Source organism: Amphiprion ocellaris, chromosome 9 (genome assembly GCF_022539595.1).
Source record: "Amphiprion ocellaris isolate individual 3 ecotype Okinawa chromosome 9, ASM2253959v1, whole genome shotgun sequence".
Classification (NCBI taxonomy): domain Eukaryota; kingdom Metazoa; phylum Chordata; class Actinopteri; family Pomacentridae; genus Amphiprion; species Amphiprion ocellaris.
Window position 1 is genome coordinate 3,120,225 of NC_072774.1, and position 119,584 is coordinate 3,239,808.

General features: G+C 40.1%; 4 protein-coding genes and 1 long non-coding RNA gene across 7 annotated transcripts; 2 read left to right on the forward strand and 3 right to left on the reverse strand.

Annotated features, from left to right (window-relative positions):
* Positions 1 to 7,323: 7,323 nt before the first annotated feature.
* Positions 7,324 to 48,092, reverse strand: tgfb2 (transforming growth factor, beta 2). Its single transcript, XM_023271112.3, has 7 exons — positions 46,796 to 48,092; positions 19,689 to 19,852; positions 16,003 to 16,135; positions 15,793 to 15,903; positions 14,077 to 14,251; positions 12,200 to 12,353; positions 7,324 to 10,719 (listed from the first exon to the last, which is right to left on the reverse strand). The coding sequence occupies exons 1-7, from the start codon at positions 47,139 to 47,141 to the stop codon at positions 10,561 to 10,563; spliced, it is 1,242 nt and encodes a 413-aa protein (XP_023126880.1). The 5' UTR covers positions 47,142 to 48,092; the 3' UTR covers positions 7,324 to 10,560.
* Positions 48,093 to 49,525: 1,433 nt separating this feature from the next.
* On the reverse strand, positions 49,526 to 55,911 carry rrp15 (ribosomal RNA processing 15 homolog). Of its 2 annotated transcripts, none has more exons than XM_023271110.3 (5): positions 55,756 to 55,911; positions 54,157 to 54,452; positions 52,023 to 52,120; positions 51,758 to 51,947; positions 49,526 to 50,328 (listed from the first exon to the last, which is right to left on the reverse strand). In XM_023271110.3, the coding sequence occupies exons 1-5, from the start codon at positions 55,787 to 55,789 to the stop codon at positions 50,182 to 50,184; spliced, it is 765 nt and encodes a 254-aa protein (XP_023126878.2). In that variant the 5' UTR covers positions 55,790 to 55,911; the 3' UTR covers positions 49,526 to 50,181. The 2 variants fall into 2 exon arrangements, with proteins under 2 accessions (XP_023126878.2, XP_023126879.2); XM_023271111.3 differs by having other exon boundaries at positions 54,157 to 54,449; positions 55,756 to 55,904.
* Positions 55,912 to 59,687: 3,776 nt separating this feature from the next.
* On the forward strand, positions 59,688 to 63,099 carry LOC129349589 (uncharacterized). The gene is made up of 2 exons (XM_055013336.1): positions 59,688 to 59,854; positions 60,891 to 63,099. Exon 2 carries the CDS (start codon positions 60,896 to 60,898, stop codon positions 62,384 to 62,386), a length of 1,491 nt encoding a protein of 496 aa, XP_054869311.1. The 5' UTR covers positions 59,688 to 59,854; positions 60,891 to 60,895; the 3' UTR covers positions 62,387 to 63,099.
* Positions 63,100 to 79,099: 16,000 nt separating this feature from the next.
* On the reverse strand, positions 79,100 to 95,611 carry LOC129349701 (uncharacterized). The gene is made up of 2 exons (XR_008602817.1): positions 95,349 to 95,611; positions 79,100 to 79,816 (listed from the first exon to the last, which is right to left on the reverse strand). It is a non-coding gene; the product is annotated as an uncharacterized LOC129349701 (long non-coding RNA).
* vegfaa (vascular endothelial growth factor Aa) lies at positions 80,467 to 99,940 on the forward strand. 2 transcript variants are annotated; one of them, XM_023291615.3, is made up of 7 exons: positions 80,467 to 80,983; positions 85,462 to 85,504; positions 87,717 to 87,913; positions 89,744 to 89,820; positions 89,908 to 89,940; positions 92,961 to 93,092; positions 95,642 to 99,940. In XM_023291615.3, the coding sequence occupies exons 1-7, from the start codon at positions 80,918 to 80,920 to the stop codon at positions 95,661 to 95,663; spliced, it is 570 nt and encodes a 189-aa protein (XP_023147383.1). In that variant the 5' UTR covers positions 80,467 to 80,917; the 3' UTR covers positions 95,664 to 99,940. The 2 variants fall into 2 exon arrangements, with proteins under 2 accessions (XP_023147383.1, XP_023147384.1); XM_023291616.3 differs by lacking the exon at positions 92,961 to 93,092 and having other exon boundaries at positions 80,471 to 80,983.
* The last annotated feature ends 19,644 nt before the right edge of the window (positions 99,941 to 119,584 follow it).

The window sequence follows — 119,584 nt, forward strand, 5'->3', positions numbered from 1 at the left end:
CGAAAAAAAAAATGCCATTTTTCAAACATGTTGTAAAAACGTGCCATATGATGAAATAATGTAAAGGAGGGCGTGGAAAACACTCCAGAAAGGTTTTCATTGAAAAAAATATCATCATGAATTTTGGCGCAAAAAAAACCGCCTTACTATACTATGTCGAAAAAAAATGGCATTTTTCAAACATGTTGTAAAAATGTGCCATATGATGAAATAATGTAAAGGAGGGCGTGGAAAACACTCCAGAAAGGTTTTCATTGAAAAAAATATCATCATGAATTTTGGCGCAAAAAAAAAAACGCCTTACTATACTATGTCGATAAAAAATGCCATTTTTCAAACATGTTGTAAAAATGTGCCATATGATGAAATAAGGTAAAAGAGGCCATGAAAAACACTATGGGAAGGTTTTCTTTGAAAAAAAATCATGAATTTTGGCGCAAAAGAAACGCCTTACTATACTATGTCGAAAACAAATGCGATTTTTCAAACATGTTGTAAAAACGTGCCATATGATGAAATAATGTAAAGGAGGCTGTGAAAAACACTCCAGAAAGGTTTTCTGTAAAAAAAAAAATCATCATGAATTTTGGCGCAAAAAAAAAACGCCTTACTATACTATGTCAAAAAAAATGCCATTTTTCAAACATGTTATAAAAACGTGCCATATGATGAAATAATTTAAAGGAGGGTGTGAAAAACACTCCAGAAAGGTTTTCTTTGAAAAAAAAATCATCATGAATTTTGGCGCAACAAAAAACGCCTTAGTATACTATGTCGAAAAAAAATGCCATTTTTCAAACATGTTGTAAAAACGTGCCATATGATGAAATAATGTAAAGGAGGTGGTGAAAAACACTCCAGAAAGGTTTTCTTTGAAAAAAATATCATCATGAATTTTGCCGCAAAAAAAACGCCTTGCTATACCATGTCGAAAAAAAATGGCATTTTTCAAACATGTTATAAAAACGTGCCATATGATGAAATAATTTAAAGGAGGGTGTGAAAAACACTCCAGAAAGGTTTTCTTTGAAAAAAAAAAATCATCATGAATTTTGGCGCAACAAAAAACGCCTTACTATACTATGTCGAAAAAAAATGCCATTTTTCAAACATGTTGTAAAAACGTGCCATATGATGAAATAATGTAAAGGAGGGCGTGAAAAACACTCCAGAAAGGTTTTCTTTGAAAAAAAATCATCATGAATTTTGGCGCAAAAAAAACGCCTTACTATACTATGTCGAAAAAAAATGCCATTTTTCAAACATGTTGTAAAAACGTGCCATATGATGAAATAATGTAAAGGAGGCGTGAAAAACACTCCAGAAAGGTTTTCTTTGAAAAAAAAATCATCATGAATTTTGGCGCAAAAAAAACGCCTTACTATACTATGTCGAAAAAAAATGCCATTTTTCAAACATGTTGTAAAAACGTGCCATATGATGAAATAATGTAAAGGAGGGCGTGAAAAACACTCCAGAAAGGTTTTCTTTGAAAAAAAATCATCATGAATTTTGGCGCAAAAAAAACGCCTTACTATACTATGTCGAAAAAAAATTCCATTTTTCAAACATGTTGTAAAAACGTGCCATATGATGAAATAATGTAAAGGAGGCCGTGAGTTAATGTCATTTAATTGTATTTAATGTTTAACTTCATTAAACCGACAAAATATTGAATGAGATAATTAAACACAATAAAAAACATGTATGAAATTAAACAAAATTTTAAAATACAATTATTACAAATTACAGAGAAAATATTTCAGATAATTAAACATTTTTAAAAAAACACTTTTTAAACAAGAATAATATTAAACACTTGAAAAAAATACTTTTTAAACAAGAATCGTATTAAACATTTGAAAACATACTTTTTAAATAAGATTAATACTATACATTAAAGAAATGTTTTAAACAAGAATAATATTAAACAATTAAATACTTTTAAACAAAAACATTGTTTTCTAAGTTTTATTCTATCAAATGCTTTTTTCCTTTGATTTAATTGCTTTTTGTTATGTAGTTTATTTCTTTCATCTTCTTTTTTGTCAAGATTTTAACCCCAACTTTAAACATAAAATAAACCCTTAAATCACAATGAAAATACTTCTGTTGTCACAATCATGAGTTAGTCAATTATTCAGTTTATCAATTCAACTTTATTTGTTTAGCACCTTTTACACAGATGACAAAACTAAACAAGCAAAGAGACAAAACTATGCTAAAATTAGGATTAAAACTCAAAAACCTTTAAAAAAAAAAAAAAAAAAAAAAGATTTAACACATAGTTTTCTACACTAAAGTCTGGTCTCCAGAACTTCCTAAAAACTCTCAAAGTCTCTTCTGCTGCAGGTTGCTTTGTAGAACTGTTCCAGAAAACCTCACTAAACCACATGGAGGGGCCTCAAGATAGTCGTCCAAATGAAACCATACAAAAACCAAACTAGCACAACCCAAACGCTAAAGTCTCCTGCAGCCTACCAGAGAACCTCTGAGAACAGAGAATCAGGACAGGAACTCTTACCTTCTGGACAACCAACGCTGGTTCTCAAACAAGAATACAGAATGTGTCTGACCAAAAACCTCTAAAGACTCACTACAGCCAAGATAAAGACACAACTCAGCTGTACCAAATCCACTAATCACTGCACACATTAGCACCATGTGCTAACTGTGGCTAAAGAACCACATTTACCAAGACAAATATCCAGTACAAAGTCCTAAAACACACCAAGAAACACGTTAAAGACGATTTTACTGCTGGAAGCTGCAAGCCAACGCCTAAAGAACAAAGTAAAGCAATGGAGCCAAACCCGGTTCACAAGTGAAGAGAAACAGAGGAAATGTTTGTCTGCAGCCACATAAAGCAGGAAGACACTGAGCTGCTCAGGTGTTCCTGATAACACCAAGCAGCCACCTGGACAGCCAATAGGAACACAGCTTCCTGGAAGTCCAGAGTCAGTCAGAACCCTGACAAATTTATTTTCATCAGTTTTTTTAGTGGAAGTCACAAATAAAGGAGCTCTTGGTTTTTCCCGGCGTTGCTGAGTCCAAAGCTGCTGTTTCAACACAGAACGTTCACATGCATCCATAAACCTCTCAGCACTCAAACACCCACAGACAGGAGGCCGGCTGGACCGAGGCTCGGTGGTGTCCTCAGACCCATGAGTCGGGGAGTCGCTGAACTTGTTGGTCCGGTTTGAAGGCCTCTGTGTGGTCCAGTAGAAGTCAAACACACAGGCATAGATTAGGACTCAAACTTCCTGGCTCATCGTGGACGAGGACGTGCATCATTGACAAGGATGCAGCAACTCAGTTTTATTGAGTTTCATTATTTTCATGAAAATTTACACTTTTACTGTTCCTTTATAGACGACCCACTGTGACCCAATGCACACTTATTATTCACCCTACTTGTGATTGTATCTAAATAAATAATACTTATCTGCTTGTGTCCCTGCTTTCATGCTATTAGCATTTATATGCTCATTATATGTCAATTGTGTATATGTCTAAGTATTTGAAATAATTTTTCTCCACAGTATTTTTATTTTGTTTTTCACAGCAATGGAAACATCTTTACATTGTATATAAAATAGAATACAAACTGTTTTGCTGCTTTTTAAAAAAATAACAACACAAAAAAACAACACAAAAACAAACAAACAAAAAAACTAACAGCAAACAAATAAACAAACAAACTGCTTCTCTCCTCTATAAACTTTAGTGCAAGTCCAGTTACAGTCTGTTATTTCAAAGATAACACAACAAAATCAGCACTTAAGTGCCCTTATTTTAGTACATAAGTGCTCATGCATTCCTATGAGAATATACACAGAAATAAAAATGCAGGTGCAGAAGCTGCATGGTCCATCAATCACTCATCAATCTGAAGGTCTGCTAAATCTTGATCTTTGACGTACTTCACAAAGGGTCCCCATATGTTTTCAAAGACCCGCTGCTTGTCTTTCAAAATGTAAGTTATTTTTTCTACAGGGAGATTTGACAGCATCTGTCTCAACCACTGGCTGATACTTGGTCTACTCATTGATTTCCAAAGTAACGCAATACACTTCTTAGCAGTAAGCAAGCTGAGGTCTATAAAAGCTCTTTCATGTTTTTTATATTTGGAATTTTTTGGATACAGTCCCAGGAGGAAAAATTTTGGATTTGTTGGAATTTGTTTTGAAATAATTTTTTCTGTTGTTTTCCTCACCTCCTCCCAAAATGGGCTTATTTTCCTACATTGCCAGATACAGTGAAAAAAAGTTCCCTTCGCATCTATGCATTTTGTGCAGATGTCTGGAATGTTTTTGTCATATTTATTTAATTCAACTGGAGTGATGTAAGTCCTCATTAACCATTTGTAATGAATTAACTTATAGCGTGTGTTTATAGATTTGGTGTGTGCTTCAGCACAGGCCAAACTCCAGTCTTCCTCTGAAATCTCCAATTGTAAGTTTTCTGACCAGGCCTTGCGTTTGTGATGCGAGTTTTCAGATGATGAAGATGTCAGTAGATTGTAAATTTCTGAGATGAGACCTTTTCTCTGGCTGTTTTTTAGCATCATTTTTTCTAATGAAGATTGTTTAGGTTTCTTATGTTCATTGTTTTGACTAGTTTTAATAAAGTTTCTAATCTGGAGGTATTTAAAAAAGTGATTTTTGCTAAGATTGTAGTTGGAGATAAGCTGCTCAAAGGTCATCAGAATATCTGAGTTCGGCAGGTAAAGATCTTCAATAGTTTTAAGTCCCTTAGAGCTCCATTGCTTAAATCCTGCGTCGGCTCTCCCAGGAGGAAAGCGCTGATTCCCCCAGATGGGACTAAACCGAGACAGCATTTGTGTTTCTTTTAAATTTTTTTAACATCATACCAGACCTTTATCATGTGTTTTAAAATGGGATTTTTGGTTTGTTTGCGTAATCTTTTTGCTGAATCTGAATGAAAATATAGGGGAAGAGGCAATTGCAGACCATAATTTTCCATTTCAATCCAATGAGGAGATGTGTTTGTGGAAAAATAAAACATGATAGACCTCAGCTGTGCAGCCCAGTAATATAACATCACGTTTGGACATTTCAAGCCCCCGCGGTCGTACGGCAGGTACAGTAAAGACAGTCGGGGTCTCGCCCTCCTGTTGTTCCATATAAATCTAATCCATAATTTCTTGATTTTTGAAAACAAGGCCTGAGGCGGCGGCAGAGGAATATTTTGAAATAAATACAGAAATTTCGGAAGTATGCTCATTTTTATTATATTTATTCTCCCAATCATAGATATTGGTAATGTCATCCACACTTCAAGCGATTCACTGGTTTCTGAGTTCATAATTGGCATCAACCACCTGATCTAAATTTGGCAAAATCTGTACTCCCAAATATTTAAATTTTTCCACTACATTAAACTGGAGAACCTCAGGGATTGGATTTGCTCTTTCATTCAAGTTTAAGAGCAGTATAGAGGATTTGGAGTTATTTACCTTGTACCCAGAGACATCACCAAATGTTTTAATTAATTTTAACAAAACTGGGATTGTTTTCTTTGAACTTGACATCATTAAAATTACATCATCTGCAAATAGACTTATTCTATGTTCTGTTGAACCGACCGTTAATTCACTGAATGTCTGGTGTGAGATTTGAAATAATTTTTGTCAGGCTTCATGATTCAGTTCAATGTACCTGTTTCTTGTAAACGGCAATAAACTCTATTCAGTTCTATTCTCCATGTATCTCATGTATATCACAGCCTATAGCTGTAGAGAGAGAGAGAGAGATAAATAAATATAAATTATTATTTGATTACCTTTACAATTAAATCTTTTGATCTAAAAACATATTTTCTATATATGTATATTTTTTATCTTTCTCGTTTTTGTTCATATAGCTTTATATCTAATTATTTACAATGTAAACCTTACATTTTTATATGTAATGACTGAATGTAGAAAGACTTTTTCCGTTTTTGTTCTGTATTAATAGCACGTTATGACATTGACAATAAAGTAAACCACATGAAAATCGGTTGAGAAATGAGCAAATTATGATTTATTTCCTAAGTACATCGACTGCTTTTAATGGGAACGTTGTCCCCTCCAAGATGGCCGCCACGTAGGCACGTAGCTTAGCCGGCTGCTACAGTGCACTAGCGTATCTAGTCTTCTATATATATCTATGTTTAGTTCCACACTTGCCGATGACCACTTCCGGTCTCGAATTCTCTTACTGAGAATTTCTGTCTCTTACTGATTTAATTTTTTTGTTATTCTAAATATAAAATGAAAATCAAAGCATTTTAAAACTTTGTATATCCCTTTTTGATCATGAATGGCATTTGCCTTGTATTTCAATTTAATTTTTTGTATTTTAAAACAAAAATCAAATAACAACTCATTTTTTGCTTTTCAATACCCGTTTCAGAATGGAAAATCCAATTGCCAAAATATACACTGACCTTCTGGGTCAGTTCTTCTTGGTCGGTTCTTCATAGTTGGTTCTTTTGGATCAGTTCTTCATGGTCGGTTCTTCTGGATCAGTTCTTCAGGGTCAGTTCTTCTGAGTTGGTTCTTCAGCATCAGTTCTTCAGGACCAGTCCTTCATGGTTGGTTCTTCTGGGTTGGTCCTTCAGGTCAGTTCTTCTGGGTCGGTTCTTCATAGTCGGTTCTTCTGGGTTAGTTTTTCAGGACTGGTTGTTGTGGGTCGGTTCTTCTGAGTTGGTCCTTCAGGTCTGTTCTTCATGGTTGGTTCTTCTGGGGCGGTTCTTCTGGGTCAGTTCTTCAGCATCAGTTCTTCAGGACCAGTCCTTCATGGTCAGTTCTTCTGGATCAGTTCTTCAGGGTCAGTTCTTCAGCATCAGTTCTTCAGGATCAGTCCTTCATGGTCGGTTCTTCTGGGTTGGTCCTTCAGGTCTGTTCTTTATGGTTGGTTCTTCTGGGGTAGTTCTTTTGGATCAGTTCTTCAGGGTCAGTTCTTCAGCATCAGTTCTTCAGGACCAGTCCTTCATGGTCGGTTCTTCTGGGTTGGTCCTTCAGGTCTGTTCTTTATGGTTGGTTCTTCTGGGGTGGTTCTTTTGGATCAGTTCTTCAGGGTCAGTTCTTCAGCATCAGTTCTTCAGGACCAGTCCTTCATGGTCGGTTCTTCTGGGTTGGTCCTTCAGGTCTGTTCTTTATGGTTGGTTCTTCTGGGTCAGTTCTTCAGGGTTGGTTCTTCAAAGCCAATTCTTCAGGGTCGGTTCTTCATGGTCGGTTCTTCATGGTCGGTTCTTCAGGTCACAGTGAGCAGCAGTTTGATGAAACATGACTCAGATTAAAACAGAACACTGAGGTCCATTAAAACTTCAATAATTTATTTGAGCAACAACAACAACACTGTGATACAAAACAGCATCGTGTGTCTCAATAATATCACCAACACAACAAATACACAAACTGTCGAGACAGTCGATGCACAGCGCTCCGTTTTCCCAGCGGCACCTGAAGGGGGCGGGGTCAGGTTTCTACATCTACACTCCTGACTGGATGGATAGAGGGGGGGACTAAAGATTGCAAATAATAAAATTACAACTGCATCAGTGCGATTTAGAAACTGATTCTAACGATTCTATAAAACGTCGAGGAGGAAACTGCTGCTTAGCTTACATCTGAAGGTTTAGACTTTCTGAGAACCTTCATCACCATCATCATCATCATCATCATCATTATCATCACAAAGAAACATGACTGAGTATTACTGAGTTTCACTGTTTGGACTCAGTAAATTGAATAACAAAAAGAAATGTAACGTAGTCTTTCAACACCATTAGCTAACACAATGTAGCATTAGAACACAGGAGTGATGGTTGCTGGAAATGTTCCTCTGTACCCCTATGGAGATATTCCATTAGAAATCAGCTACCAGCTACAATAGTCATTTAGCACATTAGCAATGTCTAGACTGGATTTAGCATTCATTAAATGTTATCTTCACTGAAAAAAATGTTTTTCTTTCAAAAATAAAAACATTTCTAAGTGACCCTAAACCTTAGAAACAGTAGTGTACGTAAAGATTTTGATACGGTCAATCATTCCATCCTCATCTCAAAGTTAAGATACAAACTGTCCATGAGTACCTTTAGCTGGCTAAAATCTCATCTCTCCGGTTGCTCCCAATGTGTGTGTTAATATTATTGTATCTCAAACAATGGTCTGCTCCACAGCAGTACCACAGGGTTCCATTCTGGGTCATCTGCTTTTTACTTTGTACATACACTACCGTTCAAAAGTTTGGGGTCATCCAGACAATTCCATGTTTTCCATGAAAAGTTAGTAAATGATGAAACCTTCCTGTAGCTTGTGTAGAATCTGACTCGTTATAAACCGTTTTTCTGATGAAGGTCAGGCACTGAAACATCCTAAATAAATCTATTTGTTTTCCAGTGAGACATTTCCAGGATTCTGTTTGAGAGAAACAAACAGAAAATCAGTTTACGTTCTGTAATTCTTCTGCCTTTAGTCTGCATTCTGGGATAAATGAGGCTCTGAAACTTGAATTCTAATTTCATTATTGGAAATGAAGCAATAATATGTCCAACAGAAGAATGTTTCCCTATTTCAGTCTGTTTTTTCTGTCCGTGATGAATCTGATGCTGAATGTGTTTCTGCTAAACATCAATAAATACATAAATAAGCTGCTAACAGCAGAACAGTTGTAGTTTTCTAAAATATTCCTCCCACTTTAGGTACACAGAGGAACTTTATGCAAATACCATTACAGTTTTTCTCACTTCTGCAATAAAAGAGAACAGAAATCCTGTTTTTTTCATATTAACAATAAAGACAGTAAACTAAAAACCATGAAACCGGTACAATAAACCACTTTTACAGACTTTTTCCCCTCGTATCAAGATGAATAATGTTCCATCGTGTGAAGTACAGAACAGAGCAGATAGTAAATATTAGCACTGCAGGCTGATGGATCAGAACCAGAACCAGAACCAGAACATGGTACAGAATGTGGAGAATTACAAACAGAGCACTGAGGATGTGGAAACTGTGGAGGAGTGACGGTGAATGTTTTAGATCTGGGATATTTTCACGACTTACTTCACATAAATAACGCTTCACTTTTACTTCCAGTGTTTGAATGAAGCCTGATTTATTCCTTCGTGATGAATCCGTGCTGTAGGTCCGAAGTCAGATAAATATAGAACCGTCATATCAGAGACACGCCTCACAGGCCAGCTGCTGATTGGACGACGGCAAACATGTGGCTCTATCCACATTCACAGATACATGAATGGAACTGAGACTGAACTTCAATCTGAGAAACAAATAAAATGTTGTGAGGAAACATTCTGGGGGATGAAAGAAAATCTAAACAGTTTAAAACGAAGTTCTTTTCTCAGTGACTTTAAATGTGTGGATTTTTTTATAGTTCCCGTAAAACCTTCATAAACCAGCTGCTGACAACTACGAGCATCACAGTGAAGATCAAAGGAGTTTAAATCCAGCTTTACTCTCGACTGCTTGGTGAAAACACACCTGTAGACCCACCTGTAGAGACACACCTCTAGAGACAGATATGTAGACACACCTCTAGAGACACACTTGTAGACACCTGTAAAGACACACCTTGAAAGACATGCCTGTAGACACACCTGTAGACAATCCTCTAGAGATACACCTGTAGAGACACACCTGTAGACACACCTGTACACACACCTGTAGAGACACACATCTAAAGACACACCTGTAGAGACACATGTCTAAAGACACATCTGTAGAGACACACCTGTAGAGACACACCTCTAAAGACACACCTGTGGAGACACACATGTAGAGAGACACCAGTAGGGACACACTTGTAGAGACACACCAACAGAGACACCTGTAGACACACCTGTAGAGACACCTATAGAGCCATATCTCTAGAGACACACCTGTCTCCTGTCTCTGTATCATGTCTGTGTCCTGTGACATGACTTCGCTGCTGAAAGTTATTTTATTCCCTGTCAGGTGCTCGACAGGTAAAACACCTGTTCAGGAAACTCATCTGTCAGTAAAGAACTGTGCGTTTCTGTGTCAATAAAATATAAACATAACGTCAGGACAGTTTCTACTTGAACTCCGGTCTCAACTTTCTCAATGTCAATATAAAATGGAAAAGTTCTGTTCTGTATATAAGCAACTGATGTCATCCTTTGATTCCACATGATGTTAGAATGGAATTTAAAACTTTTCATTTATTTTGTTCTTAATAAAAAACTGCTCATATGTTTTTGTAGCCTGAAGCTCCAGCTCAGGCTACAAAAAGCTCAGCACCGAGTCACTGCACTGGTTCTGATCCAGGATCTGAGGCTCTGATGTGAATAAAAAGCTGCATGTTGACGGATAAACAGCAGCTCTGATGCTTTAAGAGTCAAACACTGTAGAAGAAATGAGCTCAGAGTGAACACTGAAATACAACAGCGGTTCTGGAAGTAGAATATTAACTGGTGGTTCTGGTTCTGCAGCTCCTTGGACTGTGTGGAACCGCTGCAGTTTGAATGTGTTGATTAAAGGAGCGTTGGCGTCTGCTGAGGCTTCTAGCTGCACTTACAGGACTTGACCTTCATGTTGGACAGCTGCTCGATCTTGGGGGTCTTTCCGATGTAGTAGAGGATGGTGAGGGGCTCCAGGTCCTGGGAGACGCAGCAGGGAGACGCTGATGCTTCGGGGTTGATGGTGTTGTAGAGACCCAACACCTGCAACAGAACATTGAAACAATAAAACAGAATCTTGATAAAGGGGCGGTAGTCGTTGCAATATTTCTAGATTTACATAAAGCTTTTGATACAGTCAGTCACTCAATCCTCCTCTCAAAGTTAACAAGATACAAACTGTCCATGAGTACCTTTAGTTGGCTAAAATCTCATCTCTCTGGTCGCATTAATAATGCTGTATCTCAAACAAGGGTCTGCTCCATGGGAGTACCACAGGGTTCAATTTTGGGCCCTCTGCTTTATACTTTGTACATAAATGATCTCCCATCAGTGTGTGAAGACAGACAAGAACAAATGGACTGTCCTAACATAACGGTAAATGGAGAAGTCATAAATAATGTTACATATTATAACAAGAAAAGCACTCAGAGAGAGCAGTACTCCTCCAAGGCGATTCATTCCCCCATATCGCATTGCCAGAAATGCAGCATTTTTACTCCGCCAAGGAACGCGGCAGAGTTATGTGACAATCAGCACACGTTTGTCTGATAATTTGTTTACCTGTTTACAACATTACTCAAAAACAGATTTGGATGAAATTTTCAGGGAAGATCAGAAATGACACAAGGACCAAGTGATTAGATTTTGGCAGTGATGCAGCTTATAGTCTGGATCTACAGATTTGTTAAAGATTTCCTTATCATTGCCAGATAGCGGCACGGCGTCTCTGTAACCATGACAACACGTGAACACTACGTGAGCTGCCTGCTGACGATCACATGATTGTGATCCTACTACAAATCCACCGCTGAGGACTTATCAGGACTTATGCGTTGGAAATCATACAACAGCTGAGCAGCCTTGGTGGGGGACTGCTTTCTCTGAGTGCTTTTCTTGTTTATTAGTTATTGATGATCAGAAATCACGGCAACATAGAATGTGTCCATTTAATATAGATGTACCCACAAACAAAATGACCTTGTGCTGAGCACAGGTGTGTGTTATGCATGTGTACGTTATGTACGGATACTGAATCACGTGACCTAAATATGTAGCAGGTGACGGGAATTGATGGGACTCAGAAACACCCCCACAATTTAATCAGTTGTTCCTTGTATCATTTCTGACGGATAAGTCCTGATAAGTCCTCAGTGGTGGATTTGTAGTAGGATCACAATCATGTGATCATCAGCAGGCAGCTGATGTAGTGTTCACTTGTTGTCATGGTTACAGTGACGTCGTGCTGCTTTCTCACAATGATACAGAAATCTTTAACTAATCTGTGGATCCAGACTATAAGCTGCATCACTGCCAGAATCTAATCAGTTGGTCCTTGTGTCATTTCTGACCTTCCCTGAAAATTTCATCCAAATCCGTTAGTAGGTTTTTGAGTAATGTTGCTGACAGACAGACAGACAGACAAATGTATGCCAATCGTCACATAACTCCACCGCATTCCTTGTCGGAAAAATAAGTAAAACTCAGAATTTGGGCTCTGAATGGTGTCACCTGGTCCACTCACCTTGGAGTGCTGGGTGTCGGCGCTCCACAGGTAAGGACACGCCCCCGCACAGAAGTTGGCCTCGTAGCCTTTGGGCTCATGGATCCACCTCCAGCCAAGGTCCTTCTTAAAGTCAATGTAGAGGGAACGCAGGCAGCAGTTGTCCTGAACGTTTCTACAAAGACATGAAGGTGAGTCAAGGTTCTGACTGACACCGGAACAGGTGAAGAGTCTTAATGTCCGAATGTTACCTGACTGTTGAGTTTTATTTCTATAAATGCATATAATTTATAGTCATATCAACCCTTTGAACTCTGAACAGTTTCTGCATGTTTGTGGTTCATTTAATAATCTAAAGTCCTGCAGCTCTGTGGAACCAGAAGAGCATGAAGAAGAGAGAACTCAGATGTTTTCTGTCAGTTGGACTGATAGAATGATTGAAAATTAGATTTTTTACTTTAGAAAAATGTAAAAACCTGGAACCATCATGTCCAACATGTTTCCTCAGATGTTAAAACTCTAATTTTGTCTCCTCATCCTGTAGATGTTTTTCTCTCTCCAGACTTTTCCTCTCTACTCTGCTCATCATCAGTAGAAAGATGTTTCACCATGCTGAATGTATCTCCAACAACTTGCTCCTCTGTTCACTGTTTCTGAGCCATGCTGACTTTATTTTATTCATCCAGTAGCATTGATTTTCCTCAAGGTCATTTCTGGATACATGTTTGTGACTTTGAACAGGTTTTAAGTAATTTTCAATATTTTTTCAATAATTTTTGCTACAAGTTTCTGTCCTCTTTTGGCAAATAAGGTCATTTTTGGCACTTAAAAAAATCAACCAAGTTTGTGCTATTTTGGGCTACTTGTCGGTCATTTCTAACAGGAATATTTCCATTTTACAGCATTTACAAACTTTTCCTCTCTGCTCTGCTCATCACAGTCATTTTTGGATATCTTTATTTGATTTCTGAACACATTTTAGGTCGTTTGGGTAATTTTTCACTAACTTTTGGACATGTTTATGTCATTTTTGGAAATTAGGTATTTTGGACACTTTTTTCAATAATTTTAGACTAGTTTGTGTCATTTTGGGCAACGTGTCAGTCATTTTGAAAAGGAATATCTCAAGTTTTTGGTCATTTTTGATAAATTTTCAATACGTTTTGGGAAGTGTATGTCATTTTGCACAAATTGAGACATTCTGGATTAATTTTTAAGTTGGTTTGTCATTTTAGACAATATTTGAGTCATTCGATCATGGACATTTTCATGTTTCCAACCTCTCCAGACCTTTTCTCTCATCATCAGTAGAAAGATGTTTCTCCATGCTGAATGTATCTCCAACTACTTGCTCCTCTGTTCACTGTTTCTGAGCCATGCTGACTTTATTTTATTCATCCAGTAGCTTTGATTTTCCTCTCAGTCTCTCTGTGGAAACACTGCCTGCAGTTCAACCTGAAAACTCCCTGCATGTTCCCCTGTTGGTCACAGCTGAACCAGAACCAGGAGGAAGGTTCTGATTTTACAGAATCTGCTGCAAATGTTTTATTTCTTGGAGAATTTTTGAAAGAGACACTTTAATGAAATATCACAATTTTAAGCTTAAATTGGGACATTTTTCCAGATAGAACTGCACGTCACATGTTAGTTCAAGGAGTGTTGGAAAGCTGAAAACCTGATTTCTTTCTGTTTTTACAGTTTCCAGTTGATGAATAGTTTCATTCTGGTGATTTCTTTGGAGATAAAATTAGTTTTAAATCCACTGAACCTCTAAATTTGTCTAAAATATCATCACGTTTGGTCAGTTATCACTGAATAAACAGACTGCAGAAGAACTTTTCCATAATTCTGATGGACAGGGGAGGCATTCTGGAGAATCAGAGTGGATCTATTGGTACCTGGAGCAGTAGGCAGCATCCAGAGCTCTCTTGGACCGGTGGTTCTTGTGCTGCGACTGAGACTCGAGCCGATAGGAAGGCAGCAGCATCAGCAGCAGGTGTGGAGCCTGAGCGCTGTGGCGTCGCTTCTTAAACACCTTCAGGTCGCCGCCGTGGAGGAAGCTGTCATCAATACCTGATCACCAATCAACAGATCAGTAAGATCAATAAGCAGCAGCAGAAAAATGAACTGAGAGTAAACAGACTGAAGTCATGTTAACGTCCTGCAGGATGTTATGAAGTCAGTAGATCTGATCTTCTTTCATGCTTTGTTAAAATGGACTGATGTGGCCTTTAATCTGTCAGAGAAACTTCATGTTCTGATCTGGTGTGAAGCTTTGGTCTGAAGTTCAGCTAAACTCCAAGTACAAACCTGTGTGTTTAACCCTCCTGTTGTCCTCATTTACGGGCACCAAAAATATTGTTTCCTTGTCTGAAAAAAATCCAAAAATTCAGCAAAAAAATTCCCCAAATTTTTGAAAATTTGCAAAACCTTCAGGAAGAAAATTCCAATAATTCCTTAAAAGTTTTATTTAAAAAAAAAAAACAAAACAAAAACAAATTTGGAAAGAAAATTCTTGTAAATATTTTCAAAAAATTAGTAAACATCTTCCAAAAAAATTCCTAAAAATATCTAAAGTGATTCCATATATATATCAGTAAAACTTCAAATATTTTCTTTAAGAACATTCACAAAAGAATCAACATAAATCCAGCGAATTTTGCTGGATTTTGGTTGATTTTTATGTGAATGTTCTTGAAGAAACATTTTTAACATTTCTTTTTTTCCACCAAAAAATGTTCAAAGATTTCCCAAAAATGTTGAAAATGTGGACATCAGAAGTTTCACTGTGAAAATATATTTTTTTTACACATTTCAAACTTTAAAACGGGTCAATTTTGACCCGCAGGACGACATGAGGGTGAAAGTCATTACAGTATCTGGACGGTAAGGGTTAAATCCAGCTGCACGTACACTACTGTCCAAAAGTTTGGGCCAATTCCATGTTTTCCATGAAAACTCCCACTTTTATTCATGTGCTAACATAACTGCACAAGGGTTTTCTAATCATCAATGAGCCTTTCAACACCATTAGCTAACACAATGTAGCATTAGAACACAGGAGTGATGGTTGCTGGAAATGTTCCTCTGTACCTCTATGGAGATATTCCATTAAAAATCAGCTGTTTCCAGCTAGAATAGTCATTTACCACATTAACAATGTCTACACTGGATTTATCATTCATTTAATGTTATCTTCATTGAAAAAAAAGCTTTTCTTTCAAAAATAAGGACATTTCTAAGTGACCCTAAACTTTTGAATGGTAGTGTATTTTATCTGCTTCTTCAAAGAAAAGCAAACAGCTTTAAACTGCAGAACTTTTGTCTCCACCTTCTGGCAGTCTGAGTCATTACGTTGATGACATTTGCTGTCTTTCTTTCTCTAAAGGTTTTTTCTTCTAACATTTTAATTGTAATCTATTTGAACAGTTTGTTCTAATTTTTCAGATTTCCTGTTTATTTAAATTACAGATAATAAATACTGTACATGTTAACAGTGAGATAAAAACATATCAAGCAGCTTGAAACCAAGAAAGAAAAATAGAAACATCACACAGATGATTTAGCAACCATGAGTGAAAATAACGTGAAAAGTGATTGTTTGAATCAATCACCTGCAAATCGAGCCTCCAGCTCCTCGCTCTTGTTGGGAATAATGTAGTTATTTGACGGTACAAACGTGCAGCAGGGACAGTGGAGGCTGATCTTGAATCCACTGTTTCTGTCTGTGGAGAAACCAAAGTGGATCAGTCTGAAGATGCAAAAAAAAAAAATACAAACATGGTGAATAAATGGACTGAAAAGACGTGTGATCTAAAGCTCACCTCTGTGGTTCAACCATTCACTCACTGCTTCAGTCACATCGAAGGACAACCACTCTCCCTCCGTCTGGGTCCGAACCACCTTACTGTCGATATAGCGCTGAGTCGGAGACGACAAGTCTTTGTGTCCTAAAATCTGACAACAGAAACAACGTTTGACCAAATTACAAATTTTGACTCTACAGCGTCTACTGATGACTGTGAGGCATTTAGGGAACATCTGTAAATTGCAGCGTCTACTGGTGTCTATGAGGTGTTCATGGAACATTGGTAACTGCAGCGTCTACTGATGACTACGAGGCGTTTAGGGAATACTGGATAATGCACCATCTCCTGTGAGGTGTTTAAGGAACATCTGTAAACTGCACCATCTCCTGTGAGGTGTTTAGGGAACATCTGTACACTGCACCATCTACTGATGACTGTGAGGCATTTAGGGAACATCTGTAAATTGCAGCGTCTACTGGTGTCTATGAGGCGTTTAGGGAAAATTGGAAAATGCACCATCTACTGTGAGGTGTTTAGAGAACATCCGTAAACTGCACCATCTACCGTGAGGTGTTTAGGGAACATCGGTACACTGCACCATCTACTGATGACTGTGAGGTGTTTAGGGAACATCTGTACACTGCACCATCTACTGTGAGGTGTTTAGGGAACATCTGTAAACTGCACCATCTACTGTGAGGTGTTTAGGGAACATCTGTAAACTGCACCATCTACTGTGAGGTGTTTAGGGAATGTCTGTAAACTGCAGCATCTATTGATGACTGTGAGGCATTTAGGGAATATTGGAAACTGCACCATCTCCTATGAGGCGTTTAGGAAACATCTGTAAAGTGCACCATCTACTGATGACTGTGAGGTGTTTAGGGAACATCTGTAAACTGCAGCGTTTGTGGATCAGCAGATGAGTTTTGGTTTAGTTCTCTGAATGCAGCTGCAGATTCTTTTCAGTCTGATTTTGATGCAGATTTGAACGTCACCTTGAATTAAGCTGAACTCTGATAAAATGTCAAAGTGCAATAAAAACATGTTATGTCACATTACGCAGAAAAACTAAACATCAGTGTCAGTTTTTTCTCTTCTGATTCACCTGGACTCCAGTCTGGACCAGCTGATCTTCACAACCTGCAGTTTGTTGTCGTAAAGCCGAAGTTCAGGAGAATATAAAAGCTTTTTTGACTCTATAAAGGCAGCAGCAGGTACTGAAAACACCTGGCCAGGTGCTGAAACATCTGGACAGGTGTCTCTGGTCCATTAAAGACGCTCCCCTCTGACAAACCTACTGAATGAAGCAGGATCTGCTTTCAGGATCTTGTGTGATTTAGTAAAAGCTTCACGGCAGCACTAACATAGAAACTGAGACTGTCTGATGGATTGAGCAGGTTTGGGAGGAGCAGCGAGTGAAACCAGACTCTGGATAGACGTCTTTTATTCTGCTGTTCTTCAGAACCATGTGTTTACGTTGGCTCATCTGGGCCTAATGTGTAAAACACTGTTTGTGCTGCCGAGACTCTGAGGTTCAGAGAACCGGGAGTTTTTATGACGTGCTGCTTCGACAGACAACAAAAAGCTTCAAAGCTCTTTGATGATTCTCCTGTTTGACTCTTTAACAGCAGCTTCCAGAACCGAGATTAGCAGGAGGTCCGGAGAAGCGACACTTCAGTACCAAGTTGATACCGAAGCCTGTTTTATTTCCCACATTTACTCTGGTCCAGTTAGTACCCCGGGGTATTATCTGGGCTGTTTAATACCCCCAAGGCCTGACTGTAGCCTGACAGACGCCACATTTAGGGATGGAGTAAGAAGTTTTATTTCACACAAACTGATCCACTCACACACAGATTTAATCTTTAAGTTCAGAACCGACTATCTCTGTGAAACCAACAAAAAGAACACAAACATTTCAAAAAGATAATTATTCTGTTGTTTGTCAGGATTTGGACGTTTCTCTGACAGTCTCTGTGATGGAATCTTTGAAAAATTCAGAAATTTTTGTGAAGTCAAAAAGTGACCCTGGAACAAAATCTGCATTTTCTAACTGAAATTTACTTTTTCCTTTGTGGCTTAATAATTCTGTGAATCAGCAGCAGAGACTGTTTATGTTCCCTAAACATCTCACAGACATCAGTAGATGCTGCAGTTTACAGATGTCCCTAAACGCCTTACAGTCATCACTAAAAATGTAGTTCACAGATGTTCCCTAAATGCCTCACAGTCATCAGTAAAAATGTAGTTTACAGATGTTCCCTAAATGCCTCACAGTCATCAGTAAAATTGTAGTTTACAGATGTTCCCTAAATGCCTCGTAGTCATTAGTAGACGCTGCAGTTTCCAGACATTCCCTAAACACCTCACAGTCATGAATAGACACTGCAGTTTACAGATGTTCCCTGAACGCCTCACAGTCATCAGTAGATGCTGCAGTTTACAGACGTTCCCTGAACGCCTCACAGTCATCAGTAGATGCTGCAGTTTACAGACGTTGCCTGAACGCCTCACAGTCATCAGTAGATGCTACAGTTTACAGACGTTCCCTGAACGCCTCACAGTCATCAGTAGATGCTGCAGTTTACAGATGTTCCCTAAACGCCTCACAGTCATCAGTAGATGCTGCAGTTTACAGATGTTCCCTAAATGCCTCACAGTCATCAGTAAAATTGTAGTTTACAGATGTTCCCTAAATGCCTCGTAGTCATTAGTAGACGCTGCAGTTTCCAGACATTCCCTAAACACCTCACAGTCATGAATAGACACTGCAGTTTACAGACGTTCCCTGAACGCCTCACAGTCATCAGTAGATGCTGCAGTTTACAGACGTTCCCTGAACGCCTCACAGTCATCAGTAGATGCTGCAGTTTACAGACGTTCCCTGAACGCCTCACAGTCATCAGTAGATGCTGCAGTTTACAGATGTTCCCTAAACGCCTCACAGTCATCAGTAGATGCTGCAGTTTACAGATGTTCCCTAAACGCCTCACAGTCATCAGTGGACACCGTAGTTTACAGATGTTCCCTAAACGCCTCACAGTCATCAGTAGATGCTGCAGTTTACAGACATTGCCTGAACGCCTCACAGTCATCAGTAGATGCTACAGTTTACAGACGTTCCCTGAACGCCTCACAGTCATCAGTAGATGCTGCAGTTTACAGATGTTCCCTAAACGCCTCACAGTCATCAGTAGATGCTGCAGTTTACAGATGTTCCCTAAACGCCTCACAGTCATCAGTAGATGCTGCAGTTTACAGATGTTCCCTAAACGCCTCACAGTCATCAGTAGATGCTGCAGTTTACAGATGTTCCCTAAACGCCTCACAGTCATCAGTAGATGCTGCAGTTTACAGATGTTCCCTAAACGCCTCACAGTCATCAGTAGATGCTGCAGTTTACAGATGTTCCCTAAACGCCTCACAGTCATCAGCAGATGCTGCAGTTTACAGATGTTCCCTAAACACCTCACAGACATCAGCAGATGTTGCAGTTTACAGATGTTCCCTAAACGCCTCACAGTCATCAGTAGACAGCTCTGGCTCGGGGTTAATCTGGACTAGAATCACATAAGATTCTAGGATCATCAGAAAGTTGGAACTCCAGCCGTTCTTTCTGCTTTACAGTTGGTGGCAGGTAAATTGTCATTTTCATTCAGAAGAGGGTTGATGAAACCCAACATAGCTGGTAGAAGTACCTGATAGAGCTCGATGCGCTGCTCCGACACTCGGGCTCCGGGGTTCTGAAGACGGAAGATCCGGAGCTCAGCCTTCACCAGGTTGGAGGAGTTCTTCTCCATAGACGACACGTCGAAGGTCAGCCGCCTGAAGTACGGGTTGAAGTGTGTCGGAGAAATGACGTCTGCAAAAACCAAAGGACAGATTATCACTGTCAGAAATACACAAGAAGCAGATCAGATCACCTGAAGGAAAACAGAGATAAATTCATGGATTTAAACCCCAGAAGTAAAGACAGAAGTTCACAGCTGTGAAAGATCTTATTTCCTGACATCACACCTGCATCACTTTTGAGGCAAACAGAACTTCCTGCCTTTATTTTAATTCCATGGCAGTAAAAGGCTCATTTCAGAACTGGAGGACATTTGGGCTTCAAAATGTTTGAAAAATAAAGCTTCTCTTTTCCAGTTTTCTGCTCCACATTCATCAATAATAGGTATTGATTGGCTCAGCTTCCACATCAATGGTAGCATTTTTATTCCATGTTTTCTGTGTTGTTTGCTAACCCTACTCTAATCACAGTAACAGGGTTGCTAATCCATGCTAATGTGATCTTTTTCTCAGCAGTAGAAGCTAGATATTTAGCTGCTGTTACTGCTGACCAAGAGGACAAACTGACTGATGGAAAACAGTCCAAAGAATTAGTCTGATCCTGATAATATGAGGTAGAGGGAGACATTCAATCAAGACTGACGATGGGATGGAAATATGGAAAATAGAAGAGAGGACATAGCTTTGCTCTACACATTCTTTAGGAAAAATGTTTGATGATGGAAATGACAAAAATGAGAGACAAAACAACAAAAACGAGACAAAATAGAACCAAAACAAGACACAAAATGACAGAAACAAGACATGAAATGACAAAAATGTCATCAACAGGGTTGTTATGGGACATGTTCCATGTATAATAATAATTATTTAAAATATTATGTTGATTTTAAAAAAAAAATCCCACAATGACAAGAGACATCAATGAAAAAAATAATACCAATAAAAGGAGATTTAAATTTCATTTTAACTGTTTTATTAGAGATTCAGTTTGGTCATCAGGGGGTGGGACAAGAGAAAAATGTGATTTTAGGAGGAACTCCAGACTTATTTGGTATATAAATATTTTCAAACATTTTTGTCTCCGAGTTTTTTTTGATTTGGTCTCAGGACAAGAACATTTACACAACAACTGCATGTTTTAGTGTTTTGTACATGGATTATTTGAAGTTTGGCATGACCTAAAACTCATAAAGATATTACTACATATTTACAGTAAACAAAGCAATCATCCTGCAGACATGAACCCGCATGTGCACTGTGCTACACAGGAAGGCTGAAGAATTTGTCTATATTAGATCAAAATCACAATTTTAAACTATCAATGAGATATTGTCCTCAGATCTTAGTGCATAGTTACAGACTTTAGAGCACAGGAAAAACACAAAACCTGCAGCGGCACACAGAAGAAGCTTCAGGAAAAGTTCAAGACTTTTTCCGGAGTTGAACAGTTCCTCCTGAAGTCAACAAACGGATTCTCATGTGCAAACAAAGTGAACGGATCAGTTTCAAATATGAAATATTGTGTCTGGCATCAATCAAAGTCTCAGCACGTCTAATTACAGCCAGTCTGACAGCGGCCTGCACAGTAGCAGCAGCAGCACAAGTTCCACTTAGAACCATGTGTGGAACCGCTGGCGACATGTGCAGCGCTGACAGCCAGATGTGCTGCTGCGTCTGACAGATGTGAGATGGAGGAGACGAATCGGTCTGAAGCAACAAAACACCACAGTCTGTTTAGATACAACCACAACAAACACAGATCAATAACTGAACGTAATAATGTTTGTAAAGAGACAGAAAGATCTCCAGTTTATCACCAGAAATCCTGCAGTCAGACAGTTTAGATGAGGGCTGTCAGAATCATTCTAGTCCAGGTTCCACATTCAGTCCAGTTTGATCTCAAGTGACCAGTAAAATCACAGCATAATAACCTATAAATAACCACAACTCCACATTTTTCCTTTGTTTTAGTGCAAAAATGTTCACATTTAAGGAATTCTCTTTTTACAAAACATCATGAACAGCCTGAAATTTCTTAAGAAAAATGAATTTGATTTCAACAACATTCAGCCTCAGCTTATTATTTACACATTAAAACTTCCAGATCACAGAGTGTCGACAAACAAACACAACATTTAGTCACAGCTATCAGGAACTAAATGATATAGTATTTTACTTTATGATCACAACAACAAAACTCAGACAAAAGAAGACAAAAAACAACAAAAATAAGAAAAAATATTAGAAAAATGAGACAGAAAAAGACAAAAACTGAGACAAACTACAAGAAACAAAACAAGAGGTAAAAAATTAGACAAAAAAGTTCAGAAAAATGACAAAAATGAGATAAAAAATTACATAAATGACACAAACGAGACAAAAAAAATGACACGCGAGAAACAAAACGACAAAAAAATTGACAAATAAAACAAGTGAGACAAAAAGGAAACTCAAAATGACAAAAACATGAGACGACAAAAAAAGACAAAAAACAACAAAAACAAGACAAAATATTACAAAAATTAGACAAAAAAGTTACAAAAGGACAAAAAAACAGACAAACATCACAAGCGAGTCAAAAAAACCCACAAAACTATAAAGCAGAACACAAAATGACAAAAACACAACAAAAAACACAAGCGAGATGAATAGGAAACACTAAACGACAAAAACACAAGACAAACGACACGAAACAAAACAAAAAAAGACAAAAAATTCAACAAAAAAACTACAAAGCAACAAAAAAATGGACAGACGACAAAAACGAGACAAAAAATTACACAACTGACAGAAACGCAGAAAACCTTGTCTGGGTTCAGTCAAAGCAGAAAACAAAGAGGAACAGCAGCTTCAGATGTAAAAAAGTTCTCTGCTTTTCTGCTGCTGATTCATAAACCCGCCTGTCATGGGTCATTTTAGATCAAAATGTTTGCTATTTGGGACAAAAGCTAAATTCTAGAAAATACTGTGGCCTGAATATTTTAACAAACTTAGAAAAAAACACAGTTATTACAATAAAGCAAATCTGAAACATGATTCCTCAATTCTGGTCGATTTTCTGTCAGTTTGGGTTCAAGTAAAAAAACAGAATGACCAGATCATTTACAAAGAGTGTAATTGTTGATCAGCTGGTGATGTTTATGTTTTCTCTGTAACCATGAACTGATTCAGCAGAATGAAAACTGTGTTGATTAAGAGTTCTGTAAGTTCAGTTAACCCTCCTGTTGTCCTCATTTACAGGCACCAAAAAATATTGTTTCCTTGTCTAAAAAAAATCCAAAAGTTCAGCAAAAAAATTCCCAAAATTTCTGAAAATTTGTAAAATCTTCAGGAAGAAAATTCCAATAATTCCTTAAAAGTTTTTTTTTTAAATCCCCCAAATTTGGCAAGAAAATTCTTGTCAATATTTTCAATAATTTCAATTAGTAAAAATCTTCCCAAAAAAATCCTACAAATATCTAAAGTGATTCCATATATATCAGTAAAACTGCTAATATTTTCTTTAACCCTCGTGTCGTTCTGCAGGTCAAAATTAACCCGTTTAAAGTTTAAAAATGTGGAAAAAATATTTTCACAGTGAAACTTCTGATGTCCACATTTTCTACATTTTTCCGAAATCTTTGAAAATTTTTTGGGTGGAAAAACAGAAATGTTAAAAATGTTTTTTTTTTTTTGTTTTTTTTTTTTAAAAATTCACAAAAAAAATCAATCAAAATCCAGCGAAATCTGCTGGATTTTGGTTGATTTTTATGTGAATGTTCTTCAAGAAAATATTAGAAGTTTTACTGATATATATGGAATCACTTTAGATATTTTTAGGATTTTTTGGAAGATTTTTACTCATTTTTTGAAAATATTTACAAGAATTTTCTTGCCAAATTTGGGGGACTTTTAAAAAAAAAAATACAACTTTTAAGGGAAACTTTTAAGGAATTATTGGAATTTTCTTCCTGAAGGTTTTGTAAAATTTCAGAAATTTGGGGAATTTTTTTGCTGAATTTTTGGATTTTTTTCAGACAAGGAAACAGTATTTTTTGGTGCCTATAAATGAGGACAACAGGAGGATTAAGAAACATTTTAACATTTCTTTTTTCCACTAAAAAATGTTCAAAGATTTCCCAACAATGTTGAAAATGTGGACATCAGAAGTTTAACTGTGAAAATCAATTTTTTCCACATTTTCAAAATTTAAACGGGTCAGTTTTGACCCTCAGGATGACAAGAGGGTTAAAATAATTAGAATCAGAAACACTTCATTGATCCCTGAAGGAGGAAAAACAACACAGATAAAAACCAGCTGCTGCGGTGCTCAAGTCAAATGTGTTCAGACATGAAGAAGCTTCATCTTTTCTAGAGATTCGGAGCGGATCTGAAAGTGAAGCCACAGAAAGATTCGCTGTCAGCTCTCAGCATTCTAACAGACACTTGAGAAATATTTCTACGTTCACTTCTCCCATCTGTGCAGCAGGATTCCTTCACTTCCACAGAAAATCTGAACACTTCAGATCCAGTCTAGTTCAAATCAAATGAAGAGCAATGTTTGGTAAAATACAACTAGTCAGGGACAGAATTTCTTAGAGACTAAAAATACTTTATATTAAAGAACGTGGCGGAGTTCTGTGACGATCGACGTTGGTTTGTCCGTCCATCAGACTTACGGGCTGCTTACGGTTTTAATGGAACACAAATGTGTTCCTCCTCCTTTGAAAAGTTGCGGAAAATTACAGAAAAACTATCCCAAATGACTTACAGATCTTCCAAAATAGTGAAAAACTGTTGAAAATTATTCAAATATACCTAAAATTACACCAAAATTCCTCAAATTTGTCCAAAATGTTTTTGGCTTCAGACTGTGACACTTGAATGGATGTAAAACTGATCTGGTTTCAGTTTTTAACAGAACTCAAATGTGTTTTCCATTCATTAAAAATTAGTCAAATGACACGAAAGTTGTCGAAAAATAATTGGAAATTGCCCCATATTTCTCAAAAATTGTCAGTAGTGACAAAAACCCAGCAAATTACTCACAAATTGTGAAAAAATTTATGAAAATTGCCCAAAAAATACTTGAAAATTGTTGAAAATTACTCAAAAAGTACATGCACACAGTAAATACTGAATACTACAGTCTACAGTAGTACATACTGAATACTACGGTCTACAGTAGTACATACTGAATACTACAGTCTACAGTAGTACATACTGAATACTACGGTCCACTGTAGTACATACTGAATACTACAGTCTACAGTAGTACATACTGAATACTACGGTCCACAGTAGTACATACTGAATACTACAGTCTACAGTAGTACATACTGAATACTACGGTCCACAGTAGTACATACTGAATACTACAGTCTACAGCAGTACATACTGAATACTACAGTCTACAGTAGTACATACTGAATACTACGGTCTACAGTAGTACATACTGAATACTACAGTCTACAGCAGTACATACTGAATACTACAGTCTACAGTAGTACATACTGAATACTACGGTCCACAGTAGTACATACTGAATACTACAGTCTACAGTAGTACATACTGAATACTACGGTCCACAGTAGTACATACTGAATACTACAGTCTACAGTAGTACATACTGAATACTACGGTCCACTGTAGTACATACTGAATACTACGGTCTACAGTAGTACATACTGAATACTACGGTCTACAGTAGTACATACTGAATACTACGGTCTACAGTAGTACATACTGAATACTACGGTCTACAGTAGTACATACTGAATACTACGGTCTACAGTAGTACATACTGAATACTACAGTCTACAGTAGTACATACTGAATACTACGGTCTACAGTAGTACATACTGAATACTACGGTCCACAGTAGAACATACTGAATACTACGGTCCACAGTAGAACATACTGAATACTACGGTCTACAGTAGTACATACTGAATACTACGGTCTACAGTAGTACATACTGAATACTACGGTCTACAGTAGTACATACTGAATACTACGGTCTACAGTAGTACATACTGAATACTACAGTCTACAGTAGTACATACTGAATACTACGGTCTACAGTAGTACATACTGAATACTACAGTCTACAGTAGTACATACTGAATACTACGGTCCACTGTAGTACATACTGAATACTACGGTCTACAGTAGTACATACTGAATACTACGGTCTACAGTAGTACATACTGAATACTACGGTCTACAGTAGTACATACTGAATACTACGGTCTACAGTAGTACATACTGAATACTACAGTCTACAGTAGTACATACTGAATACTACGGTCTACAGTAGTACATACTGAATACTACGGTCCACTGTAGTACATACTGAATACTACGGTCTACAGTAGTACATACTGAATACTACGGTCTACAGTAGTACATACTGAATACTACGGTCTACAGTAGTACATACTGAATACTACGGTCTACAGTAGTACATACTGAATACTACGGTCTACAGTAGTACATACTGAATACTACAGTCTACAGTAGTACATACTGAATACTACGGTCCACAGTAGTACATACTGAATACTACGGTCCACAGTAGAACATACTGAATACTACGGTCCACAGTAGAACATACTGAATACTACGGTCCACAGTAGAACATACTGAATACTACGGTCCGCAGTAGTACATACTGAATACTACAGTCTACAGTAGTACATACTGAATACTACGGTCCACAGTAGTACATACTGAATACTACGGTCCACAGTAGTACATACTGAATACTACGGTCCACAGTAGTACTCAGCATGTACTGCATGTGTTGTCAGTAGTATTTGTGGTTTTGGTTGCAGCCCGACTGTATTTTTCTAACGTTGAAACACATGAAGGTTCTGAATAAACTCTACTTTAATAAGACGTCGTCGGTTGTTGGGTTCTCGGCAGAACAAAGTGTTCTCCTCATCGATCCTCCTGGATCCTCAGATGGTTGCTGGTTCTGCAGGAAACTGAGATCTGCAGGGAAATTCCAGGGCCGGTGGAGGGTGTGGGGCTTAAATCACTGCTGACGGCTGCAGCAGGATCAGCCGCTGCCACTGATTTATCCAAACTCGCCGTGAAAACGATCCACCACGACTGGCGCCACTGTGGTCTGTCTGAGTGTTCATCATTCCTTCACACTGAGGAGACAGCGGCGATGTTACATCAACATTCCGCTTCTTTCCAGCAGCTTCTCCCTCCAAGAGAAGAGCTGATGTCACACGAAGCCGACTCATGGCCTCCTGCAATCCGTCACTTCATCACTCAGCACCGGTCTGACCTGGAGGTTCCGTGGGACGTTCTTTAGGCAGAACAAACCTAGTCTGCAGCGATTCTGAAGCTCCGGCAGTTAATGAATGTTGCTTCTCTGCAGAGCTGACGTAAGTGTCGTTGTTCAACAAAGTCCATCCATGTAGAGCCTAAGTTCTATGATGGACTGTTCCCATGTAAGTGCACTGACTGAGCATGTGCAGAAGAACAAGCAGTGCTGAAAATGCTAGTTCTGAGGACAGACTTCAGTCATTCACACCTTTAAATTCATTACTGAAAGAGTTTTAATTAACCCTCGTGTCGTCCTGCGGGTCAAAATTGACCTGGTTTACAGTTTGAAAATGTGGAAAAAAATATATTTTCACAGTGAAACTTCTGATGTTCACATTTTCAACATTTTGGGGAAATCTTTGAACATTTTTTGGTGGAAAAAAAAGAAATGTTAAAAATGTTTCTTAAGAACATTCACATAAAAATCAACCAAAATCCAGCGAATTTCGCTGGATTTTGGTTGATTTTTATGTGAATGTTCTTAAAGAAAATTTTAGAAGTTTTACTGATATGGAATCACTTTAGATATTTTTAGGATTTTTTGGAAGATTTTTACTCATTTTTTGAAAATATTTACAAGAATTTTCTTGCCAAATTTGGGGGATTTTTAAAAAAAAAAAAACTTTTAAGGAATTATTGGAATTTTCTTCCTGAATGTTTTGCAAATTTTTCGAAATTTGGGGAATCTTTTGCTGAATTTTTGTGTTTTTTTCAGACAAGGAAACATAATTTTTTGGTGCCCATAAATGAGGACAACAGGAGGGTTGATTTAGATGCTGCTGAACTCTTTGATTGTTCATGTTTTCATCGACAGAGAAGTTTTAATTTCTCCACAAGTCCTGTGCTCTATTCACTGTAATAATAAATATATATAATAACAAAAAAGCACTCAGAGAGCGCAGTACTCCGCCAAGGCTGCTCAGTCGTTTTCATCGCTTGAGTAATATTGCTAACAGACAGACAGACGGACAAACGGATGCCGGTCGTCACATAACTCCACGATTCCTTGGCGGAGTAATAAAGCCTTAAAAGAAATGAAACATTTCATCACACCTTTTCTCAGTTCCCTAATTTGTGGCACACCGCTAATGGTGATGAACACTCCAGCCCAGTAGGTGGCGCTAATGAACCTAAAGTCTGTTTTCCAGCTGTGAAGAAGATCCACAGGACGCACTGAGTGACGTCAAGAAAGTCTGGTGAACAGGGAAGGAAGACGAGACGCACTGAGCTTGTTGGGCAGAAAGTTTTCTTTTAAAAATCTTCCTGATGGCAGCTTGGATAAAAGCCTGGTTGTAGCAAACGATGCGACAAAGAGTTTTCTGATCACCTCAATGCAAAACATGTTGCTGTGAGCGCACACACCAGTACCTGTCCACAGGGGGCGTTTTTTCTCGCATGGAAACGTGCCGCATGTCAATATCGCTGACGTTCACATTTCACTGCTGTTTGTTTAGTTTTAATCCTTTTCATATGACTTAAATACATTTCTTGCGTGGACTTCTTGTATGTCGCATTCTGTTTGGGACAGTAGTTGGAGATACATCCAGCATGGTGAAACACCTTTCTACAGCTGATGAGCAGACGAGAGAGGAAAACTCTGGAGATAGAAAAACATCTACAGGATGAGGAGACAACATTAGTTTAGAGTTTTACACGTGTGGAAACATGCTGGCCATGACGGTTCCAGGTTTTTACATTTTAGTAAATTAAATAATCAAAGGAAAGTTTATTTTTCTCTGGTTTCCATCGTTCTGAGTCCTACTGACAGATGAGATCTCTGAGTTCTCTCTCCTTCTTCATGATGTTCTGGTTCCACAGAGCTGCAGGACTTTAGATTGAAAAAGGAAGCACAACGAAGAAAGATGAAACACCCAGGAAGTGCTGGTACTTGATAGAGTTAACACACTGTAACTGTATTTGCTAGAAGCTACTGCTGTTAGAGAGCAGTTGGGAGTTAGCTGCTAATTGTGGGTTTCCCTCTCACCAGTATCATCTCCTCATGTGCAGTGTGGCCTAATTCTGCTTTCCCATTGCAGTCGGTGTGGAAAAATGTGAGATTAGCCAGAAAGCCAGCAGTCAGAGCTGAGCTGCAGGAGAAGGAGGCCGAGCAGCCAGAGGTTTCTGCTGACAAAGCCTCCAGTCAGAGTGCTGAGGCCAAACACAGCAGTCTGAGGCCTCTGCTCAGGAAGGAAGCTGCCTTTCATGGATTCTCACACAGGTTTACTGTGAACTCGGAGGATGTTCTGGCTTTTATTATTTCAAATAGATCGGTCAGTGACACGGGAGCCCTGCTCTGCTTCCTGCTCACTGTTTAAACTGCACTGAGGGGATTTCTGTTTATTATAGCACCGTGTCACCGTCCTGTGAAGGATCCTTAAATACACAATCCACAGTAGAGCTGGAACCCGACCACTCAGTCCAGCGTTCTGATGTCTCACACACACACACACACACACACACACACACACACACACACACACACACACACACACACACACACACACACACACACACACACACACACACACACACACACACACACACACACACACACACACACACACACACACACACACACACACATTAGAAGTTAGATACTGACACACAGCAGCTGATAACTACCATAGTGTTTAGACGGTCAAATTATGTTAAAAGTGATTGATGGTATGACTGGAAATGTTTTAATGGAGTGTTACGTTTTTATTTATGCGTTTTAATCCATAGGTAGATCTTTAGGGGAAAAAACTTGACTGAAATCAGAGTCTAAGCTGTTTCTTTTGTACTACAGAATATTTTCTTTCTATCTTGTGTCATGAACAGGGAGAAAGAGGAAAAAATGCACCTTTTGTCTGATTTTATGAAAAAAAAACAAGCAGTATTTGAATCTCTGTGCACTACTGTTCAAAAGTTTGGGGTCACTTAGAAATGTCCTTATTTTTGAAAGAAAAGCTTTTTTTTGGGAGATAACATTAAATGAATCATAAATCCAGCGTAGACATTGTTAATGTGGTAAATGACTGTTCTCAATACTTAGATTATTACTATTATTATTATTATTATTATTATTATTATTATTATTATTATTATATAGTTAATATAGTTATGATTACTCAGCCAAGGAATGCAGTGGAGTTATGTGACGATTGGCGTCCGTCTGTCTGTCTGTCTGTCTGTCTGTCTGTCTGTCTGTCTGTCTGTCTGTCTGTCTGTCTGTCTGTCTGTCTGTCTGTCTGTCTGTCTGTCTGTCTGTCTGTCTGTCTGTCTGTCTGTCTGTCTGTCTGTACATCTATATGAAATGTTGCCGTGATTTCTGTAAACGAATATTTTCAAGACTTCCGCCATCAGAAATGATACGACTGAGCAGCCTTGGCGGAGTACTGCGATCTCTGAGTGCTTTTCTTGTCTTTTCTGTAACTACTTAATCGAAATTAAGATCCCAGTCCTAACAAAAATAAATTAAACTATTATGGCACAAAGACTCACAGCATTCATCTCCTTATGCTCAACATTTCAGCTCTGGAAGCATATTTCTAGCAGCTTAGAGAATCTGAACAAAGAGAAAAGAGGAAACAACAGTAGATTACTTTCAGGTTTCAGCTGTTCAAACTCCGCTTCCACACAAGAAAGTCGACCCGCTGTCTGAGGATAATGATTCAGCTGCAGCCTCAGTTTTACGGGCTTCTTTACACACTGTCGGGGAGTTGGAGTTTTCAACATGAAAGGGTCATTATAGTGTTGGCTGGACACCTGCGGCGGGAAAACATCTGATCCTGAACACCGGAAGAAAGCGTTTGAGCTAAAACTGTTTGGTTTGGAGTCGGTTCACGAGACTCACTTCAGCTGCTTTCACTAATTCTAGGCCATGAAAGCATTTTTACAATTTACAGTTTTATTTTCCGAACCTGGGCTCTCCTTCGTGACCTCAACAGGTGGCAGCCACATTATTCAGCTTTTTTCAGTTATTCCGAGTCAAAGTGTGGGAATCTATAAATGAAAACATTTGCAGTGAAATAATTATGCTGTCATCCAAACTGTTCGGGATTCAGCTGTGACTGCTTCTGCAGATGTACTGGCATGAAGAAATCCATATGTGCCGTGTTTCCAGGATCCTGGCATCATCGTCGTCTTTTTAAACACTTCGGTTACCATGGAAACCCCCACTGCAACATGCAGGTTTAATAATACAACGCATTAAGATCAGTATACTTTAGAAGGAGATGTTGTGTTGGTTTATTGTGAACTGTGCTAATTCTGTTTGCAAATTCCCCCAAACTCAGATTTATTACCGGATGAAACTGTTTACTACCTCAGAAGCACTTTTACCATTTGAGAATGGAAATACGGACTAAATATTGGCGTCCGAGGATGCAGTGCTGGGACCGACTCGAGGGAAAACTATTTGACCTACTTTTGAGTATTTCTCACTTCTGTCTGACATGCTCAAGGGAAGAGAACGGCAGAAGAATGTGAATAAATTCACAGTAAAAATCACTTTCCGAATGAAACAGAGAGGAGAGTAGTAACGTAAATTAGATGTAATCTGAAGTACAGAACCACACGGTCGACAGGAAGATTGTGTTCTGAACCTGTCGACTGATCGCAGGAACACAACGAGACGTAAAAGCTGACAGACTGTTCAGGATGAAGAACTCAACAACAACACAAACACCAACAAGGACACACAACACCAGTGAAGCTCTCAGACCTACAAGCCACAGAGATAAAACTCTACAAACATCTGCAGAACTAGTTGTTGGAGGCCACAACATCTCAGATCATCCATCCACCTCCTGAAACAACAAACTGAAGACATCTTCAACAATTCACTCCATCAAGGAGCGTCATCGGTTCCTTTAGTTCCTTTCCTCAATTCCTTTAGTTCCTTTCCTCAGTTTTCGGCTTCTTTCCTCAGTTCCTTGGTTTCTTTCTTTGGTTCTTTTCCTCAGTTCCTTGGATCCTTTCTTTAGTTCCTTTCCTCAGTTCTTCAGCTTCTTTCCTCAGTTCCTTGGTTTCTTTCTTTGGTTCTTTTCTTCAGTTCCTTTCCTCAGTTCTTCGGTTCCTTTCCTCAGTTTCGCAGCTACATTCCTCAGTTCCTCGGTTTCTTTCTTCAGTTCCACGGTTCCTTCCCTTAGTTCCTTTAGTTCCTGTCCTCAGTTTCTCGGTTTCCATCCTCAGGTTCTCGGTTCTTTTTCTTAGTTCCTATAGTTCCTTTCCTCGGTTCCTTTGTTCTTTTTCTTAGTTCCTGTAGTTCCTTTTCTCAGTTCCTTGGTTCCTTTCCTCAGTCCACGGTTCTTTTCCTTAGTTCCTTTGCTCGTTTTCTCATCTCCAACATCAGTTCCTTGGTTCTTTTTCCACAGTTCCTTTAGTTCCTATCCTCAGTTTCTTGGTTCCTTTTCTCAGTTCCTATAGCTCCTTTCCTCAGTTCCACGGTTTCTTAGTTCCTTTCATTCCTTTCCTCAGTTTCTCGGTTCTTTTTCTTAAGTTCCTTTAGTTCCTTTCCTCAGTTTCTTGGTTTCTTTACTACGTTCCTTTCCTCAGTTCCTTTAGTTCCTTTCCTCATTTCCTTTAATTTCCTCACCAAGCATGTCTGCACGGTAGCAGAACTGCTCAGGAACACTTAGAGGAGCACGACCAAGAGCCAGAGACACCGACCAGACTTCCAAATGTCTCAGACTTTAATCTGCAGGATGCATCAGAACCACAACAAACACTGAGGTCCCTCACACAATCCAGAGAACCCAAAGAACCATCATCTAGGATAATATCACCCCATTAACTTTCAACATGTCTGTGTTTACATATGGCTGAGTGAAATGTCATTTATACACATACATGTGGTTTCTATATTCCATCTGTGTTGCCTTTTCTATACACCAGTATCCAGTGGACATGAGGAAAATGTCTCACAGTCGGACAATAAATGAAGAACATTAATAAATAAATAAATGTACTTCCTAGTTCTAGAATCAGATGAAGCTCATTTAGGTGACAAACGGAACAAACTGGGAGAAAGGTTGCGACAAAGCAGAGGAAAAGGACCGAAGATAAAGAGCGCAGAAGATCCAGCAGCCGAGAGGAAATGAAGAAAACAGCCAGAAGACTGGAGGAGAGTCGGCAGCGAAAGAGTGAAAGTCTGAGAATAAGATCCACGGAGGGAATGTGAGGTCCTGCTGTCTGCTTCAGACGCCTCCGCCTCGCCGCTCACCTGCCAATAGCAAATTGAAAACAACTCTGCACATAATCCCTGGAACTAAAAATACCCTGAAAGCCCATCCACCACTGCTGTCAGTGTGCAGGGCCCAGCAACAGATAAACACTCAGACACAACAGCACACATGTTCTTTATGTAGCTGCAGTTAAAATAGCCACAGAGCATGTAGAGTAATGCAGAGTCACGTCTACACGCCCAGCCTTTATTCTGTTTAATAAGATCCTTTAAACAAACCATAAATGTGACATAAATGTGAAAAAAAAATAGTAAAAATAGCTGAGATTTAACCTGAGCAACATTTCACAATTATTATTTCAAAATGGGACTAATAAGTACTTCATATAATAGTATTTCTTAACCCTCTGAACTCCAAGCAGAAGTTTCTGGGCATTTTTTGCTCCTGTCTTATTTTTCCTGTCATTAATTAACTCCTGGAGCTCTATGGAAACAGAACAACCACGAAGGAGAGAGAACTCAGTTAGAATGACACAAATCATCCATCCATCCATCATCTATACACCACTTAATCCTCATTAGGGTCTCTGGGGGGCTGGAGTCTATCCCAGCTGACTCACCTGGTCAGGTAACAGTCTATCACAGAGCTACATATAGAGACAAACAATCACATTCACATTCACAGCTATGGACAATTTGGAGCTACCAAATAATCTCAGCACGTTCTTGGACTGTAGGAGGAAGCTGGAGAACCCAGGGATGCACAGGGAGAACATGGAGACTCCATGCAGTAAGATCCCTGGAAGGCTGAGACGCAAATCGGGGATCTTCTAGCTGCAAGGCGATAGTACTAACCACCGAAGAACCCGAACGTCTGGAAGAGCTGATGTGAACTGAACCGAGTCTGACCAAAGACAGCAGCCCCAGTGTGCCTCCATAAAGTGCTGCACATGATCTTGAAGAATTTAAACCAGAAAAAACACCTGAAAAGGTAGATTTCTTACTGGAGAAGAACCTGTTCATGAAATCAGGAGAAAGTTTGGTCCTAAAGGTCTGACTTACTGCTTCTAAAATCTTCAACCACATTTCCTGTTGTCATTCTTTAAATCGCAATAAAATAATTTTTCACAGCATCAAACAACAGAAAACAATCCTCTCAAATCAAGAGATCAACTCAAGGTCCTGACTTACTGCATTTTCCAGAACTTTCAAAAATCTTTGATTATACACTAGTGTTCAAAAGTTTAGGGTCACTGATGAATGTCCTTATTTTGGAAAGAAAATCATTTTTTTTTCAGTGAAGATAACATTAAATGAATGATAAATCCAGTGTAGACATTGTTAATGTGGTAAATGACTATTGTAGCTGGAAACAGCTGATTTTTAATGGAATATCTCCATAGAGGTACAGAGGAACATTTCCAGCAACCATCACTCCTGTGTTCTAATGCTACATTGTGTTAGCTAATGGTGTTGAAAGGCTCATTGATGATTAGAAAACCCTTGTGCAGTTATGTTAGCACATGGAGAAAAGTGGGAGTTTTCATGGAGAATATGGAATTCTCTGGATGACCTCAAACTTTTGAACAGTAGTGTATATATCGAACTTGTCAAAAAATTGAATCATGTCCAACGTGTTCCCAAGTGTCCACAGGCATTACCAACAGTGGATGGTAACACCTGTGGAAATGTTTCTTTTATCAACAAAACGTATGTTAAAACCAGTATTTATCCCTTTCATCAGCCACAAATATTCAATGTTCTGTCTTTGTGCAGTTTCCTTTATATAAGAATAACCATAAATCAATGATAACGGTTAATCTCTACATAGGAGGCTTCAGTGGAACAAGCATTGATGCTTCAGGCTACAAGGAAAAGAGGTGAAGAAGAAAAAAATGACAAACTATCAAAATACCAAATGTACCTGATTTGGACAAAGAGTAGCTGCAGGAATAATAATAAGTTAAGAAACGCCTACAAATGAAATCTTGTCAGTGTCGTCCATGGATTAAAAACAATAATTCAATAACTGGTGAGACGTCTCAGAATCTTTCCTGAGTCGTTGTGGTGCCACAGTGAATCTCCACAAACACACATTATGTTACTGTCCCATGATGTTTGTGGAGTCTATTAGTCACACAGGGCTGAAAAACACCATTTCACCCAACAGAGCGTCCTGAAAACCCGGCACCAATAAGACCTGTGAGCACCGAGTCCCTCTGAAGCAGGAACAAGCTGCTGACACGCTTTAAGTGAGACTGATCAGAGAACGTCCTGCTGTCTCTAAAATACGTTCTGTTTGGGAAATCCTGCACTGAGACAGGCTCAGCAATCGCCTGCATCAATTCCAACAACCTCAGGTACATCAGTCACACCTGCAGTAATGACGTCTCAGTGAAGCATCAGGGCTTTATTTCCTCTGCATGAAAACATTTGTAGGCACAGTTGGAAGTGTCCTCACAGCTCCTCGTTCTTGGCAGCTTTAACCCTCCTGTTGTCCTCATTTACGGTCTGATGGATAAGTCTTGATAAGTCCTCAGTGGTGGATTTGTAGTAGAATCACAATCATGTGATCATCAGCAGGCAGCTGACAGTGTTCACTTGTTGTCATAGTTACAGTGACGCTGTGCCGCTATCTCACAATGATACAGAAATCCTTAACAAATCTGTGGATCCAGACTATAAGCTGCATCACTGCCAAAATGTAATCACTTGGTCCTTGTGTCATTTCTGACATTCCCTGAAAATTTCATCCAAATCTGTTTTTTGAGTAATGTTGCTGACAGACTGACAGACAGACAAACTAACGCCAATCGTCACATAACTCCGCCAAGGAACGTAAAACAAAAATTAACCAACCAAAACCAGACACAAAACAAGAAAAAAGAGACACAAAACAGCAACATGAAGAATAATGATGACAAAGACCAAACAAAACCTTCATGAAGAGACATGAAACCACACAAACAAGACACAAAATGACTGCAAAGACAAAATAAATTACACAAAAAATACCACAAGAAGGCACAAAATGGTCGCAAAATAACGTCAAATGACCACAAAGACACACAAACTGTCCACAAAGACACTCAAAGCTACCGCAAAACACGCTAAATGAAAGCAGAGACACAAAACAACCACAAAAAGAGACAAAAGTGTCCCAAACAAAAATAAAACAAACAAAACCAGACATTTTTTAGTAATGCTGCTAACAGACAGACAGACAGATGGACAAACGTAGGCAGATCTTCACATAACTTCGCCATTCCTTGGAGGAGTAACCAATCCAGAGCAGTCAGCTGGTGAAGATTATTTATTATTTCTATTTATCTGAGTGCAGTTTGTGATTCAGCAAAAATATGGTGATACTTAGTTAACATATGGAGCTAGAGAGCATGTGCTAGTTTTACTATCCTTCTCATTCCATATTTCCCCCTTTGTCCCTGTTCTGTGCATGAGTGTGAACGTGCATGAGTGTGAACGTGCATGAGTGTGAACGTGCGCAGGACACGTGTGTGTGTGTGTGTGTGAATCACTGTTCTACTGAAAGCACATCAGGAGATCCTGACTCTATAAAAAGTGCGTGGGATTATAATTTACTGACTCCACCTTTAGGAAAAGATAAGATTAATAATCCTTTAGAAGTCCTTTTTTCTTAAACTTCCCGTGCAGCAGAGGGTTTTGTAAACACAGCGTCTCTCTGACACTGTTCAGACTGTAACTGTGAGAGCCTGAGATGACGCTGGCCTTGGCCTCCTTCTGCTCAGTGACTGCTGGCTGACATGGCTCGGCTCCACTGTTGCTGTGCAGCAACAATGCGATCAGACACTGTGGTGTGTTCAGAGTGGCAGCAGACACACTCTGCCTCTTTACTAATGACACACACCATCCAGCAGCTCAGCTCCACCAGCCGGTTGCATAACCTGAGCCCACAAACGCCGTCCAAACTCCCATCCAGCATCAAACATCTCCTCCCCTTCCTGCGACTCCTGTGAACACTATCATCTTACAGCGCCGCTGCTGTAAACAATACGCTGCAGCAGAACGTGTTATTCTTTTAACTCTCTCGCTAGTTTCTCTCCTGCTGTTACGCAACGCTGGCCGAGCGGCTGAGCAGTTCAAATGGCAGCAGCGTCCAGGTCTTGCGTAAGTGAACAGAAAGCGGGTTCTCAACAACAACCCTGTGGTGAAGTCCGTCGCTCAGGCAAATATCCCAAAGTCTTAAAGTTTCAGCTGCCTGCTCGGTGTGATCAGTCTGTCCCAGAAAAGGATTCCAGCGGAAGGTGGAGGATTCACAATCAGAGACAAAAACAACAGCAGGCATCACAGTTGATCACTGCAGCGAGTTCACATCAGCCTGAAAAATGGCAGAATCATCAGAGTGAAACCTTACTGACACTGTTTGCTATGGAGATCCAGTCGGATTCCAGGTGGATCGTAGTACTTCGCCAAGGAACGTAGTGGAGTTATGTGATGATCACCGTTGGTTTGTCTGTCTGTCTGTTAACAACATTACTCAGAAACAGACTAACAGATTTGGATGAAATTTTCAGGGAAGGTCAGAAATGACTCAAGGACCAAGTGATTAGATTTTGGCAGTGATGCTGCTTAAAGTCTGGATCCATGGATTTGTTAAAGATTTCTTTGTCATTGCGAGATAGCGGCACAGCAGCACTGTTACTATGACAACACAAGTGAACGCTACGTCAACTGCCTGCTGGTGATCACATGATTGCGATCCTACTACAAATCCACCACTGCGGACTTATCGGGACTTAAAAGTACTCTGAAAGCGCAGTACTCCACCAAGGCTGCTCAGTCGTATCATTTCCAAGGAATGATACAATGATTGAGCAGCCTTGGCGGAGTACTGCTCTCTCTGAGTGCTTTTATTGTTTGGGATTTGATGCTTTTCTTTGATAGACAGAAACAGTAAATGATGGTAAAGCCAGTGGAGAAACGAATGAATGGTTCAGTCCAGGCGCTAAAATGACATTCACTCATAAATTCCACATTATAGTGTATGAGATAGGCGACAACACAACAGAATAAGGATAAAGAGGAGCAGCCGGTGGGAGAGCGAACACACTGCAGCAAATGAAGCTTCAGCAGGAGCTTTAACTCTGGAAGCGTTGAGGTTTAGCTTCCACTGGGATCATCACTCATGCTGGAAATAGTTTTCCTCACAGTGCTGAGATCAAACTGCAGATCTGTTCTCTGGCTACAGCTGCACATCACACCTCCACACACTGAGGCCAACTGCACTGCTGTCTTTTCTATCTGAGAGCTGACAAAACACATATTAAATCCTTTACATTCAAACTTTAATCATTCTATCAGACAATGAGACAAAACAGGACTCTTCAGCCAATAAATACGATCAAAGTTCAGCCCTTTCTGAAAGCAGATGCTCAGTTTTTCAAAGCAGTGACAGGATGCTCACTGCTAACTCTAAGTTTAATCTATTATTAATCTATTAATGAGTCAGACTAATCCTAAACTCAACCAGTGTTTGTCCTACAAACCAACAGCTGCAACACGACCAGTTGATTTAGAGAAATGCAGCCAGAAGATTTACTGGGATCAACTGATTCACGACCATGAATCACCATTTAAACACCATTAATCCGCATTAACCACAATTAATCACCATGAATCTGAACATGTAATGTAGTGCACACTGAACATGTGATGTAGTAGAGACTGAACATGTCATCTAGTACAGAAGGAACATATAACGCAGTGCAGACTGAACATGTAGTGCAGAGTGAACATGTAACATTGTAAAGACTGAACATATAACGTGCTACCCTGCAGCCATGTTCTGTTAATGGGCAGTAAAACTGAAAAAGTAAAGACACTTTATGATCCAAATCTGAGCGAAAGGGATGCAAACACCTCATGAAAAACTATGGGACTGTTCAGTGTTAGGACGGACTGGCATGTTAAAGATATGACTTCTTCACAGTAAATACAGTCCTGCAGTTTGCTACTGAAATACGTCTCCATCAACTTCTACACATTTCTGTTTTTCTGCTTTCTGATAAAGAACAGACTCTTTAGGTTGATCTGAAGTCTTTGCTGACACTTCCTCTGGAACTTCACTCGGTAATGACATTAGCAGCTGTTGTCAATCACAGCTGCTGTTTCTACACTCACATCTTAGTTGCTCTGCTCATTTCTGACATTTCAGCTTGTTTTGTAGATGAATATCACAGTAAGCATGGCAGCTGGTCCTGACTGCAGCTCACCTGGTTCCAGTACAGAAGGAAGTCGTCCACTACAGGCTGTTTCCTCATGCATCATGAAGCTTTTAAAGACTGAACTTGCAGTCCTATAGGCCAACCTTCCACTGGACCCACTGCAACTTCAGAAGTTTGGGGTCATCCAGATAATTCCATGTTTTCCATGAAAACTCACACTTTTATCCATGTGCTAACATAACTGCACAAGAGTTTTCTAATTATCAATTAGCCTTTCAACACCATTAGCTAACACAATGTAGCATTAGAACACAGGAGTGATGGTTGCTGGAAATGTTCCTCTGTACCCCTATGGAGATATTCCATTAAAAATCAGCTGTTTACAGCTAGAATAGTCATTTACCACATTAACAATGTCTACACTGGATTTATCATTCATTTAATGATAAATAAGGACATTTCTAAGTGTCCTCAAACTTTTGAACGGTAGTGTATATACAATATATCAGCTGACGATGCCATCATATAACCCCTCCACTGTGAATACATCCATCAGGGGGCGCTGTTACAGTCATCCATCCATCATCTATACACCACTTAATCCTCATTAAGGTCGTTGGGGGCTGGAGTCTATCCCAGCTGACTGAGGGTGAAGACAGGGGACACCTGGACAGGTAACAGTCTATCACAGGGCTACACATAGAGACAAACAATCACACCTACCGACAATTTAGAATCACCAATTAACCTCAGCATGTTGTTGGACTGTGGGAGGAAGCTGGAGAACCTGGAGAAAACCCACACATGCACAGGGAGAACATGGAAACTCCATGCAGAAAGATCCCAGGAAAGCCGGGATGCAAACAGGTGATTTTCCAGCTGCTAGGCGACAGTGCTAACCACCATTCTACTATGCTGTGCAGCCTGTCACAGTCTTGTTCTTTGATTTCTTTCAGTACTGGTAACACCATCCAGGTTGTTGAGGTAGAAGACAGTCCTGCAAAGTGAAGCTCCTCTGGATCATGGACCATCCAACCAGCTTTACTCAGTGGTGGACAGAACATCAGGTCTTTAACCTGGACTTCCTGCAGAAGTTCTCTGATGACTCTGCAGTGTTTAGAGCTCAGTATCAGCAGAACTAAATAACAGTGGTGGACAGGAGGTCCAGACTTCCTGCTGCTCCAATCCTCATCAGGGAGCTGGAGAGTGCCATGACCTGCACTCAGAAATATGAAGGTTCTAATTAAAACCAAAAATGGTTCTTTGCAGTGATGCATAAAATATCAGTTTCATTTTGAAACCAAGAGATTCTTTAAAAGGTCCCCAAAAACGCCTCAAAGAATCATCAAAAAATGGTTCCAATAGGCACCTGAAACAATACTTCAAAGAACAAAAATAGGTTCTTTAGGGAACCATATTCCAGATAGCTCTTTGTGGATGCACCTGGTTCTACTTTGATAACAATTTGACAATCGTTTCAGTTACTTTTAAGCTGAAAAGTTGAATAATTGTGGAATACTTTTGATTCCTTCCATTAGAACACGTGTAATATTTTGGGTTCTGGACTGCTGGTCAGACAGAACAACATGTTCTAAGATGCCAGTTTGTGATGTGTGAAACTCTGATGAACATTTCTCTGCTTTATGATGTTGTATCAACTAAATGATTGATTTAGAACAAAAGTAACATTTAGCTGCAGCTCTGATTTCACGCTGCAAACCGAAGAACTGCAACAAACATGAAGAACCTTTGAAGAACCACACAAAGTACGTGTAGAGTCATCCCATAAATAAAGAGGTTCTTCAAAGGGTGATGGTGTGGCTCACCATAACAAACAGCCCGTGTCACTATCACATGCACTGACCGCAGTTTATTTCTCTATTTTATTACCATGTTGCAGGGACACAAATCCATTTACAGTCACACTGTGGTGAGCTGCAGGACGTAGATCAACACCTCAGGGTTCAGGTTGTGTTCAGGGTCACAACCAGGAAAGTGGTGGTTAACGTTCAGGTCCCAGTAAGCCTCCAGGAAATTAATGTAAAAAAAAAAAAATACAACACTGTGTGTGTTTGTGTGTAGCGAGTAAATGAGAATGCACACATCCTGAAAGACAAACAGCGGCAGTGAAAGAGCAGCTTGAGAGCATTGAGCTACACTGAGCAGCCAGTCTGCCTCCAAGGACAGATCAGCTTTATCACGCTGCGCCCTGCAGCCTCAGAAAAACACAGCTGTGCTGCATTTCCTGCACAAGTCAAGGCAGCATCAGTGTCTCAGTGTGTGTGATGGAGTCTTTGAACAAAACCTGCCACCTAACAAACGCTTCACCTTCATGCACAGCAAAGGTGGAGGTGTCAGTCTGCAGCACAGATAATCTGTGAGAAATCATTTGCACCAAATGCTCTCAGCAAGGTTGATACTGAACATATAAAATATGCACAAAGTTTAGATTATCTTAGATTAGCAGAACAAACTTCTAACCACAAAGTGAAGGCCGAAGTCACCAACATGCAGCAGGTAGCAGTGAATTTTACACACAAGAACTTTACAGTGAAGCAGAGCTGAGTCTGAAACACTGCAACGAACCCAAACTTTACAGAAAAGTTCACTGGTATCAGCAGCTTATTCCTCTGATAGATGGTTTCTTCAATAGTCACAGCAGCTGCACTATCGTCAAAGTCACAAGTCTAGTGGAGTATCGGGGATGGAGTGAGCACCACAAAGACACAAAACCACCGCAAAGAGACACAAAACGGCTGCAAAGAGACACAAAACGGCTGCAAAGAGACACAAAACGGCTGCAAAGAGACACAAAATGACTGCAAACAGACACAAAATGACTCCAAACAGACACAAAATGACTGCAGAGACACACAAAATGACTGCAAACAGACACAAAATGACTGCAGAGACACAAAATGACATGAGAAGACGGCCAACGATGGGCCACATTTAAATCAGGTCCGGGTTTTGATTTTCAGAGGTGTGGTCTCTAACCTTTTTGCAGGAACATGAGAGCAGGGAGTTGTGTAGACAGTGTTGTATAAACAGTTGGAGCAGATACAGCACACAGTGGGGCAGTGTGCTCAGGCTGCTGTGGGGGGAAGCTGGAACTCTATAGCACTCCAGAGACACACAATCAGCTTGAGGGCACACAGGCCACAACACTCAGCCATTCTGTCCACTCAGCTCTTTACAGCCACACAAACAGGGAAACACTGTGGACCGACTCACACTGGGCCTTTCACTGAGGAGGCCCACAGTCGCACACTTCAAAGTCTGCATGGAGCTCTGATTACCGGGGAGCTGCTCGGTGTTTACCAAGAGAAGATTTATGTCAGGACGCCCTGCACTGACACCTGAATATATTCACAGAAAACAGAAAACAACTAAAAGACACAAAATAAAAACAAAAATGACAAAAACAAGACAGAAAACGACAAAAACGTCATCAACATGTTATGCTAACATTTTATGGGACACACATTCCATACATAATAATAATTATTTAAAATATTATGTTGATTTAAAAAAAATATCCCACAATAACAAGAGACACCAATGAAAAAATAAAACCAAAAAGGAGATTTAAATTTCCTTTTTACTGCTTTACTGGGTCAGTTTGGTCATCAGGGGGTGGGACAAGAGAAAAATATCATTTTCGGGGAAATTCCATATTTTCAAACATTCTTTTCTCCTAGTTTTTGATATTTGGTCTCAGGACAAGAACATTTACACAACAACCACATGTTTTATTATTTTGTACATGGATTATTAGAAATTTGATGGGTGGGACGTAAAATGTCCTCCAGTTCTGGAATGACCAAAATAGAGACAATCAATCACACTCACAGACGATTTAGAATCACCAATTAACCTCAGCATGTTGTTGGACTGTAGGAGGAAGCTGGAGTACTCAGAGAAAACCCAAACATGTCCAGGGAGAACATGCAAACTCACAGCAGAAAGACCCCAGTAAGGCCGGGACACGAACCAGGGATCTTCTAGCTGTAAGGTGACAGTACTAACCACCAAGCCACTGTGCAGCCCCATGAAAACATGTTTTAAAATGATTAATTTCCAGTGTTTAGTTCTGTGGAGGATAAATGTGGCCTCATTCCAGTGTTATTAAGGGCCTCAGTGCTTTGGTTCACTGTTGTGCAGAAATGTAAACTGTCACTCCAGTTTCAAGTGGCTGCTCTGCAGTAAGTCTTCAAAGACCTCTTGTATTTTGTCCTCTATGGAGATATTCCATTAAAAACCAGCTGTTTCCAGCTACAATAGTCATTTACCACATTAACAATGTCTACACTGGATTTATCATTCATTTAATGTGATCTTCATTGAAAAAACTGCTTTTCTTTCAAAAATAAGGACATTTTTAAGTCACTCCAAACTTTTGAACAGTAGTGTACATGAATTAAAGTTCTTCTATATTATTTAAAGTTGTTCAAAAGTTGCTATATATTAGTTAAAATTGCTCAAAATGAGTTAAAGTTGCTCTATATTAGTTAAAGTTGCTCTATATTAATCAAAGTTGCTCTACATTAGTTAAAGTTATTTAGAAATGAATAAAAGTTACTCTATATTAGCTAAACTTGTTCAAAAATGAGTTAAAGTTGCTCTATATTATTTAAAGTTGCTCTAAATGAGTTAAAATTGCTCGAAAGGAGTTAAAGTTTCTCTATATTCCCTAAAGTTGCTGTATATGAGTTAAAGTTGCTCTACATTAGTTAAAGTTGCTATAAATGAGTTCAAGTTGCTCTAAATTAGTTAAAGTTGCTCTAATGACCTACACTACCATTCAAAAGTTTGGGGTCACCCAGATAATTTCATGTTTTCCATGAAAACTCCCACTTTTATCCATGTGCTAACATAACTGTACAAGGGTTTTCTAATCATCAATGAGCCTTTCAATACCATTAGCTAACACAATGTAGCATTAGAACACAGGAGTGATGGTTGCAGAATCAGAAACACTAAACTAGGAGAACAGTGTGACGGACCTGGAGGAGGTCATAACATCTCACCTGGAATTTTACATGAAGACACCAGCAGGCAGCACACAATAAAACACACTAATACACACAAGCAAACACAGCTGATGGATACTGAAGGAGTTAAAGCTGCTGCTCGGTGAACACCTGTCTCCAGATGTGAGGACCTGCTCAGTGTGATTCTCTGCTGCCCACGTGTTCCCTCAGAATTATTTATACCCTGTGAATGCTTTCCTGACATCAGGCCTGATCTATTCACATTTAAGGTATTTGCACAAGAGGCAGAGCGAAGGATAACATTTAATGCAGAATAATCCTCGGGGCACACAGGATGTCACACTAATTTATTTGTGCTTCAGTTCAGTTCTGATCCGCAGTGGAAAACTATTCAGGGGTTATTTAACCCTCTGAACTCTAAATAGGTTTTACTCCTGGAGGCTCTTCATCCTGTAGATGTTTTTCTATCTCCATGTTTCCAGACTTTTCCTCTCTCCTCTGCTCATCATCAGTAGAAAGATGTTTCTCCATGCTGAATGTATCTCCAACAACCTGCTCCTCTGTTCACTGTTTCTGAGACATGCTGACTTTATTTTATTCATCCAGTAGCTTTGATTTTCCTCTCAGTCTTTCTGTGGAAACACTGCCTGCAGTTCAACCTAAAACTCTCTGAATGTTTCCCTGTTGGTCTGAGCTGAGTCGGTCCTCTAGAACCAGAACCAGAACCAGGAGGAGGAAGGTTCTGGTTTCCAGACAATAAGATTTGAAAATCTGATTACGCTTCATGTTTTTATGGTTTCAGGCTGACAAATTGTGTTAATCGTGGAGATTTTTTATATAAAAAATAACCTGCTGTCATGTATCAGCATTCAAAGGGTTATTATGATGATTACTTTCTTTCTACCGATGTGTCTCTGTATATTTTCTCCATAGTGAAGGTCAAAGATGGAGGATTATTATTCTAAAAACAGTGCTTTCTCTGCAGAAGCTGATAAACAGAATGTTCTTTCACTTTTATAAATGAAGCAGCTGGTTTTAGCAGACTGGTTTCAACACACCTCATACCTCCGAGGTGTCAGCGTTCACTTCGGTTCAGTCAGTGGAATGTTGGAAAATCTTCCACGGAGCTGTGAGTCAGACGCAGCATTTAGTCCAGTTCAGTGCAGTGAGATGCTAACGTCGCTACCTACCGGGTTTCTCTACAACTAGATCACGTTCTGAAGTGAACCTGATACACTGGAGTGGGAAGAACCAGCAGTGTCCCAGTTAGTCTGGATAAAGCAAAGACTGTGATTGGAAGCGTCTCACTCAAAAAGCAAAATGTGAACAAATCCACAAAGACTGTTACCATTTGTCTCAGTGTTGTCGTTTTGTGACGGTTTTTGTCGTTCTACGTCTCGTTTTTGTCGTTTTGTGTCTCTTTTTTGTCGTTTTGTGTCTCGTTTATGTCGTTTTGTGTCTCGTTTTTGTCGTTTTGTGTCTCGGCTTACCGGTTGTTTCACTTTTGTCATTTTGTGTCGGTTTTTGTTGTTTTGTGTCTCATTTTTATCGTTTTGTGTCTCATTTTTATCGTTTTGTGTCTCATTTTTGTCGTTTTGTGTCTCATTTTTGTCATTCTGTGTCTCATTTTTGTCGTTTTGTTTCTCAATTTTGCTGTTTTGTGACTCGTTTTTGTCATTCTGTGTTTTGGTTTTGTCGTTTTGTTTCTCGTATTTGTCGTTTTGTGTCTCAATTCTGTTTTGTGTCTCGTTTTTGTCATTTGTGTCAGTCTTTGTTGTTTTGTGTCTCGTTTTTTTCATTTTGTTTCTCGATTTTGTGTCTCAGTTTTGCCGTTTTGTGTTAATTTTATTATTGTATGTCTCGTCTTTGTCATTTTGTGTCTCATTTTTGTTGTTTTGTGTCTCAAGTTTGTCATTTTGTGTCTGTCATTTCCTGTCTCGTTTTTGTCATTTTGTTTCTCGGTTTTGTCATTTTGTGTCTCATTTTTGTCGTTTTGTGTCTCAATTTTGTCATTTTGTGTCAGTTTGTCATTTTCTGTCTCGTTTTTGTCGTTTTGTGTCTTGTTTTTGTCACTTTGTGTCTCAATCTTGCTGTTTTGTGTCTTGGATTAACCGACTGACTGTCACCACGGTAACTGAACAACTGTTAGCAGATTAATGATTAAGTGATTTCATGACTACATCATCTAACTGATATCAGAAAACTACCTCATGCAGCAAAGCATCATGGGAGGGATTTTACAAAACAATCACAAACAAATGTGCCTGTTTGGACTGTGTGTGTTCATGGGTTTAACACAAGTCTCTGACACACGCAGTGAGTGGACTTACTCTCTGACGGGTAAAACGGCTGCATGTCGATCTTGTGCACCTCCTTTGCGTAATATTCCTCCTCGCTGCGCTGCCGCTCGCACGTCGCTGCGCGTTCGTTGGCCTTCTCCTGCAGCAGGTCCCGGGTGCTGTTGTAAATGGCCACGATGTCCCGGGACACCTCGCCCGGCTCGGGGAAGTCCTCCGGGGGGCTGGAGAGCTTCAGCTTGCTCAGAATCTGCCCCCGGATGGCCTCGATGCGCTTTTTCCTGAACTGCTCCATGTCCAGCGTGCTGCATGTGGACAGACTGAGAGCCACGGTGGCCAGGTCCAGAGTGAGGAACAGAACCACCAGAAACACGTTCATCTTTCCTCCGGACAAGTCAAATATTCAGATCAAATAAATTAGGAAACAGGGAAGATCCGCTGTTAAATGTCAGACAGACGCATTTCTCCAGCAACAGTCACAGCGGAGAGCATCTAGAACGAGCCAGGCGACCCGGACACTTATTCTAAAGTCGTCTGGTTCTAATTCCTCAGTTTCAGGAAAGTGTTCCTGAAAATCCATTCAACAGTCCGGCTACAGAGAGCTGCAGCTGTCGGGGGAGGGTGGATCTGCTCCTGGCTGACGGGAACGCACAGATGTGTCCGTGCGCCCCACAAAGCTGTGGATGAAAACAGGCACCGAAAGCGGAGTTTTCATCCGCGGGACGCGCAGCTGAGCAGCCTGCGGGACCGAGCACACCTCCGCCGCATCAGAGCGCTCAGCAGCAGCCCCCCAGCCCTCTCCGACACCAGCCTGCCGCCCTGGGGTGTGTGGTACGGAGCTCAGCGTGTCGATCTGCAGCGCATTTCACACCCCGGACAGAAAACAAAGTCTGTAAAAAACATCAGGACGCTCAGCGGAGACACAAGGTGCCAACTTTTCTAAGTTCGGCTGCCTCCTGAAAGCGAAATCAGAAATCGGTCCAAAGTTGTGTTTTCACGGTGTAAAGTTTTACGCTGATAGCAGGAACCACAGCCGAACCTACCGAACAACAGTGACCCGCTCGGAGTCCGTCCTGCTCGACTGCAGGCGCTTTTACGCGTCTTCTTCAGCCCACCGAGTCGGGAACGGCTCGTCTCTTTCTGCTGCAGACGGACAGCAGCGGCCGCTGGAAGGAGCTTTACCGGACAGAAGTCGGCTCCCCCCGCTGCCAGCCGTTGGTCCGGTATCTGATCCTCACCTTTCGGAGCCTGGACCAACAAATTCCACGTTACCACTCGGTCTATTGTAAACAGCGGAGAGCTGTGCCCAATGGGACCGCGCGGCGGCGGATAACGGCACTGGACCCTTGTGCGTCATGACGCAGGGTCCTAAAGCCGGTCATAGAGAGACCCCCGGTTCTGAGACACGACAGAGAAACTGCAGTGTTTCTGGACCCGATACTGTCCAGGAATCTCTGATGTTCTGGACTAGATACGGTCCAAGAATACATGGTTTTGTAATCTGGTTTTCTGGACTTGATATGATTTGTCCGGTTTTCAAGTATGGACACTTTCTAAGAATCTTTCTGGTCTTCTAGACCGGACACTTTAGAAAAAAGACAGCTTTTTTGGAAAGGACACCTTCTCAGAATCAGATTTTCTACAGCGGATACTTTCTAACATTCTATCAGATGTTCTAGACTGGACACTGTCTAAAAATCTGGCTTTCTGGACAAAATACTTTTAAATAATCTGTCAGTTCTTCTACGTTGAGCACTTACTAATATTCTGGTGTTCTAGACTAGACACTTTCAAAAAAAGTGGTGTTGAAAACTGGACACTTTCTGAGAATCTCTGGTTCTCTTAACTGGACACTTTCTAACATTCAGGTTGTCTGGACTAAACATTTTCAAAGAATCCGTCTGGTTTTCTGGACTTGACACTCTAAGAATCAGTCTGATTTCCTGGACTGGATTCTTTCTAAGAATCTGATTGTCTAGACTGGACGCTTGCTAAGAATCTTTCTAGTTTTCTGGACTGGACACTTGAACAATTTGGTTGTTTGGACTGGGGGCTTTCTAGGAATCTAGTTCTATGGACTGGACTCTTTCTAAGAATCCATATATCCTTCTAGGATGAACACTTCCTAAGAATCAGTCTGACTTTCTGGACTTGAATCTTTCTATCAATTTGTTTTTCTAGACTGGACACTCCAAGAATCAGATTTTCTAGACTGAACACTTTGTAATAAACTGTCTTTCTAGACTGGACACTTTCTAAGAATCTGGTTTTCTAGACCGGGCACTTTCAGAATGTCTTTATCTAGATTGGACACTTCGTAAGAATCTCTGTGCTTTTTGAGACTGAACACTTTCAAAGAATCTTTTTGGTTTCAAGATTGGACACTTTCTAAGAAACTGTGGTTTTCTAGACTGGACACTTTTTAAGAATCTGGTTTTCTAGACTGGACACTTTAAGAATCAGGTTTTCTAGACTGGACACGTTCAGAAAGTCATTATCTAGAATCTGTTTTTTTCTGAGACTGAACATTTTCAAGGAATCTTTTTGGTTTCTAGATTGGACGCTTTCTACGAATCTTTCCCCATTAAACGGGCTTCTCTTTTCAACAATCTGCTGTAGCTGCTTATAAAACATTTACTCCTGGTATCACACCGAACACTGCAGAACATTAAATGTAGGTTTCCCATTATAGTTTTATGGTTCCATGTTTTAAAGGCAATTTTACTTATCTAACCATTACCAACAGATTCAACTCAAACAAGGTTGTGGAAATCTGTTTTATCTTTTCAAACCTTTGACTCTATAGAAACAAACAGAAATATTCTCTAATTAACTGCAGTGAAGGAAAACTTTTCCTCTGAGTGAAACTGTAACTGTCTACTGTGGTGGACGTTCTGCATCAGTGGGTTTATTCTGTCATCATGGCTCCAATTTACTGAAAAACATTCATATTCTGATGGAATTATCTGAAAACATTTTAAAACTAATCTGTGAATTATTGACTAATGATATCTGTTAGTTAACGTTTCACCTGTAAATTCTGGTTTCCAATAAAAATGTGATAGTTTTTCTTCAAACTCGGATCCAATCATCTCCACTTCAGCGTTCTCTTCATCCACCAAAGTTTCTACTTTTGTTCCTGTCTGTATTCTGAAGGTTTTTATCATTCATGGCCTGATTCATACAACATTGTATTCATAAAAACATGAAGAAAATTGATGAACAGTTTGCTGACAGGATGCTTTGATTAAAGGAATGCATCCTTTCTGTAAAAACCTTTAACTCCAACACGTCTGTTCTGGAAGTCAATGGAAATTAGAGTGTTTTAAATTATATAACACCTAATTTGCATTTTTAAACATAACATTTCAGAAAACCTGATTTAAAAAAAAATCACAGTCTTAAAGACCCACAGTCCGTCAGTCTGAATCGCTGCCCTGCTCTCCTCCTGCAGGAGGTCCAGCCTCCTCTTGGTCGCTGTTTTTGTCCCAGTCTTTCATGGTGGCCTCCATCATGAAGTCCTCTCTGAGGACGCTCCAGGCCGGCTTTTCCTCCGCTGCAGCGGCCTGCGAACACACAGACAGGTTACACTGCAGCACGTTCACCTGTCAGACGCTCACCTGTGTGCTTTACATTCAGTGATTTCAGAAGCAGCTCAGTGATTAGCACCTCTGACTTTGGTACAGCAGACTGATGGTTCACCCTTGGGCAAAGTCCTGAGTGCTGCCCTGCCTACCTATCCTATCACATGTTGTATCGACTCTCCCATGTACGTTGCTTAGGATAAAAGCGTCTGCTAAATGAAACTGTAAATTCATGATGTGAGTTTGTCTGAGTTACTGTCAGATCATGATGAGCTGAAATATCGAGGCTGCATGTTTAAAACAAACCTTAATTTTTCTGCGATGTGAAGAAACATTTACATTTTCAGCACGACGAACAAGACGAGCACTCAGAGAGCGCAGTCCTCCTCCAAGGCTGCTCATTCCCCCATATTTCAGAAATGCAGCATTTGTTTATTAATGATGATCAGAAATCACAGCAACATAGAATGTGGCCATTTAATATAGATGTACCCACAAACACAATGACCTTGCACTGAGCACAGGCGTGTTCTGCATGTGTACATTATGTACGGATACCGAATCACGTGACCTAAATATGTAGCGGGCGGCAGGAATTGATGGGACTCGGAAACACCCCCACAATTTAATCAGTTGTTCCTTGGATCATTTCTGATGGATAAGTTCTGATAAGTCCTCAGTGGTGGATTTGTAGTAGGATCACAATCATGTGATCATCAGCAGGCAGCTGATGTAGTGTTCACTTGTTGTCATGGTTACAGTGATGCCGTGCTGCTATCTGGCAATGATACAGAAATCTTTAACTAATCCGTGGATCCAGACTATAAGCTGCATCACTGCCAAAATCTAATCACTTGGTCCTTGAGTCATTTCTGACCTTCCCTGAAAATTTCATCCAAATCCGTTGGTCCATTTCTGAGTAATGTTGCTGACAGACAGACACACAAACGCATGCCGATTGTCACATAACTCCGCCGTTCCTTGGCGGAGTATTAAATCTATAAAGGACGAATCACTGCAGGACTTACCTAACAAGGACTACACGATTCTGCATAACATGATTATCAGAATCATTGTGTTCAATACTAAGATCACAACTAGTTTAGAGACTAAATGTTTTTATTGCACTCTGACATTCAGCCAGAGTTTTCACTTCATGTTGAGCTGCATTCAAGCTTCTATTCAAATCTGCATCAAAATCCGACTGAAAAGAATCTGCAGATGAATTCAGAGAATCTCCTGAAAATAAATGAAACTGAACCAAAACTCATCACTGGATGAACATCTGCTGATCTACAGATGCTGCAGTTTCCAGATGTTCCCTAAACACCTCAGACAATCAGACTTTTTTTTGCATCAAGTAGCAGAGAAACTTGTGCTGAAAAATGTGAGGACACTAAACTGAACTCACAGCTTGGTTTTGGGTTCTGTCTGAACTCCTGCCGCCTCCTTCGGTCCTCCTCAGCACGTCGATGAAGTCTTTCTTGGACACAGAGGACAGAACTTTGGCCTTCTTCCTCTCCGAGCCTCCGGCCTCCTTCACCTTGTCGTCCACGGTTTTCTGGTGTTTCCTCACGGCGTTGAACAGCTGCACCACCCCTCTGAGCAGATCAACACGTCAGTGACTCGCCTGGCTCTGAGGAAGTGGAAGAAGACGACATTAAAGGTGCGTTTACCTGGTAGCGATCCTCTGCAGAGCTCTCTCAGCATCTCGGTCCTTCACCACATCAGGCTTCTCCCTGAACATCATCTCCCACGTTCGCTTCTTGTCGTCCTGTTGGATGTAAAAAACAGCGATCAGCCACAACGTTGGATGTTCGGAGCCAGCGGTCCGTCAGTCCTCCTCAGCTGATGTTTTATCCACAGTAACTTCAGTGTATTTAATGACGCCATGCAAAGTTTTACCTTCAAACTAGGAATGTTTTCAGATACAGTACATAGAAGTCACACTTCTTGTCGTCCTGCGGGTCAAATTGACCCGTTTTAAAGTTTGAAAATGTGGAAAAAATTACTTCTGATGTCCACATTTTCAACATTTTGGGGAGATTTTTGAACATTTTTTCAGTGGAAAAAAAGAAATGTTAAAAAAAAATGTTTCTTTAAGAACATTCACAAAAAAAAATCAACCAAAATCCAGCGAAATTCGCTGGATTTTGGTAGATTTTTTTGTGAATGTTCTTAAAGAAAATATTAGAAGTTTTACTGATATATATGGAATCATTTTAGATATTTTTAGAATTTTTTGGAAGATTTTTACTAATTTTTTGAAAATATTTACAAGAATTTTCTTGCCAAATTTGGGGATTTTTTTAAAATACATTTTTTTAAGGGAAACTTTAAATTTTCTTCCTGAAGGTTTTGCAAATTTTCAGAAATTTGGAGAATTATTTTGCTGGATTTTTTGATTTTTTTCAGACAAGGAAACAATATTTTTTGGTGCCTGTAAATGAGGACAACAGGAGGGTTAATTCATGTTATTGCTCCATCAAAAAGGCTGAGCCCTGGTGGAGTTATGTGATGATCGGCGTCTGTCTGTCTGTCTGTCTGTCTGTCTGTCTGTCTGTCTGTCTGTCTGTCTGTCTGTCTGTCTGTCTGTCTGTCTGTCTGTCTGTCTGTCTGTCTGTCTGTCTGTCTCTTGCTAAAAAACAGACTAACGGATTTGGATGAAATTTTCAGGGAAGATCAGAAATGACACAAGGACCAAGTAATTAGATTTTATCAGTGATGCAGCTTATAGTCTGGATCCATGGATTTGTTAAAGATTTCTGTATCATTGTGAGGCAGCAGCACGGCGTCACTGTAACCATGACAACACTACATCAGCTGGGTCACAATCTAAACAAAAAATAATTTGTTAGACCTCCTTCTTTTACTTTGAAGTCCTGAAATTTAACATTTTCCAAAGTTTTAGCACTCTGGATATTTAAAATGACACAACGAACTAACAATATTGTTCAAAATGGCCCAAAATCACTCGAAAATTGCTCAAAATGATGCAGTCTTCAAAAATTATACAAACATGACCCAAAATTACTCAATAACTGTTTAAATTTACACAGAAAGTGTCCAGAATGACTCAAAAAATGATCTAAATGAAACAAAAAGTTACATAAAATTCCACAAATTTGTCCAAAAATATTAATTGACTAAAAAGAGACAAAATGTGTTGCTAAAGACAATCTGTTTAAAATCACTCAAAGATTGTCCAGAATGATTGGAATACTGTCCAAAATTGCAATAATTTGGACCACAACTCTGTTTTTATGGCAGCTTGAGTCTTTGTAGTAATTTTACCTCTTTTGTGGTGATTTTTATGTCTTTCTGTGGTAATTTCACCACTTTTTAAAAATGATTTTGTGTCTTTTTTGGTGATTTTATCTCTTTTTGTGGTATTGTCGACCTTTTCTGTGGTGATTTTGCATCATTTTGTGCTGATCTGGTGTCAGTTTTTATCAGAACTCAGATGTGTTTCTCCTCCTAAATGTCATGGTTCTATCTGCTGAACTGATGAAGTTCTGAGGATCAGAAATGAAGGAAAAAGTCCATTAAAAGGTTATAAATCTGGACCCACCTCTATGGAACTCTGGAAATATTCACAATATGAAGGTAGAACTCTGATCATTAATAAAGTTACTGGAGATGAAGAACCAGGTTCTGAGGAGGTTTGGAGGAACTTTGATCAGATTTGGTAGATTTTATTTGGAATGTTCTGATGTTCAGTGTCAGCATCTGAAGAACATCAGCTGATCTGCAGATGTTCTTCAGATGCTGTTCAGTTATCTGGACTGTTGGAGCTACTATCATCTGTACCTGCTTCCTCCTCTCCAGCTGCTCCTGCCTCTCCTTGGCCTTCTGCTTGTCCAGATCTTTGTTCTTCACCAGGATGCTGCTCTGGCTCTCAGAGGTCTTCTTCCCCAGGATCTTGGCCATGACTTCTGCCCATCCAGCGTTGCCGTTAGCGTCGCCTCCTGTCTCGTCTTCCTCCTCCTTCTCCACATCGCTCTGTGCGTCATCGTCTCCATCGTCTGACCTTCCATCCAGACTGCCTCCTTCAGAGTCGCTCTGGTCCTCAGACTGAGGATCTGCATCTTCTGCTGGATCTTCTGCTGGATCAATGAAGAACAGATCTGATATCACTGAGTTTTTAGTTTCAGTGGAGCTGATCAGAGGACAAAAAGCAGCGACTGATGAATAAATGATGTCTATTATTAGTGATTAAAAGGTGACGTTGATTCGGTGTTTTCTAGCTGGACCTTCAGCAGGAGGTTGGTTACAAAGATCTGAAACAGGAAGTGGCTTCAGCTTCCCTCACATACATGAACACAATGTTATGACGAGCTGCTTTTAATTAAGATGATGATCTGAAGCTCTCATTAACAACTTCTCTGGCGACATCTTTAAAGGTATCTTATGCCATTTCTAAACCAGCCAGGTGGGAAGACATAAATCACACAGACAGTTTTTGTTTTGACCAGAGTTCAAATCCCTTTTCTTTCTTTCTTTTTTTAAAAAATATTGTCAGCAGTTAACGTGCTCTGAATGACAGGTTACAACGTGGAGGACTGTAAGTGTTTTAATTGTTTTCTGAGTGACGTAGTTTTAACAATGTGGTCTCAGTTTGTTCTGATGTATTTTATCAGATCCAGCTAATGTGTATATATATATATATATATATATATATATATATATATATATATATATATATATATATATATATATAAAAATATAAATATAAATGTATATATATATATAAAAATATAAATGTATATATATATATATATATATATATATATATATTTTTTTTTTGTTTTTGTTTTTTTTTTTTTTTAATTTAAATTTAATTTTATTTTTAATTTTTTTCCCTCACATTTTCAAACTTTAAAACGGGTCAGTTTGACCAGCAGGACGACAGGAGGGTTGACCGCTGGATCACATCGTGTCGATTCCTCTCTCCGTACCTGAAAAATACGTGTTTTTTAATTCAGCACGTTCCGTTTTGCTGTCTGTAGATTATATTTACAGGGATAAAGACTTTATTAAGTAGTGATGCCGAAACGTGCATCACTACTTAATGATTTATCGCGTATCTTTGTCACCACACACAGCCAGGTCTGGTCGTGACCAATCTGGAAACATCTGGAGACAACAAACATCACCTGATCGCCAATTAAACCGAAACACCGGCTCCTGATGAGCTTCAGTGAACGTTTCATTTTCAACAACAACAGACCTGAGCCGGACTACAGGCGAACTACAGGTGAACTACAGGTGAACTACAGGTGAACTCCAACACGGAGCACATGAATGACAGCAGCGTCAACCTGAGATGAAGAGCCGGCAGCGGGATTATTAAACTGAATTAAACTATAATAAAATGAATTAATCTCTAATAAACGCATTTAAACTCACCGGCCACCTGCACGTGAGTCTCCACCAGTTCCATCACTGCAACTGTTCCGGTCGGTGCAACCAACAAACGCCGAAGGTTCCGCTGAGCTTTTCTTCGTCCTGTCAGACCAACCAGCTGAGACCATCATTACCGCCACCTGGTGGACAGAAGCTGGAACAGCAGGTTGGCTCCCTGAACCGTGGTGCTGTCAGAGTTTTAATTAGCTGATTAATGGTCCCCAGAAGGTGGGTAATCCACGTACAAAACACTAAAATATGCAGTTGTTGTGTAAATGTTCTTGTCCTGAGACCAAATCTAAAAAACTAGGAGAAAAGAATGTATGAAACTATTTTTAAAATACCAAATAAGTCTGGAGTTCCCCGTAAAATGACATTTTTCTCTTGTCCCACCCCCCTGATGACCAAATTGAATCTCTAATAAAACAGTTAAAATGAAATTTAAATCTCCTTTCTTTTGGTTTTATTTTTTTCATTGATGTCTCTTGTTTAGCATTAGGGTTAGCAACTCATCAACAATTACCACTGTTTTTTGCACTACAATATTTGCACTACGTGGTGGCCCCCACCACCTGCTGCTACTGGTCACTTTATTCACTTAGTCACTTTTTTGTTGTACAGTGTACTTAGTTGTTAGTTTTTATTATAGTAGATGTTAGCTTTTATTATAGTATTTACTTTATCTTTATCTTTATTTTTATCTCTACTATTTGTTAAATGTTTAATGTAGCAGCATTGCACCGAGTCAAATTCCTCGTTTGTGAACCTCATGAACAATGGCAATAAAACTCATTCTGATTCTGATTCTGATTCTGATTTTTGAATCAACATATTTTAAATAATGATTATTATGGATGGAATGTGTGTCCCACAACCACCCTGTTGATGTTTTTGTCTTTTGTGTCTCATTTTTGTCATTTTGTGCCTCATTTCTGTCATTTTATATCTTGTTTTTGGCGGTTTCTGTCTCGTTTTTGTCGTTTACATCATCAAACAGTTCTTCTAAAGAATGTGTAGACTGTTTTCCATCAGTCAGTTTGTCCTCTTGGTCAGCAGTAACAGCAGCTAAATATCTAGCTTCTACTGCTGAGAAAAAGATCACATTAGCATGGATTAGCAACCCTGTTACTGTGATTAGAGTAGGGTTAGCAAACAACACAGAAAACATGGAATAAAAATGCTACCATTGATGTATAAGCTGAGCCAATCAAGCCTTCGATAGTTTATTACCTATTATTGATCAATATGGAGCAGAAAACTGTAAAGAGAAGGTTAATTTTTCAAACATTTTGAAGCCCAGATGTCCTCCAATTCTGGAATGATACAGATATATTTAGCAGATAGATTTTCTGTGGTGATACTGAACTTATTTTGATGTCAGTCAGCCTTCAGATCCTCCACATCCAGTTGATCTGACTGAACTCCCAGATATAAAACTTGTGAGTCTTATTCTGCCCAGCTGTGCATCAACTTTAACCTAAAACTATCAGAATATCTACCAGCTGAGACACTGAACCACTGTGGCTCCATCTGATAATAACTTATGTTCAAAACTAAGTCAGTAACTCAGTGGGATCCTCCCATCAGGTCCCTGTTTGGACTTCCTCCTCAGGTGTTCTAATCTGCTGATGGCATCACAGATAAGCAGGGCTGCAGCTCACCTGCTGTCAGGTGTTCCAGTTTTACCGGTGAGCATCGCTGCGTTCCAACATATGACCTATAGACTGAATAGAAACAGATCCAGCTCATCGTTATTCTTATTTAGAACTGAAGAAGCCTCTTGGATGAAGGTGAAGCATCTTCAGGAAACTAAAATGGAGATCCAGATGTTTTCTTCATTTTTTTAATTTATATTGAAGCTTTGAGGAGTCTGGTAATTACCAAAAATACCAGAATGTCCTACTACATCTGCAGTTGAATCCTCTGCAACTGAAGATGCTTCACACAGTTTAAACCTTCCTGAACCTCAGACCACAAACAGGCTGACATCTGAACAACACGGTCGAAGTTTACATAACAAAAATTATGAAGCAGCAATATGTCCAACTGTACGATACTGCATGAAACAGTATGAAGTCTGTAGGAAAAGCAGTAGAAGACAAACGATGAGGTCTGGAATGCAGGAATGTTGTCTGATCCTGAGCTGCTGCCGCCTTACAATCACTAGAGATGAACTTAGAGCAGAATGTTATCAGACACAAACATCTGTTTTCTTTGCGCAGTCTTGATTTTAATCTCTAAATTTAGAAGAGTAGAATATTAAAATGCTGTGCAGGTGATCTATATTCAAGGTTTAACCTCAGCTTTACATCAGGTTGTATATAAACCAGCTGAGTACTACATAAACACACTGAAAACATTCAGTCAGATACGTAGACGGAAGCTTTCATTACTGATCATCACATCCTCACACTGTCAGACTGAAACATGATGGCATGTTTCTGTTGTTGAATACTTCAAGCCACAGTACCACTAATCAAAGCTCCTAAAATGGATCCACAGACAGTGAACTTCTTCCACAATCCAGCTGTAAAAACAGACAGCAGCTGCTTCAGACTTGGTTCAGGGGTTCTCCATGGAAACCAGAGTTAGTGTGAAGCTCAGACAGTGTGAAGGAACCTTCAGAACATCAACCTCTATGGACGGAGGACAAGAACTAAACCTGGTTGCTGCTCAGAACTAAACCTCCAGATGAAAGTTTGCTGAAGAACATGAGAAGAAGCCTGGTGGATGTTGGAGAACATTCTTTGGTCAGATGAAGATAAATGAGTTCAGATGGAGTCCAGCATGTTTGGTGTGAACCTGACCAGGACTACCACAGTGGATGCATAGTCCTGACAGTGAAGCATGGAGGTGGAAGTGTGATGATGTGGGGCTGAATGAGGTCAGAAGGTGTTGAAGACATTTCTAGATGCAGCATGAAGGTCTGAGGATGAACCAGAATACTGGCTGACCAGAAGAGATGGAAGAAGAGGAATATTCCAGCAGGAGAACATCCAAAGAACATTATCACAGAAGAGCTTCTCCACCAGAACAAAGTGGAACCAGGACCTGGACAGTGTGAGTCCTGAACCCAACAGAACCTTTGTGGTGTTTTCCAGAGAAAGGTAGAGCATGATGAATAAAATAGCCCACCTTTTGCTACAGATACCTTCTACTGTCACTCCTTCATTCCATTTCCCATGTTTATCCACAATTCTTTTATCTTTTGTCATTTATTACTGTCTGTCAGACCTTCTCTTACCTTTTGTTGTCGCACCTTTGCTATTTGCAACTGTTTGCCAGACCTCCCATCGCTTACCTTTTGTTCTCTGTTGTATTACCTTTGGCAAGAAAATTCTGTTAAATATTTTCAAAAAATGAGTAAAAATCTTCCAAAAAATTCCTAAAAATATCTAAAGTGATTACATATATATCAGTAAAACTTCTAATATTTTCTTTAAGAACATTCACAAAAAAATCAACTAAAATCCAGCAAAATTTGCTGGATTTTAGTTGATTTTTTTGTGAATGTTCTTAAAGAAACATTTTTTTAGCATTTCTTTTTTCCCCACCAACAAATGTCCAAAAATTTCACAAAAAATGTTGAAAATGTGGAAGTTTTCACTGTGAAAATATATTTTTTCCCCACATTTTCAAACTTTAAAATGTATTAATTTGACCCGCAGGAGGACACGAGGGTTAATTCACTGAGTTCCTGCTGTGGAGCCTGAATTTAAAATATGAAATCTGATCTAGTCATTTCTAATCTGACATCAAAGATAATATGCTGCTGTTCTACTAAGAAGTAATCTGATTACTGTGAGGTGATGCAGTTTAGAATAATTTGACATTTAAATGATCTTGTGTATGGAAGCTGCTTGGACCCGCATCACCGTAGACACCATGTGACACAAAACATGAGTGAGCATCTGAGATCCTGGAGATTAGAACAGGAAGAACCTGCAGAAGGAGTGTCCTGGACGCTGTGAAACGAGGGAAAAAGAAGTCTTTCAACCACGTTTTATTTCACACCAGCTGCTGTCAGAAGGCACATCTGCAGAAGGTTTGACATCGACTCCGGTGGATTCTTCAGTCTGAGGACATCTTTTAATAGAACTTGGTAAAGACATGTCCACTTTACAAATCTACATTTTTCTATATTCTTCTCTGTTAGTGATGGTGTGTGTGTGAGTTCCTGCTTTGCTTGTATAATTATGCTTAACAAGAACAAATCACAGTGATTACAGCTTTGATTCTCTACATTTCTACACGTACAGATCAATTTAACTGAATGCAGGGTCTTTTTCTGGTGCTAATTCTTCAGTGTATCTCATCCACAGTTTACATTCTGAAATGCTGTTGTCACGTGCAGAATGTGAGCTGTTAGGATTCACCGTTAAACCTGACCGACCAGTCTGACTGCATCACTGACACACTGCAGCTCTACACACTTCACACATGAACTCATTCACTGAAACACGCAATGATTAATCCTTCATTTAGTCATTGAAAGATTTCAGGCATAATCATAGCCCTGATGACAACATAAGATGTGTTTTTTACTTCACTGTGGAAAAAAAACAACATCAATATTTCTTTACTGAAAAAAATCCAGCAAAATTTGCAGGATTTTGGTAGATTTTTTGTGAATGTTCTTCAGAAACATTTATAACTTTTCTTTTTTCCACCAAAAAATGTTCAAAGATTTCCCAAAAATGTTGAAAATGTGGACATCAGAGGTTTCACTGTGAAAATACTTTTTTCCACATTTTCAAATTTTAAAACGGGTCAGTTTTGACCCACAGGACGACATGAGGGTTAAATGAGATTTAATGATAAAATGTAGAGAAAACGGACACAAAACAACAAAGACAAGACAATACTAAATGTCAAAGGCAAGACAAAACGACAAAGACGAGACGTGAAACAACGGAAAGCAAACAAAAGTGCCGCAAACAGACCGTCACAAATATAACGAGACAAAATACAAGTGAGGAGCAATCATTTTTCTTCATTACTAGTAAAAAAAATTACAACTTTTTCACAGCATCTGTCTACATCTGTCCTGTCTAGCTCACTGGAGACGATCAGCTATGCTTGAAAAATGTAACTTTTTCCACAACCAGCTGCCGACTGACTGTGCCTTCATGTTTCAGGGATCATGAGCCGTCTAAAGGAGGCCGTTGTGGGCTTCGCACTGGGAGCAGTGGGAGGCTGCATACTGGGAGCCACAGAGGACCCAGTGGACCAGAGCGTGTCGGTGCTGACTGCAGCTAGTCCACTGAAACCGCTGATAGAGGAGGTCCGGACGGTGGGAGCGCTGGGACTCGGCACCCTGATGGGAGCTGCTTCCCTGACGGTGGCGATGACGTCAGCGATAGCCGGAGTGATCCTGGCAGCGACGGTAGCTTCAGTATTTGTGGCCATGAGGAGCTGTGGCTCCTCCCACACGCCCTCTGCTGGTCTGTGGGCGTCAGCAGGACTCGCTGCCGCCTTCGGTACGACGCTTAGCGGCGCTACGTTCGGCCGAGTGATGGAATGGATCGTACAGAGTTACGGCATGGTGGGCCTCCTGTGGGCTCTGAGCATCTTCACCGTGCTCAAACCGCCGCTACGCTTTCTGTTCCAGCTGCTCTGGAAGCAGGGAATGGCCTGCTGCACTGTGGGAGATGAAGTCTGGGCCCGAGACAGGACTCACATCGAGGCCGCAGACCTGCAGCAGAGACTGAGGATGGCTGTTCAGATAGAGCAGAAGATCCAGATTCTGGAGAAAGGGGGCAACGCCGACGGGTCGGAGCACCAGAGGACCTGGGCCGCCGAGCGCCGGGAGAGGGAGGGCATCGAGAGGAGGAAGATGGAGAGTGAGGAGGCAGAGATGGAGCAGAGAACCATCCAGGACTGGATCAACACTGTGCTGATCAAACACGTGGACTTCATGGCGTTCTCAGGGATACCCATGACTGTGGTTGCCATAGTAACGTCAGGGTTTGGGTTGTTCGGCTACGGAGGCCATCAGTCCGTGCTCATTGTGCTGCTGGCTTTAGTGGCAGTCATCGCCTATTATCTCCTGAAATCTCCAGACTTTAAGTTCTGGATGTTGGTCGGATGCATGGGAATGATCGCCACGTTCGTCATCGCCATGCTGACGCTGCACGCCGGTCAGCTGGTCGTCACTGCTTCCATGAAGATAAAGGTGCTGGCCCAGAAACCGTCCAGGGAAGAAATCAGCGCTCGCATGAACCAGCAGTCCTCTGTGGAAGCTCTGAACGCAGCCTGCTTTGTGGCCAGACTCTGCCAACTGGGTCTGGGGGCAACAGTGGGGGGTGCTCTGGTGCGGCGGGGGGCGGTGCAGGTGAAGGTCACTGTGGGGGCAGCTGTGATGGCGGCAGCTTTACTGGTTGGGGTGGAAGTCTTAGCCCCGGCCCTGGGAGAAGGGGGTCGAGCTGGGGCTCTGCTGGGCGTGGTGGCAGCAGCTGGGGTATCAGTGGGGGCAGCAGCAGCAGCAGCTGGAGGGTGGAGCTCATGGCCGGGAACTCTGGGAAATGTAGGAGGGTTGGTTTTAGGAGCTGCAGGGATGGGAAGGTGGCACTTAGTCAACATTGGACTGCAGCTGCCAGTGGGATACGTGTTTGCAATGATCAACCCATTTTAACCTACAGTAACTCTATAGTACTGCAACACTGCAGGGTACTGTAATACTGTACTGTAATACTGCACTGTACCTTAAAACTCGAAAGCAATACTGTACTGTTGTACCATACTGTGATGCACTACAAGTGTACTGTAAAACTGTACTGTGCTATTGTATCATACTGTGCTGTAGTATTGCACTGTACTACTGTATACTGCAGTACTGTTTAAATGTAAAAACTTTCAGAACTGTCAGTTGTGCAGCTGTCAGAAATAAGTAGCTGCAGAAAAACAGACACTGAAAAGACTTCTGAGAACTTCCAAACCCTAAAGCTACGAACCCTAACCCAACCCTAACTGTAACCCTAAACCTACTAGCCCTCCTGCCCTAACCCTACAAACCCTAACCCAACTATAATTGGGTTAGGGATAGGGTTAGTAATCCTAGCCCCAAACCCAACCCTAACTTGACCCTAACCATAACCATAACCCCAGCCCAAACCCAACCCTACTAACCTTAACTGAACCCTACTAAGCCAACTAACCCGGAACCTACTAATCCTAATCCTACTAACCCTAACCCAGTCCAACCAACCAGAACCCAACCAGAACCCAACTAACGACTCTTCAGCATTGTTTTGTTTTGTTGCTTTAGTGCAACATTGATCTCCTGTTTCACTTGTTGTCATGATCTGTTATATTAAACATGACATTTATTGCAATGTCTGTCATCCACTTCTCTGTTCAGTGTTTATTTCAGTATCTATATGAGAACATTCAGTAAACATTCATCTGTTACAATCTACATGAATCACCATGAAGCAGCTTTTAACTATAACAGTTTCTGTTTCCTACCAATGAGACCATATCAACATTTAGTCTAAATGTCTGAAAACTAGAATCTTGTCTTCCCAAAGTTTCCACACATCTGATTCTACTGACATTAGAACCTCAAAAGTTGGTGAAATGTCAACCAAAGACTGTATTTTAGCAGAAATATGGATCCATCCATATATATACATTTCCAGGAACTTTATAGGGACACAATATCAGCCTGGCTAGAAAATTTGCCATTTTCACAGGCCAATAATTATTATTTTCATTTTTGACACAATTTCTGCATAACTTTGGACAATCTTGACTTTTTTGGAACAAATCTTGTGTCTTTTGGGACTAGATTCAAGTTATGTTGGACTAATTTGCTTATTTTGGATCAGTGTCATGTCAAAAAGCATTAAAAAAAAAAAAAATGGAACCTTGTCTTGTCAAGCTTTCCACACATCAGATTCTACTGATTTTAGAGCCTCAAACGTTGGTGGAATGTCAACCAAAGTCTGTATTTTAGTATAAATATGGATCCATTCATGTACACTACCGTTCAAAAGTTTGGGGTCACTTAGAAATGTCCTTGTTTTTAAAAGAAAAGTATTTTTTTCTCCAATGAAGACAACATTAAATAAATGATAAATCCAATCTAGACAAACACATTTTTTAAGGGTGATAAGAAAATTCCCAGGTCTGAAAACCAATGACATTTTCTCAGTTCTGCCAACATGTTTTACACAATTTAGTTTTGTGTACCAAATAACAAATAAATTTGGAACAAAATATGAGACGGTGGAGCAACAACCGTTATCTGAAATGGACTGACCTTACTATAAAGACTGATAAGTATAAATGAAAAACCTGTGTGGCTCTTTGTCCTCTTTTCGGAAAAAGTCTTGTGTCTTTTACAGATTGGGGTGTTTGTTAAGTCTCTCCTGCTGACGCCTGACGCTGGTTGAATCTTCTCCATTACTCCAAACCTCTTCTTCAGTTGGTCTGCTAAAGGGTCAAACTTCATGGAGAGCAACAACAGGAACTTCTAGAAAGATTAAGCTTTCAGAATTCAGGTCCAGAACAGTAAAATATTAATAAATTTTGAACATGAAGTGTGGAGCTGCTTCCGTGACAATGAAATGAGAAACATGGTGAAAGTAAGAGAATCCAGCAGAAGCTTCTGTGATTACAGATGCATCTTCTCCACTGCTACAGAAACAATGTGGGTATAAAACAAACACTGTGTGGCAGTAATGAAAGGGAAAATGCACCAGTTTGTGAGGGTTTGATGTCAGCCTACCTACTGGGATGGGTTTTGTCATGTGTGGTGTTTAACTCTTAGATGCATCAGTGGGTCAAAAATGCCCCAGTGAGGTTGTTTTCTTGCAATACCTCGGTAATGAGAAGTTTTTTAGCATGTCATATTCCAGCTTTTCCTTAAAAAATCTGTTTCTGATATCATTCCATTTAAATTTTTAAGTTACCTTTTATACTTTTAAAGAAATTGGGATATTTGTACGACTACCCCAAGATTTTTATCACTGATAATATCATACAAGAGGCGATGGAGAGATGGAGAGCAGCAACAGCTGGAGAAGAAGGAAATGGATGTTGACATTCTTCTATTGCTGTTCTGTGTAATATTCTTCATTTTCAATTATCAAAATGTTTAAAATCTGTTATATAGTGAAAAATAAACACATTTCAAACATGAAATCATTATTGTGTAGAAAAAAATATAATACAAGCAATAATACAAACTATTATTCTGAACCAAAATGATTTTAAAAAATGGCATAAAACCACTTTGGTTCTCATATGGGTCATTTTTGACGCACTTATGGAAGACTGTAGGGTCCAATCACTGGAGCATCTGAAGGTTAATGATGAACCTGAGCGCCGTTTGTTGTTTTATTTCAGAGCTGTGTCCATGCAGGCCTGAAGGTGGCTGGTCGTATGTTAAAGTTCACCAGTGTGGAATGTCAAATCAGTCTCTAATTCACTTATTACATGTATGAATCCTTCTGACTTAGAGAGACAGTAGCTCAGGTCTGCTTATACTTACAGAAGGTTTCCATTAGGAATGACATTTAAATTCTAAATGTGCAGTAACATCACAGCTGGTGTGGGAATCTTTGTCATGTTTATGCCTGATTTGTTTGTCGGGAAGAAATCTCCTCATTAATTTAGTTTTATAACATTCTATGTCATGATTATTGTGTAAAAGGAGCCCAACCATGTTTATACATATACTTGGACGAGGATATAGAGAAAGCATAAATAATGATTAACGCATATCCTTTCCCTGTGCAATGTCAAAGGAAACAATACTTTACAGAACCAGCGTCATTGAATTGTTTGCTTGAGGAATACTTGCATAAAAGATCATTACAGGCAGAGCCAGTATCCCCATATGATAGCTGTTGTCTCAATAAGAAGCACATTGTGTGGATTTCAGTTGTATAACCGAGATGAATTTAATTTTATTCAGAGGTGAAATGGTCCCTGTACAACCAAAGTGAGAGCTGTGTCCGCATACCTGCCACAAAGTCAGACACATTTCCAGTAGCTGTTGGACTCGACCAGGGCTGTCCGTTGTCTCCAATCCTGTTTGTGGTGTTCATGGACAAGATCTCAAGGCGCAGCTGGGGTGACAAGGATTTCTGGTGTTTGGGGACCTCAGGATTGCAGCTCTGCTTTTTGCAGGTGATGTGGATCTGTTGGCTTCCTCAGACCTTGACCTTCAGCACACTGGAGCAGTTTGCAAACGAGTGTGAAGCGGATCAGCACCTCCACGTTCAAGGTCACGGTTCTCTGCTGGAAACAGGTGGATTGCTCCCTCAAAGTTGGGGGAGGAGTTATTTTCTCATGCAAAGGAGTTCAAGTATCTCAGGATCTTGATCATGAGTGATGGGAAAATGGAGCGAGAGATGGACAGGAGGATTGGTGTGGCGGCAGCAGTAATGTGGGCGTTGTACCGAACCGTTGTGGTGAAGAAGAAGCTGACTGGCAAGGCAAAGCTCTCGATATACCATCCATCTACATTTCAACCCTCACCTATGGTCATGAGCTCTGGGTAGTGACCGAAAGAACAAGATCGTGGATACAAGAGTCTGAAATGAGCTTCCTCTGTAGGGTGGCTGGGCTCAGCCTCAGAGATAGGGTGAGAAGCTCGGACATCCGGAGGGAGCTCAGAGTAGAGCTGCTGATCCTTCACGAGGAAAGGAGCCAGTTGAGGTGGTTTGGACATCTGATTCGGATGCCTCCAGGTAGACTTCCTTTGGAGGTTTTCCGAACATGTCCGCCTGGGAAGAAACCCTGGGGCAGACCCAGAACTCGCTGGAAGGATCATGTATCTCATCTGGCCTGGGAACGCCTCAGGATCCCCCAGGAAGAGCTGGAAAGCAACCCGTCCCCGGATAAGCCGAAAAAAATGGATGGATGGATGGATGGATGGATGGATGGATGGATGGATGGATGGATGGATGGATGGATGGATGGATGGTCAAATACAAGAAATACCAATATATCTGTTACATACATGATCAGCAGATGAAACCTTGCTTGTTCTGTCTGGTGTTTGCTGGAGCATTGAACAGTTTTTTCTTTTGAATACCTGCTTTTCTATCTGCTGTCTTACACAGGAAAATAAAAATGTGTCAATCATATAGTAAGTTGAGATACAGTCAGTTAAATCAGTTAAATGGAAATAATTTTGTTTAACCCTCTGAACTCAATTCTGAGTGTTTTATTTGCTCCTGTTTCAGATTTCCTCTTTCTTACTTTTGTTATTTTTACCTTATACTTCTGTACAGCACCCTGGTCGACTCTGGTTGTTTTAAAAATGCTTTCTAAATAAATTTGATATTTGATTTTTTTTCCCCCTCACTGTGGTTCATTTTTCAATCTAAAGTCCTGCAGCTCTGTGGAACCAGAACATGAAGAAGGAGAGAGAACTCAGAAATGTCTTCTGTAATTAGAAGGACGGAAACCAGAGAAAGAAAAACAAACCATGGATTATTTCTTTGACACAAGCCGAGAAAATAAAAAAATATTGGAACCATCATGTCCAACATGTTTCAAATGTCCACAGATGTTAAAACACTGAAACAAATGTCTCTAAATACTATAATTATTTAACTATCCATCAATATCATGATATTTTTAAAGTATGTTAGAACTGAAGTGTTTAAAGGGACACCATGAACCATGAGAGATTTTTGAATAAAATTGTGTATTTTTTCCATTTTCTTTGCTTTGTCTATTTCTGCTGTAAAAATCATTAGTTTTAGAATCTAAGCATTGCGAAGTCGGCAGGTTTTGCACGTCATGGTGTTGCTGTATTCTAAGCAGCTGCATGTTTTTCATCACCAGGTGGTGCCTTTGAGTCAGCTGCAGGGAGAAACTGTAGCAGAACTTTCCCTTTTCTTCAGTGGTTTTTGTCTCCTGGTGATGCAGATTTCGGAATATACTGTATGCATGAAAATGGTAACTGAGAGTTCAGGTCATGGTTCCTGCTCCAGCTGGGCTGATTACTCAACCTCAACATCCATCCATCCATCCATCCATCCATCCATCCATCCATCCATCCATCCATCCATCCATCCATCCATCCATCACATCCTGTGAAGGCTCAGGTCTTTTAACATCAGCAGGCCTCTTCTATGTACATTTTACCAGACTGTGGTGGCCGGTGCTATATTCTGAATTGTCTGAGTGACTCCAAATTTTTGAACAGTAGTGTATGATTTATATGTTGTGCATGTGTTTTAACTTGCATAACTTTTTCTAACTTACACTACAGTTCAAAAGTTTGGGGTCAATTCCATGTTTTCCATGAAAACTCCCACTTTTATTCATGTGCTAACATAACTGCACAAGGGTTTTCTAAACATCAATGAACCTTTCAACACCATTAGCTAACACAATGTAGTATTAGAACAACTTTCTGAAGCCCTCAAGTGGAGACTACAATGTGAAGCATGACAGTAATCAATGTGAGGAGCTCTTTAAGGTCACCATCTAAACATGCCCTGAGACAGAACACATCAGTGTTCATAAATACCTCTACAGCAGTTTAATTTATCTGTGTGGCATTTAAAATCAGTCAGAGGAGAGATCAATGGCCTGCATTCAAATAGCAGAGAGTAGGAGAATTTATAGAAGTCCTTGTTTCAGTGAGATGCTGTTACATAATTCATGATGCCATTCAAAGACCTCCATCAAGGAATGACTTCATGCATGATCTAAATGTTTCCTCATGTAATCACATTATCCACGTAAATTAATGCTTTACATAATGTTTGAGAGCCATTTTACTGCTGGTATGTGTAAGTTATGTTCTCAGCGTTCCTGATGAGAACAGATTACAGATGATCTTTACATTATATGTCAGCTGTATGTCGTTTGTATCTGTCCTCCGAATGACACACAAGTCGAAACCACCAGCGACTCTAACAGAACTTCAGAGATGGATTGATTTATGGCAGTGCGAAGTCTGCAAAATAGTGTTTGAAGAACACTGACAGCATCAGGAAAAATACTCTCTGATCTGATGAGACAAACATTGAAGCGTTCGGGCAGAATGCCAACATTATCTGCTGAACCTGCTAACGTTTTCAGCAGGGTATCAGCTTTCCTGCTTCGATTTGAACTTAGAGAAGGACGAATGCAGCAAAAACCTGCTGCAGGGAATCAGGACTAACTATGCAGCTTGGTACTGATTTCATTTTGGTTTTAGTCAGATTGGAGTCTAGTTTTCAGTTTTCACCACCTCCAAGTCCGAGGCCATGGTTCTCTGCCGGGGGGGGGGGGGGGGGGGGGGGGGGGGGGGGGGCAGATTGGTGCAGCGTCAGCAGTAATTTGGGCGTTGTACCGAACCGTCGTCGTAAAGAGGGAACTGAGCCAGTCCATCTACGCTCCAACCCTCACCTAAGGTCATGAGCTCTGGGTAGTGACCAAAAGAATGAGATAGCGGATATAAGCGGCTGAAATGAGCTTCCTCTGTAGGGTGGCTGGGCTCAGCTTTAGAGATAGCGGGAGAAGCTCAGACATCTGGAGAGAGCTCAGAGTAGAGTCGCTGCTTCTTCACGTCAAAAGGAGCCAGTTGAGGTGGTTTGGACATCTGATTCGGATGCCTCCAGGCAGACTTCCTTTGGAGGTCTTCCGAGCACGTCCGCCTGTTAGGAGACCCCGGGGCAGACCCAGAACCCTCTGGAGGGATTGTGTGTCTCGTCTAGCCTGGGAACGCCTCGGGATCCCCCAGGAAGAGCTGGAAAGCATCACCAGGGGGAGGGACATCTGGAATGACCTGCTTTATCTGCTGCCTCCATGACTCGACCCCGGATAAGCAGAAGAAAATGATGGACGGAATCTAGTTTTTGTCCAGATGTGTCTAAACAAAAACTTATTTAACCCTCGTGTTGTCCTGCGGGTCAAAATTGACCCGTTTTAAAGTTTGAAAATGTGGAAAAAAATATATATTTTCACAGTGAAACTTCTGATGTCCACATTTTCAACATTTTTGGGAAATCTTTGAACATTTTTTGGTGGGGAAAAAAAGAAATGTTAAAAATGTTTCTTAAGAACATTTACAAAAAATCAACCAACATCCAGCGAAATTCACTGGATTTTGGTTGATTTTTATGTGAATGTTCTTCAAGAAAATATTAAAAGTTTTAGCTATATATGTAATCACTTTAGATATTTTTAGGATTTTTTTGGAAGATTTTTACTGATTTTTTGAATATATTTACAAGAATTTTCTTGCCAAATTTGTGGGATTTTTTAAAAATAAAACTTTGAAGGGAAACTTTTAAGGAATTATTGGAGTTTTCTTCCTGAAGGTTTTGCAAATTTTCAGAAATTTGGGGATTTTTTTGCTGAATTTTTGGATTTTTTTTCAGACAAGGAAACAATATTTTTTGGCGCCTGTAAATGAGGACAACAGGAGGGTTAATACATTGGAAAGAACAAAGTAAAAGCCAGAGTAGAATAAAAGGACATGTGGATTAATAGAATATGTCCCCTGTCAGAGATAAAGGCTCAGTGACAACAAACTTGGAGCTGAAACTTGAAGAATCACATAAAATATCCCCTTTTTTTAACTTAAAAACAGCTGAAATATTTTGGATATTTTTGGTAATTCCTGTAACCTTTGTGTGTTTTCTGTCCTTTTTGAATGTCCCATATTGTCGTCTCATTGTCCAATCGCATTCGGTATGTATAAGTCATTCCAGAATTTGAGGACATCTGGGCTTCAGAATTTTTGAAAAATGAACCTTCTCTTTTACAATGTTCTGCTCCACAATCACCAATAATAGGTAATAAACTATCAAAGGCTTGATTGGCTCAGTTTATACATCAATGGTAGAATTTTTATTCCATGTTTTCTGTGTTGTTTGCTAACCCTACTCTACTCTAATCACAGTAACAGGGTTGCTAATCCATGCTAATGTGATCTTTTTCTCAGCAGTAGAAGCTAGATATTTAGCTGCTGTTACTGCTGATCAAGAGGACAAACTGACTGATGGAAAACAGTCCAAAGAATTAGTCTGATCCTGATAATACGAGGTAGAGGGAGACATTCAATCAATGCTGACAATGTTCAGACAATCACCAGTGTCTCCAATCTAATCAGCAGGAATTGGCCGTGAGCAAGAAGGAGCGAGCTCATCAACGGCATCCATCTCCTTAAAACACAACTCTGCACACTACTCAGTGCCGGACCGTGGAACAGCTTCAGTTAGTTCTCACTCTAACTTCCTGCTCTTGCCTTCCACTCTGGATGCCCTGCTTGCTCGTGCTACCACCTGGATCATCTCTGCTTCCCTCCTCAATTGGTGGAATCCATTCCCCACACCAGTCAAACTCCCCGCCATCGACATCACCAGCCACGCACCACCTACACTTGCTACCGCCTCCCCGAACTCCCCTCTCTGTCATTTGTTGTCAGCTACGTTCCCTGCTTGATCTCTGAAGCCAGTCTTTGTATGGTTAGATCACATTGTTGTGTATTCTATATCTAGTTCAGCTGAACTTACAGTGGCCATGTATTCTTGGCTCTTGTGCATCTTGTTTGGCGAGGTAGTAGCTAGGTAGCTACCTAGGTGGTACCAAACGTGGGTGAGTTTTGTATCTGTTTCCTGATTAGACTCTGTTAGTTTAAAACTTTGTTAGTACTAAAAGTCCTGCTTTAGGTCCAGTCTGTGTTCCGCCTTGACTTCCTGTTGTAGTCCAGCTACATCTAGTTGTAGTTTTCTGAGTTCTTTATCTTACCTTTATCATAAAATAAGTTGTTAATTTTTGCCTATGCTCTGGTGCCATGTCTCATGTGAACCTCCGTCAGTGGCCAGTCTAACAAGCAGTTTTATTATTTTTGTCTGAACAAAGAACCTAAAGTTTAAGGTTTCAACTCAATTTAATTCACGGTAGTTTAACTAAGAAACTTTCAAAGAAGCAGCTAAACTTAAATGTGTATCAGTGCACAGACCAGTAGAAAGTAGTGAACACAGAAAAGCAGATGAGGGCTTTAAACACAAGGAAGACTGAAGACTTGAGGAGGAATTTGGCAGCCACACCCGGCTCAGTGTGGCTCTTCGGTTAACCAAAACACATGAGCTTCTCGAGAACTGCTAATGTCAAACTGGAGCACAAAGGTTTCCGCTGCCTGTGTCGCTTCCTCAACAACTGCAGCTCTGTTCGGTCTCTCTGCCATGTCCTGAGGGAAATCTGCTAAATGTTGCAGCATGTTTCAGCAGCTGTCTGTCTCCGTCTGCTGCCTCGTGATGAGCAGGTACTGAGCTTTAGCAACTGTCTGTGGAAACAGCTGCAGGGATGATGCTGTGAGACCGAAGCTCAACAGTAAACTTGTGTAACCAGTGAGCTAAAACTCTATAAATCAGTGACGCTGAGCGATGCAGCCGATGATTCTGTGTGTTCTCACTGTGTTATTTCATACAGTTCTTTGGTATCAGACGAAGATTTTAGCCATTATGTGGAAATATTTTTGGGATATGTTGATGATTCTTACTTTCTGGACGTTATTAAAAGTTTCCGTTCAGTAGAAAGATGGTCAGGGGTTACGTAGTACGTGGGGAATTTTGATTGGCCGGAGTTGAAGTCACTCCCTGTTTAAGATCATTTTGTACCAAACCATCCTTCTGATGAAGGTCGAGCGCTGAAATATTACTAATAAATATGTTTTCAAGGTAAACAGTTTGCAATGTGGTGTGTTTTTGACCTTCTGGATACAGTGTTTTGTGTCATTCCAGAACTGGAGGACATTTTACGTACCACCCATCAAATTTCAAATAATCCAAATCCTAAAACATGCAGTTTTTGTGTAAATGTTCTTGTCCTCAGACCAAATCTAAAAAAAGAGAAAAGAATGTTTGAAAATGTTTTTAAAATACACAATAAGTTCCCCCTAAAATGCCATTTTTCTCTTGTTGTTTTGCGTCACCTTTCTGTCATTTTGTGTCTTGTTTTTGTCGTTTTGTGTCTTGGTTTTGTCATCTACATCATCAAACAGTTTTCTAGAGAATGGGTAGAGAAAAGCTATGTCCTCTCTTTATTTTTAAAAATTCTAAGTAAGTCTGGAGTTCCCTCTAAAATACCATTTTTCTTTTGTCGGACCCCCTGATGACCAAACTGAATCTCAAATAAAACAGTTCAAATGAAATTTAAATCTCCTTTTTTTTGGTTTTAGTTTTTCATTGATGTCTCTTGTAATTGTGGGAAGATGTTTTTAATAAACATAATGTTTTAAACAATAATTATTATGCATGGAACATGTCCCCCAACAACCCTGTTACCATAACCTTTTTAGCTGGTAGAAGAAGAAGAAAACAGTGAATCACATGAAATGCTAGAATTAACATCATGAAACAGTCTTCTAAAGAATGTGTAGAACAAAGCTATGTCCTCTCTTCTATTTTTCATATTTTCATCCCATTGTCAGCCTTGATTGAATGTCTCCCTCTACCTCATATTATCAGGATCAGACTAATTCTTTGGACTGTTTTCCATCAGTCAGTTTGTCCTCTTGGTCAGCAGTAACAGCAGCTAAATATCTAGCTTCTACTGCTGAGAAAAAGATCACATTAGCATGGATTAGAGTAGGGTTAGCAAACAACACAGAAAACATGGAATAAAAATGCTACCATTGATGTGGAAGCTGAGCCAATCAATACCTATTATTGATGAATGTGGAGCAGAAAACTGGAAAAGAGAAGGTTTAATTTTCAAACATTTTGAAGTTCAAATGTCCTCCAAGTCTGGAATGACCCTGATGATACTAAAGTGCTTCATGTGTTTTACATTTTTAAATTCACAGTGAGACAGACTGTACAAACACATGAAGCTGAGAGTGCTCGGTGTGGGTAGAAAGGTAGAAAAGCTCATCGCATTTCTGTTCTCATCAGCAGAAAGCACAGGGAGGATCTGATGGCCGCAGAAGCAACGGCTTGTTTTCCTTCAATTAAAGTCCACAGACTGAAAGGTGTTGGTGTTGTAGATGGAGTTACACCACAGCGTCCTCCCTGATGCCCTGCAGCAGGAATACACTGCGATGACGTTTCCAGCCACTGCTTGTGCACACATTATCACTGCGACTCCCCTGCAGCTTCCATCCAGACTAAATATTCTGCCGGAATCATGTGAGAGGTCTCACAAGCAGAGATCAGCTGAGGGCTCCAGCGTCCTGCAGACCTGACCTTCATGCTTGTAGGGTTTGGGTGAAGGAGGGTTTTGGTTTCTCTGTCCTGCAGATCAGTGGTATCAGCCTGAAGCTTGTCGTACAGTAACTTATCACAAGCTGATGAACACAGTTTGTACTGTACATCAGAGGAGTCTGAGGCTACCGCAGGCTGCATCGATGCCTCCTGTTCAATATCTGAGCGCAGCTTCACCCATATCAGCTCCCCCACAGACACAACAAAAAGGAGAGCAGACTCCGAGATAAGCAGGAGGATCTTGAATGCGACCTGTGACCCACAGTGAGGGAGGATAACACGTTCCCTCATGCAGGTCAAGGCTGCTTAGCAACGCGTACAGCATGCAGCGTATGCGTTCATTCATTAACTCAGAGGGACATTTGGTGAAGGAGGCACACGCTGGTTAGTCAGCTCCATTACTCTCCCAGACATAAAAAAAACCCTGCAGCAGAGTTAAATGGTGTGTGGACAGGACATATTGTACGTTGCACTTTTCACCTCATCACACACAGAGGCGCACGCTTTTTTTTTTTTTTTTTTAAAGAAATGTGACATCCATCTATTTTCTATACACCTTAATTCTCATTCGGGTCGTGGGGGCTGGAGTCTATCCCAGCAAACATATGCCCCTTTTCCACCGAGCTAGTTCCAGTGCTAGTTTGAAGCCTGACTTAGCACCAGTTCTGTGTGTTTCCACCACCTAAACACCATGTCCAGGTTCCAAAAACTGGTGCTTAGCAAGTATCAACTCTTTGCCAGGCCAGAACTAAGAACCGAGTACGTCAGAGGCTGGAGGTGGGGTTATCGTGACCAACCATCAACGATGAAAACGCAGCACCGCCATTTTTCAATGTAGCATGTAGTCTTAGTGTTTGGTGTCAGTGTTTAGAAAAGCAAAAATATGGACAGCAAAAGCAAGCAGAGCAAAGCAAAAGATTCGGCTTCCCTAAAAATATTTTTTCTTACATTTTTTGTTGCCACAATCTGCCTGCCATGTGTCTGCATTTAGGTCCTTTCCTTAAGTTCACACTAACTGAAGGCAGAACACAGAATGTGAAGCAAGCATCATGACGGTTCCTTTACAGCTTCTCAGCATCTGTCTCTTTAAGTGCTGGAACAAACTACCAAAACTGTGTGGAAAAGTTTCATTCATCCGGAAGCACAAATGTCCAGCAAATGTCCGGGACATCTGGCCGTTGGTCAGTAACTTGAGCTTGCAGTCGGCCAGAGAGTTGCTCACATGTAGTTTGTGTTGATGATACAAGAAAAGGTCAGAATCACTGAAGAAGGTTCTCTGAGGAATGATGAATATTACATTTTAATCTGGCTAATAATTCTTTGGATCTCTACAGGTTAGGCATGGAGAGTGCAAAGTTAGTGTGAGTTAGCATTAATGAGGAATGCAGCAGACCAGAATAAATCAGAATTCTAATTCTTTGAACTTTCGAGCGTGAAGCAGTCGGAAACAGAAACCAGACATTTTCAAAGTCAAACGATCCAGAGAACACAGTTTGTCATTTTCAAAGCTAAAAGCAAACTGCTGAACTCATACAGCAGTGTTGTCTACTGTTTTTTTTTTTTTTTTTTGTAGAAGGAGGTTTGAACCACCGATGGACATCAGGACTGAACAGGAACAAACCAGAATGCTGGGGATGGAGGGGAAACAGAGAATATCTAACACAGACCAGCTGTTTAGCCAAATAGAGAGTCTTAAATAGATTCATCAATAATAATAATGAATTCATGTGATACAGTTCAGTTTTCAGAAATATGATTTGCTCAGTTGGATCAGCAGTTGGCTACATGTTTTAGCTGCTCAGCCTGAGAAAACCACTTCCAGACAAACTTCTTCTGTCTTTAGATTGATGTGGTTCTGAATTATTATGTGAATGTAGTTAGTGAAGTGAACGGTTAAAGTGACATTCTTGTTTGACCATGTTTTACAGAGGAAACGGTGGAGTGTGAGAGAATGTGCACGAATTATAGCTTTATAATCAGAGGGGATGATTTCACTTATGTTGATTCGACGACGTGTGTCGACACAGTGGAAGCTTCTGCTGCATCTGATCAGTCCAGGCTGAGTTACAAGATTTGTCATTGACACACTCCCATTTTTGATAGCAAAATGTGCAGTAAAAGACAATGATAACCAGTAGAATACAGTTGTAAACAAAAGTTTCTATACACTTGAAGATCGTGTATAACGATGACAGTTTTGAGTTTCTAATGACTCCTACAATTCTGAATTTTCTATGACAGTGGATCACATGAATCTTTGTCACAAAAAACAATCATGTAATTTGGTTCTTTTATAGAATTACTAAAGGTCTCCTGGAAATGTGACAAGATCTGTAGAACATACATAAAATATACAGACAGCAACTTGAGTTATCAGTTTTGGTGATGTAGAAAGTTTTTTCAGTCAAATTTTTAACTTCATTTACACAAAGTAAATGGAATAATGAAGAAGAAGATTGAACCTAAAATCATCAGCAGAAAGTTGATCTTGGACACAGTTGGATGTTTCAACAAGACAATGAGTCCAAACACACATCAAATGTGGTAAAGAAATGGTTCAATCAGGCTAGAATGAAAGTGTTAGACTGGTCTCCTCAAAGTCCTGACTGAAACCCATCAAGAACCAGTGGTAATCCTCCTTCTTAGGTTTAGGGTTGGATAGTTATTCCATTCATTTTGTGTAAAGCTCCATTTCTCCAGAGCATGATACTGCCACCACCATGCTTGATGATATGGTGTTGTTGGGGTTAAAAAAGAAGTCTAAGACCCGCCCAAGACAGTCTGAAACCAGTCCTCAAAAAGTCTAAAACCAGGACAAAAATCAAACATAAATCAGTCAAAAAAATGTTCACAGTCAGAATACTGTCTGAAACCAGCCCTCCCAAAAAGTCAAAAACCAGTGTGAAATAACCAAACCTAAACTACTCCTAAATAAATCCAAGATCCACCCAAGACAGTCTGAAACCAGTCCTTGGCCAAATCCAGTAGATCACATTCAAAACCACGAGAACCAAGTCTGAAACCAAACATAAACCAGTCCCAAGGAAGTCCAAAACCAGTCCAACATACAGTCTGAAACCAGTCCAAAAGCACTTCTAGAAAGCCGTAGAGCATCATGCTCTGGGGCTTTCTAGAAGTGCTTTTGGACTGGTGCTGCCACCACCATGCTTGATGGTAGGTTTGGTCTTCTTGGGGCTAAAGGCCTCATCTTCTCTCGTCCAAACAAAAGTCAGCAGCTGTAGTCGATTGTAATCACTCAGGAGAAGAGGCCATGGAACGATGAAAATTACATTAACACAACTTTCTACATCATCAAAAATGATAATTTAAGTTACTTTATGTATATTTTTGACCCAGAAAATGTTGTCATCTTTTCCAAAACCAAAACACATGATTGATGTGTGTGTGCGTCAAAGACACATGTATTTCAATAATTCCATGATAGAAAATTCTGAGTTATTGAAGTCATTGGAAACTCAAGCCTTCCATGATATACATGGACTTCACAAGTGTACGGAAACTTCTGGTCACCAATGTATGCTTGCGTGAATTCAAAGGAAATGTGACAAGCTTGTTGCTCCACAAAGGCTATTCCATGAGCTGTTTAGACAGGTGACTCAGCTCATCTGCTCTCTCTGGGTTTGGGCTTTCAGAACTCATAGACTGTCTATGTATTACTTCCTCTTGACTCATAATTTTAGAGCATCACTCACGCAGAGTCACCGTCAAATACAAACACAAGTCATTTTGAAATAAATGGTTAAATCTGACAAGGTGTTCTGTCTGAAATGGAGCGGCAGGAAGCCATGCTAGTCTTCAGTGCCCTCCTTCCTACTAGCATCGATTTAGAACTGAGGCAGCGTTCATTCATTCTGCCTGTTTGTATCGCCACCACCGAGCAGCAAATCACCTCCCCTACTCCCCAGCCTCGTTTTATAAAAGTTTCTCTGTATGTATATAGAAGTTAGATCCTTATTTATACTGTATTCTTTGATAATTTTGTGAATATCAGGCTTTGCCAGGTGGTTTGTGATCTCAGGGATCATTCAAGAAGAGTCACATCCATCCATCCATCCATCCATCCATCCATCCATCCATCCATCCTCATTGGGGTCGCAGGGTCTGGAGTCTATCCCAGCTAACTTAGGGTGAAGGCAGGGGACACCCTGGACAGGTCACCACTCTATCAGGGCTACACATAGAGGCAAACAAAATCAAACTCACATTCACACCAATGGACAATTTAGGGTCACCATTTAACCTGACCCTTAACAAATCCGTGGATCCAGACTATAAGCTGCATCACTCCCAAAATCAAATCACTTGGTCCTTGTGTCATTTCTGACCTTCCCTTAAAATTTCATTCAAAACAGACAGACAAACCAACGCCAATCCTCACCTAACTCCCCCAAGGAACTTACATTTTTAAAAAAAATAAAAAATCAGCTTAAATCCGCACAACATTTTCAACTTGTCATTTCCCAGCAACAATTATGTTCCTGCACAGCTAAACATATCTTTGAGATTTATGCTGTTACTATGGGGACATTTTCCAAAACCTCATTATACAGTAAGAGAAATCAAAACTTCCTTTGTGGGATGTGAATCCTGGTCTGCTTGGTGAAAATCCTGCAGCTTAGAAAATATGTTAGTTTCAGCATTACTACTTTCTTGTAAACTACCGTTCAAAAGTTCAGGGTCACTTAGAAATGTTTTTATTTTTGAAAGAAAAGCAGTTTTTTTCAATGAAGATAACATTAAATGAATGATAAATCCAGTTTAGCCATTATTAATGTGGTAAATGACTATTGTAGCTGGAAACGGCAGATTTTTAATGGAATATCTTAATGGGGTTTTGGACCATCAGTTGTGTTGTGCAGAAGTCAGGTTGGTCCACAGTTGACAGCTCTATTTGACAACTGTTAGAATCCATATTATGGCAAGAACCAATCAGCTAAGTAAAGAGAAATGACAGTTCATCATTACTTTTAAGAACTGAAGGTCAGTCAGTCTGGAAAACGGCAAAAACTTTGAATGTATCCCCAAGTGCAGCCGCAAACTTTTCACTGGTAGTGTACACTCAGACTGAAGAATGAATGTTGCATTCCTATAAAGCTTTTGATGCTTGAATTTAGTCAACAGCACTCAAAAAAAAGACAAACAGTGAAGAAGAACAGACTTCATTCTACATGTCTTCACATATCAGACCAGGTCTGCAGCTTTCACTGTACATTCTCTGGTCCATCATGTGTTTTATTTTAACAGATCTGGTCAGAGAATTCTTGTGTAATAGACTAACTTTGATGTAATATTAAGCATATCAAATACAATTTATCATCTTATGAAGTCTGCGTGTCACAGTTGGATTTGATGTGGCCCACATTTGTAACAGATGGAGAATTGTGCCAGTGTTCACTGTAACCAAGAAAAACCAGCATAGTTCATCGGAAAATAGTAGATTAACATCTTAGAGAAAGTTGATGACAGTCCAATGGAAGTTTGACCTGCATCATGATCCATTTCAACCAATAAGGAGTTCCAGAAGACCATGATTGCCTGGATGTGCTGCCTACCTCTGGAGCAGCTGTTTAAACATCTGAGTTCAGTCAGGAAATAAAATTACATACACTGCTGTTCAAAAGTTCAGGGTCACTTAGAAATGTTCTTGTTTTTGAGAGAAAAATAGTTTTTTTCAATGGAGATAACATTAAATGAATGATAAATCCAGTGTAGACATTGTTAATGTGGTAAATGACTATTGTAGCTGGAAACAGCTGATTTTTAACGGAATATCTCCATAGGGGTACAGAGGAACATTTCCAGCAACCATCACTCCTGTGTTCTAATGCTACATTGTGTTAGCTAATGGTGTTGAAAGGCTCATTGATGATTAGAAAACCCTTGTGCAGTTATGTTAGTACATGGATAAAAGTGGGAGTTTTCATGGAGAACATGGAATTGTCCGGATGACCCCAAAATTTGAACGGTAGTGTACATAAAAAATATAAATAAAACTGATTAGAGTATTTATTGGTGGGATGTGTAAGATTGAATGATTCTGATCCGTATCTTATAACTGCTACCAGTGATTGTTTCCTTGATAAAAACCAGTTATCCTTGGTTGATTTCTAAAATATCAATGAATATAACAGCGAGGCAGTTTTTTTTCAGGCTCTGACTCCCTTAAAAGAGCCACACATCCCATCTCATCATCTTTTTGTCTTTTACTTTGTGTGTGTGTTGAACTGATAGAGAAATAACATGTGGAAGTCATAAATCTGAACAGGAGCCACAAAGAAAACAGACTAAAAGAGAAAATGTGTAACAGAGGAGGATCCTGGTCCTGGCCTCTCCGTGAATCAGCACTTTGAAACTCAGACATGTTGAAGGAGACACAAATTCACCGGTTTCACTTCAGCTACGTGGAGCAGGCGACGGTACGTCATCAGTGACGTGCTTTCATGTGGGTGTGTGTGCGTGCGTGACCACACACACACACCACCGGCTCCATCTCTGCCATTGGTTCCTCCCCCGGCCCGCCTCCTTTAATGGGACGGAGCGGGGCGAGAGGCTGGTACCGCTGAGGATCCACGAATTATTCACGCAGAACCCCGAGGAACGAACAGCAGAACACTCCGTGGAGAACACTCTCTCACTCCATACCTGCGCACACCGCCACGCTCCGCCAACTGCCGTGGATCAGTCAGGACGCACCGCGCTGCGTAAAGTTTCCACATCAGTCACATTAGTCACTGTGGGAGGATCGCCGGGTTCCTGCGTGGATTTCAGTGTCTTTGTCTGGATGAATGTTTCCCACGGAGCTGCTGGGAGGATCTCTGTGAACGTGACACGCGCCGTGGAACCTATGGATCTGCTGTAACCACATCTAACCCGCTTTTGATTATATATTCTACGTTTTTTTTTTTTTTGCGCAGTCGCGTCGTCTGGTTTTTCGCTCTTAACGCACCGCGCAGATTTCAGGACGCAGCGCGGATTCAGCCATGAACTTTGGTGTCACTTTGGTTCGGCTCGTGTTGGCAGCGGTTCTGCACCTGTCGTCCGTAAAGGTGAGTTTCAGCCCCATTCTGTCATGAAAACAGCTGCGTGTTGCAGTGTTAAAACTGATCCAGACTCGGTGACGCGGAGGTTCTGTGTTCAAGTGTTGCGCAAAGAAGCAGAATAAACTGCAAACATTTGGCTGTTGTGAGGAAACATCTGTTAATGATCTGAATGCACACAGAGACGTGATTTATTCCTTTTAATTTCACCACCATGTTTAAAGTGCTGAGGGAAAGTTCCTAACATGTCAGTAGGATTAAGAGGTTCTGCTGGTTCGGTTCCCTGTCAGCCGAACTGGATCCGGAGTTCTCGTTAAACTTTGTTGGATTTGTGATTGGTTTCTTCTGGTTCTCTGCAGTTGAATGTGCTCTGAAGTTCGTCCAGGATCTTATTTATGTGTTGTGGGCCGGTCAGTGGAGGCTCCGCTGGATGCCCTCCTGGTTCCCTCCTGGTTCCCACGCAGCCGGTCCGCTTTCTCACGCAATATCTGCTGCGGTTACAGCAGCCAGCAGGGCAGAAAGGATCCAATAGGATCCGTCAATTAGCTGTTCACCACCCAGACAGGCTCCTGCGTAATTTCACAATAAAACATGGTGATGAATCAGTTTTTTTGGTGCTCCTAAAATGTCTTTTGAACACGGATGATGCTTCTGTGAGAGTCTGAAGGAACAAATGAATGACTGAACATTATTCATGTGAAATCTGTTTGAAAATTGCAAATTTTGCTTTGATTTACAAAGTTTTGTTTCCTTGAATTGCTACATTAAAGGTAGAGAAGTAATTAAAAGCATAAGACGCAGAATACAGGAAACAAGTTCTCAGATTTTGTTCACTTACTTGGGACCTAAAACTGAATTCTGTAAAATATTAAGGTAGAATTTTGTATGTTTTCAGACCTGGGACATTTCTATGTAGAATACAAGTAAACATTTTATCAGGAAAGCCATGTTTAGAGTTCAGTATCTCCAAAAATAAAACTCTAAAAGCCATGAAACTTGGTGGCAGAATAGTTCACAGCAGATCAGAATGACTGAATGGATCCAGGAGGGTCCAAATTTGTACTATTCCCTCTTGAAAATGCGTTTAAAGTGCATCAGTTCGTGTTTCTTATCTACTTCACCGAGGCTGTTACTTTGAAGGTGCCAGCTTTGGTTCTCATCTGTTTGTTTTACCAGTTTTAATAGATCTGAACCACAGTCAGGTTAAAATCTTGAACTCCACCTTCACCAGGCTTTAACTGAACAGGGAGGACCACTGACCGCAAATTATGTTGGGAACAACTGAAATGATGATTTGCATCAACCAGTTAAACGATGTCAGGACTCAACATGTTCCTCACAGGTGGAGCCGGTTTCTCATCTCAGATGTACTATAGAAATGTTTTAAGACCTGATTTTTGTGACCCACTACAGCAGGGGTGTCAGAATCATTTTAGTTCAGGGACCCAATTTGATATTCAGTTGGCTGGACCAGTAAAATCAGAGCATAATAACCTATAAACAAGACAAGAAAAGCACTCAGAGTGCGCAGTACTCCTCCAAGGCTGCTCATTCCCCCATATAGCATTGTCAGAAATGTAACATTTTTTTTTTATCAGTTATTGATGATCAAAAACATAGAATGTGTCCATTTGATATAAATGTACCCACAAACAAAGTGACCTTGCGCTGAGCACAGGCGTGTGTTCTGCATGTGTACATTATGTGTGGATACCGAATCGTGTGACCTAAATATGTAGCGGGTGGCAGGAATTGATGGGACTCAGAAACACCCCCACAATTTAATCAGTTGTTTCTTGGATCATTTTCAATGGATAAGTCCTGATAAGTTCTCAGCGGTGGATTTGTAGTAGGATCACAATCATGTGATCATCAGCAGGCAGCTGACGTAGTGTTCACTTGTTGTCATTGTTACAGTGACGCCGTGCCGCTATCTGGCAATGATACAGAAATCTTTAACCAATCCGTGGATCCAGACTATAAGCCACATCACTGCCAAAATTTAATCACTTTGTCCTTGTGTCATTTCTGACCTTCTCTGAAAATTTCATCCAAATCTGTTAGTCCGTTTTTGAGTAACGTTGCTAACAGACCGACAGACAGACAGACAAACGTACGCTGATCATCACATAACTCCGCCATTTCTTGGCAGAGTAATAACAACTCCAATTTTTTCCATTTTAGTGCAAAAAAAGTATATTTTGAAAATGTTCACTGTTCAGAAGTTATCTTTCAACAAAACATCATGAACAACCTGAAATTTCTCAAGAAATATGTTAAATTTCAACAACATTATGTCTCAGTTTATCATTTACACATTACAACTTGCAGATCACAGTGTGTCTACAAAGGCACAAAACATTCAGTTTCAGGCATCAGAACAATCTAGAATTGTACTTTATGATCCAAACAACTTGTCAAGGTCTGGAAATCATTTCAAATTTAGGGTTTTAGAAATTTACAGTTTGCAGATGATGCTTCCTCCATAATTTTTACACTTTACAAAGTCATTCCATGGGCCAGATTGGACCCTCTGGCAGACCAATTTTGGCTCACGGGCCATATATTTGACACCCCTGCACTACAATGTGAAATAGATCTATAATAAATATTAAAGGAATACAAACGAAGCCTGCTCATAGGCGTTCCAGGGAGTCCTTGCCAGTCAGGTGAAGGACGTAGCCTTTAACATGTGAAGAACACTGTAGGGTCTAAATATTTAAACCTGTGAGGTGAAATCTCTCAGATTTTTCTACTTTGGTTGAACAGTTATTACATTAAATGTGCTGTAAAAGCAATGCCTTGACTTGATGGTTTAAAACACATGTAAGATAACCAGGAAATGTTCCAGGAAGGGCTTTGTGAATAATTAAGATGCTATTAGTTCCTCATGCTGCCTCAGAACTTCCTGACAGAAGAAAATGAAGCCGTCCACAGTTCTGACCCAACGGACTCCAGAGAGTTCAGAGTTCAGGCAGCAGCATTTAAATTATAACCGATTAAAAGGTTGACTGAACACTTCACTTTCTGTAGCATTTCCAAGTGTTTCAGACATTTCCACTTCGATTTAGTAACAGCTGAACAGCTTTTTTCAAAAATAGCAAAAACATGTCTTTTACTTTTCTGCTGATCACAGAAAACACTCAACACTTTACACTTAAACCATGTCTCTGAAAGAGCTTTGGGTTGGACTTTAAAACAGGTCAACACAACATTACACAGTTCATACTCATAGTTCCAAAGCCCTCTGATGACCAAATGAATGTTCAGAGTTCCATCTGTATTTGAATTTGAATCTCAACCTCCTATGAGTTGCAGCCGCCAACAGAGAACATTTAACTGTTTTCAATCCAGGTTCACGACTGTTAGACTGTCTGCAAACCATTCAAATTTTTACACAGTGAAGCTAGATAACACTAATTTTCTCTGAGATATTAAAACCAGGGCTGCACGGTGGCTTGGTGGTCAGCACCGTCACCTTACAGCTAGAAGATCCCTGGTTCACGTCCCAGCCTTCCTGGGATCTTTCTGCATGGAGTTTACATGTTCTCTCTGTGCATGTGTGGATTTTCTCCAGGTTCTCCGGTTTCCTCCCACAGTCCAAAAGCATGCTGAGGTTAATTGGTGATTCTAAATCGTCCGCGAGTGTGATTGTCTTTTATGTAGCCCTGTGATAGACTTTGGTTTCACTAAGTGACCTGCAGATCTAAAAGACTTTCATCAACCATATCTGAAACATTCTGGTCCCAGAACATTCAGAGGCTAAACCTTCACCATAAGTCATCTGGGATAGACTCCAGACTCCAGCCTCCAGCGCCCCCCCCCCCCCCCCCCCCCCCCCCCCCCCCCCCCCCGCGACCCTAATAAGGATTAAGCGGTGTATAGATAATGGATGGATAGATATTAAAACCAGTGGGAGTGCCATAAAAAAATCTGGTTGACTGTCATCATTCATATTTTATTATTTCATTATTAATGTAGTTATTAGAACACTGAATGGACTTTAAGACAAGCTGAGCAACATGAGCCTCGTCTGATCAGCTGAAGTCTCTGAAGAGCTCCAAACATCATCAGGTTCAGTTTGGACTTGGTTTAGAGGATGCAGATGGTGGTGCTGTTGAACTGGGTTTTATTATACTGAGGTTATTATCACATACAGGTATCATGAAGGGGAATTGGCACCTCTCTGACATGGTTTTAACAAAAAACTCAATGTTAAATTAAATATAATATCCTGTATAAATGGCAGTAGTTTAGCTGTATATACCTAATAAACTGATAACTGTGTGTAATGAAGAGTAAAGACCATCAACATCCAGTCTCATCAGTATTTGACATCTTTAGTCTTTACTAAACCAGAGCTCAGGTCACTGTCAGCAGTGTGATGTATGTGTACAATAGGAGTTCACTGATTTAATGCTGCAGGTGAGAAATATTAATTCTATTAATATTAATATTAATATTATTCTGATGTGCATCTCTTACAGACTGCCAGCCTGAACAAGGGAGTGGACAAGAGTAAAAATGAAGGTAAGTGATCGCTAGCAGAGAAAGACGTCTTCTTTTCTTTGTCAAAAACTGAAGCTTTGACATGTGTTGGAAGTGTTTGTTTCTTGGTATGAACTCAACCTCGTTGTCCTGTACAGACATGAGACAAAGGTCTGACTTTGGACTTTGGAGTCGCTATAAAAGTGGTTCAGATTTCAAAGCAAGACTTAATGTGAGAGAGAAAACAGAACCAGTCAAGGCCTCTGCAGTTGTTACATTTTTGTTCTTTCTGAGATTTTTTGTTCCTTCTGCTGCTGATGGATGGAGATAGACATCATTCAGAACAACCTGCGTCACTGAGCAGGCTTTGTGGTAGACGTTGGTGGATGTTGGTGGATGTTGTGGTGGACGTTGTGCTAGACATTGGTGGACATTGTGGTAGACTTTGTGGTCGATGTGGTAGACATTGGTAGATGTTGGTGGATGTTGTGGTGCATGTTTTGGTGGACGTTGGCGGACAATGTGGTAGACGTGGTGGACGTTGGTAAACGTGGTGGACGTTGTTCCCTACACAGTTCTGAATAAGTCTGTACCGTAGAATTTTATAGTAAGATACACAAATAAAAACATCACAAGTCAATAATACAATTTTTCCCCTTTGATATAAAGGCTAATAAAAACAATCTGGAAGCATTATCACATCAAGTGATGGAAAATGTGGATAGCTGAGACTGTTCTGAGAGCATGAGACACATCATGTGTGGCTGGTCTTAATAATGTGGTCATGAAATAAGCTGAAAACTGCCTCATAGGGCTCACAGTTTTTGGAAAGTGGAGTGTCATGGCACCAAGGAATAACACACATCAGGCTTTATCTAATACTTGCTAGTTTAAAGCTTATTGCTGGTTTAAATCTTGTTAGTAGAACTTATAAAGTACCACCAGACTGATCTATCATAGTTCTGAGGAGAACCAAGCTGAGTTCACTTGAGGTTGCAGTGAACTGACTCTACCCAGCTAACAGATCTCATGTCTTCTGACCAACTTGCTTCCTTCATCCTGGAAGCTGGAGGGATGCATTCAGTGTTGATTAAAAAGTCATGGGATGGAGGATCCCTCTGACCACAGCCGAAGAGTTTCTGTCATTATCATTTCAGACATCTAACCACAAAAATCCCACTGACTCTTCAAACGACACTCAGATTCTCAAGGATTCACTGTAGATTTAAAATGTAGTTATAAAGCTAGTTGGTTCCCAGCATTAGCCGGGAGCCGGTGCCTGCACATGGGTGGGTTTTCTGAGGTCATATGTCGAAGGTGAAGCCTGGCGCCACAGAGCTGGAGGTCATGGCTGCTCTGACCAATCAGGGGTCAGGAGTTAGCAGCAGGTCACTGGGAACTGTGGGACTGTGGAAGGAATTATTTCTGGCTGCACAGGGCATGGAAATGCAGGGATGGCAGGTTCTGTAGCTGCATTCAGCCTGAACTTCAGGGTTTTAGCCGACTGGTCCCAAATCTCTTCTGTTCCAGATCCACATTCACAGGTTCAGATGATAAAATGTGTTTTATCTGCACCAACGCAGCCATGGTGGATACTTTCATGCTGAAATAATCACCTTTGTTGTTGAATTAATCAGCTTGTTTTTGTCCTGTGGTCCTGTGTATGGAGTTGCCTTCTTCTGAATGTGGGTTGCTTCTACTTTTTGGTGCCATTAGACAGTTTTATTCCACTATATCCCTTGTGATGTAAATTTAGCATAACAATAAAGTGAACTTGTTTCTGCTCAGCGCTGCTTGCTGAGCTTGTTGTGTTATCAGGAAACGGCCGTGACCTTTTTGAAATTGAACAACTGCAGAATTCTGAAATAAAAGAAGTCTGGTCTTCGTCTTCATTTATCTCCATATTGTCGTTCTGTCTCTTTTTTTCTTGTTCTGAGTCTGGTTTTGGTTGTTTAATTTGTGTTTGAGGCTGTTTCGTCTCTTTTTTTTCTGTCATTTTGCACCGCATTTGTGTCCTTTTGCGTCTCATTTTGGTTCGTATGTGTTACGTTCTTCTTGTATTGTGTCATTAAGTGCCTGATTTTAGGTGTTTTGTCTCTTTTCGGTGCTTTTGTTGGATCCTTTTTTGTGTTCCTTCTGTCATTTTGTGTTTGTTGCTCCGCCAAGGAACATGGCAGAGTTATGTGACTTTTCAAATCACATTTCTGATGATGAAAATATCGGTGTTTGATGATCAATCTCTTTGTGTTTTCAGTCATCCCTTTCACAAATGTCATCACCAAGAGCATGTGTCAGCCCAGAGAAGTTCTGGTGGACATCATGCAGGAGTATCCAGAGGATACAGAACACACCTACATCCCCTCCTGTGTGGTCCTCAACCGCTGTGGAGGCTGCTGCAACGACGAAGCCATGGAATGTGTTCCAGCAGAAACGCGCAATGTCACACTGCAGGTGAGCCGGCGGTCGCAGTGAAAGCTGCAGGTTTAAGTCCTCCGTAGAGCAGAATGGGGCTTTCAACCACATCTCAGTCTGAGCAGATGCAGTTTGACTTCTTGTTGTGGAGATGGATCAGTTGTACTCGTGTGATATACGTATGGAGTTGTAAGTTGACTGATTTTCCATACCTAGGTCAAATTATGACAACTGCACCATCTCCATGAAAACTGAGCAAACTCCACCCATCGATGAAGACCATGAAATGTGGTTGAGAGCCCCAGACAAAGCTAGTAAGTGAATTTTATGGTAAGATTGCTTTATCCAACTTCGAACTGTTGTTACTCCGCCAAGGAACGTGGTGGAGTTATATGACGATCACCGTACGTTTGTTTGTCTGTCAAAGAAAGAAAGTGAATGTTGCACAATCCAATGTGGTGTACAAACCGCTAAACAAAGCTGTCTTCCTTGTATAGCGTCGCGTGACGAGATATTCGTCCGCTCCGCTCACCGACTACTTCTCACGCGAAATTAGTTTTAACTTTGCAAATGCCGGTCGTCGGAATGATGGAACAAGACTTTCTTAATAAATTTATGAGAGATGGCGACATAAGCACGAAACACCGTAGGTCGAGGACGTCGTAAACCGAGGACCTGGTGTATGCCCCCTGTCAGAGACAAAGGCTCCGTGACTACAAACTGAAACCTGAAGAAACAAAGTTTTTGAATTTTTCGGTCATTCCTGTACTCTTTTTGCCTTTTTTGTCCTTTTTGAACATGGTGGAGTTATGTGACAATCAGCGTTGGTTTGGCTGTCTGTCTGTTTGCAACAATACTCAAGAAGTTCAGGGGACTTCTCTGGACTTCTCTTGTAGGTTCTTGTAGATTCTCATCCAAGATGAGAGGTGATGGGCACGTCTTCAAGAATCTACAAGAGAAGTCCAGTTGAACAATCCTATTGTTTCTCTACACAACTTCTTGTTTTCTTTCCTCTAAAATTCCAAAAATTCATGTTTTTATTCGGCCAAAGAACTCGGTGGAGTTATGTGATGATTGGTGTTGGTTTGTGTGTCTGTTAGTGACATTACCCAAAAACGGACTAACAGATTTGAATGAAATTTTCAGGGAAGATCAGAAATGACACAAGGACCAAGTGATTATATTTTGGCAGTGATGTGGCTTATAGTCTGGATCCACAGATTTGTTAAAGATTTCTTTTTCATTGCCAGATAGTGGCACGGTGTCACTGTAGCCATGACAACAAGTGAACACTACATCAGCTGCCTGCTGATGTCACATGATTGTGATCCTACTACAAATCAACCGCCGTGGACTTATCCATCAGAAATGATACAAGGGACAATTGATTAAACTGTGGGGGTGTTTCTGAGTCCCATCAATTCCCGCCGCCCGCTACATATTTAGGTCACGTGATTCGGTATCTATACATAGCGTACACATGCGTAACACACGCCTGTGCTCAGTTGTTATCAAAATGATACGACTGAGCAGCCTTGGCGGAGTACTGAAAGTGTTGGGTGATCTTTGTGATTCTTCAGAGTATGACAGTATGAGGGTTGTGTTTGCGAATGCGTAGATCATCTGAAAAACACAACATTTACATCCACAAACAGGAGAAATTAAGTGGTGAGGTTTGGTATCTGACACGTTGTTTACCCTGATACTGTCTTTACAGCCATGTTCAAAGCCTGTCCAAGGCCTGCTGGTTACAGAGACACCGGCAGCTAACGCCTCTGAGTTTTCAGGTCTGTGGTGTCTAGACTGAGGGTTATGAAAAGCTGTTTTCATGTAAACTTCTCCTTGTTATGTCCTTTGTTTCTCTTCAAGGTAATGCGGTTTAGACCGAGGGTAACACAACATACCATTCATTTAACTTTCACAGAGCATCAAAAGTGTGAATGCAGGTAAAACCTTGAATTCTCTCACACACATTTACACTGACTTTATGAAGTAAAGATCTACATCATCTTGCTTGTTTTTGTTTCTTTCAGAGTAAAGCCAGGTGTTCAAGCAAAGAAGTCATAGTAAGTATGCTCCCTCTTTCCTGTTTCATTTCAAATGCACACAGCTTCTCTTTCCTCTGCCTTTGTTCATCTGTATTAATAAAAAATAGCAGCAGGTGACAGCATAACTTCCTGCTGCTTTCAGCTTCTGGCAGGTTTTGGTTTGGAACCTACCTGCTTCCTCAGTGTTGGTTTAAGGTGCTGTCTGTAGATAATTAGATAGTTATCAATACCGTCCCTCTGACCCCTTCACCCCCATATCCCCTCCTTTGCCCCCTTTCCTACGCATGAGCACAAACGTGCATGAGCACATACGTGCACAGAAAAAGCTGAAATAGTGCTGTCTGTCTTAGTTCATGCTTCTTTCAGTTCATTTCAGTAGAAGTGACGTTGCCCAGTCAAAGTGTCTGATGAAGTTTCTTGCAGATCTGATGTCTGTGATGAACTCTCATTTAAGCTGTGCTGCTTTTATGGCATTTGTTTTAGTGCTTTATGGTTCGGGTGTAGCAGGCGGTGATTGAGGCGACTTCAGACCACCCACTGCCGTCTGCACTCTGGTTCCAGGTGCACAAACCTGACCCTCGGCACTCGGCCACTTCCCCGCTCTAATCATAGCAACAGGTGTCATGCAGTTAACCTATTTTTATTTTTAGTGGTGTAAATAGAGGATGAGCTCAGAGACGAGCCGAGGTGCTGTAGAGAACTCGCTAGCTGACGTAGAGCTGTATGTACGATGAATGCGTGTGGTTCGTGTTCATGTTGAAGCGTCTCAGCGGGGGTCAGCGGTTTAATCAGATAAGAGGAGAGTCCTGAACTGAGCTCTGATGGATTGGTGGAGGAGAGATGGGATCATGTCAGCTCAGTCAGATCTGTTTGTTAGACGCCTCAACTATTCTCAGCCCTCGTTGGATGTCTGCCTGTCAACATGCACGTAGGCAGCTAGTTTACCTGTACAGGTGAATCAGAGCTGCTATAAAGAGGACGTGCACAGTCCTGTGGATCAATAGCCAACCCTGCTGATATGGAAACGGTTGGCACAGTTTTGTCACTTGATCTCCTTCTGTTTGGGTTTGCTAGCATTTGACTGAACACTGCAGGTGTTCAGGAGCTGCTCTCTTTTCTTTTGTTTGTCAGAGTGATTGTGAACGATGGAGACACCAGAACGATTGTTCTTCTGAAGTAAACTTCCTGTCTCCTTTTTAACAAACATGAACAGTCGAAAGTTTAAACACACCTTCTCATTTAATGTTTTTTATTGAATTATTTTGTACATTGTAGATTCTCACTGAAGACATCAAAACTATAAAAGAACACATATGGAATTATGTTGTAAACAAAGAAGTGTTCATCTTCAGTATTAATCTACAATGTAAAAAATAATACAAATAAATAAAAAGCACTGAATGAGAAGGTATGTCTAAACTTTTGACCTGTAGTGTACCTGTAGTAGGGCTGAGCCAAAGATCATCAGATGATGGTCTTTTGGAGTAGAACCAGATCTCAATCTGAATCCTCCTTTAAAATGGCAGAATCATTTTGCCTTGGCAATGTTCACAATGCCTCTATGAGAAACGGTTTTAGGGTTGTCTGTTGGTCAATAATGGTCTCCACTGAAAACTGTTTACTAATTGTAGTTTTTACCATATTTCCTTCCCATATGTCAGATTGCCACAGAAGTCAGTATTAAAGCACAGAATACATGAAGAAATCGGCTGAAGGTCATTGTTGCACTGAGAGGGTGATAATTTCTGCTTCGTCCTTCTGTTTTCATACAGGATGTGTAGAAAGTTCTATAGGACTTATCCTGCTTTTTAGACGTGTTCTGATGTGTGCCATCCAAGAAAAGCTCTGAGACAAAGAAAGGTGGTTCAGCACCATATCAGATACTTCAGCTGTAGTGCTTAATTCAACTTCAAACTGTCTGGTTCCTTGTTTCATGTTTGTGCATCTCTGATGGGTTGCTGCCACAGAAGGGTGTAATGGTTGAAGGAGTTGGCTTGGCTAAAATTGTCTCCTGTTGTTTGACTTGAATCTGCAGTGAGGAACTTTTGTCTCCCCCTTCTGGCAATGGGAGGAGTCACACAAACCCAAACCGATGACGCACATCATCTTCATTGTTTCTTCAGACCTCTGTTTACTTCTTTGTTGTTTCTTTATCTATAGCATCCAAAACTTTTCTTGGAATGCTCCTCAGTTTGTATTCTCCATTAGTACAGCTGTTTCTCCCTTCAGCTCCAATCAAACCAATCACTGCTGAAGACATGAGGTTTGCTGGGTTACTGTAGACTTCAGACAGACAATAGGCTAAAACCCGTAACTATAATGTACACCATCATTCAAAAGTTCGGGATCATCTAGAAATGTCCTTATTTTTGAAAGAAAAGTATTTTTTTCAACGAAGATGACATTAAATGAATGATAAATCCAGTGTAGACATTGTTAATGTGGTAAATGACTATTCTAGCTGGAAACGGATGATTGTTAATGGAGTATCTCCATAGAGGTACAGAGGAACATTTCCAGCAACCATCACTCCTGTGTTCTAATGCTACATTGTGTTAGCTTATGGTGTTGAAAGACTAATTGATGATTAGAAAACCCTTTAAAACCCTTGTGCAGTTACGTTAGCACATAAATGAAAGTGTGAGTTTTAATGGAAAACTTACAATTGTCTGGGTGACCCCAAACTTTTGAATGATAGCGTAATTACTTTACCGATAAATTCATAAGTGTAACCCCGCTAACTGGGTTCAGATCATCTTGTGTTGGAACATAAATACCTCAGAAGACGCAGTGAAAAGTTTTATTTCCTTAATGTGACCTCGTCTGTGTCGCCGTTGAAGCAGAGCGTTGGGCTGACCTCGTGGTAGAGGGGTAGGGTTGCTTCAAGTGTAGGATTCTGTCAGGTTGATTCACTGATATCCAGGTGGCGTGGCACGCTGCCATCGAGGGGGGTGGGGATGTTGCATGGAGCTCTGCTCTGGCCTCTGCAGAATTCACTCTTAGCTTAGTTCTGTCTCTCCTCTTTGCTTCCCTTGCAGCCACTGTGCACCTTGCTCAGAGAGAAGAAAGCGCTTGTTTGTGCAGGACCCTGTCACCTGTCAATGTTCCTGCAAATTCACTCAGTTAGACTGCAGGTCCAGGCAGCTTGAGTTAAACGAAAGAACTTGCAGGTTTGTTTGCCAAACATAAAGACATGCCTTGAATCCCCTTTTTTCATCTGCCTGCCTGCTCTGCCCCTGTCTGTGCTCCCAGCATGGATATATTTCATCCTGAGAAAGCATGCTTCTCCCTGCTTTTCGATGTTGTGTTTGTAGATGGGAATGTGGAGGTTCTGTGCTTCGTTGTGCTTGAATTGTCTCCTGTCTGATAAATAGTCACATCAGTGTGGAAACTGCAAAGGCCTTGCAAAGGGGAATGAATGAATAAAGTGTGTCATTCATTTCCAGTAAGAGTTAAAGTTATTGTAGCAATAAGAACTGAAAGAACAGGTTGTTGTCGCTGGTCCTGCCAGCAGGAAGGAGTATTTCAGCACAGACAGATTCATTCACCAACTGAAGATCCAACTCACGCTAGCTGTGTGTCCATGTACACTATCGTTCAAAAGTTTGGGGTCACCCAGACAATTTCATGTTTTCCATTTAAACTCTCACTTTTATTCATGTGCTAACATAAATACACAGGGGTTTTCTAATCATCAGTTAGCCTTTCAACACCATTAGCTAACACAATGTAGCATTAGAACACAGGAGTTATTTCATCTCAAATCATCAGGGGCTATCTGCTCAACCATATTTGATTTGGTTAAAAAAAAATTATCATAAGCTTTGGCTATTTAAAATGGTACATGTGAAATTTTAGATTGAAATCAAATCTTAAATACATTCCTAGGAAACATTAAAAAAACTGACTTCTTTAAAGAATTCTGGCTGTTGGCTCCAGTCCATAGCCCTACTTGTGCTATGCTAATGTCTATTTTAGTTTAAGTTCCTTGATTCTGGTTCTGTCTTGTCTGCTAAGGTTAACTGCTGTACTCATGACATCTGATATGGTTCTGATTCATCCTGTGCAGAATTTACACTAAAAAGTTTGGGGTTACCCAGACAATTCCATGTTTTCCACGAAAGCTCCCGCTTTTATTCATGTGCTAACATAACTCCACAAGAGTTTTAAAATCATTAATGAGCCTTTCAACACCATTAGCTAACACAATGTAGCATTAGAACACAGGAGTCATGGTTGCTGGAAATGTTCCTCTGTACCCCTATGGAGATATTCCATTAAAAATCAGCCGTTTCCAGCTAGAATAGTCATTTACCACATTTACAATGTCTACACTGGATTTATCATTCATTTAATGTTATCTTCATTGAAAAAAAAATGCTTTTCTTTCACAAATAAGGACATATCTAAGTGACCCCAAACTTTTGAACGGTAGTGTAAATAGACTTACAGGAACTTTCAGGGGACAAGTATGGTTGATGCTTGTTTGAGCAATTTGCACTTCTTTCCATTTTCAAGGTCCAATGATTAAAATGGTGTCTCCTGCTTTAGATGAACTGGCAACCATTCCGTCTGTTTGAATCCTAAAAGGGTGTTTTTAAAGGGTGAAAATACCAAAATTCCCAGTTGTGAAAACATGACAAATTGTTACAATTCTGCCAAATTGTTTTTCAGAACTTTTTAAATAAGAAATGAAATAGAATTGATGCAGACTAACCAGGATTTCACCAGACTTTGTTAGCAATAGATGTGCAGTCAGTAATGTCAGTTCAGCTCTACAGGACTGATGTTTGCAGGTGACTGAATGCAGAGATGTTCATGCTGTTTGCATGTCACATTTCTTGTTTTTTTTTTTTTTAGTTGTTTTTAATTGTGTGTGATCTTCCAGAGTCGGATACGATGAGTGCAGCTTGTAGCTCTGTACAGACGAGCTGCTTCCACTTAACCAAGCTGTTTATTGACCTCTCCTGACCCTCCATCTCCCCGACCTCTGACCCCTGGCCCCCCACATTGCTTTTTGTGCTTAGAGGGCCACACACTTCTGGTGACCACAGACATGATTCCAATTGGCTGTGTAGTGTTTGGTGTAGAGGGTGGTGGTGACCTGAGGGTGGGGGGTCTCCAGATTAGTTCACCCCCAACCTCCTGTCGAACCCTGTCGAGCTATCACACACTCGTGATGACATGAGAAGCTGGCTAGAAGAAAGCTTGAGAAAGGGTACACTAGCGTTCAAAAGTTTGGGGTCACTTAGAAATGTCCAATTTACCAATCTGGTAAATGACTATTCTAGCTGGAAATGGCTGATTTTTAATGGAGTATCTCCATAGGGGTACAGAGGAACATTTCCAGCAACCATCACTCCTGTGTTCTAATGCTACATTGCGTTAGCTAATGGTGTTGAAAGGCTATTTGATGATTAGAAAACCCTTGTGCAGTTATGTTAGCACATGAATAAAAGTGAGTTTTCATGGAAAACATGAAATTGTCTGGGTGACCCCAAACTTTTGAACGGTAGTGTATTTTTTTTTGTACAAGAACATTTTATATTCAGCAGAGAAAGTACACTGAATCACATGATCCTTCCCTTATTTACTTTCCCTGTCTGTAAATCATTTGGATTTCATGCAGCAGTAATGTACAGACTTTCTGCTCATCGCTTTACAAAACAACCCGTTTGCTTTTTGCCGCATAACCAGATTTTTGTCTTGTCCTCCACAGATGCGACACACCGAGGAGATGAGACCTGGAACACTGTTATGAAGGAATTCTTTTCTTGGAACAGCACTTTGAAATCTGAGGATGCATTCCCTGCAAGGACACAACGACAACGCAAGACAGGACGTTCTGGATGCACATCTTGACATGGCCTGTTTTCTGACTAAAGATATTAATATATACGTACTTTTACTACATTGACAATGTTCTGCTGCTACATAGAAAAACATATTTAAAGTGACACGAGTGCGCTGCTGGCGTATGAATGGAAAGTCTTTCAGTTCTGGTGGTGGATACAGCTGTAGAAAGACATGTTTTATTAACACTTCACTGGATGCTCCTCTGCTGTGGATCTCATGTTTTGTATTGACGTCATTGAGCAGTGCAGCAGAATCTGAACTTGGAACTCTGACAGAAGCAAACGGGGACAGAGGGAGGACTTCCTCCTTGTACTTGAAGTGAACAGCAGGTCCAAGAAGTGTTTCCCTCAGCCATGATGTGAAGTTGTCTCCACTGTACAGACTGACTCCAGCTGGTACGAGAATACACTTTAAAAAGTTCTCTTCCAGTGTCCACAGTTTCCTGAAGCAACTGTGGGTGAAGGTTCCAAGCTGTGGTCGTGGATAATGTGAAGATGAAGGGTTACGTGACGATAGCAAGAACCGGACTAAAGATTAATGATGAAGTTTTGGAACGTTCAAAGATCTTAGTCAATGTTAAAATTGGGTAAAGATCAGGCCTGTTCTTATTGAGGCTGGGCTCAGACTGCAGGAGTTTCCTCCTGCTGACAGTTGGACCAGAAATCTGGTCTGAACCGATGTTGGTCCAGATTATTACTCCGCCAAGAAGTAATAATCTTGGCAGAGTTATGTGACGATCGGCGTTGGTTTGTTTGTCTGTCTGTCTGTCTGTCCGTCTGTCTGTTACCAACACTACTCAAAAACAGACTAACGGATTTGGATGAAATTTTCAGGGAAGGTCAGAAATGACACAAGGACCAAGTGATTAGACTTTGGCAGTGATGTGGCTTATAGTCTGGATCCACGGATTTGTTAAATATTTCCGTATCATTGCGAGATAGCAGCACGGCATCACTGTAACCATGACAACAAGTGAACACTACGTCAGCTGCCTGCTGACGATCACGATTGTGATCCTACTACAAATCCACTGCTGCAGACTTATCAGGACTTATCCATCAGAAATGATCCAAGGAACAACTGATTAAATTGTGGGGGTGTTTCTGAGTCCCATCATTTCCTGCTGCTCGCTACATATTTTGGTCATGCTATTCGGTATCCGTACATAACATACACATGCATAACACACGCCTCTGCTCAGCGCAAGGTCATTTTTTATTAAAGATTTCATCTATCGTAAATGGTACGATGACTGAGCAGCCTTACTGCACTCTGAGTGCTTTTCTAGTTTTCAATGTGACAGATTACAGATTTAGTCTGAAACCTCCTGAACTTTTGCAGATTCATCACAGCGCCGCTAATATCAAACATGTTGAATATTTGCCAGATAAAATCTGGATGGTTACAATTATCGTACCCGGGGCAGAGGATGTTCTCGCCCTTGAGGGTAACATTAGCTACAGATAATCAACCCCGCAGATAAAATCTCACCTCCAGTTCTCTAAAGAACAGACAAACCATGTTGATCTAACCTCTCCAACCATCTTCTCACGCAGACTCATTTTTGCTTTTGTTCTTTTCTCACTGTAAAGTTTGACTACAGCAGCTTGTTGCTCCATTTAGTTTCCATCTGCTTCCTCCTGAGCTCTGCTCTCGGACTCCACAATTTGGACAAAGTCCTGCAGTGTGATGCTTTGTTTTTTGTTTTTTTTTTTTTTTTTTAAATCTTGTTCATTAGTTTGAGATTAGAGAGCAGAATATCTGTGAAGTTTCCCCTTATAATGCAGCCTGATTTTAAACTTTGTGAAGACTTTAAACCTCCTGCAGTGTGAGCCCAGCCTGAGGGAACCAACCACCACCTGTTTCTGATCAGGCCTCCTTCATGTAACCCTTCCCGGGAAATGTCATTTTTTTGTGCACGAGCTTATTATTTACTTTTTGACGCTTGTGTTCCTTTAACACAACATGTTGAGATCAGGTGTCTGAAGGGATGTTACTGTAGGTATATACAGAGAAGAGAAGACAATCACACATCTGCACCTCGCTGTAGAAATCCACTACAAGGTTCCTTTTGAATCGGCTTTGTTTTAAAACACGACAAAACAGTTTATCATGAACGATCTGTATATACTTACTAGCTATCTCTTTGTCTATGACGCTACAGCTAATTTATGGAATATGTTCAGTATTTGCTATTATATTTATTTGCAGTGTTAAGGTTATTCTGACTCCTCAGCTGTTTTCAATTTGTCCACAGATGGGATGGAGAACTTTTGTTGTGGGAAAAAGGACTGACAATGCTTTGACATTCCATTTTAACTAAAGCTGCGTTTCTCAGCAGCTGGAGGAGATTATGGCGGGCCTGTTGGCCGATAAAAACCCTAGCCACCAACATACACATGAATGATGTGCCAACACAGGTGTTTTTCATTTTCGACTGGGAGACAGACGTGATTTGGCGTTTGTCTGCCTGAGGATGCGTCCTGTTGAGAAGTGAGTCTTTATGTCACTGGTCGGCTCAGCACTAACTTTGAAAAGGCTGTCTGAGACGGAGGCCTCTGGTCTGGGGAGCAGTAAAACAGCATTGTTTTCTCTGAACATAATGTCCTCACTCCCAACCCTGACAGTGATTCTTAGCGGGAATCCAACATGTCCTTTAATGTTAAACTGTTACCATATGAGGAAGACCTGCCCTCTGATGAGCCACTACAAGGATACATAAAGAAGAAAAAACAGACATACGCTTTATTGGTGAGGGACAAAGCAACATAACGTTACACGAGGAACAGCTGAAAATAGTGTACGTTGTATACACTACCATTCAAATGTTTGGGGTCACTTTGAAATGTCCTTATTTTTGAAAGAAAAGCATTTTTTTCCCCGAGGATAACATTAAATGAATCAGAGATACAGTCTAGATATTGTTAATGTGGTAAATGACTATTCTATTTGGAAACAGCTGGTTTTTAATGGAATATCTCCATAGGGGTACAGAGGAACATTTCCAGCAACCATCACTCCTGTGTTCTAATGCTACATTGTGTTAGCTAATGGTGTTGAAAGACTCATTGATGATTAGAAAACCCTTGCGCCATTATGATAGCACATGGATAAAAGTGGGAGTTTTCATGGAAAACATGAAACTACCTGGGTGACCCCAAACTTTTGAATGGTAGTGTAGGTCAACTTTAACGAATATAGAGCAACTTTAATAATATCAACTTTAGCTAATATAGAGGAACTTTTATTCATGTATACTACCATTCAAAAGTGTTGGTTCACATAGAAATGTCCTTATTTTTTGAAAGAAAAGCATTTTTTTCAATGAAGATAACATTAAATGAATCAGAGATACAGTCTAGACGTTAATGTGGTAAATGACTATTCTAGCTGGAAACGACGGATTTTTTAATGAAATATCTACATAGGGGTGCAGAGGAACACTTCCAGTGACCCCCAAACCTCTGAACAGTAGTGTACTTAGAAACACGGCCAGTGCGAGTTGGATACTAAGTTAATGAATAAATCTCCTTCTGCGCTGAAACACTCCTTCCTGCTGGCAGGACCAGCGACAACAACCTGTTATTTCAGTTCTTATCGCTACGATAACTTTAACTCTTACTTGAAATGTACGACAAAGGTGCAAATTTCCAAGTTTCCCCTTTGCGAGGCTCTGTAGAGCATCAGAAAGTCTCAGTGCACAAGTTACGTCTTAGTAATTTAGACTTGGTTTTTGGTGTTTTTTCTACAGAGGACTGATTTGTTTCTTTATCAGGCCAGTATGATTTCCTACAAACTGTTATTCTGAGCCACACTAAAGGTCGCCATCATCCAGCAGGTCTTATCTTGATCTAGAACTCGTCTGTTCTCATGCATCTTACCTGCATTACCTGAAACCACTGCTGTTTGTCTGCATCACTCAGACCGGAGGCCCGAGAGTGTTTTACTGAGACAGGCTGCTGGCTCAGCATCCACAACTTTCCACTTCTCTGATGAAGACATTCATTCTGTTTGTATTTAAGATAAGATTGTCATGACTTTGTACAACTTCGTACACACTTTTAGTATATTTTCACATTAATATATTTATTGGTGCTGTAAAATGTTTTACATATTAATAGTTGTTTTTAGTGTAACTATTAAAACATATTTATTTTCAAAATACACGTTCAAAAGATGTTTTCTTTGTAAAAATGAAGATGATTGTGAAATACAGGATGGATATGATGCTTCACATGCTGGTACATCATAAACTAACATGACATAACCAACAGTAAAGGCATTGGGTCGTTACTTTTACTACGATTCATTCTGAGGGGGAAATAGCCAGATTTCACGGCCGTCTCGTCTACTGCTTTCATGTTGACTCTACAAGGTACAGAATGATGTGTTTACTGCCTGATCTTCTCAGAGACATTTGAGTATTTTAATGTCGAGCTTCATGCCATATGGTGACTTTAAAAGTTCTTATCTTTGTTTCTGTAATTTTAACCTGTTATAATTGTTCTCTTCTGCACTGTAAATACACATAATGTGTTTATATCGCAGTTTGAATGACAGCTGCTCTTTCTTTTATTGCAGTTGTCTTACATAAGCTCTGGTGTTGACTTAAGGTGTAGGAACTTGTGAACTTTGTTCCAGCTGAATGACAGCTGACTGGGAAAGTTCCTGTAATATGAACTCCCGAGTCAAGACTCATAAACATGGCGTGGGAGCAATTTTCCACAGCACAGCGGCACAAAAGATCAGAAAGTAATGTCACCAAGAGTTTCTTCCTGGCAGATTATTAAGTAAGGCTCAGTAAGTACACTACCGTTCAAAAATTTAGGGTCATCCAGGCAATTCCATGTTTCCCCTGAAACCACTTTTATCCATGTGCTAACATAACTGCACAAGGGTTTTCTAATCATCAATTAGCCTTTCAACACCATTAACTAACACAATGCAACATTAGAACACAGGAGTGATGGTTGCTGGAAATGTTCCTCTGTACCCCTATGGAGATATTCCATTAAAAATCAGCCATTTCCAGCTACAATAGTCATTTACCACATTAACAATGTCTAGAATGGATTTCTGATTCATTTAATAGACTTAGACTGACTTTTTTAATCCCGAGGGGAATTCAGTTGTTACAGCAGCATGGATATTCAACAAAGGGGTAAACAATAATATTAGGGTTGGGTATAAAGTGAAGGTAAAATAAAGTAAGAAAAAAAATCTAAAACTAAAATGAAAAAATATACTGTAAGTCCCATAAAGTCACCTTGAATTTGTTGTATTCCAAGTGCATCACACAGTGTAAAAAGCAGAATACTAACAACACAAAAAAACACAACAAAATAACGTAAATAAGGAGCGGGTTGTCAGGAGCTGGTGCAACATTCTGCCACATTAGGACATTTCTAAGTGACCCCAAACTTTTAAACGGTGGTGTACATCTAAGACACTTCCAGACAGGTAGAGAGTAACTATGTTGCTTTAATACACAGAGAAGAGTTTTTAGTGATTTAATATTTGGGTCATTACAGAATTGGAGGACATTTGTGCTTCAAAATTTTTGAAAAATAAACCTTCTCTTTGACAATTTTACACTACATATTCATCAATAAGGACTGTCTCCTGCCACCTGTGACTCTAGTGAGGATTAAGTGGTGTATAGATAATGGATGGATGTATGTTCATCAATAATAGGTAATAAACTATCAAAGGCTTGATTGGCTCAGCTTCCACATCAATGGTAGCATTTTTATTCCATGTTTTCTGTGTTATTTGCTAACCCTACTCTAATCACAGTAACAGGGTTGCTAATCCATGCTAATGTGATCTTTTTCTCAGCAGTAGAAGCTAGATATTTAGCTGCTGTTACTGCTGACCAAGAGGACAAACTGACTGATGGAAAACAGTCCAAAGAATTAGTCTGATCCTGATAATGAGGTAGAGAGAGACATTCAATCAAGACTGACAATGGGATGAAAATATGGAAAATAGAAGAGAGGACATAGCTTTGTTCTACACATTCTTTAGGAAAAGTGTTTGGTGTTGTTAATTCCAATTTTCTTCTTCTTCTACAATGCTAAAAAGGTTATGATAAAAGGTTCCATGCATCATAATTATTCAAAATATTATGTTGATTATAAAAATGCTTCCATAATTACAACAGACATCAATGAAAAAAAACTAAAAAAAGGAGATTTAAATTTCATCTTAACTGTTTCATTTGAGATTCAGTTTGGTCATCAGGGGGGTGGGACAAGAGAAACTCCAGATTTATTTGGTATTTTAAAAATATTGTCAAACATTCTTTTCTCCTAGCTTTTTTAGATTTGGTCTCAGGACAAGAAAAATTACACAACAACTGCATGTTTTAGTGTTTTGTACATGGATTATTAGAAATTTGATGGGTGGAATGTAAAAATGTCCTCCAGTTCTGGAATGACCCATTTACTATTGGTTACACTACTATAGAATTCGGGGCCGACATTTGTGTTTGTGAGCGCAATACGACTATAGATAAAGACATGTATGGAGCACTGAGGAAAGATTCTAATAACTGATGATCTTCTGAACATTCATGTATTTTAAATAGCTGGTACAGAACTAGATATATAAAACTAGTGACATGTCTATCAGTTACTATTTAGACTTTTGTGTGAACTAGAGTCAGGTGTTTTGTCAAAACACATATAAACTAATTATGCTTGACAGAAACAGTAGAAAAGAAGGAATAACTGCAAGAAAGAATAAAAATCTATTAAAAACAGTGCACCTGCCAAGTCACCAGTGTCAGTCTCATCCGTAAGACTTTCCTCAAAAAGAAAAGCAGAGTGACATTACTGGCCTTGTGGTGTGAACTGGCTGTGTTGGAGTTATGTCTAGCTAAGCGTGTAACTGGGTTGTGCAGTCTAATTGCTTATATAATTGGTTTGGTTGTACGTGCTGACAGTCAAGTCCAGAGTGTTAGTTTGTGTCACTGGGTTGCTCAGAGGCGAAGTTCATCAAACCCAGAACATCCCGACTCATTGGTTGTCTACTGAGCCGTTTTCAGGATCAATTCAGTTCAAGTACTTTATTGTCATGTACACAGCAGAAACCGTGTTTACCCTGAGTAATGACATTCTTAATTTGCGACTTCCCTTCACAAAACTGAAATAACAAATAAAATAAAGTGAAATAAAATAGAATATAATAAAAATAGGATAAAATGAAATAAAAATAGTTTAAAAATTATTAATTTTTTTGTGCAAATGTTAGCATTTTGTGCAATTCTGTCATATGTAAACAGGTGTTGATATGTCCAACTGCAGAAGATTTGTGCAAAATATTGCTTTCTCTACTCTACCGACTGGTAGAGTAGAGAAAGCAGTAGAGAAAAAGTTTAGACACACCTTCTCATTCAATGGTTTTTATTCCTCCACCAAGGAATGCGGTGGAGTTACATGACGATCGGCGTACGTTTGTCCGTCTGTTAACAACATTACTCAAAAATGGACTCACGGATTTGGATGAAATTTTCAAGGAAGGTCAGAAATGACACAAGGACCAACTGATTAGATTTTTTCAGTGATGCGGCTTATAGTCTGGATCCACGGATTTGTTAAAGATTTCTGTATCATTGCCAGATAGCGGCACAGCGTCACTGTAACCATGACAACAAGTGAAAACTACGTCAGCTGCCTGCTGATGATCACATGAGTGTGATCCTACTACAAATCCATCGCTGAGGACTTATCAGGACTTATCCGTCAGAAATGATACAAGGAACAACTGATTAAATTGTGGGGGTGTTTCTGAGTCCCATCAATTCCTGCCGCTCGCTACATATTTAGGTCACGTGATTCGGTATCCGTACATAACGTACACATGCATAACACACGACTGTGCTCAGCGCAAGGTCATTCTGTTTGTGGGCACATCTATATTACATGGACACATTCTATGTTGCCATGATTTCTGATCATCAATAACGAATAAACAAATGCTGCATTTGTGACAATGCCATGTGTGGGATTGAGCAGCCTTGGAGGAGGACTGTATTCTCTGAGTGCTTTTCTTGTTTCATTATTTTACACATTGTAGATTAATACTGAAGACATCAAAACTATAAAAGAACACAGATGGAACTATGTCTTAAACAAAAAAAAGTTAATCTTCAGTGTTAATCTATAATGTAGAAAATAATACAACTAAATAGAAAGCACTGAATGAGAAGGTGTGTCCAAACTTTTGACTGGTTGTGTAGATATTGTGGTGATTTAATCGCCTGATGGCCAATGGATAAAAGTTGTTTTTCAGTCTGGTGGTCCTTGCTTTCACACTTATGTAGCGTCTGCCAGAAGTATGAACAGTGTGTGCTGTTGGCGGGTGTGGTCCTTGATGATGCTGTGTGCTGTCTTTGTGACCTGGGTGATGTAAATGTCCTGTAGTCAGGGGAAGGTTGCTCCACAGTGAGCAGTCTGTGAGCATTTCTTCTAGCAGATATACTTTCTTGTGATGCATTTAGCCCATAATCCTGGATCTCCCTTCAGCACTACTCCTGACTCAGGAGCCACTGGATTATCTGCAGAATGCAAGGTCACCCTGAAGCTTAAGAAATTTATCACATAAACAGCGAGGACAGGCCTGTCCAGTGATTTGCAACATCTCAAGGTATCAGCCTGGACAGCTGAGCTCTGAGTCAGTAGTAAAGGTCCAAACCACCACATATTGACGAATGCAGATCGCTGCACATGGAAATCACTGATGCCACTTAACTAAGCAGCTAACCACAAAGGGAAAAGAGATAAAGGACCGACCTTAAAGGGTCTGATTCTAGTATAAGGGGCTATCTGCTCGACCCTATTTGATTTGGTTTAATTTTTTATGTCATAAACTTTGGATATGATCATTTATTAACATGGTATCTGTAAAATTTTAGATTAATATCTTGAATACATTCCTTGGTAACATTTTGTAAAAACTGACTTCTTTAAAGAATTTTGGCTGTTGGCCCCAGTCTATAGCGCTACCTGTGCTCTGCTAATGTCTATTTTAGTTTAAGTTCCTCGATTCTGGGTCTGTATTGTCTGCTAAGGCTAGCTGCTGCACGTCTGATACGGTTCTGATTCTTAGGTAAAGTTGCTCTATATTAGTCAAAGTTGCTCTAAATGAGTTTAAATTAACATACACCACCATTCAAAAGTTTGGGGTCATCCAGACAATTTCATGTTTTCCATGAAAACTCCCACTTTTATCCATGTGCTAACATAACTACACAAGGGTTTTCTAGTCATCAATGAGCCTTTCAACACCATTAACTAACACAATGTAGCATTAGAACACAGGAGTGATGGTTGCTGGAAATGTTCCTCTGTACCTCTATGGAGATATTCCATTAAAAATCATCTGTTTGCAGCTAGAATAGTCATTTACCACATTAACAATGTCTAGACTGGATTTATCATTCATTTAATGTCATCTTCATTTAAAAAAATGCTTTTCTTTAAAAAATAAGCACATTTCTAAGTGACCCCAAACGTTTGAATGGTAGTGTATATCTCTATTGGATACCTAGGTAACCTTTGCTTTGTTATCCTTGACTCTGTTTCAGCTAATTCTTGTTCATTTACTAGTTACATTTTCTCTTACAAACCTTATTGTAAACCTACTTGTAAACTAAACCTGCTCAATCAGTTATGAAAGTTCAGCTAAAATTACTTTTATTTCAAGATGCGACCATCCATCCATCCTCTATACATCATTTAATCCTCATTAGAGTCGCGAGGGGCTGGAGTCGATCCCAGCTGACTTAGAGTGAAGGTTCACCTGGATAGGTAACAGTCTATCACAGGACTACATACAGAGACAAACAATCACTCTCACATTCACACCTACGTACAATTTAGAATCACCAATTAACCTCAGCATGTTTTTGGACTGTGGGAGGAAGCCGGAGAACCTGGAGAAAACCCACACATGCACAGGGAGAACATGCAAACTCCATGCAGAAAGATCTCGGTAAGGCCGGGACGCGAACCGGGGGTCTTCTAGCTGCGACAGTGCTAACCACCAAACCACTGTGTAGCCCAGCTTCCATTACACGTAAGAGAAATTACAGGGATTCAGCACCCTGCTGCTCATGGGAACCTTGCATCTTATTGTTTCCCAAAACAGTTATTTTCTGTAATTTCCACAAACATTTGAACTGCAAACGATCCACATTGTGTCCGACATGTGACGTCCATGGAGGTGTTAACTGTTCATCCTCGGTTTAATGAAGATATAAGTAGATTACGGTTTGAATTGTATTATTCGCTCTCACAGAAGCATCTCTCCTTTACTTTTCTCTGAAAATCATTTAAACCTTCTGCTTTCATTTATTTCAGGAACCAAAGTGGCTTTGGTACAAACAATCCCAATGTGCAGTTAAATGACTGCATTCAGCATTGAGTAAGAGTTTTCCTGATTTGGGTTTAATAACTGGGTCATTCCAGAATTGGAGGACATTTGGGCTTCAAAATATTTGGCTCAGTTTACTCCATGCTAATGTGATCTTTTTCTCAGCAGTAGAAGCTAGATATTTAGCTAGCGGTTACTGCTGACCAAGAGGACAAACTGACTGATGGAAAACAGTCCAAAGAATTAGTCTGATCCTGATAATATGAGGTGACAATGGGGTGAAAATATTAAAAATAGGAGGACATAGCTTTTCTATTCTACTCATTCTTTAGGAAAACTGATGATGTAAACAACATAAAACGACAAAAACAAAACACAAAATGACAGAAACAAGACAGAAAACGACAAAAATATGACACAAAGGACAAAAAGAAGACAAAATCACAGAAACGTGACACAAGCGACAAAATATAAGACATAAAACGTCAAAAACAAGACAGAAAATGACAAAAATTAGACACAAAAAACAAAAACATCAACAGAGTTGTCGTGGGACACGTTCCATGCATTATTATTTTTTTAAATATTATGTTGACTAAAAAAAATTTTCCCACAATTACAAGAGACATCAATAAAAAAAAAATACCAAAAAAGGAGGTTTAAATTTCATTTTAACTGCTTTATTTGAGATTCAATTTGGTCATCAGGGGGGTGGGACAAGAGAATAATATTATTTTAGGGGGAACTCCAGACTTATTTTAAAAATATTTTCAAGCATTCTTTTGTCCTAGTTTTCTAGATTTGGTCTCACGACAAGAACATTTACACAACTACATATAAAAAGTCCTAAAAAGTGTTCATGTGCGACAAATTTGCTGTAAGAATCTGAGGAACAATGTGGATTATTGTGCAGTGAGATAAATAGCTGGGGGAGCTAACTGTCCTCTGAGAAACTGCGGGAGGGACACAAGAAGACGTCACTGAAAGCGCTCCAGTCAAATAATCACGAGGAATGTTACCTGGCACAGGAACAAAACATCGACGTGAAAAAATGAGACCAGCGAGGTCGAATAGAGACAGAGAGAGAGAGGCTACGTGACGTCTGTCATGAATGCATCTCTTCCCTCATTCAAACGTCCAACGCTACAGAAACATGATCGACTGCAGACTTCTGCTGCTCCATGAGATCTCGAACCCACCAGTTAACATTAGCTGTGTGAGTGAATGAGTGCAGTTCCCATTAATTCTCTGAATCAAAGCCTCTTTGTAGCATTACCACACAATCACAAACCCAAAGTCAGAGTTTGGTTTTCTGCGCAGCTCGGAGTTTTCTGCAGTGACAATCGTCCCGTTCATCTGATCAGAGGGGTCAGGAAGATCGGCCTGTTTGGACAACAACAAAGGACTTCCACACAAGCTGTCAAAGCCAAATTATGGCCTGTCGTCACATCAGCAAAATGACTGCTCTATATTCCAATCATTATCCAAACATATCTCAAGACACTGTCCCACTGTGTGCTCCTGTGTTTTCTGATGGCATGGTCAGTGAACTGGGACTGATGCGCTTTCTTCTGACCTTCTTTGATCTTTTGAGGTGTTTGAGGCCCACCGTAATTACAACTTCACAACAAGCTCCAAGTGCAGTCTGAGAACGCAGGACAACAGAGCCTCGTTCAACAATCAATCATTCAAACATGAGCTGCAAATATGATCAGTTCATTTCTGGTTTCTCCACCAATTTAGATCAGTTCCAAACATTTATATCACATAACAGCTTAATGAACAAAGCTAATCCAAAATCCAACATACACTACCAGTGAAATGTTTGGACACACTTCCTCATCTAATGGTTTTTCTATTTCCATAACTATTTTCATTGTAGATTCTCACTGAAGACATCAAAACTATGAATGTAGTCAACAAAAAGTTTGAAATAACTCAAAACATGTTTTATGTATTAGATTCTTCAAAGTAGCACCCTTTGCTTTGATTACTGCTTTGCATACTCTTGCCATTCTCTCTATGAGCTTCATGAGGTAGTCTCCTGAAATGGTTTTCACTTCACAGGTGTGCCTTGTCAAGGTTCATTTGTGGAATTTTTTGCCTTCTTAATGGGGTTGGGACCATCAGTTGTGTTGTGCAGAAGTCAGGTTGGTTCACAGCTGACAGCTCTATTTGACAACTGTTAGAATCCATATTATGGCAAGAACCAATCAGCTGAGTAAAGAGAAATGACAGTTCATCACTACTTTAAGAACTGAAGGTCAGTCTGTCCGGAAAATTGCAAAAACTTTGAATGTATCCCAAAGTGCAGTCGCAAAAACCATCAAGCACTACGACCAAACTGGCTCACATGAGGACCCCCCCAGGAAAGGAAGACCAAGAGTCACCTCTGCTGCCAAGGATAAGTTCATCCAAGTGTGGTTTGTCTGTGTGTCGTCTGTCTGTCTGTTGTTAGCAACATTACTCAAAAACGGACTAATGGATGTGTATGAAATTTTCAGGGTAGGTCAGAAATGACACAAGGACCAAGTGATTAGATTTTGGCAGAAATGCGGCTCATAGTCTGGATCCACGGATTTGTTAACGATGTCTGTATCATTGCGAAATATCGACCTGTCGTCACTGCAACTATGACAAGTGAACACTATGTCAGCTGCATGCTGACGATCACATAATTGCGATCCTACTACAAATCCACCGCTGTGGACCACGAATTGTTTCAAGATTTCATCCATTGAAAATCATACAACTGGGCAGCCTTGGTAGAGTACTGCGCTCTCTGAGTGCTTTTCTTCTTTTGTTACTATTTTCACTTGTACAGCACCATTTTTCTCAAGTACACTATCATTTGACTGTAGCACACCTCTGGACATCGGAAGCCTTGTTTGAAATGACAATTACCATGAAGATGAAGAAGTGACCAGCTGAGATCCTGATCCTGAGGACAATAATGTTGTGGTGACGTGGTAACAGAGAAGGCAAAAGCAGCGAGGACGATGAGGTGGTGTTTGAAAGAGGCTAGGAGCTTAGCCCCATTGCCCACTCCTGCCCAGTGTCCTTCTTGGTAACGCCCAGTCTCTGGAAAATAAGTTGGTTGATCTCAGGGGTCGGATCAGGTGTCGGCATGATGTGAGAAACTGGAACATCGTCTGCCTGACTAAGACGTGGCTCAGCGATCTGGTGCCAAGTCACCGGAATCCTCTTCAGTAATCCATAAAAACAGAATGAAAGAATCCAAAGATTTCCGTTTAGTGAACAACAACAGCTGGTGTAACCACCAAAATACCAGAACTCTCTCTCGCTCCTGCTTGCCAGATTTGGAACGTCTAACCATCTTGTCACATACATTCAATCTAGCCCAAATTCCCCTTAGTCATTGTTGCAGCTGTTTACATTCCAACACCAGCCAACACCAAGACTGCACTACTGGATGTGTGGGCACCAAAACCAACACCCGGACGCTGTCCTCATCATGGCTGAGCAAGCCTCAGGAAGGTGATGTTGAATTTTTATCAATATGGCATAAGTTTCACAAGATGGAACAGCATGCTGGACCACTACATTCAAAGAGGGTTACATTGGGTTTCACTGGCAAATCAGACCATTGTCCTTATGCCAAGGTATAAACAAAAAATGACACAGGAGGAAGGTTTTATTATGATGCAGGACGCTTTAAGTGACATTGACCGGGATATGGTTCCAATCCAGCTCCGGAATGTGAACAAGGCTATGTAAGTGGTTACAGGCTTCATAGTCAAGGTGGTGGATGATGGCGTTCCCATGGCGATGGTCCGTATTTTGGGTTGAAGCTATGGGTTGATAAATTTATCGCACTGCTGCTTACAACTCGGGCCTTCTCACCAGCTGTATGGAGGAATACAAGGCAACATCTGCTGAGACGAGCACTGAAGGACACTAAGCAGAACTACAGGGACAAGAGGGAATCAAGGTGGAATCGCAGTTAGACTCACTACGTTTGTGGCAGAACTGCAGGCGATTATAGACTACAGGAGGAGAGAAACAGCCTTGGTGAGTGCAGACAGCATGGCATGAGGAATACAGTAAGGAAACAAGTAAGAAAAGGGTGTACAATGAAAATATATAGCAAAATCAGACAACCTTTCTAAGGACAGTAGGAGATGTGACAATATATTAAAATCCTGTAAAAAATGTGTACAAGTCTATCTATGAAAACAGTGAGATAGCTCACTCTGTGGGTTTTATGAATTATATAAGCAGTAATGTATATAATGTTGCTGCTGTTGTTGTTGGATACTGCATATTGTTGAACATGTATGATAAAGGGACGGCTTAAAGCGATGCAAAAATTACATACAAGACGCAGTAGTATGTAAACATATGTAAACGTGTAGGTTAAGGAGTAGATAGGATCTGCACATTCTTTCAGTTCCTTCCTGTCACACCATCAGGATCAGTAGATTTCCTGGAGAGCTGTTGCTTTCTAATAACTGATGTGGCTCTAAAGCACCTCAAAAAAGTAACAAGAAGTTGGTGAAACAAATAGACAGTTTATAGGCATTAAGTAGAATGAAAAGTTCTTGACAAACAACAGTCTGCAGTCTGGCACAACACGTTTGTGACTTTAAGCGACTTAAATAGCTGAGGGTTGTGTGTCCGTGGACAGTCCCTTCATTCCCCTGGGCAGACTGATGGAGCCGGACACCAGGAATCCAACATCCCCGTCTGTCTCAGCCTCTGAAGACCACCCAGCAGGATCCCACCATGAGCAGATTACGAAGCTGGAGTCTAAATGTTCTCAGACAAGAACTGACTGAAGTATGAGAAATAATATATTGGGAAAGTTGAATATTTAGTCGCAAATCTTTTTGATTGTTTGAATTTGTAATAGTGTAGAAAGAGTTTAGCATTGTTTACCCTTCACCAGGGAGATGTAACTGATTACACTTGCTTGCTACATTGCTTACACATGCTGGAAAGTCTTCACAGATTCTGAAATCAGAAGGAGAAACTTCACAGATCCTTCTCTCTAATCTCAGACATGCTCACACTGAAACATCTGAAAACAAAAGCACTCAGAGAGCGCAGTACTCTGCCAAAGCTGCTCAGTCGTTGTATGACTTCCGACTGATGAAATCTTTAAAAAGTTCGTGGTCTGCAGCAGTGGATTTGTAGTAGAATCGCAATCATGTGATCATCAGCAGGCAACTGACGTAGTGTTCACTTGTTGTCATAGTTACAGTGATGCCTTGCTGCTATCTCGCAATGATACAGAAATCTTTAACAAATCCATGGATCCAGACTATAAGCTGCATCACTGCCAAAGTCTAATCACTTGGTCCTTGTGTCATTTGTCATCTTCCCTGAAAATGCCATCCACAAATCCGTGAGTCCGTTTTTGAGTAATGTTGCTAACAAACAGACAGATGGACAAACCAATGCCGATCTTCACATAACTCTACCGAGTTCCTTGGCAGAGTAAAAAGGAAACATAAGCACACAGCCTTAGCGGCATAGTTGTGATGACATCTGGACACATTCCCGGTCCACAGCTCTCCCTCGATACTGTTCCATGCCTTGTGTTATTTGGTTTTGGTCATTTCAATTGTTCCCATTCTAGTTAGTCTGAGATTTGTTCTGTCTTTACATTTCCTGTTGTTACTTTGTAGTGCTAGCTCCTGTGGAACTTCCTGTTAGCTCTGTTTAGCCTTGCCTCTCCTAGCATTTCTTGTATGACTAGTTCTCCCTTTAAGCTTTCTTTTTCCCTGGTGTTTGTGGGTTTAAGTTTTGTTTTACGGTGCACTTCTGTAAGTTGCAGTTATTAGTTTCAATACATTTGTAGTTCTGCAGTAGAAGTGTTCATCCGCTTCACTTCCCCATCCTTGTCCATGTTACCTCTTGTGTTTCGCACTTTGTAAATAACACTTTTGAACTCATTTCTGTCTGCTGAGTTCTCTGTCTGCATTGGGGTTTCTTGTGCAATCCTGAATGACCAATTGTTTTTTTGGAGAAGGCCATCAGCGTTCCCGGAAGATCAAGCAGAACTCAGGGTGCGGATATAGGGAGAGGGAAAGGTCAGAGTTTTTGGAGTGGCAAGCGATTTCAGAGCTATTTCACTGCATGTAGAAAGAGAGAATTCTGAGACCATCCATTAAAATAGTCAGTGGTATAATTTGATTATTTATTCATTAAACAATTTGTCTTTTTTAGCCTATATTATCTGCAAACTATTTGCATTGGTTTAGGACTAATGTTTCTTGTCATATAATGTCATGTAATCTTGTCTTGTCATGTAATGTTTGTCATATATATATATATATATATATATATATATATATATATATATATATAAAGTTGTTCACAACATATATATATATATATATAAAGTTGTTCACACTTACTTGTAGCCTTCTATATAATATGATAATCAGTCTACTTAGCCCTTAAGATAATATGTTAATTTTTTACTTGACTTAGATCATTTAACACTGTCAGGGCTGCAGCTAAAAGAATAAAACCGTCTTACAAGCCACAAGAATAACTCTAAGCAACACATTTGTTTATCTAAAGTCCAAACATGATGTACGATCAGATCATATAACACACTGATGGGGCTGCTAATAATCTGTTATATAAAGCGCTGATAGTTTCCCTGCTCTGTGGTTTCTTTACACATGCCTACATGCAACAAAACATCTTTACTCCTAATCCTTCTTTTATTTTACCCATTTTATTGCTCCTATAAAACAGCTTTTTACATGTCACAATGAAAGATTGGATTTGTTTTGCAAAAAAGACTTCACTCACTGTCTGAATTAAAACAGAATTTGAGGATACTTCCCATCACTGACCTTCAGTTTGTTTTTCTTTTCTTATTGATATCTCTCAAGAGAATAGGCATAAATGGATTAGAACGTACTCTGGAAATAAAGTTGTATATAAACAGTCAGGGAATAGAACGTCATACTAGACATGCCTCGGGCTTTCTCCCAGCCTTCTGCTCTTTATTTGACCCAGCTTTCTCATTGGATCCATCATGCACAGCAAAGAACAGCCTGGTTAATTTGCACAAAGAGTGTGTAAGAGGGATCAAGAATAAGCAGACTCCCATGTTGTCCAAGTATTCTGGTAGAATTCGTAACAAGATTCATAGAGATCTTTAAAACAGAGAGTTCGATTAAGTGGGCTGCACAGCGGCTTGGAGGTTAGCATTTTGCAGCTAGAAGAACCCCGTTTTGCGTTCCGATCTTCCCGGGATCTTTCTGCACGGAGTTTGCATGTTTTCCCTGTGCATACGTAGGTTTTCTCCAGTTTCCTCCCATAGTCCAAAAACACGCTGAGGTTAACTCGTAACTCTAAACTGTCCATAGGTGTGAATGTGAGTGTGATTGTTTGTCTCTAAATGTAGCGCTGCGATGGACTGGTGACCTGTCCAGGGTGTCCTCTGCCTTCACTCTAAGTCAGCTGGGATAGACTCCAGCCAGCCCAGGACCCTAATGAGAATTAAGCGGTGTATAGATGATGGATGGATGTATTGGTCTCATTTACTTGCAGTGATCACAGTGTAATAGCAAGCACAAAAAAAGAGGACAGTTCCCAAAGCCCAGTCAAGAACTGTATGCCAAAAGTCCTGTCAGAGGTTCTCTCAGGATGCTTTTCAAGAGGATGGCAGAGACTTATATTGGTCAAATATGTACAATGAGAAAGACAACAATGGAACAATAGAAACAGCTTGCAAAAGGTTTACCCAAACATGCATCTCATAGGAAACTGGCAATGAGGACTTAAAGAGCACCAGTGGTCAGGAAGCAGTTCAAAAGTGGCTTATTATCAACAGGCAAAAATTCTTTAACACCCCAAACTCTGTGAGGTTAACGTCGGGGTAATTTCACCACATTTTACTTGAATGATTCCCCCATTTGACCTTTAGAAAACAGACATGGCATTGACAGGATACTTCAGACTGCAAACAGTGTAAGTATATGATTGAACATACGTCTTGTGCCCCACACCCAGTATAAGGATACATAATCTATCAATTCCCTGTGCATAGGTACATAATTTGAGCAAAAGACAGGCTAGCATATGTCCGTTTAGATTGTTAGTCATCCAAGTCATGGTAATCCGGGGTGCAAAGACTTGTACTTATGGGAGACTAAACAACAGCTCCACAATAAACTGAACAGCAGAACTTTCTCAGTTTTGGACCTATGGACCAAAATTGAACGGAGGAACTGAAAAATCTTACTGTGAGATTTCACAAAGACGCAAAAGGAACTAGGAATCAAAGGACTTTAGTTCATTGAGTTCCTGCTGTGGAGCCTGAATTATTAATGAGGAAATCTAAACCTGCTGTTTTTAAATTGACATCAGAACAAAGAGTCTGCTTTTCTGCTTGGAATGAATCTGATCACTATAAGATCATACAATTCAGAGTCATTTAAGTGACACTGCACAGAGGTACCCACTGCTGTTGTATACTGTGTGCCACTTCTGTTTTGTAGAAGACTCTAACCTTTGTTACAAAAAGTTCACAAAGACGACCCAAATGCAGGACACATGCAGCCAGAATACAATAACAATACGATAACCTTAATTAAACAAACAGGTGGTAATAGATGGAAATTAAAAACAGAAAAGTCCAAAAGCGAAGTCCAGCAATCAACACAATGAATTCAAAAGAGAAAGTAATGAAACGGGAAACAATGCTGAGACATGAGGAGCCATTCAGGGAAGGACACATGATTTTCATGCTGGAAAACAGATGGATGTAACACAGGGGAGGTGAACTGGCAAGAAAACAGACCAACTGACGAACACATATGGAAGGCACATGGCCAAATCCACTAGGAAGGCAAGGCTAACGAGACATGGATGAAAACAATCAATCACTAGGGTGGGAGAAAACACGAGGGCAGCACGCAAAGTGAACCATGACACACAACGAAAATTTGACTTGAACACAAATACTAACCACAACTCATAAAATGGCATTACAACACCTCTTTTAAATGGGACTATTCATCTATGAGCATCCTAGGATTTTATCTAATATACGCTATCGTTCAAAAGTTTGGGGTCACCCAGACAATTTCATGTTTTCCATGAAAACTCCCACTTTTATTCATGTGCTAACATAACTGCACAAGGGTTTTCTAATCATCAATGATCCTTTCAACACCATTAGCTAACACAATGTAGCATTAGAACACAGGAGTGATGGTTGCTGGAAATGTTCCTCTGTACCTCTATGGAGATATTCCATTAAAAACCAGCTACCAGCTACACCAGCTACAATAGTCATTTACCACATTAACAATGTCTAGACTGGATTTATGATTCATTTATTGCTAACTTCATTGAAAAAATCTGCTTTCTTTCACGAGTAAGGACGTTTCTATGTGACACCTAAATTCTGAATGGTAGTATATTATCATCATCCATTTCCTTCCACCGTCTGTGCTGTGCTGAGTTAAAGATGGTCTCTGCCATCACTCCAGTGTTTTTCCCTTCCCCCGTCTCATATGGTTCAAATGTTTTCATGTGTGTTTGTGGCCACTCCCTCCACTCATGAACAACTGCCACACCTGCACGTCATTACCACATCAGCTCCAGCAGTATATCTAACCTGGCCTCTCTTTCTGTCTGCGCCACATTGTTCTGTCACACAAAGTGGTGACTAATGCTCTCCACTCTTAACATTAGAACTCTAATTTTGTGCTTTGCTCTTCGTGTTCCCTCAAATTCAAATACACCTGCAAGTCTGCATGTTACAGCTCAGCCCAGCCATCTGCATGCCTGTCCTGAGAATCCCCCCTTCAAACTAACCTCTCACTACGGATCACCTACTGTCTTCTCCCCAAAGACTTTGCTTCTCCTGCCCTTTGCCCTCAGCGCTCCCACCTCAATGCCCTCCGTCAGTCATTCTTCACCCTTTTTGCAGTAAACCTTTCAAACTGTCCTCTGAGTCTCTGTGCTTTGTTACTGAATGTTAACATCTGGTCACACAGAGATGAAACAGTAATGGAGTACATCACCACTAATGTGCTTTCTAATTTCTTTTCCTTGGGGTTCATACAGAGCATGTTCTAACTTAAGAAGAGCATTTTGTGGATCATTCACATGTGTGTCACTATGGTTCTTTTGTTTACAGTCTGCCACAAGCCAAGAGGTGAAAATGGAAAAGTCCAAGTAGAGCGACAAACCCATTACTGACAACTGAGTCATGCAGGTAATTACAGTTCACACACCTACTGCTTTATAAAACTTTGTTTACCTTTTTTGTTTCTAGCTGAAGCCACGTGAAATATGATTTATCTGTTTATGGGTGCTGTAATTATTCTGCTCACGAGATAAAAGGTAATTCCATGTTCTACTCACGAGAAAATGGCAAATAAAATCATTCACGAGCATTAAAATGGTATTCTCCTCTGACGCTCAGTGGACGAAGCTGAATGCTCACTATGACTGCAACTCTGCTTTCTACTGATTCCAATACATTCTGCTGGGTTTGCCCAACAACAACAAAAAACAAAAACAAACATCAGAAAGCATTTATCAAATAATTTGCATAATATGGTTCGATTTGCTATTAACTAAAAACTAGAAATTCATAATTCAACTATAACCTTCTTTTCTATCCCAACACTCTCATATAGCCCATAAAGTACATAAATTACATAGTTGAGCAACTGTGCTACAGTGAGACGTATTAGTCATTGCATACAATTTCTATGTGAGGAAGGATTTGTTTATTCTATTTTATGGTAGATTAGTCACTTATATACATCAGCCAATCAGCACCATTGTTATCGGTTTGCTAATCACCGTGTTTATTATGTCAGTTAGCTGTAGTTCATTTTGATAGAAGTGGGTAAGAGAAGATTGTATGGGTTATATGGTGCAGAGGTTCCATGCAGAAGCCACCAACGCATGTGTGTGTTCAAAAACATACCGTAGTAAAATAGTTTGACAAAAACACTACCAGTCAAAAGTTTGGACACACCCTCTCATTTAATGAGAGGGTGTGTCCAAGGTGTTTATTTTCACGACTATTTACATTGTAGATTCTCACTGAAGGCATCAAAACTGTGAATGAACACATATGGAATTATGTAGTAAACAAAAAAAAGTGTGAAATAAGTCAAAACATGTTCTGTATTTTAGATTCTTCAAAATAGTCACCCTTTGCCTTGATTACTGCTTTGCACACACTTGGCATTCTCTGTATGAGCTTTGAAATGCTCACCAAACTGCAGTTAAAATATCGTAAACAAAGCTAATGAAGATAACAACAGCTACCTCGAGGTAACAGAAGCTTGGAGCTAAGAGAAGAAATCAGGGCCTAACAAGAACAAAAAGGGATATCTGTAGACAAAATGATCTATTATGAGCCAACAATAGCTTTCATAAAGTAACAGGACATACCTGGAGCTAACAAGAACTCATAGAAAATAACAGGAGCAACCTGGAGCTAACAGAAGCTAAGTGAAGCTAACAGAAGCTTGCAAGAGCAAACAATGTAACGGCAGTAACAGCAATGGCAGTCCAAATTTTCCAAAGTTTACTCTGAAATTGTCTAGTTTAGTTATCTCATTATATATTACTCTGCCAAGGAACGGCGGAGTTATGTGATGATCGGCCTACGTTTGTCTGTGAATCTGTCTGTGTGAAACATTCCACGAAAACGGACCAACAGATTTGGATGAAATTTTCAGGGAAGGTCAGAAATGACACAAAGACCAAGTGATTAGATTTTGGCATTGATGCGGCTTATAGTCTGATCCACGGATTTGTTAAGGATTTCCCATGGCTAAATAGAGCTGCCTGCACGGCGTCACTGTAACCATGACATGAACACTGTGTCAGTTACCTGCTGATGATCACATGATTGCATCCTACTACAAATTGACTATGATTTATCATCTGGAAATCATACAAGGAACAAATGATTAAACTGTGGGCTGTTTCTGAGTCCCATCATTTCCTGCCGCCCGCTACATATTTAGGTCATGTAATGTAGCAAACCCCAGCTCCTGGTTGTTTCACAAAACCTTTATTTACGTTCAGCCGTCAGCCTTATTTTGAACACAAATTCACCTTCTTGTCCTTCACTCATTTCTTCACCGTCAGACCTTGTCTCCATTCCAGCTGCTTGTAAGTTTAGACACATCCTTTGCTAGACAGAAACAGCATGGAACTGTTGTCTTTAATCTTTATGTGAATTTTCTGACTTTTCGGCAGCGTCTTCATCATGTCAAGAAACCGCTTCTTAGATAAACACTTCCTGTGCCGCTGGAATGGTGGCAAAGTAAAAGCCCGTAACATTAAAAATACGTTTTCAAAATAAAAGCATGGAGGGAACGGTTATTTTAACACTAGCAAAACAACGGCTTGCCAAAAGTGATGAACTAATCAACAGACCTTTATAAGGGTAATTTACACGCAATTCGGTATAAATACATAACATGCACATGCATAACACATGCCTGTGCTCAGCACAAGGTCATTTTGTATTAAAGATTTCATCCGTTGGAAATGATACGTCAACTGAACAGCCTTGGAGGAGGACTGCACTCTCCGAGTGCTTTTCTAGTTTCTACTTTGACTCTTTGTTCTCAATTCTTGAGAGGTGCTTAAAGTGAGTGATAGAGTGATATTAACCGGTTGCATGCATGGGTCAGCTACACCCTGAATTACTCAGTCACAAGACAACTTTGTGCTGGTCTTCATTGCCAAGAGCTAAAAGCATTATTATTATTAACATTAACATTAAACCTTTACTTGCTTTCTCATGCTTGTTTCTTGTCTCCTTCTTAATCTCCTTTTTCCTGTCTCCTTGTCTTCATGGCCTGATATGATGGTTCCCAGTCACAACTTAGCAGAGAGGTTTCCACCTAGACAACTGTTTTGTCTGGTTTTATATGACATTGTGTGAAAATGGAACAGATGTCAGAATTAGTGTTGACCAGAGGGTTAGCTGCATGTTTCTGAGGCACATATGTGATGGTTACAAGTTCACTACTTCTGTGCATAAAAAACAAAATCATCAGCCGGACAGTGTTACGTAAGAATACAAGCTTTGCGTGTCACAGGGGAGAGGGTGTAGTCAGCCTTAGATCACTTCCTTGGGGTGGCTCAACCTATTAACCCTGACGGACACACTTTGTCTCCCAACTCACGTCCCCACTTCTTCAGTGTTGGGACGTGTTCGGGTTCCTTCAGTTGCTCTCAAAGTATTTATTACAGCAAGGTGTAGCTCATATGTAAAATCAAACTATACAATAGTAAAACTACATAATCAAACAGCTGTGTGTCAATCTACACACCCATTACTCTGGTCCAACTTACTCATGAACTTATCACAACATAGATATGTTCATTTTCATGTTCAATCATTGCATTGATGTTACAACATCTGTACTGTCATATATTACTACTTTTTTTA

Bases quoted from the DNA above. Each gene is read 5' to 3' on its own strand.
- tgfb2 (XM_023271112.3), bottom strand. From the start codon at position 47,141: ATGAACGTGTTTCTGGTGGTTCTGTTCCTCACTCTGGACCTGGCCACC. The intron at 12,354-14,076 runs GTACCAATAGAT...ATGTCTTTGTAG, and splicing joins GATGCTGCCTACTGCTCCAG to AAACGTTCAGGACAACTGCT. The intron at 10,720-12,199 runs GTGAGTGGACCA...GTTCTGTTGCAG, and splicing joins CCGACACCCAGCACTCCAAG to GTGTTGGGTCTCTACAACAC.
- rrp15 (XM_023271110.3), bottom strand. From the start codon at position 55,789: ATGGAACTGGTGGAGACTCACGTGCAGGTGGCCG. The intron at 52,121-54,156 runs GTACAGATGATA...TACATCCAACAG, and splicing joins AGCTGGAGAGGAGGAAGCAG to GACGACAAGAAGCGAACGTG. The intron at 50,329-51,757 runs GTGAGTTCAGTT...GTGTGTTCGCAG, and splicing joins ACAGAACCCAAAACCAAGCT to GCCGCTGCAGCGGAGGAAAA.
- LOC129349589 (XM_055013336.1), top strand. From the start codon at position 60,896: ATGAGCCGTCTAAAGGAGGCCGTTGTGGGCTTCGCACTGGGAGCAGTG.
- vegfaa (XM_023291615.3), top strand. From the start codon at position 80,918: ATGAACTTTGGTGTCACTTTGGTTCGGCTCGTGTTGGCAGCGGTTCTG. The intron at 89,941-92,960 runs GTAAGTATGCTC...CTTCCCTTGCAG, and splicing joins GTTCAAGCAAAGAAGTCATA to CCACTGTGCACCTTGCTCAG. The intron at 93,093-95,641 runs GTTTGTTTGCCA...TGTCCTCCACAG, and splicing joins TTAAACGAAAGAACTTGCAG to ATGCGACACACCGAGGAGAT.